This window comes from Taurulus bubalis (assembly GCF_910589615.1).
Source record: "Taurulus bubalis genome assembly, chromosome: 8".
Taxonomy (NCBI): domain Eukaryota; kingdom Metazoa; phylum Chordata; class Actinopteri; order Perciformes; family Cottidae; genus Taurulus; species Taurulus bubalis.
In genome coordinates, this window is record NC_136596.1 from 9,284,029 (window position 1) to 9,397,281 (window position 113,253).

General features: G+C 40.5%; 7 protein-coding genes across 12 annotated transcripts; 2 read left to right on the forward strand and 5 right to left on the reverse strand.

The window, feature by feature from the left end:
* Positions 1-10,838: 10,838 nt before the first annotated feature.
* pcsk5b (proprotein convertase subtilisin/kexin type 5b) lies at positions 10,839-61,332 on the reverse strand (the record flags this gene model as incomplete). Its single annotated transcript, XM_079221745.1, has 21 exons — positions 10,839-13,141; positions 14,685-14,800; positions 16,522-16,660; positions 16,804-16,907; positions 18,850-18,934; positions 20,301-20,494; positions 22,773-22,875; positions 23,064-23,195; positions 23,696-23,832; positions 24,335-24,523; positions 28,931-29,048; positions 30,321-30,424; positions 34,701-34,801; positions 36,095-36,307; positions 38,367-38,539; positions 39,031-39,119; positions 42,555-42,631; positions 43,384-43,527; positions 45,960-46,112; positions 56,774-56,878; positions 61,153-61,332. 21 exons carry the CDS (start codon positions 61,330-61,332, stop codon positions 13,026-13,028), a joined length of 2,772 nt encoding a protein of 923 aa, XP_079077871.1. The 3' UTR covers positions 10,839-13,025.
* Positions 61,333-66,230: 4,898 nt separating this feature from the next.
* Positions 66,231-83,358, reverse strand: LOC306740423 (ubiquitin-associated protein 2-like). Of its 4 annotated transcripts, none has more exons than XM_079222574.1 (30): positions 83,304-83,358; positions 81,704-81,829; positions 80,728-80,805; positions 80,470-80,580; positions 80,158-80,314; positions 79,861-79,938; positions 78,778-78,841; positions 78,483-78,565; positions 78,109-78,161; positions 77,683-77,747; positions 77,275-77,506; positions 76,927-77,182; positions 76,660-76,791; positions 75,975-76,111; positions 75,064-75,311; positions 74,521-74,755; positions 74,329-74,368; positions 73,989-74,097; positions 72,656-72,713; positions 72,215-72,428; positions 71,380-71,471; positions 70,782-70,829; positions 70,487-70,565; positions 70,118-70,300; positions 69,523-69,693; positions 68,600-68,704; positions 68,472-68,504; positions 68,087-68,160; positions 67,597-67,788; positions 66,231-67,078 (listed from the first exon to the last, which is right to left on the reverse strand). In XM_079222574.1, the coding sequence occupies exons 2-30, from the start codon at positions 81,785-81,787 to the stop codon at positions 66,983-66,985; spliced, it is 3,507 nt and encodes a 1,168-aa protein (XP_079078700.1). In that variant the 5' UTR covers positions 81,788-81,829; positions 83,304-83,358; the 3' UTR covers positions 66,231-66,982. The 4 variants fall into 4 exon arrangements, with proteins under 4 accessions (XP_079078700.1, XP_079078699.1, XP_079078701.1 ...); XM_079222573.1 differs by having other exon boundaries at positions 70,782-70,832; XM_079222575.1 differs by lacking the exon at positions 68,472-68,504 and having other exon boundaries at positions 70,782-70,832.
* Positions 83,359-87,553: 4,195 nt separating this feature from the next.
* Positions 87,554-93,244, reverse strand: LOC306740213 (kinesin-like protein KIF24; the record flags this gene model as incomplete). The annotated part of the gene is made up of 14 exons (XM_079222315.1): positions 93,160-93,244; positions 92,914-93,025; positions 92,554-92,827; positions 92,132-92,187; positions 91,812-91,974; positions 91,133-91,230; positions 90,747-90,962; positions 90,436-90,505; positions 89,474-89,595; positions 89,204-89,309; positions 88,907-88,978; positions 88,669-88,778; positions 87,801-88,405; positions 87,554-87,618 (listed from the first exon to the last, which is right to left on the reverse strand). The coding sequence occupies exons 2-14, from the start codon at positions 92,970-92,972 to the stop codon at positions 87,554-87,556; spliced, it is 2,016 nt and encodes a 671-aa protein (XP_079078441.1). The 5' UTR covers positions 92,973-93,025; positions 93,160-93,244.
* A 2,642-nt stretch (positions 93,245-95,886) lies between these two features.
* Positions 95,887-97,185, forward strand: LOC306740153 (Rieske domain-containing protein-like; the record flags this gene model as incomplete). The annotated part of the gene is made up of 3 exons (XM_079222259.1): positions 95,887-96,103; positions 96,305-96,339; positions 96,538-97,185. The coding sequence occupies 3 exons, from the start codon at positions 95,887-95,889 to the stop codon at positions 96,826-96,828; spliced, it is 543 nt and encodes a 180-aa protein (XP_079078385.1). The 3' UTR covers positions 96,829-97,185.
* Positions 97,186-98,047: 862 nt separating this feature from the next.
* gtf2h3 (general transcription factor IIH, polypeptide 3) lies at positions 98,048-101,657 on the forward strand. Its single transcript, XM_079221930.1, has 13 exons — positions 98,048-98,167; positions 98,305-98,384; positions 98,489-98,595; positions 99,234-99,376; positions 99,589-99,651; positions 99,922-99,951; positions 100,036-100,064; positions 100,144-100,218; positions 100,341-100,394; positions 100,480-100,548; positions 100,659-100,794; positions 100,913-100,949; positions 101,102-101,657. The coding sequence occupies exons 1-13, from the start codon at positions 98,158-98,160 to the stop codon at positions 101,169-101,171; spliced, it is 903 nt and encodes a 300-aa protein (XP_079078056.1). The 5' UTR covers positions 98,048-98,157; the 3' UTR covers positions 101,172-101,657.
* A 707-nt stretch (positions 101,658-102,364) lies between these two features.
* On the reverse strand, positions 102,365-104,493 carry psmd9 (proteasome 26S subunit, non-ATPase 9). Its single transcript, XM_079221943.1, has 6 exons — positions 104,350-104,493; positions 104,129-104,228; positions 103,387-103,580; positions 103,144-103,245; positions 102,852-102,940; positions 102,365-102,567 (listed from the first exon to the last, which is right to left on the reverse strand). Exons 1-6 carry the CDS (start codon positions 104,473-104,475, stop codon positions 102,540-102,542), a joined length of 639 nt encoding a protein of 212 aa, XP_079078069.1. The 5' UTR covers positions 104,476-104,493; the 3' UTR covers positions 102,365-102,539.
* A 505-nt stretch (positions 104,494-104,998) lies between these two features.
* LOC306739869 (rab5 GDP/GTP exchange factor-like) lies at positions 104,999-112,147 on the reverse strand. Of its 3 annotated transcripts, XM_079221936.1 has the most exons (10): positions 112,012-112,140; positions 111,463-111,567; positions 111,157-111,338; positions 107,908-108,035; positions 107,463-107,614; positions 107,299-107,368; positions 107,059-107,194; positions 106,836-106,930; positions 106,199-106,455; positions 104,999-106,104 (listed from the first exon to the last, which is right to left on the reverse strand). In XM_079221936.1, exons 3-10 carry the CDS (start codon positions 111,309-111,311, stop codon positions 105,691-105,693), a joined length of 1,407 nt encoding a protein of 468 aa, XP_079078062.1. In that variant the 5' UTR covers positions 111,312-111,338; positions 111,463-111,567; positions 112,012-112,140; the 3' UTR covers positions 104,999-105,690. The 3 variants fall into 3 exon arrangements, with proteins under 3 accessions (XP_079078062.1, XP_079078061.1, XP_079078063.1); XM_079221935.1 differs by having other exon boundaries at positions 111,463-112,147; XM_079221937.1 differs by lacking the exon at positions 111,463-111,567 and having other exon boundaries at positions 112,012-112,138.
* Between the last annotated feature and the right edge of the window lie 1,106 nt (positions 112,148-113,253).

A 113,253-nucleotide genomic window follows, 5' to 3' on the forward strand; every position in this document is an offset into this window, starting at 1 on the left:
CTGTTCAATGTAAATATGGTGTAGCACTATCCTTTTTGCACTGACAAAAACCTATCTCACCATACTGAAAACATAAATTAAATATATAGATAATATTACTGTGGTGGTAAGTGTTCGTGAAAAAAAAACACCTGATCTCTACTGCCGGCGCAGTCATTTTGTTCTAAATCCAGTTTCCTTTAACACCAGCAGGAGGCACTCTGACCACACACAATAAACGTGTTCAGCCGCTGTAGAATTGAGTGGCACTCACAGATCAATTTTCAACTGAATGGGACTCATGTAAAACTGGCAAACAAATGTAACCCAGAAGTCCTCACAAATGTAAAAGTTAAAAGACTTTCGACAGGCATTACAGTTCATTTATAACGTTGTTTCTTCAAGAAGTCAGAAGTCACATGCTGCTGCCCTGTTGTGCTTTGTAGCAAGTGATGTCTGTGTAGAGACATTGAATGTGTACTTTTGCTAAATGACACAAAAACAAGCATAATGTGAGTGACAGGTTATGGAAAAAACTTGCATATTTGCTGTTAGTGCGTGTTTTATTATTGGAGACCGGGGAAATTATGCAGAGGATATTAATATGTAATTCAGGTGTGTGAGAGAGGCTGTTTTTGTACACAAAAAGGAGAAAGTAAATTTTTCCTCCAAACTAATTCTCTCCTGCTGTCAATCAAAAGCATCCAACCATCTGCAACTGAGGATAAGTTAATAAACCTCGTCATCCCTTTGTCCAATGATGTCAAAATATCTCCAAGGACAGAAGGAGCAAGAAGGAAGGAGGAGAAGGAAAGGATCAGACAGGAAGCAGAGAGACAGAGAGTAAAAGATATCGGAGGGAGAGAAAGAGATGGAATTATTTATTTCTTTAAAAACCCTTCTGCAGACTTTCCCCAGGGACATTCATCCTTTCCAGAAAAGCCTCCATCGACCCCCACGCCCCATTCCTCTCACTCTTCCTTCCAGCACCCACAACTCAACACTGCACTGGTTTGCACTTCAATGTGGTCGACAAGCCACTACCTGTGAAACCTATTACTCATACAGAGAGAGACTGGGACAAAGGAAAGGTGGGAGGGACAGAGGAGCTGGAAATCATGCCTTCAGGCTGTGTCTATGTGAAGAGAGAAAATAGCTCCTGCATAAATATTAACTGTGAAAGCCAGGGGAGGGGAGATTTCAACAGAATTTAAACTGGCATATACATCCCAAGTATGCACTTGTGGAATGTGCAAGCACACACACACACACACACACACACACACACACACACACACACACACACACACACACACACACACACAGTCTACATGTACTCACAAGCTGCATATTACATTTACACGCACAAACAATCACACAGCAAAGTGATTAGTACTCAGTCTCAGGTGAGGATGGGTGAACTCAGTTTTACCATCATCTCAAATTATTACTGCAGTTTGTGAAAGTGACGTGTTTATTAAGAAGTGTTTGAAAAGTGAATTGCTGGTTAAGAAAAACAGAACACATGTATACTGATGCAAACCCTTCATATATGAGCTGTACATATCACAACAGCAAGGATTGGAGGTGAGTTGAGCTTTGGGTGCCAAGAGCCTAGAAGTAGAATACTTCTTGCCTGAAGCCAGTATGACCAGTAAAGGTCAATCGTAGTTGATTTTGAAACGTAGTAAACAAATCATGGTGCAATGCACAGTATGTTTGAACCACCTTCTCTTGAACACTGATGGTCAAAAAAGATGTCTAGCAACCCTCGTCAATGAAATGAAAAAATGGAGCAAAGTGAAGGAATGAAAGAAGTAAGATCCAGAAGTAAAATATGAATGTGTCAGCAGCAATGCTCCCTAACAGAGGAAGTCATGGAGCCATATGCCGAGAAGGGCTAAGATAACGAGGGCTTTTTATCCCTGGTATAAAGACAACTGGAGATTTTGCCAGGCTGAGAGAGCTTTTATCATCGGGCTAAGTTATACAGAGCCTTGCAAAGTCAAGTCAATTTTATTGATAGCCCAATATCCCAAATTTGCCTTACGGGCCTTTACAATCTGTGCAGCCCATAACATCCACTGAAATTGGACCCTTGCTCGGATAAGGAAAATAAAACTTGGATTTAAAACATGACTGATCTAATTATATTATATTATCTTATATTATGTTCACCCAAAATTGAACCAAACCCCGAACCTTAAGTGCAACTGTTTGGCCTCAGTTTGCATGAACATGCCTGAAAAGATAATAACATTTGGGCTTGAACTTCATTTTAATACAAAATATGGCATGTCTTAAATCAATTTAATCCAAGATTTAATTTAAGATTTACCAAGTAGCCCCAAAAAAAAGTAGAGGCCATCCAAACATGTCTAACTGTAAATGTCTAAAACATATCAAAAGCTAAATAAGGACAAAGTGTAAGCATGCACACACACATATATTAATTGCCAGACACTACACGTTCTGTTTCATCTTCGCTTTTGCCCGTAGCATCGCGTCACACAGGGCCAATCATCTCAAATATCTAATCTTCTGACTGACTTGTTTAGCTGGCAGAATTGTGATTACTAAGAGCGGATGGGAGGGATGGGTGCTGTGGTGGGGGTGCGAGTGAAGAAAGATATTCCACCCAGAATGCATAATGACATAATAACACCCGTCTCCACCTCAGACTAGTTCAGCGCAAACAACAACCTTCTATGGTATGTCGATAACCATTTCTAGGAGAAGAAATACTGTCGTCTTTATGTGGCTTGTACTGACATGGTGAGGTGTAAGAGCACAGCAAAGAGGTGTATACAGATTTCATACTGTATGGTTTACTCTGTATGTTTTCACTTTTCACTGGGCTAAGAAGAAAACAAATCAGTCAAAACACCATTCAGAAAAAGAGCCTATAGCGTGTTGTTTTGAGGTATACAAAAGTATGCTGATTTCTTATATGAACGAACATTATGGAGGGTACCGGAATTGGAAATACAAATAATTACCGTAGGCATTTAGCCTGGAGCTATTTTAACTCTTAGATGATGTCTGCCTCTGATGTAAATTAGATTTCAGGTAGTGTTCCATGTGGAGAAGACAAACATCATCAGTCTTGCAAAAAGTGAAACAATATCAGATCTTCTGCGCCTGTGGCATCTTCTACTGGTGTCTGATAATGAAGGAAATCTACAGCTGGTTAAGATAGTGTCTTTGGTTTGTCCAAAAGACTTTCCTAATGGATTGAGGCTTATTGGAAGATATAAAATGTGTCTGCAGTGAATTTTTTTTAAAATTTGAGCAGTACAAGTTTTCTCATCTACAGCCACTTTGACTACAAGATATTGTGGTGTGCCTTATAGCTGCAGTGTATAACTGCTGCTGAAGCTATAGTGCACTTCATTGTATTTATATTTCTATGCTTTGATCAATGTAGGTGAAAGAGGTAAGAAGAGAGAAAGTGAGGAGTGAGAGAAGATGTGGTGTACTTACTGCGTTCACATTGCTTGCAGCCCTCGTCACAGGGGACACAGTCCTCGTTCTCTGCATTTGCAGCCTCACCTGATAAAAAAAAAAAAAAAAAGGTATAAAAATACACACAGTAACACAAGACGATGTTGAAATAACACGTCGTGAAAAGTATTGAGTTGGTGTTAATTGCTCAATACTGGATGTTGTTTAAAATAAGGTTTTCATAATTGCGAAAAAATAAGCTGTATTTTAAGTTTTTCAAGCCGACACGTTTCTTTGTTTGTCACAACAAATGACTTGCAGCTGTTTTAAGTGGGGCGCAGTATATCTTACAGACACTTCAGTCAAATTACTACCGTCTTATAAACAGCCATTGTAATGTTAACTGTCATCAATCAATAAGATGATGCCAGTTTATTTGTGCTTGTGTTATTTTAGAATTACACACTTTGCCATCTTTTACATTTTAGCTTCATTTTGTAATGTGTATATGTTCAGCTCTTTTATCTTTGGCACATCAATCAATGTGGTGTCATTGCTCTACTGTGATACCAACAAAGGACGAGACTGCCAAACTAAAAGCTATAGATGTGTTTCACCTACTCTGTGTTTCACCAGAGTTCAGCGGCCTGTGCGGCCTGTTTAGACATGCCTGCTATATGATAAGAACTTCGTCTCATCCTCCCTCTCACATATTATATCCTCACTTACAAACTTTCATCATTACCCTTCACCTATGCCTCCCATTCAAGTTGTAACTCCCCACCTCCACTTCTTTTCCTTATCTAAAATTTCTCAAAAAGCATCTCAGTCAAAGCATATCAGCTCGTTCTCAATCCTCCTTTGGTTGGCATTTACATTTAAGTTTCACAATCTCCCTGAGGACATTAAATAAATTCAGCAAATGTTCTTTAGTTGAACAGGAAGTAGAAGCAAGAACACATTTTGAGCCTTTTTATTGGTTTCTTTAAGAAAACTGAGGTCACTGTGTTACATGTTCCCTGAGATGATGTTTGCCACATTCAGCCAAGCCCCGTGACAGTGGTGCTGAGCAACCGCTATTATAACATTTTAACCATAGGTATTGCTTGTGATACATCATTACTCAAAGTAGTGGGCTTTATCATAGTGACTTTAGTAAAGAAGCATGTCTTATGAGGCTCTACCAGCATCTTTCACCTGCACTGCACTCCAACGGGACGCACTGGCCATTTCTAAGCTTGTGTCCTGGGCTGCAGTGGAGGCAGTGATCTGCTGACGGACAGAGGATGCAGTCTGCAGGACAGGATTCACACCGCTTCCTTGAAGAGTGGAAGAACCCCTCTGGACAGACATCCCGACACTGACTCTGGAAGAGGTACCTGGCCACCTCAAACCTATCTAAATGGAGAAAGACAAGAACATTAAATATGTACAGGAAATGTTGTAAGGTACAAAACAAATATGAAGATATATTCAAGACAGCGGGTCATACACATGAACACAAACACAGAAACAGCCTTAAACTCCTTATATGAACATTGAACGGTCACACAGTTAGAAGGTCTGAAAGTGTCTTTATAAATGTTAGTTTTTTTTTTGTTTTTTTTTACACAAAAACAGTTATACATACATATGTTCAAACATATACATAAAATGCAGGTATTGAATGAGGTATTGTACAAAAATGTTTTAATTAAATTCAAATTCCAGGGTTTCCATGTTGCTCATGTGATTTGTCTCTTTTGGATCAATTATTTTCATTTATGTTTATCAATTCTTCCATATTGTTTGGCTGATAGACCAGAGGTCATTTATTTAATTCAGGCTTAATTGCTAATCCGTAGTAACCAAGATGTTCAAATTTCATCCTTGAGTTTGGATTTCTCCAATCCAATTTAAGCTACCCGGTTTCTTGACATGGCTTGGATTTGGTGATACAATTAAATTAATAAGTAAACAACTAGTTTGAGCTTCCTTGAACACACCTTTTTGAAGATCAAACGCTTGGTTTGTGAGACCTAAAAAGTTTGATATTGCAAATATTGAAATGACCCACTGGCATTTTAAACGAGACTTAACATAAACACTACATAAATTGATACAAATAAAATATTTTAATTTCAATATGAACTGTTCAGGACTTAGGACACAATTAGGTATTCAATTGGATTGAAATCCTTCCGGTCTGTCTTTGCTGCCATACAATTGTAATACACTTTTTTACGTCTGTGTCAGGCATGTCCTAGCTTGTCTATTTTGTCTCAGTATTTTGAAATGGATACTTTTGATTTATCTGACTAGCTATCTTCCTTCTCTTCCTTGGTCTTGTTACGCTCCTTTTAGCACTTGTATTCTTTCCCCCTTCTAGAGACAGCAGGAGTGGAAGACTCCACATTACTTTTTTATTAATTTTTTATTATATATTTTATTAGTGAGTATGCACAATACAGGGATCAAAGAACAAGTATTTTAATTGTTTTGTGTATGTGTTGATCAGTTTACAATAGTAAGGAAAAACATAATAGGAAAGTAAAGCAAACAAACAAAGTAAAGTAAAAAATAGGAAATACAAATATGAATAAGACTCCACATTACTATCATAGGTCAGTAATTGTCTGCCCGTATCAGTGTGTGTGTGTGTGTGTGTGTGTGTGTGTGTGTGTGTGTGTGTGTGTGTGTGTGTGTGTGTGTGTGTGTGTGACTGGCCAAGATAAGAGAGGTTGTTTTGACAGAAATGACACAGGGAGAGACAGATGGAGGGTTTCTTCATGTTATTATTGTTATGTCTCAGTGAGCCTCAGACAGACCTGCAATTAAATGGAACCACATTTGCAAACAGTCTGACAAACGTGCCGGCTAATTGAGTGTGTGTGCACACGTGAGGGTGAGAGTGAGTGTGTGTGAAGAGGAAATCTGGTGTTAATCTTCTCCATGGCTGTCTGGTATCTTAAAGTGGGTGTGTAGGTGGGTGTGTGCGTAACATAATCTCCCCAGTGTAAATACATTAATTCTGACAGCCATAATATCGTCTGTGACACTGTGATAAACACAGTTATTACTACCACCTTCAAGTTGATATTTCTTCAGCTGTGAACCTCTAATGGCATCCGGTTTTATCATACCAATTGTTTTCATAGTTTTTTTTTGTATTGGCTTCACAATATCCTAAAATCATGAAGGAAGTAAGACAAATGACTCATTAAACGTAGACACAGCGTGTCCTTTAACTGAGCTAAAACCTGAGAGATTTGCAGTGACCTCTGCATGAGGATACAAACAAATGGCTGGTTCCCCCTTTTAGCACATCAGCAAGCCTTGGGTGAATTGCTGCTTTAATTAGATTAATTTACCTTTAGAGGATTGATAGTGGAGTCTGGCACAAATGACCCTTGGCTTGATCCATGTGATGTCACAAAAAAGCACGATTTCACTTACATTCCAGTCACAGCTAGATCGATGGGTTTTTTAAATGTGTGTGTAAATCAGTGTACCTTTACAAAATGCTACCTGTGTCACTGCAAAGGCTAAGAGCATGCAGGTTTGGTACAACAGATAATACCAAATATCAAATGTAAGATTGTTTATTTATAACTGGTCCTGTCAGCTAAAGTCATTCAATAGGATTTACTCATGGAGAAATATAGAACTTTTTGTGTCATTATCAAAGGTTAAAAGGAATAGGGGTTTTCAAATCTTGATCTAGGTTAGTGTACCTCTGTCACAGCTGGTGCAGTTGTCAGGTCCCTCATCAGTACACTCGTGGCAGGTGTGGTGACAGAGATGGCACTGCCTCCCCATGGCATAACGCCCTATCTGGCAGCGGATGTCACAGCGTCCATCATCAAAGAACCTGCAGGTGGGAATGTGGTTCACAATGAACATAAAAAATAAGCCTCAGCCAACATTTGCACTGTAAATATACATATTTACAGTGCAAATGTTTTTATGTAAAATAAGAAGCAGTGCAAAGTGACCAAAAGATAAAGAAACTATGATAGGTCAATCATTTTAGAATAGACCTGAAAGAAATTGCAGTAACAAGTAACAACATTCTGGTAATAAGCTGCTTTCTATACATTTGTTAAAAAGGTTGTTTGAACTATCTAGAAGTGTGACATCACTACTAGTAAAAGTCAGTGGTTCAGACCGTGGAGTAGGGCAGCTGGTGCAGTCCTCTCTCTCTGGACCACTGCACTGTAGACAGGTGACATCACACAGGTGGCACTTTCCATGACGGCTCATGTACTCTCCTACAGACGGATAGCGATAGTCAACCACAAATTGAATCATAAAGTGCTTTATTTCTTTTTGTTTACCTACTTGTGTATGCTCACTTTTTTCTTTTTACTTGAGTGGCCTGTCTCCTAGTAGCACCAATTATATCCAACAGTCAGTTGTTATTGTTTTCATCTGATTGAAGGTCCAGCTCATTATCCCCTGGCTCCTGACATATCCCGCACAATAACAGTCTTATCTCGTATTGTTATCTTCTGTTATCTTCTGTGCAAATACGTTTCACAGGTTTGAAAACATCTTTGAAAACGCCAAGTTTGAAAATGTCAGTCAGGGATACTTCTAATTGCTGAGGGCTTTTAGAGTAGACAGAGATATGATTTGGATCTGAGATTGTTTTTTTGGCCCCATAGGAGCTTGACGACAAGGTGAAGATTACTAAAATAACTCAAGACGTAAACAAACACAGATTATGACTGATTTGCATCATGAAGTTACAAAACTTCTACTCTACAGATAACAGAAACATGAAGGACCGTTTCTGTTGTGGCTTTCAGAATTTAGCAATGTTGCCTCACAGCAGAAAGTTCCTGCATGAGTTCAAACCCTGTGTGTGGAGGGTTTATATGTGTATATGTCTCCATGTGTGTGGTGATTTCTGCGGAAGTCAAATGACATGCAGTTCAGGTGAAACTAAGTTATATAACCTGCCTCTCAGTGGCGATTGGGGCTTTTCTCAGACCTCAGCGTAAGAAAAACCTTAATTGACCTTTATGAGTGACCAGATAACAGCGACATTAGATGCATATTGGCTCAGCTACTTGAAGAAGCAACAGAAGCACCTACCATATAAAAAAGCAACTTTCTGTTTTAAGACCAATTTGTCACTTGCTTGTTTTACTCTCAAGAATAAAATGCCTTCCTACAGCCTTCACTGCTGAAAATGATGAAAAAGTGTGTAGGTTTTGTGAGGTCGGAAAGTTTTTGTTGCAAAATGGAGTCCAGGCTGGAAATTGAGTTTTGGGTGCCAGAAATCTCAACACCTGGCAAAGCAATTGTTGAGCCACTGACATTATCACACTCCAGGTAGATCTATTATTATCATCGTTCCACAATATGCATAAATCTAATTCATACTTATTAGATGTGTAATGTGTGTGAACATCATAAATTAACAATGTTTACCAAATCATCTTTCCTAGCACTGTATGAATACGTAAACTTTGCTCACATTGACCCAGGACACACACAATATGTATATGAGCTATTGTGTCCAAAGTTGCAAAAGGGATTAAGGGAGAAGCTCCAAAAAACCATCAACCTTCAGCCTCACACTTAGCAACATTGAAAAGGGCCATAACAAAAGAGGCATAAACATTGTCTACTATCCCACCTTTGTATTAGACAAAGGTGACAGACAGAGGCTCAGGCATAAGGATGGAGCTGTGTGGTTTTTGTGTGTGTGAGCATCCTTCAAGGAAGCGGCGAGATTGTCTGTGCTCTCTGGCTCTCTGTGAAAAGCTCAATTGTTCCTTTCAAAACAAAAGAGCTGCTTTGTGTACAAACACAACAGGCGGTGGCTTCCCATTCAGTAAAGCTCTGCTGAAAACATTCAAACAGCCCCCGAATAAACGCCGTCACTCTCCCACTCTCTCTCTCTCTCTCTCTCTCTCTCTCTCTCTCTCTCTCTCTCTCTCTCTCTCTCTCTCTCTCTCTCTCTCTCTCTCTCTCTCACACAACTTGTCTCCTGGTCTTTCTGTTTGTCTCCCCCTCACTCACGCACACAAACATGTAGGGAGCCAAGTTCTCAAGGGACGGAAAGCCGCACAACTCCACTCAGCAAAAGCAGACAGTTTGGACTCCCACTGCCAGACGGGAGAAGAATGGAGCGGAGAAGAAAGAGAGCCTGTCACTCAGGGGAGTAAAACTTTTCCTCTGTTATGGACTTAGCTGACCTTGTGAGGACATTGACAGTCTACTCTGTCAGGAGCGAGAGCGCTCTGTTGCCAGATATCACACCGACATCCACCACACCTGGTCCTGAATAACAATTCCCTGGCACCTCCCGATACCTGCACATACTTGGTCCAAGAAAGCAGGGGAAATGATATATTCAATTCATCCTGCAAGTAGTCTCTAGATCATATAAACCATTTTTTTTTTAATCTAATATTGTGTATACATTAACACGTGTTAGTGTTTATTGTACTTGACCTGTGGGGAAATGTGTCCTCAGTATTTTAACCAGTCAGGATTATAATCAAATAATGTCTTTTCGGGGTGGGAAGTACCTTAATTAAGACAAAAAGCTCATACTGATAACCACTGAGCCACAGTGCTGCTTTCCCATGAGTTACAGCGGGATAAACTAAGACTTCACATTGCTCCCCCGGATGATTTAAGTGCAAGCAGATGCCAAAAATTGGCGGGATACTGTTAACTATGGTTACAATCAACCCTCGAGTGCGCTAAAGTCAGTATTAGGTGCACCTAACAGAAACAGCGGTTTGAAATCTGGTGAGCAAACAAATCCTGCGGTTACATATTTCCAATGTTATACATAATATACCAGTTCTAGAACATGGATAAGAACACGACAAAAGACAGTATGTATGGGGACGACAGGGGGTTTGGTTTTAGTTACTTATAAAACACCTATTTGAGTATCAAGCCTAACCACTAGCATTGACGTGTTTCCGGAAGGCTGATGAATGTTCTATGATTACTGAAACTACCATCATCACGACATACTGTGTCTAATGGGTTAAAATGCACTACACTCAAACAGCACTGATTCTGTGGTAGTGTATGTTGAAAATATTTAAATTATAGCCATGGAAAAGAAAAAAGCAGTAAAACCTTACATTGCTGACCTGCTTTTAGCTTCCACCTAATTGTCAGTGCACGACTCCCTTGGAGTGCCCTGCCTGGGGCAGGTGGAACTTTCTTTTAATCAATCTGATAGAGTGCTGAAAGTGTCTGAAAGCAATGATCTGAATTTCAATGATATTATCCCTTTCAATACTGTATAAAATTAAATTAAAAGAAATAGAGTGAGAGGAAGCCTAATGTTTTGGTAGGGAAGTGAGAAACTGATGAACAGATATGCTAATAGATGAAATATGACTGATTAATACACTGTCAACATAATCAATGAAAACTGAAAACAAAACAAAAACATGAACAGATTAAACATTTTAATAAGAACACTTAAGTAAAAAAGATTTTCAAAACTAGGACTTTGAGTAACATTAATAATGCATTGTCACAGATATGTCACAGGTAAACAATAAAAACAGCTTTTATACGAGGGGTGTGTATGTGTGTGCATCTACTACCACACAAACTAAAGTCAATTCAAGTCATCTTAAACAATGACCAAGAATAAGTTGTTGTTAACCAAAACAGGGGAGTCATCAATCTTTATTACAAATCATCAGGAACCATAACCAGTTGACAGTACAACAATTCATCTAATATTGTAAATGCTCATGGTGCAGGTGTGAAAACCCACACAATTAGAATAAGAATCTTAAACATTATATTTGTGGTTCTTTATCAGAAACCAGCACCACCAGAATAACCTTCTAGTTTCATCAGGTAAGGTTCAGACAGACAGGAGGAGAAACCAGACATCTGTGGTCTTTTGGCTTGTTGTGGCCCAAATATGATTTAACATTTCAGACACATTCCTGGTTCCGCAGCGATGCCGTCAGTTCACTTTGAGTTCAAATGGATTTAATGTAAATAAGAAAAAATGATTGACTTGTTTGTTTTTTGATTTTTCTTGGGTTGAATGAACATAAAGTTCTACTCACAAATGCATTTCAATATCTACATTTTGAACCAAATCCCTTTTCTGAAATAGCAAAGCGAAACCACCAGAGGTTGGATTTTCACATCAGTCTTCTGTCCATCTGTCTGTCGGAGACCTTTACCTTTTACATGATAACGACCGATCATGGACCTTTTGTGTTGAACATGTAGCGCAATACTTCAGCCGATATGCATTGCCATCAATAGTGGAATGGATAATGGAATGACGAAGAGTAGAAATTCTAAAACTTTATTTGAGAACAGTAACATGTAGGGATGCACCGACACAGATCAAGTCAAACTATTGGACAAAATTCCCTTTATCGGGGTGACACATGGCATGTGGAAACCAACAAACACATAGAAGAATTGAAGTTCCCTGTAACAAATATGAGTTATATTTTTATTAATTGATCTAGTGACAACAAAGATTGAATTGTTCCGTCACAGTAATGGATGGAATCAATAATCAGTTTTGGGCAAAAGTTTAGAATTCAGAATCTGCATCATGAGTGAAAAATGGGCATTGGTGCATCCCTAGTACCACAAATTCATTATACCTCACTGCAGCGGTTCCTTCCCTGCAGAAAGCTCCGGAAGGAATGACTATCGACTTGTCTTCTCGTATCTCTGGAATGAATCAATGCTGTCTGGGCTTACATTAAGAATTAATGGCAGTCTCCTACGCACACCAATAAAGACAAACACACACACTATTCAGAGGGCATGTTTATGTTTTTAAATAAATGAAATTAGGTGATTTTGGTTAATAATGTGCATCAGTTTCGGGATACGGTGACACTGGAGTATCTAACTTTAAGTGGTGGCTGATTTATGTATCTGAGTTCATGTTTATTAGTCTATGTGTGTGGTACATATGTTTCTTTGTGTGTGCGTGTGTGCGCGTGAGTGTGTGTATGTATAACTCTTTGTGTGAATTTGTCTTCCCTCCCCTGCACAGTCAAAGTCAGCCCAGACAGACATTATTTTCACATTACTAAGTGAGCTTTTTTTTTTTCTTTGACATATATTTACAGGCAGAAAAACCAGGGCCTTTCCTACTGTATATTCACTTTCCATCTGTTTATCGTTAACACTGGAAAGAGAGGAGGATGAGGAGCCAAAACAAAAATGCACACAGACGTATTCAGAGATTCACAGGCTGAGTGGCTCATGTTTTAAACTATGCTTCCTACACTGGCAAAAAAAAAAGAAGGTTCAATTATTTTGGCATCGATGCTTTGGTCACAAAATACCGACACTTTTATTCTTTTGTTTGTTTTCACTTTTGTTTTCATTTGCTTGTTTGTTCTTGAAATAAGTCCCAGTCATTTTACACCCTGACCACGTGTGTGTGTCCCAGTACAGAAAAAAAGGTAGGTTTGTTGTAGTCCTGTCATCGTACCTCCGATGCAGTCCCTTTAAGAGGCACAGATTCTCTTATAAATTATGTGACTGTGAATGAGTGGGCAGGGGGGGTTGAGAAGGAGGAGATTCCCCCTGTGCCCCCACATCCCCCCCGCACTCCCTTTACGCCCATTGAGTACGTCCCGTCAACCCTTTTGCGAGCACGTTCTGCAGCACAGTTGCTGCAGCACTTTCCTCTGGCAAAGATTGTTCTTTTTAACGAGCACGCAGAAACTGCCTTCCGCCCAAGATTCTTCATTTGCTTTCCACAGACCAGGAAGAAGAGATATAAAGGGAGTTTGGAAGGAGGGGAGGGAGGAAACATGCACATACACAAAAATGCATGTGGAAACACACACACAGGGCAGAACCATTAAAAATGATTGAATGGCAGGTAGAGCAGTGTGATTGGTCAGGAGAGGGTTCAGGTGACAGGGAGAGTTTTTTGATCCAATCACAGGTGATGTTCATCAAGGTGGAAAATAATTGTTGTCCAGGGGAGAGATTGGATCCACGTCGAGAGAGAGGTAAATAAAATAAATAAAAACAGAGAGAGAGAGAGAAAAAACGTCACACAATTAGCAATTTGAAGATTTTTTAAATTCACAACTTAAAAAAAAGTAAAGTGGACCACCAGTCTGCAAGACAATTATTTGATTTATCAATAGCATTTAAATTTACCAGCTACTTTAAAGCTTTGGTTTAGGAAGGTTTGAAACAGACTGAGTGTGCACTTTAACTAAAGTACTCATCATCAACAGAAAGGTCTCACAGTAAACACATTATCCTCAGAGCTTTATCTCATCAAAGGCTGGAAGACTTTTTGGCCATGGGTTCATTTTAACTAGAAGATCATGGCCCGACCAGCAACTCACACACTGCTGACGAAGCCTCATAATCAAACCATCACCTCAGCCAGTTAGTGAGAAACAGGAATATTTACACTACAAGAATTAGAAGCCAAAAGAAAAGAACCTAAAAGGAAAGACTAGACCATAAAGGACAGTAATGAAATGAAGAAAATGCAAGCAAAGAGCAAGTAAAAATCTAAAAATTAGTGTAGATGAGCAGATTACATGGTACACACAGACGAACGTAAGAGTATAGTGATGGTTCAAGAAACCTTTCAGCCAATGTAGTGTCACAAAGTACAGAACAAACAACCAAGAACAGAGTGAGTTTACTTTTCTTTTTTTAAACCACAAGAATGAGTGAGTGAGTGAGTTTGTAGTCCCAGAGAGCTTTTAAATTAGTAATATGTAAAACATGAACGAGACTGTTAGATAAAGCACAAAAAGCAAAAGCAAGGACAGAATGCCCTCCTTCAGGCAGTTTGATTCAAGAAGTTAGTACGAAGCAAAACAATTATAAAGAAGGTCATTGGTAAATCCTTAGCATTTACTTAATAGAGTTACCTTCTGCAATCATTTTTCATACCCTGTGGGATATAACAATTCAATTTATTTGGAAATGAAAAATAGTCTCAGGGAGCGTTGAGATGTAAATGTGCACCTATGAGGCCTATGTCTCTTTGATTGGCTGAGATTGTTTAGACCACCATATGTGTACTTATGCAATTATTTTGCAAAACACTGATGTGAATCCAATTGCAATATAAATATTTTTTCTGCTGTGAATCTGTCCAATCCAATGCTCTTGCTGGTTCAAGCCTTTGCAGAGATTTCACTCTGGACAATACTAGTATGCCTTATGCATGACTAAACGCTGCCGATGAGAGGCAATGCAAGAAGTATGAAATAAACAAAATGAGGCTATCTTGTAGATAAGAAAGCTGTCAAACTCACCATCTTTGCAGATGGTGCTGACCACACAGGCTCCCGCCTCCAGATTGTAACCACTGACGCAGCTGCTGCAGTTCCTTTCACCGGGCCCCGAGCACTCAAAGCAGCTATGGTCACACCTGTTGATGGGTGTATACAGATTTAGATACCAGTCTATGCAGCACTATACATGCTCATATATCATATCTATCTTTCACTAGGTTTTGCCCTTATAGTGATTTATTTTCTTCAAAGTCATGTCTTTTCCATGTGCAATGTGCTGCTTGCTCTCAGTATACACTCAAAGCACAAAACATTTTTGCTGCAGTATTAGACGTGTTATTTTTATAAGCGTGAGCTAGCATAACATTCAGTCATATCAGATTTTTGTGAAAATGTCAACTGCAAAGAGAGAAAACCATTTGTGTCAGTAGACATTAAAACATGTATGATTTTTCCTGCTGACATTATGTCATGGTGTGCATCATAAACTGTGCAAATGTGTATGCACAACTAGGGACAAAAGAGCGGACCTACCAAAATAAATCTACATGAAAGGGTACGCTTTTATGTATGTATTTTAACTTACTTAATCAACACAAACGTAATACTATCTGCTGAAACAAATGTATACTTTTAATTTATAAGCCGTTGTTCATAACTTTGGCCCTTTCAGTGTGTGTTGGTGAGCAGTGTTTGCAAAAAATGTGAAGGTTTAAAGCGAACAGAAACTGGATAGAAAAATAGCGGAAATAATTCTTTAGGAGCAGAGGGACAAAATTAGGCAAACAAAAAAAGTTAGCACATTTAGTTTAAACACAATATTTGAATTGGAAATGATCTGAGAAGGAGATGACAGAGAATTAGGAAATTAAGTAAGGCAAAAAGTCAAGGTGGGAGAAAGACATATCAGGGAGGCAAGTTAACCTCAAGGAACGATAAAAAAGCAGACTGGATGTCTGACATTATGGAGGAGTTGGACTGTGGGTCTGATAGGAGGAAAATAAGTCATCACATATTGCAATGAGAGTCAGTTTACGTGTTCTTTCCCTCCCTTTCCTCCTTATCCAGGTTAACATTGGTGAAGAGTGAGAAAACCGAACTGTGGGAAGACTGCGCACAGCTTTAAAATAGAAACAATGACTGCAACACAGGGCAGTTCTGTAAGGTTGTTTAAAATGGTGCAAATTCATCGAAGTGAAACTGTGTTCACACTACGAGAGACAAAAGCAACAAAACGACCAGATACATTGTTGGCGGGTAGTTGTTGAAGTGTTGCTCAAAAACCTTTTGATGTAGTTATGCTGCTAAATAGCACTGGGAACTGGCCAACAGCATTTGTTGGGGGACAGATCAGGGTTACTTTTTTTAAATAGTGTTTGACGAAATTAATTTGAACAGTTTCTGTTCACCTGCTTGTGGATGCATTCTGTTCTGAAAGAAATATAAAATGCATTCTAATGTAAAACATCTACATGGCTTTCTGATTGTGTACTTTCACCTCGGCTAAAAGTGGATTGGAGCTGCTGGACATAGTTGGCTATGGCTAATTAATGGTGCAGAAAATAACCAAAAATAGAATATTTCTTCATTTTAAATCAGCTTGTTGTAGGTTTAAATATCCTTGATTTTATGGATCCTACGATAATATTATTTCAACACAAGATTCAGATTCAAAACATAGAAAGTAAACTAGTTATTGATTCATGTATTCAAATCTTCCTGTGCTAGAAAAAGTTAGGAAACGTGCTCTTCCCTAGCTAAAGCTCTACATTTCCTCTTTTAAAAAAAAATCTTTGTAGACTGGAGATCCACAAGTTCAAGAGGTGGTGAAGAGGTGTTGGCAGGTGTGCTGACTCACTTCTTACAGGACCTCTGCACCTGTCCACTGTCTGAGGTCTGCTCTGACAGGTAGTAGCCAGTGCTGCATGTCGACACACACCGCCAGTCCTCAAGTAAATAGCCATCTGCACACTTTGTGCAAGCCTCTATACCTGTGCCTGAAAAACAGAGACACAATTCAGGGAAATTGTGAGGATATTATAGATAAAATGTTAGGATTAGGATTTTTTTTTGCTGTTTAATTAAAAAGTGAAGTACATGCGGAATAAAGGTAATTCTAATAAATCGTATGACTTCCTACCTGCGCAGGTGGCACAAGCCCGATGACAGGGCTCACAATTCCTTCTGTGGCCATTGTAATAAGTCCCTGGGTCACACGTCATCTGACACTTGTTTCCTTGAAGACTAGGAAGAGAAAAAAAACACACACTCATACCTTTATAGTAAATACCAGAAAAACTAGGTGTTAGCACAAGTGAGTTTCAGAAAAGTAAAAATGTGTGAAATTACTCTCATATCGAAATTAGTTAAAGCTTGTCTGTTTAAAGTCACCCGTTTATTAAGGAATTTTCTTTAAAAATGTCTCAATAGGGAAATATTTAGGAAGTATGAGAAGAAGAAAAAACTGCAGCACCGGTAATATCATGTCTGTGTACACATTAGCTACCGGCCCAGTTCACTTTTTCACAGATGAACAGGAATATTTAATCTTCTAGATTCAACTGTAACTGTCAAAGGGAATTTGGTGTTTTGATAGAGATTTTGTCAGATATAAGATCCAGGGGTCGAAGTCAGTTAGGAAGTAGGTTTGCAGGTTATAAAGTCAGTTATGTGAAGTCACAGTGAGGACAGGTTGGTGAGCTTGCCGCAGTAAACTGAAAAACAGCTGGTCTGTGTTAACGTTTCCCAGAAACGATCTCGTCTGGTCCCCTCTTCCTCCTCGTCTCCTAACCGACCATGAGTGGTGTACTGAATGGGAGACTGTTGGAGTGTGAGTACATGTGCATGTGTGAGCATGTGCCTTACTGTGGTCTCGCTGGCATTGAGAGGAAATTATGGCTTACTAGTGTCCCCACCTCTACCTCTGGCTACACTGAACACTTAAAGCTGGGTTCAAGACCGCAATACATTTTAAGTGCTTCCCAAGTGTTTCCTTCATGACCAATCAGGAATTCCAGCAGTTTTAAACGCCCAATCCTTTGTCAGGTCAAGTGTAGTTGTGGTTGTTTGAAGCTGTGGAGGTGGCCAGAAAATGAACTGCAACATGTCTGCATGGATAACTAAATTGCTAAGTACAGAGGATCTTCAAAGTGAGGACCAAAACCCAAAATGGAAAACAGCTCCACTTATTGTGGGTCTCTGCATTACATGAGTGTATGTGGGCTTTAATAAGCCCGGGTAACAGAATTAAACTTTGTTTACTCAATTTGGGTCCCAAGAGGCAAACAGTTGGGAAGCCCTAGTTTCATTGGTTCATGCTGCGAACTCAAACCACAGCGAAACACAATGTGCTGGTCTAAATTAGCGGTACTGTATTGCTGCAGCGTTGGAGTGGATGAACACAAAAGGTTTTTATCCCGAAACCACAACACTGACATTGAAGCCAAATTAATGCAAAAGGACAAAACTGAGATATGTGCACTAGTACAACACGACTTTGTGTAATGGTAAATCTTCATATGAACAAGCGGTGATTAATATCAGCAGGTCTCATAGCAGCAGGATCACAAGTATATTGACTGTTAAAGGCTTTTCCGAGCACAGAGCCACATAGACACAAAGACACCATGTTGCCAATATCTTTTTATATAATTTACAAAAAATGTGTTTAGGTGAGTTGCATCTGAAACCACACTGTTCATACAAATGGGGAACATTGAGGGCAGCTGTGGTTCAGGGGGTTCGATCCCCGGATCCTCGTGTCCACATGCCGTCCTGGACCAAGACACTGAATCCCAAGTTGCTCCCCATTGTTAGGCCAGCACCTTGCACAGTAACTCGCTGTCATCATGAGAGGCAAATTGTGAGTGTTTTGTATAAAAGCATTGTGTAATTGCTTGAAGGCGGCCCGAAAAGCCTGCCGTCAAAGCAAGTGGTGAAACGTGAAATAAATTCTTCAATTTGTTTCTGCGGCAGTTTAGAGGAAATGCAATTATTAATACTAAGCACTTCTAACTATAAACTATAACTAACTATACCATTACTATCAAGACACTGCAAGTTATCAGGTGTATAATCACATTGTATGCAGCAACAGACAAAGCAAGAGTGAAATATCTTCCCGTCAAATGATCAATGCTTTAAATTCTAATCAATAATAATCAATACCACATGAATCCCAGTTTACCTCATCCCAGGTTTACATTCTGTACAGATGTTGGCGGTGGTGCACTTCTTACAGTTCTCTGGACATCTGCGGCAAATGTTGGAATCTGAAAGACACAAGATGAGCCAATCACACAGCAGCTAAAAAGAACAAGAAGTCTGGCTGCATTTTAAATTAAGAAAGGGAACAGAGGACGAAGACAATGTGGGTGAAGTGAACGAGGAAGACCAGTGAGATCAGGAGAGAGAATAAGTAGAAGAAGAGGAAGATGAAGATGAACAAAACAGGAGGACAGACGGCAGGGGGAAGAGCGGAAATGTCAAAAATGCTAAACCTGCTGGGATGAAAAAGAAAATTGTAGTGTTGGTGAGGGAGGATAGGAATGTAGATGAATATTTCAAAAGGCAGACTAAAGGCAATGACACGCTTTATCACAATGCACATGTGCAATTCTGCTCTCAGAAGTGACGAGGATTGCGAAAAACATTCATGAATAACATGTTTTATTATTCCTGGGAAATCATAGACTAGACAATGACTATTATTTCTACATTTCCAATAAACCTTGCTCCTGTACACAGGCATTATGGTTTTGTTCGGGAAGTCATAAGGTCAGAGCTGAGGGGAGGAGACTGAGAGTAAGTGAGGATTGTTGGTGAGATTTGCAAGAATCTGAAAATCATTTAAGGGTGGAGGAGGCATGTTGACAGGTCACACACAGATTTCCATGAAAATAACTTTAAGACTTTCACATTGCCTTTCAAGAGAACTGAAAGTCAAAATGAGGGCTGAATTGATTATTGAGTTTAGCAATTCGTCAATCAAAAGAAAATGAATCATGATATGTTGATGATCAATTATTTGTCATTTTAAGAAATATTAAACCTTTGGTAGTTATAGCTTCTTAATTGTGAATATGTTCTGCTTTTCTGCTGGATAGAATTGGATTTTAGACAGTACAATTTGTCAGTGCCACTTTTGGCTCTGACAAATTGTAATTGGCATTTTTATATATATTTTTAGCATTGCATTCACTGGTCGATAAAGCATTTAATCCAGAAACAAGACGGATTTAACAATGAAGGAAATAACCATTAGTTGCTATTCTGGTCAAAATGTCTTTTATGGGGTCTGAGATTTTCAGAAACAGTTAAACAGTTAAATATCAGAATGGATTCAACTGATAACAGCTATCGTGTACATCTTGTGGCTTGCATCATTTTGTCCATAATTAGGCCGGCAACAAAAGAAAAGAACTGTTCAAAGTTTAAGTGTTGTTTGTTGAACTATAAGACAACAGATGCAAAGGAGAAAACAACATTGAAGTCAGATACAAATCCCCAAGGTGGGACCAAGGAGCGATGAAAGAGTTCTGCAACAAGTTCTTGACTGCAGGGAGTGCGTTCATGTGTGAACTCATTAGTTTAGAGTTTGTACATTTTAGAGTCAGTTTGGCCACCAGTGAAACGTACCATGGTCGAGGTAGAAGCCGTCGCCACAGTTGGCACCACACGTGTTGGAGCCCTCATTGAGGTGGAAACCAGTCCTGCATGTGGTGCACTGGTCGCTGCGACTACCAACGCAGGTCTCACACAACGAGGAGCACTTCTTGCAGCGCTTCCTATCATCACGGAAAAAGCCACTGGGGCACTCCGACACACACATCCTGGAGAGAGGTGATTTAAGGGAGAGAAAGGAGGAAGGCAGGGTGAAAGAGAGCGTCACAAAAGGCAAAAGAGGAACAAAAAGAAGAAACAATTTGTATTTCTTACATATTTATGTTTATCCTGTACAAATTTACCTCATTGTTCCACGATTAACAAACTTCATCACACAGCATCAGAATCATGTTAACAGACTCTAAATGTCAAACATATGTCTGACAGAAAACATGCCTCTTATGTCGGGGTATTATGGGAAATATACATCACGGGCAATTATAAATATAAGCTTGAGAAAAATACTTAAAAGAGTAAGGCAGAATATTTCTTCGTAAACTTCTTTTTCATTTATAAAAAGGACAAGCTGAAGGAGAGGGACCAAGTGTGTGCGTGCGGGTGCTATATGGTGAACAGGTGTAACATCTGCTGAATAACTTCACAGCCCTCTGTCACCCCCTCATTTCACCCTGAGGCTCCCTTCCTAAGGTGAAAAAGATCTCCAAGATCCTCAAGAGTACAAAATACACACGCACGCATGCACGCACTCCTTGAGCCTTCATCACGCACGCCAGAGTTTTCTGCCAAGAAACACACATTGCATGTGTGAAACACATAATGCACGTATACACTGCCATGTGTTTGTCCTCCAGCTTCAATGAAATGGTTATTTAACCAATAAAGATTGTTAAAACACTATAATGAACCGTCTACACTAAGGATGCCACTAAATGTGAGAAACACTTTAAACTGCATTTTCCTGAACACACTGTCAGATCTGAGTGAGTCCTTGAATCTGCATAATCGGGAAAATGTGGTAAAAGAAACATAAAAGAAAATGTCAAGGTTATATTTAAAAAAAAAAGTCTGCTGGTGAGCCTTTGTACAATACAATGCACACATACACAGAGAGGTGCAAAACCCCTACAAAGTTTCCAAGACCCACACACCTTTTGGTTAGTCTAGACCATCAAACACATATGTAGGGATGTAATTATCTGAACATTAAACACTACAACCATTCCTCCTCCTTCCTCCCACCACTCCCCCAATCTTCAGTCATCAATTGCTCCCTGTGGTGGCAGAAAAAGGGCAGCACACCTCTAAAGTGGGCTAATGATAAGGCAGCGCCTAAGCTTGCTTCTCATGCACCTGCATCGGGTTGCCTTTTATTAGTGCAGAGACCCGCCGACACAAAGGCAATTAGAACAGACTTTGATCCTAATGGAATCCTAAGGGCACACACACAAATGTTCACACACACACTCAAATTCATAGTCACACACACACATAAATATACTTTTTAAAAGGGGGAAGGGAGAGACTGAACGTAATATGACCGACAGGAAACAGCCTCTCTGCTACCAAACCTTATTCACATTAAGCTCAACAAATAACAGGGCAGCATTGACATGTGAGCTTAAAAGATGGCAAAATGGAAACTCCAAAGGATCCAGAGTAAGTAAGCACTCATGAGCACATCAAAGAGATTACATCAAAATAATAATATAATTTACATAGCAAAAACATGCATAGTAAATTTCTGTCAAAATGCTGATTATCAAATTCAGTCATGCAAACTGGGTTAAACAAATGTTTTTTTGAAGCTCGGGGAAACGATTGGAATATAGCCTTGAACTGATTAAATCAAATAAAAATGATCAGTGAATAGGTATTCACTCAGGAGACCATCAGCTAATATTGATCCCTCTCTTTATTTGGCAGTCTCTTAACTCCCAGACGAGTTCACACTCTTAACAATCAGATGTTTAAATCACATATGAGACAGACGCATCTTCAAACTGTGGCTTTGTAGCTCAAGTGCACTTTTTAAATTAAGGGGGAAGAAAACGAAAAACTGAGTTGGATCTGGAGAAGTCCACACAGTAATTATGTTTAAATCTTCATGAATACTTTAAGAATCTATAGTCAGTGAGACTAGGGTGGAATTATATTCCCAATATTTAATAATGAAATTTAAGTTTTGCCGTCCATACTGTCCGTCTAAATACACCTGTAATGAGCCTGTGTTATAGGGCTTTTGCACCAAATTGCGTTGTTTAGAGCTTGGGTCTATACTTAAAAAAAAGTAACCCAGTTAGATTCTCTAAACGTTTTATTGAAAAGTATTGCAAACAAGCAACTTTCACAGATTCCCTGCGCTTGGCGCTCTGCTGCTCCGTCTCCTCAGACATAGTGCTCAGAGTCCTCTGACGCTAAGAGTGAGGGGCTCTGAATAACCCACCGGTACATTCAAAGAGCCGTCCAGTTTTTCAGCATTCTGACCTGGTGTTGTTCTTAAACTTAAGGAAGTAGTGGAGGCAGTTGATGCAGTTATGAGGTCCAGGACCTTCACAGCCGTTCTCATTGCATTCAGAGTCACAGGGGCCTGGAGACACACAGAAGTAACATAGTTAAGAGATGATGACCGGGCGAAAAGGTTTTATGGTCCCAAATTAAAAATGAGTTTATGTACAATTTACCATCATCGTGACAGGACCATAAAGAATGATGTTACTTTGCAATGCTGCTACCATGGCAAACCTGTCTATGTGCGGCTCTGAACTCATCACTTACCGTTGTACTCCTCTGTGAACTCTTCATCAGTGGGCGTCAGCGTGTCTGTGGAGCGGGGCTTATCGCTGCGCAGAGATGAGTATGGGTGCACAGAGGTGCCATACAGCACCAGTGACCACTCTTTCAGCTTGCCTGAGGAAAAAGAAGCATTGTAAACATCTTGGACACTTCAGTCTATCCTGATGGCGACCAGCTGCATATACTGTGTCACAAAAAAAGATAAATAGATGTGTAATGTCAGGCAGTTGTGCAGGATTTTATTTTTCAACCATCTTTTTTTTTTTACCACTCTCAACATTGTTCTATATATTTCAAAGTATTTTCAGCTACCATGAATAGATTATATTACATTATGATCTCATAATAACACAGGCATACACAGAAACTAGGCACACGTTACATGGGATTATAGTGACTGCCGGAACAGTTTTTTAGCGACTGCTACTCTCCCTTTGAGACTTTATTATGTTGTTAAATTAGTGGGTCAGTTGAGCAGTTAAGTTCCCTGCCTGCAGAGCAACATGTGTGCTCCTGCTGTACTTCCTCTTGTTCTGCTGTCTCTGTAATTAAACAAATGGGTAAGTAGACGGATGATTCTTTTTTGATTAAAGAAATTAACAACACTTTCATACCGGGTACTTTCTGGCTGCGGAGTTGAGAAGGTGAATCATAGATCTCTAGGACCCAGTCGCCTGCTGCCTTCTCTCCCCAGCAGTGGGTGGTCATAAACTCCCAGTTCTTAAAACCCTCCATGGAGTGATCAAACAACCTGCACATCAACAAAACATGCAGGCACACAGGCACACACACACACAATACAATCAAAGATGAGGAAACAACTCAAGTACTGCAAATACCACCAGAACAAACAATCTCAACCACTCAACAGAGTACAATCTCAAATTAACCGTGGACAAACAGGACGGTGTTGTTGTTTTTTAGGTGAACATAAACTAGGTACATACAGCACCTATGGTGTTTCAGCCAAGATTTTAAAAAGCAAGCAAAGGGAGAATTGAGCAAATTCATTTAAAATGGACAGAAACACCTCATTTGTATCTAACCAACATTTGTAATTTAAAAGCACCTTGTCTTTTTGAAGTCAGAACAAAAAAAGCTGAATTTTCCTTTCATTAAAATATATCCCAATATGGGTTATTCCATTTAAAAACCACATTCTGACAAACAATAATCAATTTCATTTTGCATAATGTATTTGCAGTTTATGTAGTATTACATTGCAGCTAGCATATCACAACTGTTTTTTTTACCTGTTGGCAAGTAGCTGAGACTTGGTCCCTGAGGGTGAGGTCAGATTGATTGACAGGTCCCCACGGCGAGGGTGTGTGATTGTAATACGTACGACCACGTGCTCCAGGTAGATCACATGGTGGTTGGGGTTGTCAGTGCATCCTGTTGCCTTGTACACCGACCGCACCACATGCTCTGGACGGATAGTTCTGCAAGACAAGATCAAGACATGAGAAGAAAATACACCCAAGACTGAAATATCCAGTTTGTTATTTCTTGGAGCATTGACAGTTGCGCAAGCCTTAATTTCATACATACAATAAAACAAAACAATTAATTACACAGTAATACACAGACGAGGATGTCAAGACGCAGATGGTGTATGATACATGAAGACAAAATGGCATGACAAAATTGTAATATTAGGAGGAAAGGGTGTCAATTTCATAGTTATTTTATACATTTGGCCAATGTATAAGTAAATTAACGGATTTAAAAATGTTTGTCTAATAAAGTGTTTTCCAATGATGTTCTTAATTTGTTTGCAGGTAAGAAACAAATATTGATGAATCCTGGATTTGTGTGTAAAACATTTGTACACACTTACGATACGTTTGTGAATGAGGCCCATTGTCTTTAATCGATGTATCATGTTATCAATCAGTCCACTGACAAAAAGTGGGAAAGCCATCAAACTCATTTTTGGACATTGTAGTATTGATTGATTTGCTGGGTGTACTAGTGCATTTCATTGCAACAGAGATTTTTTAACTATCATCAAAAACAAAAAATAAAATAGGATATCAGATATTAGAGCAGCAATCAGATTAAAAACGTGTAACATAGATGAGCTTCAAATCACTTAAGATAAAACGTGGACTCCGATTACAGTAGCTTCAGAAAATATACTTGACTTTTAGAATCATTCATATATATATATATATATATATATATATATATATATATATATATATATATATATATATATATATATATATATATATATATATATATATATATATATATCTCAGATAGCCTTATTTAAAAAATACCGGTTCAGTATATTTATATTTGGTATTTATTCGTTAACTTTTGTTTTACAGCTTTGATTTAACACTGACATCGGATCAATACTTGGTATCAGCCAATACCAAAAAGTCAGGTATCGCTTTCGGGACTTAAAAAGTTGGATCGCTGCATCCCTGCACCTAATTGGTAAAAGCTGTCATCAAGATTGGAACCATACATTTGGTTAAAGTTAAATTAATCTGGAAATGCTCTTCAAAACACAGGACTTTGCTGCGGAATGTAACTCTGCGTGCCCTCAGACATAATGTACTTGTAGGCTGTTTCGGGGATTGAGGTTTGGGACTATGGCTGTCTCCGTCCACTGACACATTCTGTAGTCAACTATACATGAGTGAATGATGCAACACTCAGTATCAAGTTTCAATACACGGAGGCACCCCTCAAAGCAATCACATGTTCTTTGATTTAACCTCCTCAAAGAAAATAAGATCATGCACAAAAGTTTTCCATGAGCATTATAAGAAAGACAAAGAGCAATATTTTATCTGCCTGCTATGCACAGCTCAGCAACAGAATGATCACCGAACACTCAGCCAACACAAACACATAATGACTCCTTGAATAACATCTGTGGTATGATCTAATATAATAACCGTGCAATGACAAGCATGTAAAAGCATGGACAGGTCCAGTACAGGGGACAATGGACACCAGCTTGCTAGAGCAAGTAGAAAAGGGTCATATGTTACTGATGCACAACAAGGAACATATGAGGCAGCTCAACATGTTAACTCACTGTCTGAATACTGGATTACATGCAGGATTTATTCACTGGAAACTTAAATAGAGCTGGTGAATGACACGTAAAACAACTTAAAAAAGGATTACGATCATTATTATTTGAAAGACAATTAATGCCAGTGACTAGTGTGGTTTGATCCTGTATTGGAAACAGCGTTATTTCACCCCCGGTTGTCAGGGTTACAATGACAGTGATGACATTTTTAGGGCCTAAGTGAGACAGCACAGATGTTCATCATTAAGAGGAAAATTACCCCAAGACAATAATTGGCTCGTAAAGATTGCCTTAAGATGTGCAATGATTGAGCTTTTCTCTTGGAACATATTACTCAAACTTGCTTCAATAATTAACTGAGACAAATAACAACACACTGTATTTGATTTTATTTATTTTTAAATAATTTTTGCCAATCACACCACATAGTGCCCGTTAATTAGTCATAAATACAAGCTTTAATCATTCTGCTAATGGGTTTTTTAAAAGCTAATTGTGAAAATAATTGTCTGAAATGATAAGTCGGTGATATTGTGGATGTACAATTAGTGTATGAATTGTTAATTACGGCTAAATATACCAATTGGTTTGTGGATGGCCAAAACTGGCCGGAAAGGTGAATTCAACAATTTCAAATTGAGAAATGAATTGTAAACAAATTCCCCTCATCAATTAAATCAGCAAATTATTAAGGAAGGTTTCAAAGTTAACTTTTATTTATAGCAGCGCATTATGAATACCGGCATGTAAACAATCCATAACAATTTCTCCATTTGTCCTTTCCCTCCATCTCTGATCATTTATATAATTATTGAGGGGCTAATAGTTAATATAAACAATTAACATTAAAAAAAACACTGAAAACTGAGAAATACACAAAGAAGTGGGATGAGCTCAAGCAAACATGATGGAATGAATAACAGAGAAAACACTGGTCGTCTCTTTCGTAAGTAGTTCATGTTTGGAAAGCGGTAATGGCTGGGGAGTCTAGGGCTGATTTCACAGCTTTGGCTTCTCTATGACACAACACATGGGACAGAGCAGAGCAGATGCACAGCTGATTAGCACCATCCTGATTGCACGTGGATCAGGCAGTTTTCCTGGTGCGTGCTCCAAGTGGAGTGAGGCGAGCGATTGCAGACAGACATTACTAAACGCAGTCAGAGAGGCCAGTCAGAGGGTATGTGGGAACATACAGAAGTGAGGTGATGGCTGCACTCATGCAGAAAGTCAGCACCACCAAACACAGACACACACACACACACACACACACACACACACACACACACACACACACACACACACACACACACACACACACACACACACACACACACACACACACACACACACACATCTGTATTTGTACACTAACAAAAAAAAAAGAGACGCATATAGACTGGCCTCCAAAACACACTACCACAATCTATTAAAAAAAACATAGGCACTATGACACAAGTGAGCACAAAGTAATTTATATATAGATTTTTACTCAATAAAGTGGTTATTTAATGGAAATAATTACTTGTTATGGCAGTTTTGTAATGTGTTACACAATAAGATGACATGACTTTTTTTTTGCCTTTGTTCCAAAACCAGACCAAACTAAACAAAATAAAGCCTTATGTTTCCTAGTGATTGCCTACTTTTACTTTGCGAGCCTGTCATGTGGCTGGATGGACGAAGAGTAGTTTCTGAACAAGGCTTAAGCTCCCAGTAACTAGACAAACGTTTGACTGACCACTTCACACATCTCAAAGACTACTCATATATACACTTATACACAACACAGTGGTAATCTCTCCATGAGCCAACACACAATCCATGAGTACAGAGGGCTTTGCACAACTGCCTCCGACACAAGCTGGACTACATAAGCCTCATATGGACTGACTTGTGCACTGAAGCAGAACAGACAGAAGGACACTGATAATGCTGCAGTCGCTGGCCACCGAGCCTTCGACTAAAAGCAAACCAGGGCCCGAGTTCAGCCAGCCAGCCTAACACAGAACAGTGCTCAGGCTTCCAGCTGCATCAAGAATAACAAGCTGTGAAGCCCTGGCTCTCTCCGTCCGTGTGTGTGTGTCCGTGTGTGTGTGTGGTAAAGGTCTTATGTGAAAACCACCCTGCCAGAACTAATGCTTGGCCCCTATCAAGGTACAGCTTGCACAATCGCACTCTCAAACACATGCTGGTGCATAAAACACCAGGGAAAGAAAAAAATGTGAGACAAACTGAGAAAGAAGTTGTCACACATGTTGGTCTCAAAGTTGACTCACATATCTGGCATCTCACTTTAAACTATGAGAGCCTACAACAGTTAATATACCTGTTTAACTATGTAATAGTTCCATTATAATAATAATAATCTATTATTGAGGAACTAATTTATGTAGACACCTCAGTCCTCATGCTGTTAGGTCCAATTAAGGGAAATCCTAATGCTTCAGCAAACAATGACTTTTTAGACAATAGAGTGCATCCAACTTTGTAAAAACAGTTTGTCAAGTTAAACAAAGTGAGCACCATGATGAAATGGTTTTCCAAGTTTAGTGTGGAAGAACTTGACTTGCCTGCAGAGAGAGAGGTTTAACAAATACATATTGGTATAATATCTAATATACTTTTTGACATTTAGCATAAATGTTCAATAGTATTTCAGGTGAATGAAATTCTTCAGTGTGCGCAACAAGTTGCCTGACCACTTGGAAGGGCAACATATCAGCACTGGAAATAGTGTATAACGCATGTCAAGCTAGTGCGTGTGCGTGTGTGTGTGTGTGTATTCTACCTTATTTGTCGGTCTGCGCTCTCCACACAGACGTGCTGAGTAGGGACTTGCTTCCATCGCTCCGCCTCCTTCACCATCGCTTCAGCATCCATCAGACCAAAGCCGTAAAGGTGGCTGACTGTAGAAAACAGTGAAAAGTCACAGCTGATGAGACCACTCCAATGCCAACTTTACCGTTTCTCATACTAATGACGGTTTACTCCCAAAAAAAGGTGTTTATAGTTCAAATTCCCAAAGAAGATTGTTGCATTATTTAATCAATCTTGAAATCAAGCACCCTGAACAAATCTGAAGGAGGGGGTCAGAATAAATCAGTGACAAGACCTCTGGACAAGTTTGTAGCTCTCCTTAAAGGAATCTAGTATTGTACAGTTTGTATATTCGTGTGTGGTAAAGGTCTTATGTGAAAACCACCCTGCCAGAACTAATGCTTGGCCCCTATCAAGGTACAGCTTGCACAATCGCACTCTCAAACACATGCTGGTGCATAAAACACCAGGGAAAGAAAAAAAATGCGAGACAAACTGAGAAAGAGGTTTTGTCACACATGTTGGTCTCAAAGTTGACTCACATATCTGGCAAAAAAAGAAGGTGTTTATAGTTCAAATTCCCAACGAAGATTGTTGCATTATTTAATCAATCTTGAAATCAAGCACCCTGGACACATCTGAAAGAGGGGGTCAGAATAAATGAGTGACGAGACCTCTGGACAAGTTTGTAGCTCTCCTTAAAGGAATCTAGTATTGTACAGTTTTTATATTCAGAGTAAAGACTGTTATCCATGTGTCAAAATGTGTCCCAAAAAAGATTCAGTATTCTCTAAATTCGGTGTTCTCTACCAACTGAAATGAAAATACTGAGGACATATGGTAGTTGTCTAAAAATGAAAAAGAAAGTTTACAAACAACTTAACTTATGGGTAACAACAGCTCAAATAGGAATTCCTTCCATACTTCTTCCACCCCTCATTCCCTGTTCTGTTTCTCTTTAGTTCCTCTTTGAAAAAACAGTCACTTGGAAATTCTCCAGGCACACTGGGCCTGTAGCCTGGCTGACCCCTAGTTCTCACTGTGTTGGTTTCTCTCCCTCGTACACACACACGCATGCACGCGCAAACACACACTTAAACACTCACTCACAAAGTTACAAAGAGCAACCCCGACACGGACTCTGACAGATGGCAGCTGGTGGTGCAGTAGTTAAGCAAGAAAGAAACATTTTGGGATTGGAGAAAACTAATTCAGGTGTCAAAATACTGCATATTGCATTATCTAACTGTTTGTAGTATTCATTATAACACACTATATCCCACTATGAATCTTAAAAGCAGCAGTTAATTGACGTGTTGAGACAATGGAAGAATAGATGGATATAGATATATTTTGTGTACCATTGTAACCAGCAGCATTGGTCTTCCAGTCAGGGGCGCTGAGATGTCCGGCTCGTGAGGTCTTTACAATTATGTGCTGAACGTCTCTCCATGTTAGAAGAGGACTAGTAGAAAAAACACACACAAACACACATTACACTACGTACATTAATATATTTATTGTAATGTAAAAAAAAAAAAAACTCCCAGAACAAAACTGAGCAAGAACTAAGTGAATAAATAAATAAATGAATGATGTAAATTATGTAAATACCTGTTTGCTATGCACAAGCTCAAATAACAAATGTGAAAATCTACACAAATTCACATCCATAAAAGACCCGGTCATGCCGCACTACAGATTTAAACACAGGAATGTTTTGAATAATTCATTATTGTGAAAAGCATAGCAAAACACGAAAAGAAAAAACAAATGACTAAAAAACGGGGAACAATGAAAAGATATCTCACTGTTCATTCTGAATAAATTCAGACAAGAGCATGGTGGAAGATATGTGGGTGAAAGAGAAACATACACAGTTTAGAATTAAAGGGAAAGGAGGTTAAAATACAAGTGCAATTTTAGTGCAAGGAGGAATAAAACAGATGAAATGTAAAACAAAGTACATAAACATAGTAATAGAGTAGGTGGAAGATTACTGAGTGAAACAATTACAGAGAAGCATAGATGGAGAGCATAGATGCGTGTTCATCCTTAGTTTCTCAGATCTCACGTGAGATCCATTACAAGATGGCATGCATTTGCCTCAAGTGCTTTGAAGTACAAATGCTACATTAAAAGGGAAAAACCAGGAAGAAGTGGGTCACCACGTTTCCCGGGATTCCCTTCCATCTCATATGCCGGCCAGATGCTCCATTCCTTCCCCTCGTGTCACTCCCTCTCCATCCGAGACGTCCAGAATCTGCACTACTTTTAGTCAGTTGACCTAAAACTAATATTTAACGTTCGCAACCCAACATTCAGATTTTAAAATGTAGGAATATATGCTGGTATGATGTTAATGGGAGAGAGAGAGAGCAAAATGAGTCTGACCTGAACACATTGCTTAAAATCCTTAACATCTGGGATATATTGCATTATATATTTTATGGATTTAATGTAAAGCACATTGCATTTACTTTTAATGAAATGTGCTGTACAAAAAATGCTTTGTCTTTTTTCCGGAATTCTTTAGAGTTGCACATATGGTGAGTGAAAAAAACAAACATTTGTTTTGAGTCAGATCTATCCCTTATGGAACATCCCAAGGTTGAATGTCGAGTGTGGTGATCACATTCTAATTAGTTAGTCAAATATGTCCTAAAATCCAGAGGTCACCGACCTTTGGGTGTTTTTTTTTATGTCAACCAGTTCATTCCTCGTTTTACATACAGAACAGAGCAGAAAAAAGCTGGCCATCTATGTCTCGCAGCACTGGAAGACTGCTATACTTTTCACATTAGCTATCTATCACTCCTTGGTTTTTAAAGACTAGTAATCAAATGTACTTAATGGAGTGTTAGATCAGCCTTTTGCAGTTTGCAGGGTTATATTCAAGACTGTTTTCTGATCCTAGGGATGAGGAAAATAATTAGTAATAAGTGTTACATTTTGTTCACTAATGGCTTAAATGAGCCCACACTTGTCAAAATTAACCGAAGAACATATACTTAGTAAAAAGTTGAAATGTCAAGTAAAAATGTACAAAAGATGGTAGCACAGAAAAGTGGTATAACAAGTCATAATAATTACTGTAGAAATAAATATTAATAGGCATAGCTGCAACTGTATAATTATGGTTCCATACATGTTTCATGGTCATTAATTAAAAGTTACTTTGGCATCTATATCTAGGCCACGACACCCTTTCCATAAACAAGCCAATACTAATTAATGGAGTAGCTTGCATACTGGGGAAAACCAGCAGCAAAAGAGGTCGTCTAATATGGGTTTCTTGGTGCTTCTTTTAAGCGTAATTATGGATGAGAGTCAAAAAGTCATACGTGTCCATAGACCCTCCATCTCACCTTCGTTCTGTTCAGGAATGGTAGATTACCCACTGAACTAATATCATTATTTTTCACTATAATATCCGCTTCTCTCGCTTGAATTTTAAAGCAGACAAATGTAGAAGAAATAGAGTTTTATTTTTGCTCATCTGTCCCTGCTTTGGTTGCTTAAAACATCCTAGTAGATGACATCCTTATGTTAGGTAATCCTTGCTCATTTCTTGTTTATCCCTCCTACTACCCTCACTGAAGAGTCCCGTCTCCATGTTCACTCACTTTACCATTTATTCACTCTCAAGGAAAAAGGAAGGGGAACAGAAATAAAAGTTTCTGATGCTCTCAGACCTTGCTGTGCCAGACTCATAAAGAGATAAATAATGTGCCGACTTAAAACATCTTAAACTTGGCAAAATGGACAGAGAACAGAGCATGACACTGTTTTCCGAAGCAACATGTTCCAATCCACTCTCATACCAAGGGAAAAGACCTCACTTCACAGAGAGTAAAAATAAGTCAGCATAATGGCATCTTCACATGAGCGTTTGCTTGCTTTCATTCACCAGATAAGAGCAGATACAATCAGTATTGCACCACTTGTCTAAACCTTTCCCCCTCTCCCTTTCATCCTCTCCTCTCCTCTTTGCCTGCATGTGCATGCATGCAGGTTTATCCATGTGAGAAAGTGAACAAAAGGACTGAAGGAAGGAAAGAGCGTTTGCCTTGGAGGAGGAGAAAAAAAAAGACCATCATGACAGTGGTGGAGGCACAGCACGCACAAGAGAGAGGAAGTGAGAGCTAGAAGAGAAGAAAGCATGCAGGCAAGAAGCAGTGTGTAATAATCTTATTGAGGAAACAGGCTTATGTGCCCAGCACTGCCTGGAAACCGAGAATATTTTCTACTGGGAGGATTTGGATTGGCTTATCCAGGTTAAATGAAGTGACCTCAGCTTACCGAGCCGCTCAACATGTGATGATGGGGTGAAGACCAATTCACAGTCTCTGCACCTGCACTGCACTCACTCCAATTAATGATGTGTATTACAAATAAAGCACATCAACAGGTTCCAACGAGGGGCAGGCAGGGCAGGCATCTGCAGTGTCTCACACAAGCTACCAGAGCCATTGAAAATAAAATGATTTTAAAATCTGGCTTTCATTTCTTATCTCTGAAAATGCCAACATTGAAATTGGGACTCCAGAACCCTGTAGCAGAATGGTTTGGCATGCTAGCACCTGGCCACAAATGGCTGTGGGTGGCCCTGCTTTTTACAGACAGCACAACAATCTGCCATAAAGAGCATCTTGAAACTAAGATCTAAATTATTGATATGTTTGAGAATGACAAAAAAGGGATAAATTGGGTTTGGAATCAATAATCCCAATAGTTTGGCCACACTTATGATGACAGCACGATCTCAAGATAACAATCTGACTCATCGTTATCAGCCGATATTTATTTATGATGTCATGATATTGTATAGACAGCAGAAATCAAACAGCTTGTGTCATGTGCCCTTATTGGAATAGCCATGTAATGGCAGAAGGCAGAACAGTTCAGCGTTAAAATGTCTGCATTAAAGGATAAAAACACCTCAGGATCCCAACACAACATTGTGATATTACAGAGGAGCTGGTACTGCAATAGATTGTGTTTATCAAAGCATATTTCCCAGCTCAGGTAAGACTAAGGCTACAATATGTGCAAACTTCAGCTGTATCTGTCACTAAATTCTTGAGTGCTTAATTCTGTTAACGTTCAAGCACAGTACACTACTGAAGGAGATGACAATCCAGAAGCAGACAAGTACCTGAGAAAACACACAAGTACTGAATTCCCACTGTACATACACTTTAGCTATAGTTTACTGAAAAAGGTATCAGCGTAGTGCATCTTTATACCCAAACTCACCGTAACCCCTCTCAGAAGGTGCACTGGAAATGATTAATCATACAATATTTATATACCTGGAAAGCTGATTGTCTGTAACATCAACAAACTGTCCACTATTGATGTTGGCCTGGCATCCAGAATAACAGTTAAATATTAACAGCAGATGACTTCTTTCATTCGTCACCACAAAGCACCCCTGCCAGCTGCAGATGTAATCAGTAAATGTGAATACATCACATATAGAGGCAATTTATTTGCAAGTGATGAAAGTCTAAACTAGCCGGATGCAGGTGTATAATGTACTCTTTACATTACATTCTCTCGCCCACCATTCAGATATTATATATTATATTTGTTGAACTGCTCAGCACGATATACTTGTGAGAAAATGCTTAACATGTTCCTCATATAGATCAATGAGGCCAGATGACAAGAGGGCATTAGAAGGTAAGCAAGGGGAAAAGGGATGAAGCGAAGGGATGAGGTTAAGTGGATCTTACTTTGCCTCCAGGGCCAGTGCAACAATGGCAGCAGCCATGGGAGCAGAGGCAGATGTCCCCGTGTGACTGTCTGTACATCGATGTCTCAGGTCTGTTGTGATCTGCAAACAGAGGAGAAGAGAAGGAGAGTGAAGACAAAGTTAGACAAGGGAGGAAGGAGAGATGAAGAGGAATTACAGGAAGGAGACAGAGAAAAAAGGGGCAGGGAAGAGACGAGACACAACCCAAAAGAAAACAGTTGAAGGATAGGAAGAGTAGATCGGTACAGATGTGGAGTTAGAGGAAGAGAAGAGAAAATAGTGACAGTATTGGAAAGAAGAGAGGGAGAAAGAAACAGACCTGAAACTCGCATTCCAGCCTTGATACACTGCCTAACGACAGTTAACACACACACACACACACACACACACACACACACACACACACACACACACACACACCACCAGTTTTCCCAAGAATTAAAGGAATTAATTAAATCCCCAAGGAGAATCCAAGGACGAGTCAGAGGGAAGAAGGAGTAGTAAAGCATGTTGGTAAAGCGCTGTATGTTCGCTTGATTGTTTGGACTTTAAACAGCCAACAACTCAGACAGCTCGACAGTCAGTCAGCCAAGAAAAGCTTGTCTAACTTCCAGTATGAGCCCTCATCAAAGGGCCTTTCCTGGACCAACAAGTTTGAGGGATTATCTGAATGTGAACACACAGAATCTGCAATGGTTAAGTCAGAAGTGAAATTGATCCAACGGCATTAAGTAGACCGGACAGTGTGTGCTCAAGTAGATTAGACTGACATTCAGATATATGAGGTTCTACTGTACTAAGCCAGAGGGACACTGCTGAGGATGTGCGTGTGCGTGTGCGTGTGTAGCATCAGAATGAGGAATGTAGCAAAACACTGCCAGACAAGCACGCACACAGAGGACAACTGTCACTGTCCATCCCAGTGGAGCATGAGAGTGATTTGGTCAATTTGGGTCAAACCAGGCCACATCTCTGGACCCCAAGGCACACACAAACAAGGTCAAGTTAGTGCCAAATAGCATCATGCTGTAGACTTAAATGAAAGTATTAAATTAAATTATACATTGCATGTGCATTTTACACAATTTAAGCTCCAAAACATGGTCAATATTCAATTATCGAGGACAGGGAGACGTGCCTTAAAGTCTCTTTGGTTCACGTCATACATTTAAAGATGGAAAACATAAATCTTGTCCAAATTTCAACTAAACACAAAACCCTGTGTTACAACTTGGACATCAGCAAAGAAGGAATACACGTTCTGGTCTTGCAGTAAAATCAGACCTTGGGAACTTGTGCTCCTTTAAATAACTAATGCACTGATGTGTTTGCATTCAGCAGTTCTAAAATCTACCATACACACAACTTCCTCACAATCTTTCGGTCGTAGTTCTCCCCGCTGCTGTAGGTGGTGGTCAGTGTGGATGAGCATTCCTCCAGGTACCATGGCTTGCGTCCGCTCTCAGCTGTGCTGGAGATGGAGATGGTATAGATGGAGTTGGTGTAGCCATCGCAGGAGCAATGATCTCTGCTGCGCCCGCCGTTTCCTGAAGCCCACACGAAAATAGAGCCACGAGCCTTTCTCCCCTAACAGGAAAAGATGCAGAGAGGATACAGTAAGAGGCTGCATTAATGTCTGTCATAGTAACAGGTTATGTGTTCAGTGTGCAGATTTCACTGTATGGCAAAGATGTATTCGATCAGCAACAGTCAGAGAGGCAGAAAAGATCAGTAGCCTGAATATAAGTCCTCAGCAGCCTGGGAATGTCTCGGAACTGAATTGATCCTAGTTCAATAATCCTGACGTTTCAACTGGGCAGAATACAATGGTGTTTTCTTTCCTTTGAAAAGTTGACATATCTGAGTGTCATCATTGATTGTGCACAAATATGAAAAAGCAGCAAATCAATGAAGCCACAAAATATTCAGGAAAAGACCAACGTTTTTACACTGTGCATGTTTTGCATTTCACCCAATTTTGGCTGAACATTGTACACACATAGACATTTGTTATAACTGGGGAACATTAAATGACCAGCCAGCCAGCGGTTTAATATTCAAATCCAGGTTTCCAGCAGAAGTTACACAGTATATCTAAAAAGGAAGAAAAAAATCTTCCAAGATGTGAATTGAGAGGCCAGGGCCAGCTCAGTGTGCTTCAGATTGACACCAATAAATTAACAGACACTGAGCTAGTTATAGTGCTGGTGAGGTACTGAGGTGTCAAGGCAAAGTTCAGCCAGCAAAAATGGCATCTGACAAACTTGACTGACACTGCAATTCAAACCGTTTGTCAATAACACACACGCACGCACACACACACACACACACACACACACACACACACACACACACGCGCACGCACGCACACACACACACGCAAAAAGAGGGCTTCTGTCAGGCAGTGATAAGGAAGTGGAGCCCCTCTGAGTGAGAGGGGGATCAGACGGGAGAAAAATGCTGACAGGTGAGAGCGATGGGGAGCACTTTGAAAGGACGGAAGGGACAAAGGTTGAGAGGTAGAGGAAACGGTGAGTAGAGAGAGAGGACAACTGTCATCTTGGGCTTTACGAAATTGTCCAATTATAATGGGTGTTTTTTTTATAACAAAGATGAAAATAATCCTCAATTAAAGTTCTAAAATACCCCAAAAACAGGTCAAAAGCATAGAATTGTAAATGAAGAATTTTCTTTTGATGGACATCACTTTTATGATCGAGAGCTGTACACACAGCCAGAGTTAGTTTAATAAAACATGCGTCTTAGAGGAAGAATAGAAAACATAGAGAAACGATTTTTCACAGTTTTTCACATTTGGCAACAAAAGTTGAGTACAACACTCCACAGCTGTCCCTGGTATCTGACACCTCAGCTCTCTGTGATAAACTGTCTCTTCAGAGAGTCACATAGGTACATGCTACACTTACAAGCATGTCATATCCACTCAGCTTCACAAACACACAGAAAAACCACTGCACGGACGCACACACACACACACACACACACACACACACACACACACACACACACACACACACACACACACACACACACACACACACACACACACAACAGCGGGAAGGCAAGCAAGCACATACACATCCCAACTTATAACAGTTGGACAGATATCTCCCTCACCACTGTCATCTTTAAAGGCCAGTCTGTCGGGAGCACAGGGACTCTATTCTACTCCCACTCCCTGCCTGTCCGTACCTTTGTTACTTTCTCTTTCCTCTTTTTTTGTAACATGCCAAAGGTAGTCAGACTTCAAGTCAACGTTTTCAGTCTCACCTCAAAGGGATACATCTGTTTAACCAAATGGCAGAAAGCCAGGAATAGCTAACTCTATAAACATGTAGATGTGCGTGTGTGTCGTGACCAGTAAATGACTTCACCCCTCTTAACCTCTGTTATAGCTTTTTCACTCCACCCAGCCAACAACACAGGGGAAGCTTGTCATTATGCAAAATACGCTATGAATATGTAGATGACTATATGCTAACAGACACACACACACACACAGTGTGTTTATTACTGTTCTAACCATATGAATATCAATGGCAAAGTCTCGGCTGAGCAGTGAAGCGCGTGTTCATTTGTACATTGATCTGTGTGAAAATATGTATGCATGCGTGCATGTGCCCACCAAGCGGATGCCGTTCTCGAAGGCCTGCCTGGCCAGAGATGCTGGTCCATCCACGGTCTTTCCGTCATCATCAGGTCCCCAGCTGGCGCTGTAGATGTCAATGTGCTGCGGCTGGAGGCTCAGAGACTTTGCCTCTACCATATCTGTTACATCGCCATCCAGCATTCGCACACCTTACACACACACACACACACACACACACACACACACACACACACACACACACACACTTAATCTTTGTTCTATGCATTTGTTTCATGCATATTATAAAACAGACAGTCTACCTGCTTAATGTCCTGTCATAATAAATAAAACCCAATCGGACAAATCAAGTAATTCGCTAAATTAATGAATACATACATTAACAAGTATCACAATATGCTTGTCCTACACAACACCATGTAGCATTAGAAGTTACACTTTAATCAAATATGTTGCCTCTTTAATATGCAAAATTCTGCAACAAGATCTCTATAATTCAAGTTTTTAATCACATATTGTTTTTTAGTTATTGCATTCATAAGAATGCAAGTGAGCAGAAGCAGGCAGGCATCACCATGACGGCATCTCAATGGTGCGTGGGTCATAAGCACATGATCAATCAGTGAAACTAATACAAACTGAAAACACAGAGTTGGTAGAATAATAACCAATAATCACTCACCTCCTATTCTGGCATTGTAGGCAATCCCCACTATGCAGTGGGAGTTGTTGGCTGATGCAGCAACTTCGCCTGCACACCGTGTCCCGTGTCTGAGGAAAGATTCAGAATGAACAGCTTACTATACAACTCTAGAGCACACCTACATACACAAGCAGGAGAGCACAGGCACACCAGCAGATAAACATGCAGCTTTTGAAGTGGAAAGCAAGGACTGAAATGTACACATTTTAACAGATAGATGTGCACATTCTGTTGATGCAACCTGTAACAAAATAGTTTTAGTGTAATAAGTGTTACAAAAGTAGAGAACGCTATAAATATTTCGGTCATTCTTGCTTTTTCCTCACAGGCCTAAAAGAGCACAGAAAAGGAGGTAGTTCAACATTCTCCAGTAATAAGTTAGACCACTACTTTACGCACGCACGCACACGCACACGCACACACACACACACACACACACACACACACACACACACACCACCTGCAGAGAACATCTGCATCACAACACCCCCCGGAAACATCTCTGACCGCTGCCATGGAAACCCAGCATCTAGCTGTCCAACCTCCGGGGGAAGACACGGGGAAGTTTTAAAGTCCAGGGAAGCACTCAGCCTGAGGACAATCGGTTTCACAGCAACTTGACGATTTCAGGCAAACATTTATTTAGCAGCATGATCAAAGGTTTACAAACTATGACAAAAAGTCTTCACCTTCCACACTTGAATACGGTGAATAGAGCAATATCCATGCTCGGCAACATCATCAACAACGTTCACAAGTATCTTTTATTCACTCACAATCTGTTCCAGACTTTCATGCAATACAGTCCTCTACTGTCATCTACACTGGTGCAAGACAAGACACAAAAGCAAAGTAAAACGCACAACATACTCCTTCAGATTTTGAGCATTTTCCTTTGACTTATCACTAATTCATTGAAGCGTCTTTCTTCCCACTTGACAAAAATGACTTTAACTTAGCTTTCTACCGGTGCTGCCTACACAGTTGTGAAGACAGTGTAGGAAAGAATGTATTCACACACGAAAGAAAGTTAAAATCAGAAAAGTACAAACAAGTGTTAAGAAATACTTTGTCATTCAGGGATATATGCTCATTTACACATTTACTTTTAGTTAGAGTGGCATCACTTGGTCTGTAGGCAACAGTACACATGAAGACACTGCCAGAGGTCGGATATCTTAGCTTAGCACAAAGACTGGATAAAGGGGGAAACTGCTAGCCTGGCTCTGTCCACAGGCAACACAATTAAGCTTGTCGGTAAATAACAAGCAAGATATTATTTGTTAATAAGTGCAATTTAGACTCCATTTCGCCAGTCTTTATGCTAAGCTAAATGGCTGGTAGCGGTAGTGTAATGTTTAACAGAGTGGTATCACTGTTCTAATATACTCAGTTGGAAAGTGAATAACATTCTTAATTATATGTAGTTTCAAAAATGTCTAACAAACTATTCAACACCTCTGATAAGTTGTCAAAGTGATTCAAGATTTGCGCATTCCTCATTTCACAGATATCGGAGTACCATTTCTACATTTCAAACTGAGAATCCACAAAAATTACCTATAGATGTATTTTAAATTCATATTGACTTCTGATATTAGATTCAACAGCCTTTGTATAGGTGTGGAAGTTGACAGAAAAGTTAGCTGTGTAGGTTAAAGTATAGCATATTAAATGGCTGCAGATCAGTCATAGGCTCTTTTGTCACAGTTAATGAGCCCAACTATTGGCTCCCTCTTCACTCAGTTTATTTCACTGCACTAATCCATACAATTGTCTGTTTGGCTGTCATTCCACTGTATGTTCTATTCTCTAGACATCTGTGTCACAGTCACTCAGGGATCTCTCTGGGTTTTTCAACCTCAACTATATTATGTGTGTGCAATGGATAATAGTAAGTCAGAACAACTTACACTCAACACACAGCGTAATTATTCAAACGCAAACACATATATTTTAACGTTCTGAAAGTTTAAATGGAGACAGACACTTGAACTCACATGTAACCTTCTCTGGTACACATCCATGTTATAGCGATGTGTAGTGTGTTACGTAAAAATCTAATTTGTGTTGATCCTTTGAGAGTCAGACTACTAGGATTTAAGATTTTGTTTTCAGTTTTTCTCATTGAAAATATTTGTCTTTTTTTTAAAGTCACTTTGTGTTGGAGAAGGTAAGGCGAAGAGAAAAGCCCAATATCCCAAAACACAAACACTTTGTTACAAAACTCACAAAGCTTTTGTTAAACAAAATGACATCCAACTCAGACATAAGGAGACAGGAGCTTCCATAACTTTTTTGTCATATTGTCCTTTTAAATATGTGGTGGTTAGGGTTGATTCTCTGTGGTAATAGTTAAGTCTGCAGACACAAAGGACTTCCCTGGTAAAGCAATCGATGCTGATGTTTACGTTTCTTCTTATTTGCTTTTTTTCCTTGCTTAAATTCAAAGCACAGATGTTAGCACATAATTACAGTCCATCCTCTGCATTGTGGAGGTTGGTTTATGGCTTTTGGCCGATACACCCATATACTGTAGACAGTATTACACCTACAGTCTATGGGTTTTACCCATTGGCTTTTTTTTATTCTTCACAGTCTATTTTCTTTTGCACGCCCTCAGATGTTTCGGAGAATAATGCAACGAACAGCGCATAGAGTACAAACGCCTCCGTACATGCTCGGAGCTCGCGCACCATCTGCGGAGGCTCGCGCTACGGTGCCAAGTGCGAGTATAAACAAATCTTAACAGACTGTGTTTCTTCAGCCTTTTGGGCATGATGACCAGTTTTGACATGCAGGCCACCACCACACACACACACCAACCTTTGAATTCAAGTACATTAGACCCCCTATTCCCATGGGAGACGTGACCTCCATGTTTTGATTGGACAAAAATTACCATCCCATTAGATCATTTGCTGGATAAAGAATACTAATATGAAAAGTCAAAGAGGGTGAACCAGATTTCTGTCCACACACATGACATCATACGCAACAATGAATTCCGCCTTAAAGAAAAACAGCTCATTAAGCTGCATCTGTAGACCTCATGTCTCTTTTAGAGAATGCGTTACCAGCAGAGACTGAGACACTGTCAAGGCACTTGGGCTGCAGCAGCTAAACGCAGACATACACAACAAAATCACCCACTAAGCCAAACTGGCACCTGACAAGAGCCTCTCACTAACTCACTAACTCGCTCGCTAGTACGCATGGAGGCACAAACACCAATTCCTCCAAACAGAAAACCCACAACCCACCCAGAAATGTAACAATCAAATACACTAATGTAACTCACCGCACCCACAACAAGTTCAAGGCTCATGAAATACAAACACAGTGAGGCAAAGCGCTTCTGGTAAAAATCCATCAAAACATTAGGCTGACTCCAACCCCAAAACACGAACGTCACATCCTAAATTTGACCTGAACCATATTTTAACACTTAAAATCAAATTTCTCTCTCTCTCAATAGATCTGCTATACATTGTTTTTCTTACTTGTTCTCATTGGTTGCGTCATATCGAGGCATGGGATCCATATCGTTACCGTTGACATCAAAGCTGGCTTGAGGGTCCTGGAGGAGACACAGAGGTCAAAACTAGTACATCAAACACCAAAATGACAATGTGTGTGTGTGTGCGTGTGTGTGTTTTAGCCACAAAAGCTTCTCGAACCCAATCAAACAGTTCACATTAGCATCAGTCACAGCAGTTTTGTAAATCGAAGGCAATCAGAGCAAACTCAATCTGCTGCGCCGCTCACCCTACGGCATAAACAAATCCAGGCATTAAGAGTAGCTAATAACAGCAACGCAGCCACTGTCAAACAGGATGTGAAACATTTTATCTGCACAGTTGATTGATGGCCTTACCTGCTGCCTCAGGCCAAGAATTTGCTCTAAATATCTGGCCATGGTCTGAAGTAGAAATATCTCTGCATCCAGATTAAAGTATGTAAACAGCAGACAAATAAACATGTAGACACAGCATGTCTGCACAGACACAGATTTGAGGAAGTTTTAGTAATCCATGACCAAGGAATATCTGATCCAAATCGCCACCCGTATTGCAATCAAGTGAATTTCTTGTTTTCTGGACAATGAATTTGTACTCACATAATCTAATGCATATGTTATTGATACTATAATCATAGATATGCAAAAGAATAACAATATTTTATGAAATTACCCTGAGTGCTCCATACTCAACGTGCACACACACACACACACACACACACACACACACACACACACACACACACACACACACACACACACACACACACACTGCTCCTAGTCGCCCTACATGTGCATACATACACACTCACGTAGTTCTGAAAGAGGTCTGGGTGGTTCCTCTCGATGCCATCATCTAGTATGGTCACCACCACGTCTTTACCCGTGTAGCCCCTCTTCCACGCCCCCATGATGTTCATGTCCGACTGACAGTTATGGACGTCGTCGTTACAGTGCTGGAGAGGTGGTGGAGTGAGAGAAGGTGATAAAGGAAAGGGGTGGCAAAACAAAACAAAAACACATCAGCATCTTGCAGATGCACAACATAAACTTTATAAGTGTGCCCACATAATGAAATTGCCTATTTAACCTACAGCAAGTGTGAGCATTAACCTTTTTCATCTCGAGCCACAGTCATAAGTCAGTTCAAAGTGTTTGAAATAGTCAGATGGTGCGTACTTATACTCATACTGCCAGAAAAGATGTAGTGTGTCCCAATACATAGTATATCAAAAATACCAGGATGTCCTACTGCATCCGGTCGCATTCTTGCAGTATGCAAACGAGCATGTTTTTTTGGCTATTTTGTCCCAAAATCCTCTGCACAGCAAAAGATACATCAGAATCAGAAACCGTTTATTTGCCAGGAATGTTTACACAAACGAGGATTTTTTCTAGGCAGAAGGTGCATACATTAGACATTACATCGACTGAGCCGCCGAGAGAGCACAGCAGATGACAGCTCATTGACATATCACACACACGTAGGGCTGCAACAACGAATCGATAAAATCGATTATCAAAAGTGTTGGCAACGAATTTCATTATCGATTCGTTGTGTCGCGCGATTATTACGCCGGGCAATAAGTCGCGGAGAAGAAAAAAAAGAGCGCAGCAGAGCAACTGGCCGGCCAGCGTTTCTGAGATTGGAGTGAGACACGAGAAAAGCTGAAGTCGTGATGTTCTCAAAAATAGAAGATCTTTGACAAGTCGAGTCTTGGCCAATCAGCGTCTTCATGTTCCTCAAACTTGTTTTTAATGGAAGCTAGTCAGCTTGCTATCGCGTTAGCTAACGTGTTTGTGTTGTGTATTGTCGTTAAAGTTACGTTATGTTCCGTTACAGTTCAGTCTTGCTTGTAAAAAAACGTAACGTGATGAAACATGCCGTCACCCCCCGGTCTGGTTCAGTTCACGCTGTCACTCGTTAACGTTAAACCGGCACACCGGCGGATCTGGCTGCATGTTTTTTTTTTTATTACTCAAAGTAGAATGAAGCAAATCACGTAGTTGGGCTTAGCCAACAACGTGACGTCGTGGTCATAAGAGACCCAGAATGAAAGAGTTTAAGGAAGAGGACGCTCTATATGGAGCAGTACAGCTTCCTACTGTCCCAGTATTTCATACATATTGATAAAGCAGGATATGTAAATGCAGCCTCTGGAGGGATCAATTACAGTAAAAAGGGCTCACATTTGGCAGATGTAAAGCATAGATGTGTATGTTTTTAGTGTTAGTCCATTTTGTTGTTTTAATTAACAGCTCAGGGATGTTCAAGGAGCAACCTGTTTGTGCACTTTCTGAAGATGTTTTGCACTGTCACTTCTGTTTTTGAATAAAGGGTTGGAAATGAACGTTTTTTTGATAAAAACAGTTTTTTATCCGATTCATCGAAAAAATAATCAACCGATTAATCGATTATTAAAATAATCGTTAGTTGCAGCCCTACACACACGGCAATAGTAGCAATACGGTTCAAGTTAAGGCTCAATGTAATTAACAAAGCATTAAGTCTCAGCTGTATGCACACTGCATGCAACAGCACATACTTTGTGACGACAGCTTCAATGTGATTCAAACTCATGCCTAAGTTGCTGATACTGGTTTATCTTATGCGTCTCTTGATTCATCTTGAAAATAGATTCAAAAATATACATATGGACAAACTAACATACATTTTACTGGCAGGATTGTTTTAACCGTAGGCTATAGCAGATACTTGGAAATGACTAGAGAAAGTCAATTTCTAAGTAAACCTGAAAACACACAAGTTCAAACCGTTCTGTCCTACAGCTCACAAAATAAGTTTAAAACCTCTGGTCAAAGTATTAAGAGTTATCTCTACTGAGTAAACAATTGACAGAGCAGAGGACACTGAAGCGCGCGCACACACACAACTCAAAGAGCAATGATCTGAGGGTATATGCAAACACTAGTGATAAGCCTGTGAATCTCTGCAATAATGGATTTGAATGTCCTGTGTTTGTGTGTGCACGTGAACACTGCCAATCTCTGAGATACACATTTGAAATGCAGGAAGACAGAAACTTATGAGTAAACACAGAATGTTTCAGCTTGGCTATAAGTCTCTTTTCAAATAGAGGAAATGTAAAAATGTCATCTCTATGGCTTCTGTTATTTCATTCAGTAACACACACAAATTGTATCTCCACTGGCCCTGCAGTAATCAGGATCATGCCATGACCTCGGCTGACCTTTGACCCACAAACTCCACAAATGTAGACAAATGAGAATAGATACAAACAGCAGTATGCCCCTAAAATATGTTGGGCTCCATTTGCCTCTGAACTTGGGAAATTCTTGTTTTGTAACAGTAGCCATGCAAAGAGAGAGAAATAAATCATCTGGTACCAGTATACAGTGTACTCACAATGTACCACATGCTGCTCCACTTGGCGTCATTATAGAATATGTTGTTCTGGACTGGGTAGCTGTGGGCGGGACTAGTCAGAGAAAGGGGCGGGTCTGGCTTGTAATCCCTCTTGATCCTCCTCTTCACCACCTGCTGCTGAATCCACTCCACCTGAAACACACAGACAGATAGAGAAAACAAGTAGGAATCAAGTAATACCACACAGTAGCAGATTTGCTTTACACATAGTACAATCAGTCCTCAGGTAAAATTGCATCAAACTTCTTTTAAAATTATTGTGTTCAACACAATTTTGAAAATATAAGGTTTTGGAAAAATGGGGTCTTCTTAAACATGGGTGCTACATCTTCAATAAAAAAAGTGAACATAGAGTGGCTATATTTCTTCTTCTTTGACTTTTATGACCATCTCCAGAGATTAGATATACGGTGGCGCTCGACCAGCAAAGACAAATCATTAGAAAGCAGCAGAAGGGAATTTCATTTTTGTTATAGGTGAGCGATGAGTGCAGATCACATTGTTAGGAGGAAACATTGCTAAAGTAAAATTCAGTCTTTCAATTGAAATGGTGGTTTCAGGTGACAACACTCAGCTGAAAAGTAATTTTATGAATAATTTTTTTACTTGAGGTCTCCCTATTTAATTGTGTCTTAGGTGAGCCTATAAAATAAAAAAATACATGATTGCACGCATTGATAGGAAGAATCTTGAAATATGATCATTTTTGCCATCTAGACGTTAAACTCTCTTTATTCCAGTTTTAGCCTACAAGGGTTTTGCAGTGGAGTCATTCTTTTCTCTCCAGTTTCTTTCTCCTCATCTGCAAAATGGACAGACTAATACACATATGCACTGTGGACATTATCGTCTCTCAGGTAACATCAATCTCTCAAATGTTATGGGCTCGCTTCAAGGCGTAAGGCATTCCTTGGCAGGTATCATGCAGACGGAATTTTCCGATTTCAAAAATCAGCATTGCTGGATCAGAGCAGGAGGGTTGGACCTACTTGCTTGGCCCTGATCCCCTCTTTTTTTTAAACTCTCAAATTGTATGTTTAGTCTAGTTGAAGTCCTGCAGACGTCATCTGTCTAAAAAGACTGAGAAGTTTACATGTACCAGCTATGACGACAACACAAACATTTTACAGGCATAAAACTGGCACAACAGGTGTCAAGCAGTATGAGAACATCCTGTGATGTAAATATTACTGTAATAAATAATTTGTGGATTCTTCAGACTGAAGTTTGCACATGAACATGATCGTGTGTCCACTTATATAGACTACAGTAGGATCCTTTCAATGTACTTCAGGAATACACCATGGTGAGCTGAGATGTTGTGGAGCTCCTGCTTATTTATACAGTTAATAATGTGCACTCCTCTTGAAGCAATCAACACACCATCTACTGTGACATAATAGTGTCTACCCATAATGTACAACCAAATTCACACTGAAAAGGTGTTTTGTTGATCAGTTTGGCAGATCCAGGAGTCCGAGGCCTATGTGAACAATATTTGACTGCAAAGACAACACATTTCTCCACATCAATATAGCTCCAGTAGACAGAGGAGAGAAAAGCTGACATAATGACTGCAGAGTGATTATCTGGTCTCATGCACTGAAATAATCTGCCTGGCTCTCTGGAGAGTTGGAGAAGGAGGCAACGAGACAAGATTGACCGGAGAAGGAGAGTTGTTAAAGAGCTGAAGAGAACAAGTCCCAGGAGAGTCAATAAAAAAAGACCGAGCTTGGAAGAGGAGGTAAGTCAAAACAAATAGCAAGTGAGAGCAGAAGACAGCAAGTGAACGGAGGATGATTGATTTTATAAATAACATTGATTCAATAGCTTAAGTATGCTGCTCTTTATAGATTGTGAAGGTGGGAGAGCAGTACAATTATTTTGTAAAGGACCAAATTGAATAACTCAAGAGTGTAGATCTCCCTTTGTTAAGAGAGTATATGAAATATGGGAGAAAGAGAAATGGCAAACCAGGTAAGAGACAAGGAAGAAAGCACAGCGAGATATTTGGTTTTAGCCTTGTGTTCCTCGGTCTGCCGACGTCTCGGCTCATTTCACTCCAAGTTCTGTCAGGACCATCAGCTTCAAAGTAACCACCTACACAGGCTATTATCCCCAAAACAACACTTTAAATCAGGAATTGTACCGTAATTTCCGGCATATAAGCCGCTACTTTTTTTCACATGCTTTGAGACTGCGGCTTTTACAACGATGCGGCTAATTGATGGATTTTCATAGGCCAACTACCATAGTGCAGTGTTTTAGTGTTTTAGGTTTTAGAACAAGGCCTTCAATGACATGTGTCCACATCAGATGCAGACTGGGGAAGAAAAAAGTGTCCTGGGAGTTTCTGTCTGACCCGTGCATGTATTGAACACGGCCCTGCCCACTACATGGCGCGTTCATACAGACTGTCATGTGTGGACAGCAGGCGCTCACATTTCTTTGCACTATTACAGGCATGGAGGTCACACGCTGTGGACCGACCTGCAGAGCCGTTTTAACCTTATAAGCACCAAGACACATATGGTTTACCATTTTGTATTTCCCCATATTAGCAACTGTAAAGTCACAAAACGCGCCGCGCGCGCGTCCCCGTGAACAGCGCACCCTCGGCCTCGACAGCGTCATCTGCGTTGTCAGATGCAGCACCCCCATCTGCATCTCCAACAGAACCTCCAGCCAGCACCACCCGTGGCTGGAATCATCGGGCTATGTTAATCCCTTTGACAAGAAGGAAAGGCGCGGCCACTGTTCCATGACGCAGCGTTCGCCTCACGATGTTGTGCACCCATGTTGTGCACCCATGTTGTCCAAATAACCACCAAACAACCAGTCACATTAAGTAATAACGAAACAAGCCAACAACATTAAAACACTGCAGGGCTGCACACACACACGCACACACACACACAGACATCTCCAGCTGTCTGACCAGCAGCAACAAAAGCGCTGTGTATGATTAAATACGACTGCAGATTTTTTTTTTTTTTTAGTAACACAGCAAGCATTTAGCTCACCACATGCCCGTAATCCTCTGTGCGAAAGGCGTTATTAGTACCAGCAAGTCATCAGTAAATCCACCAGCAAGGTAGCTTCTAGGTACTAGGTTGCAGCTAGAAGTTTCTAGTAGCTTTGTGCCCCTTTGACCAATCACAGCGCATGTTAATGGTCACGCTGGCCCGCTGACCAATCATACATCTACGCCACCTCGAAGGCCCTCACGTCAAAGAATCCGCCCAGTTTGTCAAACTAAAGATCTGATTTGTTGAAGACTACGGCGCAGTGTAACGTCCGCAGGAACGACTCGCAGACAGACGTTGGTTGCGTTAACTTGCAGGTTTATTGCACGAGTGTTCACAGAGTTCGCAACAGGCTCTTCGCTAACAGTAGCTCCGGCGTAACAGCTAACAAGCTCAACTAGCAGCCCCACTCTAGCATAACATCAACAACACAACGTCACTTCCTCCGACGAGCGGCGAGAAATCCTTTACAAAAACTGTCCGCATGCGAAGAGCAACTTTTTCTCAAGTCTGCCAGTGGATCCTAACAGCGTGGAGCAGTGTCAAAGAATCCACCATCACCAACGGGTTCCGAAAGGCTGGACTGCTGCGTGATGAGGAGGACAGCGCAAGCGGATTTGCCTCGGGAGGAAAGTGACATTGAGAGCGCAAACGAAAGAGAGACTGAGTGCAACGAAGCAATTCTGAGGCTGTTTAATTCCGACACTGAAGAAGAGGACTTCAATGGTTTTAGTGCACAGGAGGACGATGGCGATAGTGATCAATTACTTTTTCTGGTAGGTTCCTATATTTTCGCCGAGAAAATGTGTAACGAAGTAATTACAAACCTTCAGGCTGTTCAATTCCGATACTGAAGACGACAACTTTAGTACTGTTCTGAAAAAAAGCATTTGCTGTATGTATGTACTAGTTGTGGATGTTGCCAGCATTTATTTAATTAAAAGTTTTAAAAAATCGTTCCTATAACATCTTGCTGTGTTCATATCTCATGTTTCAATGGGGACACCTGCGGCTTATAGACAAGTGCGGCTTATTTATGTACAATTTCTTTTTTCTTTTAAAAATGAGCAGGTGGCCTATATACAGGTGTGGCCTATAGTCCAGAAATTACGTTACATGTGTGTCAACGCAGAAGCACCGGTGTACCATTACAATTAGCATAGCAATTTTTGATCAGCAGTGGAACTCAACTGCTCTTGTGCATAACTTGGTTATTCAAGAAAGGTCTGACAATGAATGCATCACTGCCTCTCATCTCACCACAAATCCTCAAACGCCATTGATTCTTCTATAGACTGGCGAGACAGAGGAAAGACTTAACAGATGGTGAAAAAAATAAAAGATTTTGCTGAAGTTTGGATCCCAATTCATGGGTAGTTCACCTCAGATTTCTCTGATAACGTTAAGGATTATCAAAGACTTTGCTGATGTTGCCTAATGAACGAGGGCATCAACAGCGGAACCTGAAGTTTAATGCATCTGGCTTCTGGGAAGTATCCACCCAACTGAAGAGTCTGTGACTCTGATGACCTCCATCATCCCAAAGGAAGTGGTATGTCGAGCAATCTAGGCCATAAAGCACTTCTAATGCATTGTTGTATCAGCAGGAACAGAAACACTACAGTGTTTAGTATGCAGTTTAGTCCAGATAATACTGGTTTACTTATATCAGCTTTCGTGACACTTCCTGAAAATGAAACTGTAAAGCAGAAAAATATTGTCAGCCTACATCCAAACTAGTTTGAAACAGATTCAGCAGTTCTGCAGCTTTGGATGGAGTATGAGTCTCCTTTTGATCATCAATGTCGTCATTTTCAGAGGCACAAGAAGATGGAAACTACTTCTAAAGCCAGAGGTAAATCATGCAAGCAAACTGTCACCAACAAAATCAATTTCACTACAGAGGAAAAAAAAGAAAATACGTCCAGAGGTTTCAATGGAAATGTGGCAGACGCCATGATACAAATATCATGATACAATATCAAAACAACTCTATACAGCTGAAGGGGTGATTATTTACTTGTATTGAGCGTTCCAGCAACATACAGCAGTCAGATGGTTACAGAGGAAATACTCTCTGTCTCTAATATAAACAGTTGAAACAAACTTGGCTAACGAAGGACAAGTGTGTCTACAAAAAACACAGCTCATAAAATGTGCATGTGTTCAACTGTTATTTGCATTATGTTTTGTTAAATAAAAACTCTGCTAATATTTGCCTAAAAATATATATTCTTTACATTTAAAGTCGTTCCCTACTCAGGCTGCTACTGCTAAATTATCCCGGCTTCGCATTTCTTTATATGGATTTTATTTTTGTCCTCTAGTTGCAGGATAACCTGAGGCAGATGAATGATAAACAGTTTTTCTAAAGCAATCATGAAAAATGCCATCCTTTGTTATCCGTTCTAAAAATCACTCAATTGTAACAGCCTGTGGTTATCTGCATCAATTGTGTCACATTTACCAATCCTTATCCAAACAAAGACAATATTGCCCTCTATTATTGCCACACACAAAAAACTTGCCAATATCACAGCCTTTGTTTCTGTGCCAATTTGCTGGCAGGCTCTGAGGCATGATGACTGGATCTGCTCCATATCTTAACTCCAGCTTTGGGAAGCAAAATAATGATCTTCTAGCACCTGTACATCTCAGTCACCCTGCTTTTTTTCTTTTCTCCCACTCCCTCTTATACGTCACTCTTAATTTTCTCCTGCATTATTGCTGTCTTTCTGTTGAATTTCAGGTCTTCTTCCCCGCAGATGCCCATTTTTCTTTGAGATTGCCTGTCTGTCTTCCTCGTTCCCATTGCAACCCCCTTCCTCCCTCCTCTTTCTCTCTCTCATTCGCTCTCTGTAAGGGTTTGCAGGTGGCTTTTGCTGGCTGGGTCAGTAACCAGGGGAAACTGGGGAAGAGTTCACTTCAATAGAACAAATGGGAACAAATTGATCCACTTTCACTGCTGTTTTTGAGATGCTGTTTGAGTTGTAGGCAAAAGAACTGAAAGCTGTGAGTTTCAAAAAAGGTCAAAGGCTGGTGTAGCAGAACACCCACAACTACCTTTGGACTCACGAGAAGCCAGTTCTTCTGCTCTTTTAAGTGAAACTCAGAGCCTCGGCCCAAACACAGCACACAGTCCCACAACTTTTCACTGACTGTTTGAGCCAAGTGGTGCTGTGCTGGCCAGCTGTAGGTCCTTCTCACAGGGCGTCAACTTCTTAATGGTTCATCTGTTTAACAAATTTAAGGCAAAAACAGATTCGGGAGTCTTTTGCAGAGAGTCTCACAAGCATCGTAGCTTTATGGAAATATGTACCTGGGACTGCATGGAGTCTCAAGGTACCTGTGAGAATGCAAATCACCTCAAAAAGGTCCTACCTGGTACACAAGTTACGTCAGTGTTGTCTCCTTGATGCTGTGAGTGTCCTAGACTTTCACACATGTTCATGAATGCAGCTGGATAATGAAAAAAATAAAATAAATCAACCAGCCATAGCGGCTAAATATTGAGCAGACTTCTGTTTTAAGTCAACTTAATCATTTGGATTTGAGCTCATTCAAGTAATTTTACTATGTGGTAAAATATCCTCCTCAAATTTTATTTTGGCGTCATAGCCATTCTGCATTTCAGTGTATCCTGGGGAGGATTCAGCTGCAGAATACACCTGGCCCTCAGTTTTCTCGCACATGTCTGGATAAATGACTAAGTAAACAAGAGTCTGTCTAGCAAAGTTAAACTCACTGGAAACGGCGTGCTCCTGCAACAGAACGCTGTGGACAGACAGCAGCATTCAGCTGTTGTTTCTCTCTATTCATCTCCGCGCAGACTTCAAAAGAACTTTTTTTTTTTTTTTTAAAGCAACAACCACCACCGTAGGACTCTAATTGCTGTTTACAACAAACTTGAAATAGCTGGAAATAGATTTCAAACAAAGCAGGCCGAGTATATTTGAACCAATTTCATACCAAAAACTAATAACAGTGAGCTCCAAGAAAAAAAAAAGTCTTTGGCCGTTCAAATTCTCTTGGAAGTCCCAGTATGAATGAGTATGAATGAGGGTACGTCAGCATAGCCGTGCAAGGTGCAAGCCGAGTGCTGCTTAAGACACAAAGAGAAGACCTCATCACTAACAGTTTTGTATACCTCATATTAATTGGCGCCGGAGCATATTTATTTCTCAAATTGCTTTACAGCGTTTGTGATGCACAAAGGGACAGCTAAACTACAAAAGTACATTTAAGATGTAACTGGCTTTGGAGTTCTTTTACCGTAACGTTACTAAATATAAAGAAAAGATACCATCTGTTAAAGAAATTCAAGGCAAAAACAGATCAGGAGTCTATTGCAGAGAGTCTCACAAGCATACTGGCTTTATGGAAATATGCTCTTGGGACTGCATGGAGTCTCACGGTACCTTTGAGAATGCAAATTACTTCTTATGTATTTTGTTCTTCTTAGAATATGCTAATCTACTTTTTTTTCATTTAAAAATATAAAATTAAAACTAAATTGAATTATTTCTGAGATAATAAAGTCTGTTTGGCATTCACTGACTTCCAGAAATACTGATACAAATCTATAATAAACCTGCAACAGGCTAAAAATCTTGTATCTAATAATTGAAAAACATAGAAGGAACCAAAGGCAATGTCAGAGGCGTGCATCAGAATGAAAACACTTTCTTTCTCCAGGCTAGTGGCCTTGGCAGAGTCATTCACCAGTCTGGAAAATGCTCTTTGACCTGAGAGGCAAGTGACACTGCAGTTCGGCGGATGCCATAAAGCGGTAATCTGTGCCGCGCTGCATCACCATGGTAACATGCGTGCCAATGAGTACTGTGGATGGCAGGGTGCGCCTTTCATGGCACCACTACACCCATCTGACTCACTCGCACACAAACACACATGCTGTCATTATTACAAAACATCATTAGTAGTATGCCAGACTGCGCTGGTGCCAAAGTAGCCATCACGTTGATCCCAAACCAACAGACAGGTCACAGATTATGCTGAAAGCATAACGAGTCAGGGGAAAATACTCTTTCCTTCTCTCTTCTGCTCCTCCTCATTCTCCTTCTATTATAAGAGGTCCTTTTTCTCTCCTTTAACATCTCCTCTCTGATCAAGTCCTCTAAAATATCAGCCTCTCAGCCAGCAGGACACAAACCTTCCTCCATTGTGGCAGAGTGTCAGGCCCGAGAGAGCAAAAGAACCAACAATGAAGGGATGGAGACGAGTACGCTGAAAGCAACAGTGATAACTGAAGGTAGGAGATGGAGTCCGAAGAAGAAAAAAGAAAAGAGACGGCAGGTAAGGACAGAAGGTGGACAAAAGAAGCTGAGTGGACCAAAAAAACGTAAAGAAAGGAAAGATAATTGGAAAAAAAAAAAAAAAGAAGATAGAGGACAACAAGATAAATGGATAACCGACAGTGACAGGTACGGTCTTATCTTTTCTTTCTGTTTCACTCTCCATTTCATCCTCTTTTTTTTTTTTATTCCACTGATGCATCATTATCATTCTTCAGTCAGCCTGGAATCATGTGCATGCACGGATACAAACAAACGTGATGCCCTTGAATCCATTGTTCAAAACACACAAACACAAACACACAAAGCCATTGCTGCTGGATGAAATCCCTGAAGCCCCAAAAAGTCTCTATTTTTCAAAATTGACATGAATGGGATATTTTAAGCTTCACTGTAGTGGATCTGGGGGGTTTCATCTTGTTTTCTCAGGATCAAGCCCCAGCCTGCTTGATAAAGTTACCCACTTCATCAAACATGCAGACATCAACAAGTAAAGTTTTCTGTCAAACAAAAATATGACAAAAAAATTGTCTTGCAGTAGGAGGTTTTCACATGTCAAGAATGGGACAGCTGCACAAACAGCCGTGCCACTGAATCCCATTTACAGCTACCTACTTAAGCACTCTATACACATACATCTAAAAAAGACGTCAGGAAAGGGAAATAGCAACATCATGTGCTTCTTTTGTACACTCCACCAACTCGTTGTCGTACTACGTTTCCATGTTAAAACACATAGCTTTTGCTACGTTAACACTGAGCATCCACATTACTCCTGGAGTTTTAGAGCACCGTAAACAAAGGAGTTTAGAAACGTTACCAAAGACGAGTACGTTTGAAAACTCCGGGTTACCTCGTAGTGTAGACAGGCGTAACCGCATACGTTTTAAAAAGATGACGTAGACACTCGCTTTGGCTACTCGATTGGGTCTTAGCAATCACGATGTGTCCTTCCCTGATTCATCACGTGACCCTTTGCCGGAAGAAAACAAACAACAACTGTTTTGGGCGACTGTGGCTCAGTGGTGAGCAGGGTCGTCCTTCAATCAGATGATCGGCTGTTCGATCCCCGGCTCCGCTAACCCATTTCGATGTGTCCTTGAGCAAGACACTTAACCCTAAATTACTCCTGTAGCTGTGCCTACGGTGTATGAATGTTAGATAATCCTGATGTGGCACCTCTCATGGTAGCTCCTCTCATCAGTGTGTGAATGATGTCATGTAGTCTTAAAGCGTTTTGAGTGGTCGGAAGACTAGAAAAGCGCTATACAAGTATGGGTTCATTACCATTACCAACAACAGCCTTGATTATCGATGAACTACCAGGTTAATTCAACATGGATAACGGATTACAGGCGTTGCTGAGCTTGTTGTCTATACTAGCAGCTGTTGTGTAGCCTTTTAGAATTATACTGCCAACATGCGGATGAAGCAGCTGTTATTGGAGCGATTAGCGTGTCGAGCGGCGCCATCAGTCACGGTTTGCGGCTTTGAGGAGGACGATGGACACAAAGCGGAGGACTTTCCTTTTCTTTTTAATGCTTTTTTTGTTCTGCACAACTATTGTGAAGTCCACACAGAAACTGTAAACAAAAGCATAAATGCTCTCCAGTACAACAGGAACTTCAGCCACACGGCAGAGATATGAATGTGAGAACAGACAACAACGAAACCAAGGAAACAATTTCACAAAAGGATGCTGAAACGCCTGTGTGGGCGGAGATAGTTTTTGTTTTAAAACGCCAGTTTTAAAGGAAAAGGTAGTCGTGTGGATGAAGCCTCAGAGTGGTATGAGGTTCAGGCTTCATTCATAATGCAGCCAGGGAGTGATGACCTGGTGCAGTGATGAGAGGAGCACTCACAGGACAAGCGTATGGGTTTACTTGTCCGAAGGGCCAGTTCACCAACATTGCACAAAAACACATGTTGATCAGTTGTCTAAGATGCTTTGCAAGCCTATATTATATTTTTAATAAGGCTTTCCTAACATTGGTGGAGTAGAAAACACATCAAAGTATATTTAAGAAGTTTCTGGACACATTTCATCGCAACATGATGGAAATAAAAGAAGCTGAACGTGTTGCAATCTATGAGTATTATTTATAAGTCTGTGAGCACAAACCTCGAAAAAAGGGCACAGTCTTAAAAAAAATTGAGGTGGAATGTATTCGCATTAAGAAGCTGTTGGATATTGCCTTTTTATTTGAAGGACAATTATATTTATATCATGTTTAATCTCCCACCTCTAAATGTATCAATCCACCCTTACGGTGATGAGTTTGTGGAATAGAATAAGTCTCACTTATCACAATTCATCAGTAAAGAATATTGGAATTTCCCTGCAATGTAATAGTCCCTGTTCTTATCAACACTCTGTCCATGCCATAACCCATTTGTGTGCAAGTTGTGTCTAACAATACAAGAGTCAACTCTGTTGGTGCGTAAAGAGGCTTACCTTGGGCTCCATGGAAATAAAACTATGGCGACCGCGGCTTGACAAAGTTGACCTCTTGATGGTCCGGCTATGGAAGAAGTGATAGTGGTCTTTGAGATCCCCAATCTGCAAAACACATATACAGACTTAAGAAACGTATTTATTCATTCCGTAACCCTTTCTACCTGAACATAGTGATGGAGAATATCCAATATCACATTGCCATTGTCATATATATTCTTGTATTTGCATTTCACAATTGAAATAGATACACATAAACATAAAATACATACACACGACAAGCGTTTTTTTTACAGTAGTCAATGAATACGGTAAACTCCGGTTGATAGTGAGTACTTTAAAAGTACTTTTAGAGAGGTTTCTTTTCTTAAAGTAGTAAAGTCACAGTTGTCTATGTTGTCATGTTAAATCCCTTTTTTATACATTATATATAAAGTTGTGTTAAGTTCTTAAAAACGGTCTGAGAAAAAGAAAGGATTAGGCACTACAAGGTGAAACGGAAAAAAAAAGTCAAACAGACAAGGAGGCACAAAAAGACAGAAAGGAAAGGCTTGAAAGTCACACAAATGTACAAACAGACAAATACTTTGAGTGACAGAGACATGAGAATAGAGGATCCGCAGACAGACAATGATGGGCAGACGGCCAGCTGCATGACGGTGATTAGTTTTAATAATTGATAAAGACCATACAATCCCTCAGATGTACCCTGTCATGGCTGCCAAGGGTCCTGTGGTGCGCCAGTGATCCATGGCTGAGCTCCACTGCCACAGAACCCATTAGATCAGCTTTCAGCTCAATGCTCATGCACAAACACACATCTTCCAACTTCCAGATTGACAAAATGTGAAACACAAAAGTGCCAAAAGGCCTCGCTGGATCACACCAAATATTAGTGTAACACACAGCACAAATCAGATGTCTTTGGTAATCCGATTTAAAAGCCTTCTACATAAATGTGCTCCTATAATAGGCGGCTACCACTTTGGATGCTTCTCATAGTGTAAACAGGTCTCAACGTATCGTGCCTCCACTGCCTATTTAATCTACTCAACATCTGCACTGCCATTAGCAGGCCACACTTCTAGGAGTGTCTGCAAATGGGAGCTGCTGGAAAAGCTCTACACACCGCATACAAATAAATAACAAAAGCCTTATCCCAGGTCTAAACTTCTGCTCCACTGCTCTTTTTAAAGCCATGTACAATATTTCTTTGGCTAAAATCTCCAATTTATTCCAATTAAAGTGCCATTTAGAAATGATCAACATTCATGGTAGCTTCAACACCTTTTCAGGTTACTACACCTCGCTTTCAATGTGCAGTTTCTCAAACTACTGGCTTGAGTTGCGACTGCTATGAAAACATGTGATCAGATGGACATGCATCAGAATATATAGTCTATTTAACTTTCATTATAATGCAATGACCCACATAGTGAATCACATGTTCAGCATAACCTTTGGTTACTGGAAATTATGTCGTAACAAATTTGTGAGGCGAAATCAACTGCACTTCAGTGATTCATGATGTTTTGCATCGTAGACTTTTTCACTGCCTGCATCAACACTTCCATGTCACTTGATACAAAGTCCTGCCCGGAATCGCTAAAAAGGTGATACAACTTTTTCTCATGGAAATGATTCTGATTGTATCATAGCTAGGTCAGACTACCACACTTGAAGGTCAAGTTTTGCCTGAATAAGTGAGGTTCAGATTTGTGCATTCTGTCCACATTTAACAAAAGGACAAAGGACAGGCATCAAATAAGAAGATGAGAGCTCACATGTACTTCAACATTCTGCATTTACTAAAGAAATCTGTCAACAGACATGCAAATGGGATAACAATGTTTTCTAACTTCTTGCTATATGCCACAGATGATGCAGTCCCTTTACAGCTACATTGTATAAAGTACAAATAAAATACAATATTTATTTCTCTTCACTTCCATAACCTTGACCTTAAATGGCCCAGAGTAAGAATTAAAATCTTCAACTCAGGCTTATTCCACAAACCAAAAAGTCTAATAAATAAAATACTGAATGTTTTACTAGTCATCGAAAACACTGGATGACTAGCTTGGATAAAAATGTAGGCATTTTCCAAAAACAACACCCTTTTGGCCTGATGCTTAAGCACTGATTTTTCAGTGCAACCTGCTTAAATAATCTTAGAATTTGTTATTGATGTAACCGCCTCCTGTCCAAGTCTGGCTACATCATCCCCTCCCTCTCAATGGCTCCAACTCCTCTCAAATCTCTTCAAAACACCAGTTTGAACAGATATCCACGTCTAGGGTCTTGTCGGCTGATTTAGACCCAATTTGGGCCACTGTCTTAGTCCGGGAAGGGGGCTCCATGGTTAAGAGGATTACCCAGAATTCCCCAACGAGGTGCTCTCTCACTCCATGCCAACTCTTTTCATCCATCCGTCCATCTATCGTCCCTTCTTTCGCTCCCTCCTCCCTCCATCTCCCAGTGTGTGTTATCTTTGTCTGTTCTCCTCTTTCCACCCCTGTCAAGAAGACTATAGTGTCCCTCTGTCACATGTTTTCCATACCCATCCCCCTTTTCCTCTCCAACTACTTTGCTTCCCTTCTAAACATGAAACCTCTTCTCTTTTAGCAGTCATATCCCCAAATCATGTATCACAAGCAAACAAGTTTACTTGAATGGGGGGGGGGGGGGGGGAAACAACACTTGTATTGTATCTCTTTGCAATCTACAGTGGCGTCAAACTGAGAAAAAAAAACTTGCAATAAGTCATCCCACTTATGTTTCATTGTATTCACCATATACATCAGTGCGGCAATGATATTGAGGGAGGGAGGTGATAATGGGATGTCAAAGTTCACATTAGGAAACCAGAGTGTGCTGTTATCTCTCCCATGGGAGCGGCTTTCAGCTGACCCCCAAACCAGGAAGTGAAGTAAAACTCTTGTCTATGAGGTGTCAAAGTCCAATGAACGCGCCATATTGACATGGAAATTAGGGCGAATGGTGGGGGTTGAGGGCGACACTGCACTCCACAGGGGAATTCCTATGGGGGACTGGTATGGAAAGGGGGGAGGACTCCACACATTAGTTCCCGTCAAAGAGAGGGGATAAACGAGGCCATTAATGCCTGCTCTCTGGGGAGTATAGTGGGTGGGCGGGCTGGATAAGGCGAGGAGGAAGGGAGGGGGGGGGGTCAATAGCTGTTGACTAGGCTACCCCACAACAACCTGTCAGAATGCCCCCCTCTGTTCCACGCTGTCTTCACGTCGAGCACTGGCAAGTGTAGGCTTGAACTACCCACGCATTTCGGTCACAATACTCTGAAGTATGTGTGGGGTCCATGTTTGTGTGGCCTTTTTTTTTGGCCCACAAAAGGACAGGATTTCCCTTTAAACATTGTCAAAACACATTTTAAGTGACCAATTAAACCCCTCTTCCTGGACCTGTGCAGACTTCTGTTGATTGATAAAATGACATCATGTGAAGAGAAACAGACAAATCTCACACAAGTGGTTTCCTTCTCTGTGTGTGTTTTCTTTTGTTTTACACCGGTGGTCGGGATTTATTTTAGACTTTGCTCAGTATTGGTCCCTACATTTGGCCACAAATATCAGATCTAATGAAAATAGCCTTTTACACTGTAGAAGTATGCATTGGTGATTTAAAAAATATATTGACCTTTAATAAAATGCAAGCAGTTCTCGTGAAATATGACGTGCCTATTTTAACATTTTCTCGTAGTGGTGCCTCATCCTTACTCACGAAACCCAGAGGAGACTCAACTCATTCTGTCAATTTGTGAACACTGACAAAAAGTATGGGAACATCGACTCAATAGTTTATCCTGTAAGTTAATGTTGCCAAGTCAAGCATTGACCAGTCAGGGGAGGTTTTGCACAACAATTGCACAGTATTTTAAAAAAAAAAGCCCAACATGAGAATCTGTTTGAATGGAGATCTTTTGATGTCAATCCCAAAACCACAAAGCCAACAGCACTAGCTGTCTCACTTGTGTGTCAAAAAGATCAGGCACATGAGACCGCTGTGGCTGTGAGGCTGTTAGTGAGCTCACTAGCAGCTCACTAGCTCACTACCAACAAAGTGAACATGATCCGCGGAAACACAGAGAGGAGGCACCTGTTGTGCCGTCCTGCTCTTGATCTTCTTGATAGGTTTTTCTGCAGCTTCTCGCTCCTCGTGTGTCATACAGAGAGCGAAGGACTGAGTTAGAGAATCACAGAGACTTCGTATCGTGTGCCTACTGGTAAAGGAATGATAACCCCCATGCGATGCCCGACTTTTGTAAGAGTTGTCAAAAAACAAGAAACGACAAAAGGCACACAGAAAAGAGGCAACCGTTGATGGAGCAATAGGTGACCTACCTGTCCCATGTTCCTATAGCCATATTTATCCGCTATCCGCTCGGCCACATCGGGTCCACCGGCTATCCTGACTGCCCAGTGGTTGGTGTAAATCCGAGCATTGCACGGCAGGGACGCAAAGCTGAGACAGAGCGCCAGGACGCACAGCGAGCTTCTTCTCCAAGCGGCGTTGCGGACCATCTTCCCCCACTTTTAATCCGACTCTTCTCCTCCTCCTCCTCCTCCTCAGCCGACCTCAGAACTACCAAACTTCTCTTCTCGCCGAGCAAGACTCTCATAGAAGCACAACTGTCCTGCCAAAAACAGTTAAAGAGGGAGAACGAGAGGGAGAGAGGGGGAAGGAACGGAGCCCGGGAGAGGAAAAATATACCTTATCCTCAAACCTCTGCCTTCCACATGGGAGAGTTGAAGTTTGCGTTTCGAGTGCCCTCTCTGTTTTTCCACAGTGGAGGAGGAGTAAGTGTACGTGTATGTGCGCCGTGCGTCTTTGCGCGCGAGTTCGTGTACGTGTGTGCGCGCGCGGAGCTCCTCGAAGCTGATTTCTCTTCTCCACGAACAACTCGGATGTTGGTCGTTCAGCGCATCGGGCTTTCATGTGGCGAAATGGCTACAGCGCCTCCCCACAAATAACTAGCTGACACTCTGGAGAGTAGAAACAACCGAAGCCGCGGGGTTTCCCTGCCGAGCTCCGCTGGGTCTTAAAGACACTCCTCTCAGATCCACCGCTGACCGCCCGTCCACCAGACACAGACGGGGGTCAAACTGGGGGCCATAGAGCCACTTGGGGGCAGCTTCAAGGGCTTAATCCAGGAGGGGCCCTGGGTAAAATGAAGAACAATTTACTTAAAAACAAACTGTCTGGAAGTTAGCCTAGTTAGACTATATTAAAGAAGGATTCTTCATTTTGATTGTGACAACACTCAATTGAACTTACAAAAGAAACAATCTAAAACAGTATGTACAGTTCTACAGTTAACATGTCCATGTGTATGTGTATGTGGCTACTTCCATGGCAAAGAGGCATTGCAACACAAATGACATCAAGTTACAATTATGGTTGAATCTGTAGATTCTGTAGCTTAACCATAACCCTGACCCTGCTCTTACCCTATTTAACATGGGTTTGAGGGTTAAAATAGATTGTTTATTTTTTAGCCTGACTGTAAATCAGAAATAACACTGCCAACGCACTGTGTAAAAGAAGATAAACATGCTGAGATGATTTAACATTTGGTTTGACAGCATGAAACACATATTCATTTTTAAGAATGTGTGTAGTTTGCTATAAAGACATCTCAATTTAGATGTTATGTAGTAGATCCTTCACAATTTGGGGTTTTGTTTGTAGACAATGGAGATGATACCAGTGTGTTTTTGTATTACAGAATCGTCTTCTTTTTTTTACTGACAGCAGAGCTGGGTTCTTACCATCAACAATCATGGATGCTTTCAGAAAGTGACTGAGTTGTTTCTGTGTTTGCTGGTGTGAAACATTTTAATAGCTGATACAAACTGCAGTACATGAATGGCAGTGGTGTTTTGCTCCCTAAAATGTAATAAGTCCACAAGTTAACAAGTGGATGCATTACATTTTGGATACTGCTCCCTCGTCCCACACCTAGAAATGTGCTGTTGAATGCAAGCCTTGTCAGTCTCCTGGGCAATATTGACATAGACATACCAATGTAAAGGTAAACCATGACCTCCACCTCAGTAATCATCCAATGGGAAACAACCACAGAAAACAAACTATTATTAAAAAAACATAAATATTTATTTTCTCCCATAAAACACTGAATCCTCTTTCAACTGCATTCATTTATTGATAACATTGTTGTGACAGCCATGATTTATGGTTTAAAGTGTGTATACATCTTGGACATGAGCTGAACTGAAGTGTGTTTAACACACTAATATAGTAACCAACCTCACAGATAACCTCACTGTTTGCCTTGGTTATACATCCACCAGTGCCATGCAGGCCTTCATAGCGACTTTACTGCATATTCCCCCTTAATCAGGGAAGCTCTATATGTCATGCCCCTCATCGCAACACAGGTCACAGCTGACTAAACGCTGTCATTATGGAATGTGCCTGGTATTATCTGCAGTTGAGTCTTTCATTCAAGGCCTTTGTTGATTGATGGGTTTTTGTTTTGCAGCAGTTTCCCGGGGATGTCTCTGTGCACAGCAAAAACTCTGTTCTGCATGGGACACAAGTGAAAATCAGCATAATTGCACTAATTGCAGCCAATTTCTCGCTGAATGGACCCCGCTGTCACATCTCACAACAAGCGGGGCGACAAGAACATCTCATGGTCCCCCAGATGGAGATGAAAGGGAGTAAAGATTTAAAAAAAAAACATTGATCGTTCTCCATTCAGACAATTTGAGGGGCTTGTAATTTAAAGAAAAAAGGAGAGGAGACAAAACACAGCAGAAATTGATTTGAGAATCCAAATCAAGTACCCAGGTCACGAGGCCACCTTGAGAACCAGGGCCCCCTGTGTGTCAGCCTCACAGCTCCCCGGGTTTCTCCAGGGAGTGAACCGAGTGAACCCCAACAAAACGTCTTTGTCAACATCTGAGAGCGGATCGGTCAGAAGTGTCAACAAACTGTCTGAGGGGCATTCCTGTGTGCCTCTTGAATGAAATAACAGGGTCCATCCCGTGTTTAGGCCAAACACAACTTAAAAAAAACCTGCTCACAAACCCCATGATACAACACAATAGAAGGCTCCAATAGACTGGAGCCAACTAGCTTTTTTCACTTAGGACACAGCTAATTTGTTCATTCAGTATCAAGCTGTCCAATTCTAGGAGAGAACCGCCCACATGATTTTCTCATCCCATCAAGACAGGGGCGTTAACAAACATATGGGCCACCCTTGTGCATTCAAGAGCATCTTATGATTACCCATCCACCACTGCTTCTCCACACTTCTCTATTGTCTCCACCTTTACCCATAATAGCCTTTGCGTTCAATAATTTGCTTTGCTTTCTTTTCAGAATGTTCTCTTTTTTGCCTGCATCTACTTTTATATAATTAATCTATCTGGTTTCATTCTTTTCTTTTGAGCCTGTCTTTCGGTACATTTAAAAAAATAAAATGTAACCCTGACATTACTCCTTTCTTTCCTTCATACTGTTTTGTTGCTTCTGTTTTTTCCTAAGGCTCATCGCTGACCTCTTTATCTATATCTCTCACTGGGTGGTGTCCCTGGGAGTAAAGGTTGACCTTTCAACTTCACTTTGACTTTTGACCTTGTAGCTGTAGGCTGCTGCACTTAGGCTACAATAGCACCTGCCACTCACCGACTTTCCATCCTCCCTGTTCGACATATCACCCTCCAGTCTCCACCCTTCCCTTCTTCTCTTCACCATCTCCTTTGTCAGCCATATACCAGTGTTATACAGACTATTCCTGGGGCACACATTACACATTCTGTGGGGAGACTGAGAGTGGTATAGCAAAGTTAAGGTCGGTCTCCTGCATCTGCGGGAAATGTGAATTTGAATCTCCATGGTACTCAAATAGTATGGTAGTGGTTTATCAATTCAAATGCAAAGTTCAAGTCAAATAATGTGGGATTTGATTATCTTAAGTTTAGGCATTGGCAACACATACTTGTTTGACTGGTTTACATTACATTTTTCTTAAATTAATGTGTTAATTGCCCAGTTCAATGTCATGCCGTAAAAAATAAGATGAATTTACTTTGTACCTGTGAGCTGTGACCCACCTGGTCCTGTGTATGGTACAGCCAAAGCAATTAACTTCATATGAAATAGCTATACATTGCCATCTTGTGGTGACTGAGGAGATTTCATGATGGAGATTGCAGTTGACAATAATTTCATTAATATATCCATTTACACTTTTACTGGTGGAGAATCATTTGTCTATTTGTTCTGCTTTCTGAACATTATTTTCCTGAATGTACAATGTTTCAAAAAGGTATAACATTTAAAAAGTGCTACATTTTAATTAATGTAGGAATTCAACACAATCGCATTATGCAGCCGTTTTGTCTTTTGATATTTAAACTAAAAGTTTTTGCTGTGCAGTCATGTGCAAAGAAATATAAAAATATTCTAAGTTTAATCTTCCTTTCACTGACTTTGTAGTCAGTTTTATTTATTATAGCATCATATATGCATTGCATGGGAAAAGAAGATGGAGCCACCTGTGTCTGACTCAAGCTGGGTCTCCATATGGCCAACTGGCTTAAAAGACTATTACAGAGAACACAGTTTTGGCAATTACATTTCAGAAAATGTCCAGTTCAGTTTCAGGGAACTAGTTCTTTGGAAAATGTCACAACTTTGCAGCAGCCCCCTCATATAAGGGGAAATACGAACAATTGAAATAAAACAATTGTATTACATGATTGAGCTGTAGTGACACATTAAAACAAATTACTTGATTTTCATCCCATTTGCTTGCACGCATGATATCCTACAAACCAGTCCAAAGTACAAACCCACAACTACAAGTACGATCAAAATATTGATCTACTTTAAGACAACATAAATCAGAGGGAATTGGGTATTCAATGCAAGTTCATCTCTCAATATACACCCACTTGGAATTTCATTTTTTATTTCATCATCGCATTATTAAACATGCGATGATGTTAAAATTAAGAGCTCATCCTCTGCAACCTGTCAACCTTAAGTTTGTGCTGGTAATTACTAATGTATTAATCATAGAGGGTAGAGATTGTGAAGTTTTGCAGCGACAGAAATATTTGTTGCAGATTTGTTTCAAGTGCAATGTACATTATAAATTGATAGTGATAATTTGCAGGTGTTTTTTCATATCCAATTGTACTTGGAGATTTTCATGATCTATTTTTTTTATTTAATTTCAGTAATAACTGATGATTGCTCGGATGACACTTTTAAACCAGTTTTGCAGGAGTCTACCTATGATGCTGACTATCTGCACCAAGTTTCTAATGATAATTCTAAGGATAATTAAACCAGAAAATGTAGATCTGAACATCCAACAGTCTAAAAAAAGAACATGTGAAAAAACTAACATACGCACACAAATAAGAAAACCTCAGTCAAGTCAAATTTCCAACTGCTCAGAACTTTTATTTCGAGGGAAATCAGGGTTAAAATAAAATTAAAATATAAAATTTAGATGGGCAAATCAGTCTTAAAGGTAAGGGGTTGACTGACATAAGGAGAGTCGGCAGCCCTCCAGAAAGAGGGAAGGAGAAAAACAGGAAGCTACAAAATTAAGTTTGGGGGATGAGCCTGGTCATTCAAAAAGTTATGTATAAAAAAGAGAAAAAAAGGACATAACAGATGCAATTAGTTATTATAAACCCCACCCCCATCTGAAATGTCCTCATTCACAATCAGTGCAATAGCTCTCCTTTTCTGGTTTCTTAGAGGTTTAAGATAACGTCTATACTTCACTCGCTCTCACTATTATCGTCTCATTCTGTCTTAATGTAACATCTATTCCTGCAGTTTTGAAAAAAGTAAACAAAAAGTCCTTCAAAAATAAAATGCAGCAACGACATTTGATGTTCTACTATTACATATACAGTATATATATATTTATATATATATATATATATAAATATACATACATAAATATCTTACATGTACAACCAATTTTGAAAAGGGAGGGAAAGAGAACCCAAAAGACTTGAGGATGAGGACTAGTGGAGGTGGGGGAGCAGGGTTGCTCATTGTGAGGGTAGTGTGTCTTTCTTTTTTGTTTTAACTTTACACACGCGCACACACACACACACACACGCGCACACACGCACACACAGCCTTTTGGGAGTGAGAATTGGGAAGCATTCCTCAGTTGGCCCAGTAGGGGGAGCTGCCATAGTTGGACTTGCTGCCTTGGGTCTTCTGCTGCATGCTGCTGGACTGATTGCGCTGACCAGGACCACCCTGCGGAGAAAAAAGAAAAGCCCAGTAAGTCACTAATGTTTGAAACAATGCATCCAACAGGTGTATTTAAATATTAGTTATATTTATTGGCCCTATACAGCTGCATGAATGTTATCAGGGACCTTTGGAGGGGCTCAACTTCACCAGCAAAACCCACAGGGATCCACAGATCCAGTTTTGGTCACTGATGTGGTTTAAGCCCCTTGAGGAAGTATTGAGGGCCCAAAACCATCAAGGGAAAGCTTGCAGTGTTGACTGCTACTGGTGGCTGCTAAGCAAAGTATTTTAAGCGCCTGACTTTTTGGTTCTTGAGGGAAAACGTTCCTGGGACTATTAGAAAAGGCCTATTGCGTCGCTGAAGTTAATGCACAGGAGCAGCTTTGTTTGCCCACCTACATCTGCGGATCTATTCAGAAAAAATAGGTTTCAAATAAAATAGGCAAAGCGACAGATTAACACTTCAATGATGCAACCTTATGTGGGCAGAATGTGATGTCTGCAAAGACAATTCAGTTTACCTGTCCGTCCTGTGTGAGGTGATGGTGCAGCAGCTGAGAGTGGGGCTGTTGATGCGGTGGCAGGATGTGCAGGAAGGGAGCAGGGGCATAGCCAGGAGCACCCCCAGGGTTCAGGGGCCCTGTCCCCCCCAGTGCTGAAGGCAGGCTGAAGGGAGGTGGTGTCCCCGTGTGGAAGCCCTGCTTATCAAATGACTGGGCATAACCAAGAGAAGACACAGGAGCTTAAAATTGTGAATAACTTGATTGCGTACATGCATGTAAAACGGGTTTAGAAATTTAAAAATGTCAATTTAATTTAGCTTTCAATAAATATCTTTTACCAATGCAAACATGTTTCTGTATCCAAATCTACAACTTAAGTTAATGGTCTAATCAGGGTGATTTGCAGACATTTTCCAGTTCTGATGAAACATATTTGCTGAAAAGGTCACTTGTGTTATCATAAGACTTATTATCTATCATCAAGCCAACAGGACATCAAGTTACTTACTTGAGTTTTGCTGTAGATTGAGCCTCCCATGTCAGGTACTCCTCCACTGGTACCTGACCCCGACAGTCCTGGTGCTGAGACGAGAATGAAAAGAAGGGAATAGGAAAGGGGTAAAGAAAAGAAAAAGATTGGAATGTAAGAGGGAAGAAAGCAAAAAAAGAGAAAGAAAACAACAAGGAAAAGCAAAGGAGTTAAGGGATAAGAAGCACATCTGTGTCACTTCACTGATTGTTGAATATCAAGCACTGAATGTTCCAAGTCCACTGTTAGTAGGAGGGGGGCCAGCCAGTAGGAGGAAGCATATTAAGTGAGGTGCATATTTCTCACCCTATTCATTTATTTTATGTGCACGTCAAGGTGCAGTCACACATATGCAAATACACACCTCCCTCCAGAACACTCTTGACTGTAGAATCATCTGCAATTGTGAGTACATCTGTTTTTCCCCACAGGGAAATGCCCGCTAACTTTGACTGTGTTGTTAGAGTGTGCGCACATGTGTTGTGTGTGTACCTTTCCCTGGGCCGCTGCCCGCTGACTTGGCCTGTGACTGGACAGAGCCTCCGTACCCTCCCTTACTGTACTCCCCACCGTGGGCTTGAGACAGGTCATCAAAGGCTGAAGGAGGAGGAGGAGTACAGAAAAAGAGAGGCACAGCGAGCAAAGGAGAAAGAGAGGTAAGGTCGGAAGAAAAAGACAGGAAACGGATAACGTGAAGAGAAGAATAGGACGAGGAAAGAGAATGGAGGAGAAAAGAGAGGGGGGCAGGGGGGAGAGAGAGGCAGTAAGGTAACCTGACTAAAACGGCAGCTGTGTCTATATTGAGCCGTGTCCAACTTCAGCAGGGGGTTTGAGCTATGCATGCAGCACAAGCAAAAAAAAACACAGGCCTGATTCCACACGCACATGCAGCATTGGATGTACATGAATAATATGTAGGACATCTAATTCTCGTTTGCATCCCTCTACACTGTCCACAGCTTATTTCTGCCGAGGTCTCTGTACACACACACACACACACACACACACACACACACACACCTCTACATCCCAATACATGTACTCCTAAAAAACTGTTACTATTATGATGACAAAGTAATTCCTGCTGAACTCTTGAACTTTTACAAGACAGCTAGCGTGTGTACTTTTGAGCAACACCAGAAACTAGTAATGGGGTCATCAGTGGGTGATCTGACCAAACTGTTGATGTTGACCAAGTCACCTTCTCAGCTACTTTTCGTGGGAAGTTGCTGTGATAGTTTGGCCGTATTTATAATTTAAAGGTAAACTGGTGTTGTCATAGTTCATATCAATTCAAAAGCTGAATTAAAGCTTTTGAATATAATCTTCACATGGAAACTTTTTATCACTCGTCTGAAAACAACATCAGTCAGAGCATCAACAGAGACAGTCTTCTTGTTTTGCCCTGGTCTTACCTGTGCCATATGCATGCTGTCCGTAACTGGGCTGATGCTGTTGGTGATACTGATTGGAAGGGTTGGCCAGTCCCATTGCAGTTTGCTTGGCCGAAGCAGGAGGCACAAAGACGGTGGGGCCGTACTGGAAAGCCGAGGGAACCCCCGGCACACCGGCATAGTATGGCAGACCTGTAAAATACGATGTTTAAAATAAATAAAAATCCAGCGCAATAAAAGCAGATTGCTAGGGAACTGTATTTAAGCAACAATGATGACACAGGCTCTTGTGCAGAGCAGGCACAGTTATATTAATACATTTTACACAAATGTACTTTGTCTCGATAAAAGTTATGTAAAATCACTTCTACTTAACTATAAAATAGTGATGCCATAGGTTGCTCTTTTTGAAAGGTGTACATTTGAGGATTTTTTTAATAGCTCAAGTACTCTTTGCATATTTCAACAGACTCCTTAGAAACATTTAAACAAGCCAAAAATAACGAGAGAGAAGATGGTAGCTTGGAATTTGCATTCAGAGTAAATGCTAAGTTCGTGGATGAGTTTCCTGGAAATAACGGACAACATCCCCATCATTAAACATCTTTTTCCTTACCAGTGTATCCGTAGCCTGGGGGCAGAGGGGGATTGAGGAAGGCCTGGTTCTGCGTTTGCTGGCCCTGCCCCTGTGATCCTGCCTGTGGGGCCTGCTGGGACTGGGACTGCACCCCGGCTGTAGACATGCTGGTTGGGGGAGCAGGAGATGACGAATCATTCCTGCCAAACTTTGTCGCTTCACCTGATCAGAAAATGACAGCAGAGAAGTTGAAAATCTCCATTTTGATCCAATCCACGATGCTGAACATAATATGCTGAAGTGCAACATTGAAAGACATAAATTAAATGAAGTGGTGTCAATTGCTCAGTGTGAGCATGAAGTAACATAATGCAGTAGACTTATCAATCACCTCAACATTTCACTTACCAGAATATGGATTATTAACCAGGGTCTCTCTTCCAGGCATAGTAGGTGTAGTACCAGGGAATGTCATACCATAATAATCCTGTAAGGAAAGAGGAAACATTTTTCATTGCCCTTTCCTTTCATCTTAGACTGCTACTTTTGGAATTTTTGTGATATTGCCAGAGAGGATACATATGTGTGGTTATGTTACTTAAAAGGCAGCAGGAATGTAACATACAGGGAAACACATTTGAAAGCCAATAACTGAACCAAAACACTAGAGTCACAGTAATATGCAGCAGGGTACAGGGCTTACCATAGGAAGGCGAGACTGCAGCATTTGCAAGTCCTCGTAACCATAGATCTGCTGTTCAAATAATAAGGGAGAAAGAAAAAAAACGGTGATAATAAAGAACCACTTTGAAGTCCCTGTTGCCTGCAAACTCAACTTTAGTTTTATGCTTCACCCATTTTAAGCTTCTACTCTGCTTCAATCAGTGTCTCAGTGCGTTTCATAAATGTCATGTTTGATCAGAACCTACTAAAAACAGTCATCAACACTGAGAATCTATAGAATAAGGAGTGAGCACACTGCCATAATAGTTCTTTTTTTATACATATGAAATCTTAAAAATTGGCAATGCTAATTTAGAATGCATTTTTCTGACTGATAGTTGAACCCTGTTAACTGATCATTAACCGTTAAACGACAAGATTAGTGCCGTGCACACAGGGGTACTGGGGTTGAAGTGCCTAAAAAGCTTAAGCTGTACACGTACTATTTGTTAATGAATGCATGCCACAACTCCCCCAGGAAAATGCTCAACAGTTCTGGTAAAGGTCATTTCTTATGATGCCATCCATTTCTCTCGATTAAATTCTTTCCCTTTCCCTTTTATATAAATATTGGTTACCGGGTAAGCAGGGAGCAAGCCACCAGGGCCCATAATGTACTGGTTGGCCAGGAGAGGTGGCACTCCTTGGGCCAAGTTGGGAGGAGCTTTACCTGGCAAAAAGAATACAAAAAAAATTGACATTACATAATATATGGGCATTAATCAAGTTATTTGGTAAATTACATTTGTACATAACTTTGTTAAATTTGTATAAATGTGTATGGTCTTAGTTGAGTGTTCAAATAAATTGATTACAAGAGGAATTGACCGTCGCTATGCCCCGCCCCTCGCTGCAACTCTACAAAACTGTTCGAGCTACCACTGAGCCCACAGTGTTACTTACTGCACTACCTGCATACATGTTATCTAACAAACTACTCCATCACCTGGTGATCGAGTCAAAAAACAAAAAGGAGAACGTGTATACATTCAGTATACCTTCAGTAGCTTGCATAGCACTGAAGTGCTAACGCTAGTTAATGCTGTGCTAACATACTCTGCTACATTTAGCTCCACAGGTTTTAACATAGAAACATAACGTTTCACCTGCTTACGTCTCCTTCCAACCTCTGTGGGTAACGAGTAGCACCATCACAACGTTTAACCACGACTACCTCGAAAACCACTGACCCAATCTAAAAATGAAGACTGGTCTGATGATGAGTCTATGGAGCCGAGTCGTATAGGTCAGAGCTGGCCAATGCCATCAGTGCTCAGTTGAATTAGAGGGGCTGGACTTAGCGGAGGGTCAAATCTTTTTTTAAGATGATATAATCTATTATTTCAAAGAATCTTCTGTAAATGAGTTCCTGTGTTATGGTGATGTGATTCCTGTGTAAACCTATGAGCCTACCAGAATTGGTGAGCAGGGGTGCCGTGCGGCTGCCTGCAGCTGAGAGTGTGACATTTGTGCCATTAGGAGTTAGTCCAGGCGCTCCACATGGGTGCAGACCATTGGTGATTGAGCTGCTAACCAGGGGAGCTGAAGGACTTGAATCGACAGCTTGGCTGGGCGACGATGAAAAGGCATGGAGGTTGCCACTACTATTGTGCTCCACATTACTTATCTGGTGTTAACAGGACAAGAGCAGAAAATGTGTGAGGAGAGAAGGAGCATGTTTTTTTTCAAACCATCAGAGATTAGCAGAAATGAAAGTCCTGCACTCAAACAACCCAACTGCACAATAATAAGTGTCTCGATTTTTCAGCAAATAAGTCATATCATTTTATTGCCACATCTGCAGAGTGATATTATAATAAACGTGTGTCTGTATGCAAGCATGTACACACTTACCGTGAGGGAGGAGCTTGTGGCAAGAGCAGATCCCGTTGAGTGAGTACTGGTCACATGACTAGAGAGAGTAAAAGTATTCTGTTAGACTGCTTAAATCTGATAAAAACGACAAAAGTTATTTTTCAAGGAAACATGAGCAAGAGCATGTCCACATAAAATATTTAGGATATGGGCTTGTAACCAGTGTTCCCTCTAAGCTGCACGCAATAGATTTTTCAGACCGCGCACATTTTTCTGACCGCACAAACGATTTTTTTCAGGGGTTAAAAATCTTTTTTGCGCCAGTGTTTCTGAGATAGGAGTGAGCCATCTTCACAATAAGATCTTTGATGTGACGTGTCGAATCTTCTTGGCCAATCAGCGTCCCGTTTCTCGACATGCGCTCTCTGTACCTCTGCTAGCGCTCTGCCTCCGTTAGCACCCCCCACCCCCGCTGTCCTCCGGGCGCCAGGAGTGAAGCTCGCCCAGAGCGCCACATGAGCTAGGGCCGGCGCTGTTTAGGCTCCTCTTGGCGGGCCCTGCTCCAGCAGCTATAGGCTACCATGGCGAAAAGAAAGGCAGAGCAGGTGCCCCAGAAAAAGGTCTGCCTAACGTTCAAACATGAGTGGCTAAATGAAATAGTCCAAACTGACACAGGTAGGATGAAACTTTCAGACATATTTAAATATGAATAATATGAAGTTATTAAATTGTTTATATAGGCTAGCTTTAAGAAAAATGACACCATGTCAATTTAATAGGCCTATAATTATTGTTTATAATTACTGCATTAGCATTTTTCTTTCAATGAAGTTCCACTTAAATGTTGTACCTGCTGAGAAATGACTAAACACCTTTGATACTTGTATTTTTTTATATATATATATATATATATATATATATATATATATATATATATATATATATATATATATATATATATATATATATATATATATCATTATCAGTCATAACCTCCCCTTATTGAAGTTCAACAAAGATCCTTTAAGTTCAACTAAACTGACTGGTAAAACACCATCATTAAAATGTTCCCAAAGTCCAGCCATTATAAAGGATATTGAATAAATATCAACCTTGTATACATATTGATGCATTTGCTGTCATCTCTATGAATCCCCTATGGCTAACGCAGGCTTGTGGTCATTTTTTGGCAGATCGCGTGGTTGCGAATTGCTCAGAGTGCTGAAATGTGCGCTCGGAAACATTTTTTTTTGCTCAGTGCTGAAAAGCATTAGAGGGAACATTGCTTGTAACCATCACTATATCGAGACAAAATGACAAATAAATCAATGTGCAATATAAAAAGCCACGTTATGCCTGAAGCATCCCTTACCTGCCGAGCGAGTGAATGGATGTTGAGTGGGATGGTGTGACTGCAGGGGAGGGGATGTGGTGGCCAGTGTCACTCGTCATAACGGGAGACTCCGTTTTGACTGTTCTAGCTGTTTTAAAAGAAAATGAATTTGATGTAAATCATTTTGTTGAGGTTAACTGTTAGAGGAATAAAAGAATGAAATGCAATGAATAAAACAAAGTTGGTCAAGACTGATGCTTGGTCTTTCTCAAACCAGCTTTCACTGAAAGGACTCTTTCCACTTTATATCTGATGCATTTAGAGACCAGTATTTATCATATTGACTTGATTGGCCACTCCATTTGCCTAGTGTACTTACTGTCCTGTGTGCTCTGTGTCTTCATGCCACTGTAGCCATTCTATGAGGGGAGGAAATGATCAAAGTTTTAGCGTTCAGCTTTTTGTCAGGTATTAAGCAGCGATTGAGACATGACAGTGAAATCAACAGTGGTTAATATCCTCTTTTCATTTGGGTCACTTATGTGTACACAGATAACATATTTATCCTCACTGTGAGAGCAGCAGCTGAGGAGACATCTTTGGTCTGAGAGAAGCCCAGATGAGGTGGCAGGGACCTTTGGCCACTGCTCTCCACACGGCTGGCTGCGGAAGAGGCTGTAGAAGAGGGTGGTGCAGCTGCACTGGGAAGACCCATGGAGGGAGAGGGTGTGGCACTGGGTAAGCCCAAGGATGGTGAGGGGAAGTTGGGATCCGATACAGCTAATGGTAAGGTGCTCATGTGGTCACTGTTCACAGGACAGAGAGAAAAGAAGATGGGGAAAGATGAACATTCAGAAAATGTTTCAGAAGGAGATAAATTATTACTCGCTTAATTTAAAACAAACCAGCAGTTTTTAGATGTAGATCAGCTAAAATACAGATATCAACCTCCAAATCCTTTCATCTCCCCAATAATGGTTTGCCCATAGATGGTCTGTGATTTCAATGGCTCAAGAGTTCATGCTTAACAGATGCACAAATATGTACAAATTCCTCATAAGACAAATCTAGGCCTCACACCCAAACTTCCCCATGTGCTCTCAAACACACGCACCTCACAGATCCTGGCTTGGAGAACAGGCTGCTCTGTGGCTGCTGTGTATTAACAACAGTGGGAACAGGCATGGATACATGAGCTGCTGGAGCTGGACCCTGAGTCAGGGCTTGCTCCCTGACCTGCTCCGTCTGTGCCATGTCTACCGTTCCACTACCAGCCTCAGACCCAAAGTCAAGCGCGCCAAACTGAACATTCAGGCCAAATATATCTGCAGAGCCTGGCATCTCCACTGCTGACGATGGGATCTGAGAAGACAAGGAAGGAATTAAGCATTATTTAGCTGATCTACATTTATCAATTATTATTATTTTCATGCCATGTATAACACTTTTTATTATAATATTTATATCAAGTTGTTAAAGTGTGTAACTGTATTTTCAGCCAAAAATGAATGCTGATGATCACCGGCTAATGCTTAGTCCAAACACATGAGATCGATATATCGAAAAAGGACTGTATCCTACTCCTGTGTTTTATTAACTAGATATCGCCGATTATGAGAGGTGAAGTCATAAGTGGAGTTTAAAACATGAGAAAACTATTTTATTCAGTCTATCCCTACCACATATAGGGCCCTAAGAAATCAGTTTTTAATCATCAAAACATAGCAGCAGTTGGTTTTCTGTTGATTCAGCTTAGTATACTCCTGGCAGGCAAAACAGATTCTTTTTTAGAAATGGCCATATTTGGTAAGATTCCAGGATAAGCCTTGATATACAAAATATTAAATTCTGCGGTTCCATCAGTGTTTTGCACATCACTGAAATAATTGGGTTGACGCATAGCTGGTTGTTTTGTCAAGTATGAGAGAATAGATTAATTATAACACGTAACATTGTTCTTTTTGCATTGGAGGTTATCTCACTTGTTTTGTCTGATAAAAGGGTTCAGATATCAGAAGAGCTTACCTTTGAGGAAGGAGGTACTCTGCGTCTCTGAGTCTTTAGCTGCCGCTGAGGGGGTTCTGTGACAGAATGATCCATACATGTAAACTTCCCTCCTGGAGAAGCTCCATCTCTTAAATATTGGACGGAGGACTCGTGACCTGTAAGAGATTGACGTTGTCATTAGAAGGAGCAAAATAATTGTCAGAGCAAGACAAAATGACAATGGAAATATTGTCTTAGAATATATGTGTCTTTGATATAAGCATTGTAACTATCTTAGCCTTCACTTTTAGCGAATTATTTTTCATCTTGTTTTCCATGTGTGTTGCAGTCCACAAACAAGGCAGAAGGAAAATGTACGTGCTTGCACTCATTTCAGCAATTGTGGTTATTGAACAGCTCAGGGGTCATGAAGAATAATCTACTGCTGCTGCTGCTGGTATTCATTCATTCATTTATTATTGTATATATAGTTTTCTCAGCCGATTCTGATATATTAAAAGTCTGACTTGCCAATTTCAATTTTTTTGGGCACTTTGATTTTTGTACCAAGAACCATAATTAACAGTACGGTTCCACTAACTTTTTTCACCACTGTCCTGAAAAGCAGTGGAAAAGTCAATTCCAAACTGGTCAGTTTCCACAGCCAATTGATATGTACATCAACATACTTTTTTGGCAGTGTGACACTGTCCTGCAGCCCTACCTGGTGGTGTGGGGACCTGTGGAGCATGAGACTGGCCGAGAGGATCTGTGGAGGGAAGGATGGAGGACTGTTGTTGCCTCTGAGCCAGCTGGCTGAGCACTGCTGATGGCTCTGGTTGAAGCTTCATCTCCACTAGAGAGATTTGAGATAAATATGTATTCATATACGTATTGTAGCACTGAACCTTGTGCATTGTCATCAAGAACAATTAGTTAAGGTTTAGTCATGTCATTGATTTCTTATTTATTTTGAGAAATGGAAACTTACTGTGTTGGGCAGTAACAGGGCCAGTCTCTGCTCTCCGAGCCTTGACTTCTAAAGATGGAGAGCACGCTGGAACAGGGTTCTGTATTGGAGGCGGCCCTGCATCTTTGGAAACACTAATGTTGCTGGCGTTGGCCAACATCTGACTGGCTCTCTGACCAAGCCGAGGGCCGTTGAGCTGCTCTGATGTCCTGATGTCGGAGGCAGGCGTGGGCTTAGGCGCATTTAGGGACCCAAAACCAGAACCCAGGACTGAGGACTGAGAGAAGCAAAACAAGAACTGAATATACCAGTAGAAAGCACATAAACACTGTAATGCATTTGCTGGTGCTTGCATGTGTGTGCATGTACCAGTGCAGCATGTGCATAGGTGGTACTAGCAGAGGCGGCATGGGCGTAGCTGTTGGCTGTGGCGTGTGCGTAGCTGTGTGTTGCAGTGCGTCCATTGTGATGGGAATTGGTAAACACCAGGCTTTGGCCTAAATGCTCGGCTGAGGGGCCATCGACTATTGCTCCCAAGTCAGAGTCCATAGGACTCCCTACAGCCACTCCAGCCTTCGGCAGTAGACCAGCCCGGTCTGAACTGAGGAGCAGAAGATGAAAGCAGGAAGAATGGGGGGTGGTGGAAGAAAAGAGGGGTGTGAGCAGGAGGGATAATAAGGAGAAGATAACCACACAGATCAAATAAAATGTTACTCTCGAAAATAAAGCCTGTTTTCTATCGTTGAAGTTGACTGGACTTTAGGCAGGATGGCTTACTTGGGTCCAGGTGTGATGTGGTTTGCTGGAGGGGAGGAGGCAGTGAATACTTTGGTCTCAGACAACTGTGAAAAAGGACAGGAAGTGCAAACAAAAGCATCCATCAGATTATTTTTTTTTAATATATATATATATATATATATATATATATATATATATATATATATATATATATATATATATATATATATATATATATATATATATATATATATATATATATATATATATATATACATACATACACGTGATGTACTTTATATCAACAACCATTGAAATGACCACTGACTCTTAACCGATCGTATTTAGTCGACTTCTCTAAAGGTTATGCAGGCCAGTACAAAATGAAAGCAAGTTACCAAACTTTGTGTAAACCCTCAATCTGAAGCAACGCAAACCCATTTCACATAATTAAAAAGTCCTTACGTCCTCATTCCAGTCCTCTGCAGCCCAGTCTTCCACATTGCCTTCCCATGTTCCTAAAAACACAGAGCAGCCAAGTTAGTGTTGCCTTGTTCACTGCTACTTATGATATGTTCTCGGCAACTATTAACCACAACAAGCACTGAAACAAAATATAGAACCCTATATGGTTTCATATAAAAACACCCTCAAAATAAAAGCCTTTGAAGCCAAAATAGTCATTTGCCCATTTCTGAATTAATTTATTCAGCACCTAGTGGCCTAAATTTGGAATTTCTTCCTGAATTGAGGCAAATTAACTAGACTAGGGCAAATACATTTAAGTTGACAATTAAGCCATTCTACAGCATCAAAACGTAATATCTTATTTTCCTTACCAGTTCCCTCAGCTGTTTCATTTCCATCCCATGCATCCTGGCGAGCTCGGGAGTTAGCCGAGTAGTCAGCAGGATTGAAGATGCTGAAAGTAAAGCGCGGAGAGAAGAGGGAAACATAAGGACAACTGAAGAGCATAGCATCTGGTCTTAAGTTGTCTCATTCAGTAGTGAATGAGGAGATTCAGAAATGTAATTTATCCACATTTGTTTTTTTTAGATATGTGCTTGTAATCACCATCACCATCTCCTGATCCTACTTCAGGTTTTAAGGTTTACACTAAACACACATTCTTACCCCATTCCCTGAGTAGAGAACCTGGTACCAGCAGCTGCCCTTCCTCTACCACGAACCTCTGCCCCTGAGGACACACACACAAAACAACCAGATGACCTCGGCTGACTGGTCCTTTTCAGCCTCAACTCTTCATTGTGCACTTTTTGTTCACTGAAAAAAAGTGATTTGTTTGTCATTTAACTTGCAAAGCATTAGACATTATCATGGTTGACTTTTGTTTGAAAAAAATAGCCCTGTACATGTGTTTAAGTTTCTTTTCTATTATATTTTTGTACCTATGTTTTCTTGAAAATGTGGCACTGCTTTAGGATTGCAGTCAATAAGTAAATTAATACAGTGCAATGTCAGTAAAACACTTCAGAATGATATCACATTGCAAAATCGGTGGCGTCAAAACAGAGGTAACAGTTAGATAAGCTGTTTTAATAAGCCAAAATATCTGCTTTTGGCAAAATAATATCTTGAAGTCAAGATTTTAACTTTAAACATTCAACAGCCATACATTAAGACAAGCCACACAAATACATGCATTTCTCAAGTCAAGCATAACCAGCCAATAGACAGATTGTTTTCTGAACCAGGCCTTGATTGACCTCACCATTCTTCGAGCACTTGTCGTTACAAAAAACAGTCTACAAATCCAGTCAATCGCTCTGCCTTTTCACCCTCTCCAATCGATGATATCCCTCGCCCCACTAAACATACACGTAAGCAGCTGCAGGGACTCAGCGCATTCCACACATGTTGAGTGGTGCAATACCCTAAATGCCAGTAGATACAAATAGATATGTTGCCAGCCACATCAACATGCTGAACAACATCCGAGACAATTCCCTATCTAAACATCACAGCGAACAAAAAACAGATGATATTACAATTTGCTTAAATTGTGCAAATGGAGGTTGAGAACACTGTGCCTAAGGAAAACATCTAAGCATTTTTTAGAAATAGGACAAACTGGGAGCTATAGGTACCCATTTTTCATTAATCTTTGTAGAGTACAACGTTGCCATTTAGTTAGCAAAGAGACCAAATATACAAAGTATTCAATAAACTAGAGGTTTAATTTTTTGCATTTCTCACCTCTGCCCCGCCCTCTGCGTCCACGGTCTCCTCCTCTCTCCCCGGGAGCCACCTCAAACCCATTCTCCTCTAGCCGTCCTGGAATCCAACAAGAAACAGAGGTACGAACTCATTAACACTGAAGTGAGAAAGATCTGAGCCTATTTAAATAAACCCACTGGGATTTCAAAGTTAAAGAAATAAGAAAAGTTGAATGAAAAATCCATATAATACAAAAAATAAGCTTGTCAAAGATGCTTCAAATACAGAGAACACAATTGCAATCCAGACAGGACAAACATCTTTTTAATTTCTTACCTCCGCGCCCTCGGCTGATGCCTCTGCCTCTCCTGTTAGACACCCCACGTCCGCGACTTGCCTCCCTCTCTCCTTTCTTCTCCCTGCTCTCCTTTATCTCTGAGGGTCCTCCTTCTTTCCCAAGGGCACGCTTCTTCCCCACAGTTTCCCAGGAGGTCTGACAAGTAAACACGAGAATGAGGTTGACTAAATACATAAATAGATTATAGGTATATTGTCATGAAAACGTTGCAGAGGAAATGATACAAGATGTGAACACAAGCATAAAATGTATATATGAATATGTTTGTGCATGTGTACATAGACTCTTACTATATCAGCGGTGCTCTCAAGGAGAAAATTGATGGCTCTGTTTACATCTTCATTGCAGTCATGGAGGGCTACCATGCACTCATCTTGAGTTTTCCCAGTTACCTCAATAAGCTGTGTGCGCAAAACAAAAATACAGCATTGAGTTAGATCACCATTTGATTCAATTAAGGGTCCCAATGTCCAAGAATTCCAGAAAGAAATACTGGTGATCCAGAAAAGACATTTGTCTAAAAGTGTGTACATGAACAAACACATTACCTGTTTGACTTTGTCTTCAAAGTCAGCATCATTTTTGTCGTAGAACATTTGGGCTAAAAGAATCTGTTCAGCTGTGGCCTGGTAAACAAATAGCTCAGTTAGAAATAATACAACAGGAACCTGGGTTCTTGTCATATTCAAACAATAAATCAGCAGGGCTGAACACTGACTTTTCAAAGAAGCCACACTGGCTAGCAGGCAGTTTTTGCCTGATAATATGGTCACCATATATATTTTTTAGATTAAGATACTATGACGTTATACATCTGCATAGTTAAAATGTAATACTTCTTTATGACAATAACCAAGCAAAAATCCTTCCCTTGTAGTTTATGTTTTAATTGATACATATCAGAATTTGAAATCTTTGTGTGATCAGTTAACGTGTCCACACTCAATTCCTGGTATACAAAACACCGGTAGGTGCAGCTGTGGTCATAATCGTCAAAGATCCCTAAAAAATGTTTGCTGGTTCATCTATTCCCTCTATTTTTGTGTGTGCTAATTCTCACACCCATTGGCTCTTCAGCTTTAAAGAGACACCAACATAAGCTTGTCCACCATCTCTACAATCAGAGAGGACCTGTCTTAATTCTACTTAGACAGTTGAATCAACTCCTACGTAGCACTGAAGAGACGACGCTGCACACATTGCTTTCCCTACTATGTTAAGAATTAGTTGCCAACCATTACCCCATAACCCTGCATCTTATGCCACATTCTATTTACGTATTTCAATGAAAGATGCTACAATCTGGGCAACGGTATCCAATGTAGGATGTATCTTCCCAACCTTTAAGTGTGAAATTACATTTTACATTCATTTAAAATAACGTTACTTTCAATTATCAGCATAACATTCAAAACTAAGTGATGAAACCTTTTATTTTGCTAAAAAATAAAAAAAGACCGACTATATTCAATTGAGCAGAACAATTAGGCCCAACTGCGACTCTGTACAATGGTGACAACCAACCTGTGGCTGTGTTGTTTGTGTGGTCGTGGACAGCGTTCCATCCCGAGTCCCCCGGGCTTGATTGCTGACCACTGAAGTCATCATTTACAGTATATACAAAACAATGTATGTACAAAATAGAAAAATCTGGGAGAAAGGGGACAGAGACAAAGTGAAATTACAAATACATGTGAGATGGGTTAATTGAATCACAATTCCTAATCAAATATAATACTGAATAAATGTCCAATTCCAGTACAATGAACTGAATGTGCGCAGCAAACTCAGTGTTGTCAAGTATACCATGTAAGACTATAAACCCATCTGTCGCCCCCCACCACCCCAGTTAAATTTAGCAGGCCAAAAGGGGACTGTCCGGGTGTCAACTTACAACCCTCCTTCAGTCTCCCACACAAAAACACAGCGAGTTTACACCACCATATGCTATGGGCATTATTAATGATAGCACTTTATCCATTGATAAAAATCAGGTTAGCGACAAATATTCGTAATTTGAGCAAAGGTAATAAGTAACCTAACAAAGGAAGCGGGGCTCTGTGCCAGACAACTGTCTATGGAAATCGAAAGCACAATTGTGTCTGTTGAACCCACAATTACTGAGGGATAGATCAGATTACTTATGGTTATTAGTTCTAGCTAATAATACTACCAACTGACTACTTGTCAGCATGGGAACAAAGCAAATGAGATCCACCGGCTGTGATCATATTGCCTTATAACCGTATGTTGGCTGACAGAAAACGCACGGTTAAGGTCAGCTGTATGACGTAACGTTAGCAACTCATCCGTATTTTCCATTAGAGTTAATCTCTAGTTAGCTAACGTGCATTATGGCTGACCCGTAACCTTATTTAGATGAACGTTTCGAGAATCTCGGCTGAAACCTGAGCCGATGACGTTCACATCAGCGCCAGCTCGTCGACTGACGTTAGCTCGCGCTAGCTGTAGCTCGGCTACCGCTCGTCTTTGTTCCGACTCACACCTTCAAAACGTCACGTTGTAATGGAAAGCTATCAGCAGCGTGGCCGTACGATTAGTCAACATGTAGCTAAGCGAGTCAGATCGCTCGTCGGATAGACCCAACGACACGGGAACGGAAAAAAATAAACAAAGTGCGACGACGTACCCTTTGTGTTCACCAAGAGAAAAGCTAAGTCAGACGTAAATTTAGGTAAAGTTCGCAGCAGGCGAACATACAATAAAACTGACAAACGTGTTCAATTAACCTGAACATTTACAACGACCAGTGTCTAAAGCTATGTGCTCGGAATGCAACACGGTATGTGGGGGAGAAAAGTTGTCGACAAACGCGTGGCCCGTTCGTGTTAAGCTACGACCGATATCACCAGCAGGCCGACTGCCCGGCATGTGAACGGCCCGTCCGCATACAATGAATGCATCACGACAGTAACTTACGGATACAGCGCTGGTTACTTAGCGAGCTAGTTAGCTAGCCACCGAAGAGGACGAAAGGTTTCTCTGAATCTACCGATCGGTTTACCTCAAATTCATGTAAAAGTTATACTATAAGATACTTGTGTCGTTCAAGTGGCTTTTGTATTGACAACATTAGCACAACACATCGTAATATTTCTTTTACCTGCTAACACGCTTCGCTCAGCCAGCCGCAGCAGATGCTGTCACGTGACCCACCGCGCCGTTGTTTAACGTTCTGAGGCCAACACTGCCAACCAAAACCCACCGAGCTGGTCAGGTGGTTTAACGCCGTAACCTTACGTGCGCGTTCCCGTCTGGGTGCGCGCTTCGCTTTATTGTTTCCAGTCTGAGAACGGGTGAAAACCTTTCTCACACATCATGTGGTGATTTATCCATATGTAGAAAACCCCCCACATATGTAAACGTATGATCATGTGAGATCAGATATAGCCTTCATGTGATGGGTTATGATTTAATTGATCTTTTGTTCAAGAAGGAGTTTCTAAAGAAACATCGTTTTTCTTTTCTTGATCTATAACAGGTCCAGTGAGTTTCTTCGATGATGGTGTAATACTAGATGCGACCCACTGAATTCGCATTGTCTTTATAAACTGGCATCTCACATTCAAATTGTATTCACCCGTTTACTCTGAGCTTTGTTTTTTGTGGAATATATACATTTTCATATTAAAGGCAATTTGAATAGGCAAATAGACTAGGTAAAAACAACATTTGTACACTCCCCTACTCAAATAATAAGCAAATCACCACTTCCTGATATAAATATTTCACAACACAGACATATTCAGGCAAATTTTATTAAATCTTAAACCCGTAGAACTTTGTTCCAAAAACAAATACCCTCAACGCCTCAGCTGAAAAAACAAAAAATACACCAAATAGCCTAATTGCTTTGAAAGACAAAAGGCGTACAATTTCTAAACATAAAATACAATAGCACTACACTTGTCACATGTCCAGTAAATAGCTCAGTAGATAACCTGACTTCAAGTTTGAAGTAAGGTATACAAAAACTCAAGTCAGAATTGAGGGATTTAGAACAGAATGTCTCAAATTATCATGTGCTGTGTTTTCTCAAGATCAGTAGTTTTTTAAGACCAAGAAAAGGAAAGACCAAAGCTGATACATTATTATCAGTCTGATACAATGAGAAAATCTGAAGATTGGGCTAAGACTGGGTTTGGAAAAGAATAAACCTTTTGGATTAGGTTAAACAAAAAGATAAAGTAGGCTACACAAATAGCAGCAATTAAAACAACCTCATTTCTTAAAAAACAGTGATCCAAGTTTTCACAGTTGTGTAATACATCTCCATTTCAAGATGAACTTGATCAATTATTATTAAAAAAAAATAAATGTGTAAGAATGTCATAATATATTATAATGATCTGAATCATTATGTTTCCAGCACTGAGGATCGAAGATGAAAAAATAACAACCCCACACCAACGCGTAAGAAACACACACACACATCTACAAATGGACATATGTCCATCACATCTGATTCTAATACCTATCCTTTATTATTGTCTCCATGGGAAACATCTCTTCACAAGTTTTCCCACAAGAGCCCTTGAGTAACACATATATTAATGTTACACACATCAATAAATATTTGTCCAGCAGTAAACTCTTTAGCTTTAGTCAATTGTACGTTTATAAAATAAAAGCAATACTAATATTGAGGCATATTGTATACAGTGTTGTCAGTGAAAAATATATTGTGCACTTATAAACATCACAGCTTTGCATATACCTGCCATTTCTTTAATGTGCAGGCTACACATAAAAATATTCCTGCGTATTGCTTATCAACTTAATTAATTAAATCAATTGGATCCTGATTATCTTCTTCTCTGTTGAATGGCCGATTAGAATCACTCAGCTAAAGGTATGGCTGCAGCTGAGCTATCATGCTCTGGACACAGCGTGCCTTTCTCTCCATGATATCCACCAGTTTGTACGCATACTCCCCGAATGCCTGTTGAGAGATAGCAAGACAGAGAGTGGGGACAAATTAAATACATTTTAAAATGTAGTTTACAAAAAGGAACAACTAACAAATGTGGCTTTGATTAATTCTGACCATATCAGGTTGCTGGCACAGAAGGGTCCCCTCTTTACAACATAAAGCTTCCATCTCTTCTAGCTCCTCCAAATGAGCCTGGACAACACACCACCTAAAGTTGGATTGGATAAGAAAAACATATTTTTTATTTAAGCTAATATACCCTAAATACAACACAACTTTTCTAAATCTGTCACTAAATAGGTCAGAATGATTTCTGTATCATGTCTGCAGGCTTATCATGTAATCAGATTTCAATATCAATGTATTACAGTTGGGTATTATCATAATTTGTAGTTGAATTAATACTAGCTATGTCTCAGTATAATGTGCTCTGGTTTCTCAAACGCTCATTGAGAATGATTGTGGAAACCACATTGTGATATTCCAGGTACTTACTGCCCGTGATCCAAATCTTCCAGCGTAGACAGATTGATGATGGGTGTAATTTTGTGATTGCTGGTGCTCTCTTGACTATTTGATTCTATATAACCATTTTGTTGGAGTGAGATGTTTGAGTTGCTCATTTGATTTGAATGTACTGTGTGACACTGCTTTGGCACTGTGTTCAAATGGCCCAAAACACGATCTGACTGTGGTGTTGAAATGGAAAAAGCAAGTTTGCTGAGCATATAGGGTGCATATTCTGGTGGCACATGGGTGGCACCATATGTCATTAGATTGTGTGAGCCGGGTGAACTAGTGTTTCCAGACTGCTTGACAGAGGATGATATGGACTGCATGATAGAAGTAGAGGTTTTAAGTGGGGATTCAAGAGGTATGTAGCCCAGGACCTCAATAGCTGGCGTAGTTTGGGGTTTCTGATTGTTCTCTTGGTCCTGGAAAGACACCAGCATAACCTCAGGAATAGGAGGCTTCTTCATACCTGGACAAGATTAACAAAAACAGTTCACATGATAGTTCTTAAGCACTAGTTAGTCCACTCATAAAAACACACACATAACTCACATTGACCTCTTCCACAATGGTCAGAGGTGACGCAACACGTGCCTTTTATTTGCCCAGTGAGATTTGTAGCTGTCATGGAGTCAGAGATGAGAGGGCAGACGGTCTTTGCCTTTAGCAGCTCCAAAAAAGACGAGCGAAATTCCACGTCCTTGTCCACTACCATTTTCCCCGCCATCTCCTCATATGTGAGACGTTCTTTTTGCTCTTCCCTCCTATCATCTTCTTCTCTTTCAATCTCAAGCGAACACAGTGAGGTTTCTTTCTGTTCCCCTTGGAGGAGCGAGGCTGTGGCGGTCTGTAGGTCCACTTGATGCAAGGAGATGCTAATTGGGTCTATGGTGTAACTGAAAGAATCTGCAGTCACTTCTTGAGGTAAAACACACCTTTTGGCTCTGACCTCTGAATGGTTGTGTACCATTGTGTAAGCTGGACTTTCAGATAATATGTTAAGGGGTTTAGCAGGTATTTTACAACCACTCCGTCTGATGGGAGTAGTGAGAGGTAGTGTGGCCGATTGAGAATTTGAAAAGTTTGTTCTATTGGCGTGAGCAGCAAGCCGTGGTTGCTTCTCTTTATAGCTGCTTGAAGTCATTTCCTGTTGAGCAGTTTCCAATGGCAGAGGGGCAATGTGTGAGGGGCATCTGGTATGTTTAAACTTACGGTTAAGATCACTGAGTTTCTTAGGGGTCACGAGTGCGTTGGTATGTTCCCAGGCGGGAGAGAGGGGTCGTTCTGCTGGAGCTCGTTGATGGGATGACTCAGCAGGAGGTTGGTTAAAGAGGCTGTTGCTGTCAATGCCGCTGTGGGTGGACGGTAAACTGTAGCCATCAACTTCTTCTCGCTCCTCAGTACTCCACACTTCATCAGCTGGGACATCTGAGGGATCTGTTTCTTCCGCACCCACTTCTCCGCTCTCTTCTGAGTCACAGTTGTACACCACTAACGCCTCTACATCAGCTGGTATTGCACCTGTCATCCTGTTCGCCCGCTCTGTCTCTGATGTTGTAGCCCACCACCTCTCTCTTCCTCCTTCCACCCCAGCTGGCCTCCACTCTTCCCTCCTTACTCTTACATCTCCTTCCCCTGTTTCTTTCTGTGACTTCTTCTCATGTTTACCTCTGTCTTGTCCAAATACTTCCTCTGTTCCCTCACTAGATACCCTCCACTTTTCACCAACACCACCTGAGCCACTAAGACCAACCTCATAACTATTTTTACTGTAGCTTAGAGAGGTTTCAGTTTGTAAGCACATGTCTCCACTAGGAAAGAAAGACAACTCTGTAGTGTTACAATCAGCCCTAACCTTAACCCTAGCTCTGCATGCATCTAAAATTTTCAAACCATGCTGCGTACGGTCAGAAACTGAGAAGCAGGAAGTGTTTTGGAGAGAAGAACAGGAAGATGGAGGGACAGAAGAAGCCTGAGTAGAAGAGGAAAAAGACGGACATGTAGAGGGTGTAAAGAGATGGACAGATGAAGAAGCTGATGAAGGTATAAACTGCTGCAGCTGCTGGTGATACTGTCTAAGATGCCTCTCCCTCTCCTTATTCCTTTCATCATCTTTTTGCATATCTCTTTCACGTAGCCTTTCAACTTCAGTACTTGTGTCTCTCCTGCTTTCCACTTGTCTTCCTTGTTCTATCGGTCTTCTTTCTTCCTTTCTTCCCTCTTTCAAAGGCCTTTGTTGATTCTCCTTTTCTTTGTGGTTGAATCTAGATTCCTTCTGGACCTCCCTCAAGAGAATCTGCTCATCTGTCGCTTGTCCCAAGACCAGCCCTGCCATGACCTGTTTTTCACCATCAGAGTGGCCTACACTGTCAGTCACTCCATACCTTTTTCTTATTCTACCTTCCCTCCCACCTGTTCTCTCCCTCGTATCACCTATTCCCAAACCTCTGACTGGTGTAATGTGTTCGAGTCCAATCCCCATTCTTGCGCTTGGATTTGTTTCTTCTCCCCATCTGCTGTTTTTGGGTGTGGAGCAGAGAATTGAAGCCCTCCTGGTCAATCTCGTGGTAGGTGAGGTGAGGCCGAAATCCTCTCTTTGCCGCCCTAGCTTTGGCTTTTTAGGGGGACTTTTCCCTCTGGTGCCAACAATGTTGCCTCGGATGCTGCTGCTGCTGTTGGACAGGTTACGTTTGGGGGAGTGTATTGTCTTGCCCCTTCTTCCACCTCTCAGCCCTATTTGTCCCTTCAACTCCTTCACCCTATGAAAAACCAAGAAGATGTATAACATTTCAAATAACAGTCACAGATGATTGTCTCTACAGTCCTTGACACTATAAAATAATTTAAAAAAGGACTGTATAAAACAATGGGACCAAGATTTAAAAAAAATTGTATTTGAATGATTATACTATTTAATTTTCCACAATTTTAAGTAGGATGAATGAAATCCAACAGGTCTAAGAAAAACAACAACACGTTTCCAGCAACAAATATCCCATGTACACTAATTGTAAACACTTACCGGTCGGCGTATCTCAGTGTATTTAATGTGTGTTCAGTTGCCAAGAGACCAGGTGAAATGTTGGCAATCATGCATGTCATTGAGTTTCCAACAAACGAGTCTTTCAAAACCTAGAAAGGAGGAAATGTAGTCCAAAACACAGGAGAGATTATTGATCACAGGAGAGATTATTGACACATTGTATCACAAACACACAAATACACACACACACGCACGCAAGTGTCAAGAGTATTAGTACCTGAGTAAGTTTGCTTTGTCTGAAAGGTGTGTGGGACTGCTCTTGATCAAGGGACCTGATACATTCTTTAAGCTGAGAAAAAACAAATGAGAAAATATGTAAAATCCTTTAATACCTTCTTCAATGTCTTTGACTTTTTGTGTGATCTCTGAACGAGAGAGAGAGAGAGAGAGAGAGAGAGAGAGAGAGTGTGAGTGAGTGAGTGAGTGAGTGAGTGAGTGAGTGAGTGAGTGAGTGAGTGAGTGAGTGAGTGAGTGTGTGTGTGTGTGTGTGTGTGTGTGTGTGTGTGTGGCTTACAGCCAATAGACTCTGGTTGATCTCAGCTGCCTCCATACGACTCTGCCTATCTGGTTCTTTGGTATCTGATGCCCGCTCACTTCCTGCTAGGTCCACAAACCACATTCTGCAAGCAGAAACACCTTTCTTAGTTCAGTCATTACCCGCCAATACTAATGGGCTCACCTGATATACTATACAATAACACTAGTAGTGTTTTAAATAGAAAAGGAAACAGACAGAATGTGTATGATAAGCCTACAATAGAATAAAGCACACAGTGTAACTCACCTACCAGCAATCTGCTGGTTCGTATCTCTCAGCTGAATCCGAAGCAAGGCATGGGAACGAGAGGAGAGGGGATTCACGCCACTCATTCCTTGTGTGCGCTCTTCTGTACCCCGTGAAATCACCTTTGTAAGGGCAATGATGAATGCAGAAGGGAGACATGGGAAAGAGAGAGATCGTTCAATGCGGAAATCATAGCAATATTTAGTGAAATACAACAGTAAATATATATATGCTTTTAAGTCCTTTATCAACTCTAGCTAGCACCTCAGGTTGTGTTCATATCCTCGCGGATGCACCAGCAGACTTTTGAGTACCTTAAATACTTGAAATATGACCCAACAAGTGTGATATAAAGTATACTATTGAGTCTTTCTTGTGACAACACAAATAGACTTAAAAGGCACAGTGTGGGATGTGTTGGCATCTAGCGGCATGGTTGCAGAATGCAACCAACTGAATATCCCTCTGCTCACTCCAACTTTCCAAGATTGTGGTGATATGAGCCATCGAACTCAAAATCTTCCCATGCCGTTGGACTCGCTCAGAGGCCATCCTTACAATTACAACACCTGCAACGGAAGTCAGGGGGAAGCTAGAAGTACCACTGTTTTGCACTCTGCGGCTCATGTTACTGCTGTTTTTACAAGCATGTCACAAGAACTACGGTGGCCTTCGGGTAATGTAAAAGCACGAAAGGATCTCTCTAGCCAGTGTTGGGTTTGTCTATTCTGGGCTACTGCAGAAACATGGCGGTGCAACACGGTGGACTCCGTGAAGAGGTCCTGATCCCTATATATGAAGGGCTCAGTCCAATCTAACAAAAATACAACGATTCCTAGTCTCAGGTGATTATACACTAATGAAAACAGGTATGCATATTACATTACATTTAGTAATCCAGCACTTGACTACTATGGACATGAGGATATTTGAAAGGGGGAAACCTCTAACAGTGATCTGACTGAGTCCACTCTGATGTCACGCAGTCCAACAATGTGGACCACCTTTTGTCCATCCTCCCTGGCAAACAACCTAATGAAGGAAGAGATACAAAGAGGGAGAAGAAATCAAGAAAGCAGAAAATCAAGGTTTCTCATGCTTCCAAGTGATAAGAAGAGGTTTTCTTTGATGATGATGTTACCAAAAATGTATCATGTCTATGGGGAAACTAGGACATCCGTTTTTGATCAATTGCTATATGGTTATCTTTTCATCATTCTTCAAAAGCAACTCCACCTCAAAAATTCTTACGCTCTTTTAACACATCACAAACCTTTTTCTTTGGTCCAACAGGTCATACAGCTGACCACAGTATATCTCAAAGAAACTGACATACACCAGCAAGGGTGAGTGCATGTGAGTGGTGGAGAGGTACGCAAAGATGTCCAGGACTGCCAATGCATACAACCCTGGTCTCAAAGGAGAACCCAACATGGTGTGAGTCTTCCCTGCACCTGTCTGGCCATATGCAAAGCAGGTGGCCTTACCTCTATGGACACACACACACAGAACAAACAAAACAAGCAAATAAAGATAGCTAAAGAGCACAGATTTGTAGAAACACAACGGCAAAAAAGCATTTACTTCAAGCCCCAGAATTGACCAAATTGGACTTTAGTGCATTTGAAAAGAAAGGATAGTAGGTTAATGCTAACCTACCCATTGAGCATGTGTTGGACCAGAGGATATGCAGTTCTTCGATACACCTCCTCATTGGAGCTCTTCTCCCCAAAAACCTGGTCAAAGTAGAACCTGTGCTGCAGGGACAAAAGACCAAGGGATATGCGTGTCAAGCCATGTCAAGGTGACCCTGCACACAATTCAGGTAGTTGATCATGAAAAACATTACTTAAAGTGGCAATCTCAGATTTTCATGTAAATAAATTAAGTTAAGTCGCTTTCATCAAAGTAGATAACACAATGGTGTTAGAGCCTATGGCCTACTAATTAAAGTATTGCAATATTTACATATTTGCAGTATTACCAACTGTAATAGTGTCTTTGGCAACATTCCTGTGACGAAAAAATGCTGTTTCACAGTTTTTATACATTGTATACACACAAAAAAATGGAAATATGCACACAATTCTTTAAACATTATGTATAAACAAAATTACTTCATACTGCTAAACTCTGAGCACACTTCTTTTGTTTTTACTCAAATGGAAAAGCTAAGTCAACATGATGGAAATCTTCAGGATTGCCACTCTGACATCATCACAGTTTGATGAGCATGTGTGTTTATTTGGAGACACTTCTATCTGTAGTTGTACCTACAGTATTGAAAACACAGTTTTAGACAAAACATTGATCTCAGTGTCTCCTCTCAAGACATTACCTGTAGTGTGTACTGTGAGAGATCCACAGCCTCTTTACTTTCATGGACAATCACACACTCTCCAGTCAAAGTTGTTACAACATCTTCCTCTCCTCTTCTGCACTCTGTGTGAGTCAGAGGTCTTTTCCTCAGACACACACTGATCCGTTGCCCCACTGGTTGCCTGCAACACACACACACACACACACACACACACACACACACACACACACACACACACACACACACACACACACACACACACACACACACACAAAGCTGTTATGCAAAAGAAAAGACACAACCACATAAAGAATGCAACACAAACCACTGCCACTTACTTTTTGTTTGGAGCAGGGGAACTCAGTGGTAGTCCATAGTTGTAGCCAGCTGTTCTCTTTGATTCATAAACAGGTGTTGGCTTAGCCGTGTGTTCAGCAGCCATGTTACTGTTTATTTCGGAGTAGAGTTTTTCCTTCCTAGAGATTCCTGTTCTAACTTTGTGCCCAAGTTTGTTGCTAAACCTACTATGGAACTCCGGCCTGTGGTTGTTTTTCCCTTTGCAGCCAGTGTCAAGCTGGACAGGTATAGCTGATCCTTTGCCCTGATCTGCCACATTATTTCTATGACTTGCACAGACATGAACAGTATCTTTTGTTCCATGAAATAGCTTTAGATGATGATCCATGGTTTCACAATTGAAATCAAGCCGCCTGCGAACGTGTGGCGGTTTAGAAAAACGTGTTGCATTTAGCTTACTCACAGCAGCGCCCTTCTCATTGTCATCATCCCATACATCGTCATCAGGATCTACACAACCATAAAAGCTACTCTCTGCTCCAGGGTAGCCTTCCTCGCCACCATCAGCATCGTAATCTGTACCATCATCTTCATATTCAAGGTCAAGAGCTTTGACCATTTGGACCAGGTGGAAGAGCCGAGTCCTGTCCTCCATAGAGTGGATTCCCAGGTCGGGATAGTCCTCCATTGTCAGCACCGAAAGGTGGGCTGCCCGATGAACACCCCCCGAGGTAAACCTGAAGGATAGAAAACAGAGGAAGCTAGATGGTCTGAGGACGGTTCAGGACAATTGTGAGTTTGGATGTGATGTGAGTGAGATTACCTGGCATGATGACTCTGTAGCCCGACAGCCCTCAGACACTCATACAGGCCAAGTGGCATGTCCTCTCCTTCCTTTTCTCTCTCTTTTTCTTTTACTTCTCTCCACTCATACCCTGGCAGTGGCAGACATGTTGCTTTAGTCTCTTTGTCGGTTGGTCACACAAATCAAAGGCATGCGAGAAATGACTGCAGGCTACAACTAGCGTAATTATATGACAACAGGCTAAACATACAGAAATAAACTCACAATAACTACAAACTTGAATCGCCACTACACAAGCCCCCGACACTGCCTTTTTTCCTCGCTATTTTCTCTCCCTCAGTGATTCCAGTCAGAGACTGATGGCCAATAGTCTGGTCGGTCACTGCGTCTTTACTACCACGCTGCACAGTTGTGGTGTCAAGCAAAGCACACAACACTGGTATGATGCTGACATTTGACACTTTGTCTGTATGGAGCCAAGGCAGCACAGTGCAACCATGTCACACATTTATGTGCCTCAGCAAATATGGTAAATATAGCAGACACAGACGTGCAACTGTTGCTTCCTCGGCTTCTAAAGTAGATTGGCTGGCAGCAGCGACAGTCCAGCCATCTGTCACTTGAATGCGATCCTCTTCATATGCATGCATTAGGTGAGAGGGCTGTGCATTGCTGTGTTTATGAAACAGTACACTGCGCAAACTCATCCCCCTCCTTGAGGTCTATATTTCCTCCGGGGTGTGCCACAAGCCTTACAGCAAACACTTTTTGGGATTTAGGTGTCAGCAACTGTTAATTCTGCAAATCAAATTACAAGAAGACAACCCACAGAGCAGTATACATTACACTTAAGGCCATCTTAGCCATAAAGCATGCAGTCAAGGGGTAGTGGGTTGTTGACTTCTGGCCATAGCAGGGATGGTCTGTTATTACAACAAGCCCAAACCTCCAAATAAAAGGAAAATGTTATTGTGGTTTATAAATTGTTGTCAAATAAAAATTCACATCCTACATTATTAGACAAGTAAGTGCCTGTGTGTAGGAAATGACAACCTGTAAAGCTGATACATTTCTACAAATGGCAATAATAAATAATAATATAAATGAAACGTACCTGATTCCCTCCAGACTCAACCATTGACAAATGAGTGAACACGACGGTTTATCTGAACAAGCACGAACTGACAACATGCATTAATTTTTCACAAAGTTAGGAGCGTGAGTAGTATCACTATTTCCGTACACAAACGTCGGTCTCCGTAGCGACGAAAATGGTTTGATGCGGGCGCGTGGGTTTAGAGCTCAGCTCCTGCACAGACAGGTGTGATAGCACCCACGGGGGCAGAAGTTAGGATACGAAATGATATATGATTTAATGAATCTCTTTCCAACTTTACCGAACTATGATTTAAATGCAGAATTTCAGAAGGACAGTCGGTCAAATTACGCTCACTTCAGCATGAAAGAGATAATCCCTCAGAGGGCTTAATGCCCACCAACAAACCTGCTGAGACAAACAGCCTTCTCAGACTTGCCCCGCTGGGTTTACAACATACTATGGAGAGCTGATGCTAATAGACATATATTTTCTGGATTTATGAATGATAAAACGTGGATTATTATTGTTATTTATTGATTTATTTTGAACATTCTTAAAATAGAATATTGTATAGAGAATGGTGACAACATGCACACCCATGCTCTGTACATTACAATACAATTCATGTTCAAGATGGCAATTTGGTTGCCGTTATAGATATATAAATAGTACGATACTAATAGAAGTATTCTTTAATTGCAGTTTTATTTGTTGTATTATCTTCATCATTTACTCTCATTGGTCCATGCGGTAATCCTACTGTATATTGGCAAACTGTATAGGCCTACCGTAACTGTATATTACAGCTTATACCTCACCAGCGAATGCATACTTGCACACTTCGTGTATTCTTAGCACACTCTCTGGAGGAAATTTTGTTAATTAAACAGTGTTAAGTCAAAAAGGGGAAGGACTCCATGGAATGTGGTTCATGAGACCGTGTTTCACTGGGGACAACATTGGACGTAACACACAACATTGGCTCTGCCTTTGCTTTGGCACATGGCTCACTTGAAACGCTAACGACGTTTGGTTTTTACCTTGATACATGAACAAAATAAACACGTTATATTTAATGCGGATACAGCACTAGGACATTCATTCGTGTGTGTAACTTTAGCGAGAAAAAGGCGCATATCCCGCTTCGAACATGGAGCCAAACCCTCCAGGAACCAGGCTGCTGCCAGACCCCTACCGCGAGGACGGTTGCCACTGCAACTAACTGTCACTGCAGACAGTCGGGGTGTCAGATATGTAAACTGGCAACGTTAAAAGGTAGGCAGATTTAACTTGGGCTTGCATTGAATGGTTACTTAATTATTAACTGGAAGAAGCCGCTTTTAAAGAGGAAACTACTCATGTATTGCTTATGGTTTGTTGATTTCCCCATTCTGTTTTTTTATCATTTCAATCACTAACTCACATTTCTTTCTGATAATTTAAGGGTTGCTGTTTGTAAATAATTACCCTTAAGAAATCTATTGGTGCATCCTAAAACTGTCATTGTGTTTCTTTCCTTTTTTCCTTCTGAACTTTTTAAATATTCATGCAGCATCTCATCTCCCAATTATAAGTGGAGGAAATGAATGAAGCAGATGTTCAAAACACCTTTCAGCAACATTCAATATGTTCTGTTCATCAGTGTATAACTGATTGGGATTCAAAGGTCAGCATCTTAACTCAGTGCAGTGACAGAGATATTATTTGGACAAGCTGTGTATTGTTATTTGCATATGAATTGTATTGCAAGTGAATTAAGTTGAATAGGTTTTTTTCATAAAAACTATTCATTACTATCTATTTTGCTATTAATCATGTCCTCACAACTATTTTAATAATTATAAACTATATTCTTATTCATACCAGGACACCTGCTGTAAGAAGTGATCGACATGTCTTCTGAGGAGGAAACCTCTCAGAATTCCTCTTCTTCCTCCACTCTCCCTCCATCTTCCTCTTCTTCCTCCTCTCCCGCTGCCTCCCACTTCATCGGGAAGAAAGAGGACATTGTCATGGCCGGGCGTGTGACCAAGATGGTGAATGGATGCAGAGATATACTGGTTCTGTACCACCAGGGGCAGCTTCATGCAATGGACCTACGCTGCTACCGTAAGCTGTGTGTGTGTGTGTGTTGATAAATGCAGGAAACTACAATGGTGCAGCCTGTCCTAACCTTTAGTTGTTTTCCTGTTGATACATTTAGAAAGATGATGCTATTTATTGTCGGATTATATTTATAGTGTGGAATTTACTTTCTGCAATGGCTCATTACACTGAGGCCTATAGTGACACTTGTTTTTCCACTGACAGATTCAGGTGGTGAATTACAGTATGGAGACATTGAGGTAAGATATATATTCTATTTGTATTGCAGTAAAGTAGCCACTTAATGTTTATAATATGTTTCAGTTTGTTGCAATGCCCTTGTTCAAGCTTGCCTGTGTATGAAGAATAAATATATGTTAAAAGTATTCTCATAAGACTTCCTCTATAGCTGCGACAGTCTTATCTCTCTAATCATCTTCATGCTGTGCCAACATCAGGAGTTTAATGGGCGGCTGTGTATCGTGTGTCCGTGGCACAAGTACAAGATCACACTCGCAGAAGGGGAAGGGCTTTACCAAGCCGTGGAAGATCCTTCAGCCAAACCCCTGAGAACACACTGGCGCTCCAAGGGTGTCAAACAGAGAATTCACAAGGTCACTGAGGTCAACGGGAATGTATACGTCACACTGAACGACTCTTGTGAGGACATCGAGTCAGATGTTTACCAGACTGAAAGATATATTACTGACTTAATCAAGACCCGGCCAAAACCCATGGCCAAGAAATAACCAGAGACTCAAGGATTGTTTTAGAGGTGATTGATAACTCAACCACAAATACTGAAATATTGCAAAGACAATGTAAGAAGTTGTATTATATTTCATTGGAAAGCATTTCAAACCTTCAGAATCCGCTTGTCACAATAATAATTATCAAAAAACTGTTACTTAAAGTGTGTGAGCCAATTAGCCTATGACAGAGACAAATATTTGAAAATGATGTATGAATCCCTGTAGTAATAGAATATAGGACATTCAAACTGCAGTTGCAGGATGTGTGTCCTTTCAGTGCTTCAACTGGACATCCTTAGAGTTTTGTGCTGTTTAATGTTCAGGACTATGCTCTTTCTCTGATGAACTCCAGAAAACCGGGCATTACTAAAGACATTGAACAATATGATTTAGAAATGTAGTAAACTATTTATTTATTTTATGCTAACACTTGGTGTTGCAGTTCTTTCATACTGAAGTTGGTTTGCTACAGAATTCTAGTTATTAAATAAAAAAAATATTTTTGGTAGACAAGAAGGATTATTATTTGTATGTCCCATTGTCACGGTAAATTATATAAGACTTGTTCTTATGGTGCCATTGTGTCAATTGTCATTATATACACAGCTAAGTACTCCTGAATGCAATGCAACACAAATCTAGAATTATAGATAATTACTTTGCTGATTTTACAACCAAAACATTAAATCAGCTTGTTGGTATATATGAAATTACCCAACAGTACATTGTCGTCCAAATGAGCTCCAACTTGACCAACTACAGAAGTAAAATGCTACTTCCACATCATTGTTTTAGTAACTACAATCCAATGATAAATATTACAATCACAGTAGTTGTTTGTCTACATAACAAATACTTAATGTGCATTTAGCTGATAATACTGTTCTTTTTCTGACCTCAGATTTTGAATTCAGGATATATTTTTTTACTCGTAGTTGAGTATTCTTATATTTCTACTATTCCTTACATAAGATATCTGAATACTTATTCTGATCAGTTCTAATCAGGTGAAAACGCATGGTTGTACCGTGGATGTGAATTTACGGCAGACGGACGCTAGATGGCAGCAGTGCGCCATGCGATACCAATATGAAAGGCAGAAGAAGAGCAACATAGCAGTAGCAGGCTAACGTGGCTTCATTTTCACAAGTGTCAGTTTTTATTGACTTATATACACATATACAGATTATCCAGACCTTGAAACGCTCATTATTTTTCGGATAGTGTTTACATTTCCAAATCAAAGATGGAAGCTAACAGAAGATGAAGCTCCAGGAGAACAACAGTTATCACTTTTTGGTCTCTGGTTTCATGTAACTTGCTGTGATGGCATCAGGTATGTCTAGCTTTAGTCCGATTGATGCAGATAATACAGTTATTTCACAGTGTTGTAGCGTTACAGTTGTAGAGAAGAACTGGTTAGCTTGTTGCATTGTGTTGCATTTTGTTAACTTGTTTCCAACATTTCCTCAGAAGAAGAAATCAATCTGCTGGTCATCGTTGTGGATGTGAATCCGATATGGTGGGGGCAGCAGGCTCAGCGTGCGACAGAGGTAGGACGATGAAGTCTTGTTATGGATGGTTTTCAGATTGTGGGTTTTTAAATGTGGCTGCGGCTAAACAACACCGTCAACTGTCCTCTTGTCTCCGCTCCCAGCTCACCTTGTCCAAGTGTCTGGATGCAGTCATGGTGTTGGGCAACTCCCACATGGCCATGGCCAGGACGAACAAGCTGGCTGTCATCGCCAGTCACTGTGAAGACAGGTAAGCTGCTGGAGCACTTTCCTTTTGGTGGAAACATATTAGGGAGAGGCGTAATGTATCATTTACCCCACTGCATTTACTTGAAAGCTACAGTTTCTGGTTACTTATTTTTTTCAAACATAAAAACGGATAAAAAGCTCATAAATTAAACAACTTTGGTTTGTTTTCATGGCCCCTCACAAAAAAAAAAACAGCCTAGTTGGGGCCTCTAGATATCTCCAGTTGTTAGCAACACAACCAAAGAGGTCATCTTTAAACTTCTCACATGGTTTCATGTCAATAATAATTTGATTCAGTATCTCACCAAAAAAGAAAGATTCAGTCCAAAAATGAAGACATAGTTGTGCAGCAGAACAGCCTTTTCTTAGTTCCTACCCCAATAATAATCTCACAGCTTCAGAAGTACAGTATGTTGTGACTGTTTTGAGGGCGCTCAACCACTAGGTCTACACTACCCAACAATATTTAAAATGGCTAAAACTACCTTCCCCTCGATCGTACATTGTTGTATTGGTACTTTTACTTACTACGATAGGAGTACTTCTTCCGCTAAGGCTTGAAGGGCTGAGTGTCTTGAGTGTAATGCTTTGCTCCGGTCTCGGCTTATATGCACGTCTATCTAACTTACTTTGTTTCAGTCACTTCCTGTATCCCAGTAAGAACTGGAGAATGGGAGACAGCAGTGGGGATGATGCATCCTCCAGTGGGGATGGGAAATATGAACTCCTATCAGTCGCCAATAACTTTATTGCTGAAGAGATCAGGAATGTTATGTCAAAAAGTAAGTACAAGTCTTTTTCTGTGTGGGTAAAATGTACATGAACTATATGTTCAGTATGTTTAAGCACTTGGGCTTTCTCAACATGCAAAAAAGTTTGGTAGCTTTCTTTGCAGTTAATGTGTTGTATTTCTCGCTTTATTTTCAGGTGTTTTCTGACACTGTAGACTATGAATGACTCTTTAAAATTGAAAATGCGTTTTATGTGATTACAGCTGAAGTGAGCGGAAATTCAACTGATACTTTGTTGGCTGGAACCCTTGCCAAAGCGCTCTGCTGTATCCTTTTAATCAAAAAAACACTATTTACAGTTTTATCATTTATGACATCACATGGACTTTTTTCAGATAATAATAATCAAAGCGACAAACAGGAATGAATTCCCATGAACTAATTACTGCACAGAAGTGTATATGTTGAAGATTAAGTGGTGTTTTTTTATGTTAAGACTTCCCACTTTTCCTACTTTTCTTTCTGTACACAGCAATGAGTGTGGGTGACGGAGAGCTGGAGATGTTTTGCAAATTCCTTAATCCTTTATTATTCAGATATTAACAGGGTCTCAAAAGAATATGAAGGTAATTAAATGTTTTTATTAAGCTTAATGATGCTCTTCAATGGGTCCATTCAATACTAATAAATGTTGCTTTTTCTTTTTTTAGTTGGACATGAAATAAAATCAAGAATATTGGTGAGCTCTGAATGGCCTAATTTAATGCTTTTGTTTTATTGCATGACTTTGAACACAGCCCCTTTATTTTATCGGTTAGGTTATAAAAGCAGCAGAGGACTGTGCCCGCCAGTACATGAACTTCATGAATGTCATTTTTGCTGCCCAAAAGCAGGTACAATCCCTGATCTTGCTTGTGTTTTCTGTCCTGTTCACTTTTTCTGTCCTGTTCACTTTTTGAGTAACTTATATATATATTGTTTATTTTAAATCAATTTGTTTTGTATTTTAAAACAGAACATCTTGATCGATGCCTGTGTGTTGGACTCGGACTCAGGTCTCCTTCAGCAGGTATATATCTATGACTTTGTTAGGACACAGGACTACAACCTGTGCCCAGGTTTTCTTTTTACCTTTTTAGATGTTTGTTTTGTAGGCTTGCGATATAACTGGAGGATTGTACCTCAAGATACCACAGAAAGTTGCCCTGGCACAATACCTTTTGGTGAGAGTGCAGTACAGATTTGCACATTTCTGAGAATCTTTCAGCCCACCTTTCTGTAACAACAACAAAAAGTCTGCTGTGTGTTGTTGATGATGGTGTTTTCTGGCCAGTGGGTGTTCCTGCCTGACTCTGAGCAGCGTTCCCAGCTGGTGCTGCCGCCGCCTGCACACGTGGACTACAGAGCGGCATGTTTCTGCCACCGCAACCTCATTGAGATTGGTTATGTGTGCTCAGTTTGTCTGTCAAGTAAGATTGTTTTCCAGTTAAAGAAACAAATACATAACCTCGGTCTTTATTGCTAGTCAAATCTGCAGCTACAGTATGTTTTTGTGGTGATGCTTTGTCCTGTCTTCTCTTATTTAAGTATTCTGCAACTTCAGCCCCATTTGCACAACTTGCGAGTAAGTCTTTGAATTAATATATATATTAGCAGAAATATTTAATAGAAAATCTCTTTCTTCTGAACACTGTTACATACTGTACATCTGGAATTATACAACTTGATTTTATCTTCACTTTGTATTAACATGATATGAAATGTTTTTCTTTTTAGGACTGCCTTCAAAATCCAACTACCACAGATGGTCAAGCCCAAAAAGAAGAAACTCAAGCAACCTGCATGATTTTTCTTAAGATTACACTAATGTAGTGGATTTAGTTAGTTTCCTTTTCGTAATGAGCAAATTATACCATTTTGTTTAGTATATATTTGTAACAAACTTCAGTGACATCCTGGACTTTGAGGTAGTTGGATCACGTGAACATGTTGACTATCTTTACATACAGAGGCTGATTACTTCACTTAAGTGCTCTCATTTCAAGAGAATCAAGTTCACCTCAACCTGTCAAATATTTCTTCTTTTTTAGAAATATTGTTTTCCAAAACAGTTTGGTCAATAGATTTATGTAACGTATGCGACATGCACTCTAACATTTAGTTGGGTCAACATTTTCTCACGAGTCTTAATTTATGTGTGATTGTTTTGTTCATATTGATAGAAACAATTATGTTTAGAAAAGATAATTCACTCATCCTAATGTAAATGGAGTTATTGCTTTTTATGGCATTTTTGTGATGTACATTTTTATATAATTAAAATAAAACACTTGTTCTTAGAAATGTTTGTCACACATCTTGTTTTGCCTTTGTCATAGTGTGGACCTTTCAACAGACATAGCTGTGCAGATTCAATCTTTGTTTCTTTTAACTGAATCAATTATGTGTTGAGGTTGAAACATTTTACTTAAAGAGTTCAGTTGAATTGTGTTCAGCTTCCAAACAGGTGGAGAAGCTGTATTAAGCCAAGAATATGTTTTCAAATTCACTCAAAACTAAATGACATATGTAAGTTTAAGTATATAAATTAAATTGGGAATAATCTATAATTTTACCAAGATTTTCTGTTGCTGTGCCATACCATATATGATGGATCATGTGTTATCCAAGAGTGGAAAAGAACCCTTTATTGATGAAAGTTAACTATTTTTAAGTCTAAGTCTTTTTTTTTTTTTTTACATCAGATCACTGCAAGATAGTTTACACTCCAGAGTTTTGTAAGGGATATCTTAAATTAAGCCTATGTGCCTCTGGTGGTAATCTCACGCCAAAATGAGCACTTGCCCACGAGAAAAAGATGAATGAAACGGACTAATTGCAAAAACATTCGCTGAGTGAATCCATGCTCTGGAGAGAAAGAAGCGTTAACTCTTAATGCCAACATGTAATTGTTAGAACATGCAAGATTCAATTCAGTGTAGTTTAATGGAGCATTGCTTGTTCAGCTATTATTCAATAAATTCAGCATGGCCTCTTCAATAGAAGTAATGTGACACTTTATTTTCATCTACACCATTCTGAAGACCTTGTATAAAGAAAATACTACCCGTTTGGATTAAGATATTGAGAAATGAAACAGGTGGAAATGTCTGCAGCGTGTACAAAGTCAGTTTGTACAGTGGGTGAAGAAGAGCTTCACATAATGTCCTGTTGATCATCGATGGATTGGAACAATGTTGCATCTGATGAAGAAAACAAGGACAGACTAGTGATTGATGTGACCCACTTAACACCCGGCAATAATACATCTGATGTGGTGTACTTATCAGAATAACTGCCATTAGTCAAAGGAAAAATATATGTAAGAGAAAACTATATGCCCCTCTCACTAGGAGCTTTTCATCAGCTTGGTTCCTGTGAGCTTCACAGCTTTCTCTGATTCTAAATATCAGCTAATCAACTGTACTTTTAACTAATGAATATGTGTCAATCCATATCCATGGCTTGGATAGTCTGTAGCACTCACCCCAGCAGACCTCTGCCTGACCAGCGCTGAGGAGTCAGGCTCATCGAAGCTTTCTGGCCATCCCGGATGACTGTGACACGTAATGGTTTCTGTAAAAGGACATGATATTGCAGTTTAGGTGACAAATATTAAGTGTGTGTTACAAAATGTAATCTATGGTTGGGCATAAAAGAAAATGGATATAGAAAGGTGAATTACCAGACTATTTCTTCTAATTCTAACAAAAGGTCTGATAGGTATGATAAATCTAAATCTAACCCAAAAAGGTGAATGAATGATGTCAGGAACTTACACCTTCACTGTGTTGAACCACAGAAGCAATATTCTGGAGGTTCTGAAAGTTTTTCGTGGTCACAGAACCAAACTCAATGACTTCATCGCCAACCCTGAGACCCTTTTGAAAGAAAAAAAACAATTTACTATTATCGCTGGAACAAAAACAAGTATGTTTCAATTAGGTCTCCACCTCAAATCATTCTGATGGTTTATCTGAAACAACTACTAGATACAAAAGCATATTTCACACATCACTCACAGCTCCACAGGCAGGTGAGCCTTGTGTCACAGCATCCACCTGTGCAAAGGGAGGGGGCAGTGTGACCTGTTGCTCCATCGCCTCCCCCTGGGCTCCAGGCTCATCCTTTTCCCGCTTGGCCTTCTCCCGAGCGTGCAGCTTGTGTAGAGCTTCTTCGATCTCCTTCATGATGGCCTTGTGATCGTTCTGCAGGCCTGCAATTATGAAAGCAGCACCTTGAAAATAATAATAATAATTTGGAGCAAACTTGATGTGTTGACTAACTATATTGTATACAATAAATATAAGTTGACATCAGCTTAAAAAGTGATAGTATCAGTGCAAACTTAATTAACTGTCCATCAGTTGTTGTTGTACTGGCATCATATTGTGTATTCTTCTGACAGTATGTCTTGATAAACATTTAGATAAAGAAATGATCTGAAAATAGTGAGAAAAAAAAATTGTTCAACGTTTAAACTACGACATGTTGGTGTCACATTGGTTGTGGTTTCATCAGCACAGGTTCATCCCTATGCTGCTCAGAATGAGCATGCTGTCTGTAGACAATAACCTATAACCAATAGCCTATTGTCTAATATAACTAAACACAATACAATGTGCTAGACTCTCTGCGTTAATGTAACATAATTACAGCTTTGCTGCTGGAGAATCGTTACAGTTGTGAACACGTGGGTTGCTGTAAATTGAGCAACAAAGTTGCTCAAATGTCTTCTCAGAGAAAACACTGGAAACCACTTACATGAAATACTGTTTCTTGCTGTCCTGATCTGGTAAACATTAACATCTGCTCGGGGGAAGCCCTCTGGGTCAACCAAGGCACCTTCAACTCCGACACCTTGCTGTAAACATGAAGTGACGTGAGCGATAGAGAAGTAAAGAAAGGCATGTTATTCATGTGGGGTGATGACTGCACCCTTGGGTGAGCTTTGAGCTGCGTGTCTGTCTAGCTAACTAACTTACGTCTTCCAAAACATCGTAATAAGCCTTTATCTGTTCTTCAATTTCATCTTTCTGTTTCACCAGATTTTTTACATCATCCATTGTTATTTCCGACTCTCCAGCACTGTTTTCCTCTGTCATCTTCATGGTTGCAGCTACATCCGGGAACAAACCGCAACGTCACTACGGTCTTCTTCGTTGTCTTCTTTGTAGTAGGTTTACGACAGTAGACGCACTTTACTGCCCTCAGCTGGTGGAGGAAAACATGAAAGCTAGCTTTCCAGAAGAGGGAGGCTCTCCTCTATAGTCCGCCATGCACTGTACACCATGACTATTATATTATACTTTAGCCGTGGAAGAGCATTTTCCGTTCTCAAATTTAAGTTCTTCCTTTAAATAATGTGATGGTTGATGTAATACGATCACCAACACCAAACATAAACTCTGTTCTACTTCCCACAGCAAAGCACCATTCAAATCATAAAATAAATGAAAATGTATACTCAATATTTATTATTTAAGAACACATCAAACTCAGCCAAGGATTTGATTTCACACAGTACATTTTCCATTTGCAAACAAGCAAATAACCAAAAATGTACTGCAGACCAAATGTTTGTTTTCTCGAATATTCAATAATTAAAAAAAACAAAAACACATTACATCAAATAAGTCAATTTTAATATAATATTGGATACAATAATTGATCATAACATACAACCATATCATTTCTTCATAAACTTATTAACAGTTGTAAAGAACAAATATCTTCAGTACACCAACGCAGATGACAAAATGTGTTTCAAATAGTTTTGCACAAAGTAATTCTTCTTCAAGGCAACATGTTGGGAACGGCTCCACAGCTGAGACACGGTCCAACTCAATCCAGACTTGTAGTGGTGGACAATGGCCATCGAACATTTTTCTCCTGTAGCATATTTTTTATTTCACAGCGGTCTACATGGAGGCACATTGCCATAAACTATTAGAAAAAAGTGAATATGAAAGAAGCGCTCTCAAAGTGTTGCAGGATATCCCCAAGTGCTTAGATATGAATATCTGTTATTATATGTTGGAATGTAATTTTAATGGCCTTCATCCTCAAACAGGATACATGTGCAAATCGTTATCAAAGTCATTAAAAAAAGCTCTGTGTGCTTTGTGATCACCAATGCAAAAAGTTTTCCTTCAAGAAGTTTTCCTTCATGTTCAACTGGCGTACAAATCCCGGCTTAATGCGGCTGGAATGTGTGAGATTGGAATATAGATCTGCGTTTGTTTTAAAGCCTACACAAATTAGTGCTGATGATAATTTTTTATAAAAAAGGTCCAGCACCAGATTAGGCATTTGTGTTAATATAGCTAACAGTCTGTATCTTGTGTTCCTGCATGTTGATCCGTAAGCACCAGGACAGAAGCTTCTTTGTCGTCCTCTTGTGGAGATGCATCATGGGATGAGGATGACGAAACCTGCGAGAGCTCGCCCTGAGCTGCCATCTCCTTCTGTACCAGATCAAACTGGGCTGTTGCTTCATCCAGTTGTGAATGAACCGCTGTGACCCAAGTTTGTAGCTGCACCTTGAGAGCATCCATGCCCTGGTCCAGCTTCTCCTGTCTGCCTTTTAGCTCTTCGAACAGATGTTGCGTGTCGCTGGCAACCTGCTGCCTCTTTCCTTCAGAGGGAGCACGCTGACGCAGCATGTAGCCCTCAAACTCCGCGGGACTGAGGTTGAGTGCTGGTCCATCCAGCTTCTCGATGAAGGCCACTGCACAAGACTAAAACAGAGGGCAAAGGCATGAGTAATCAACTGACTCCGTCACACAGCGCCCTGTGGTGTTCGCCAGACGAGCAGCCTTGCAATAAACTCACCAAATTTGTGAAATAGTAGCCGCTCTCTCCTGCCATCAGACTGTGAGGGAGACCAAAACGAATCACATATTGCATGTTGGAGTGGAGGCGAGGAGGATTAGCCTTCAGCACCACATAAACCAAAGCGGACAGGAAGTCGTCGGCATTAGCGGGCTCACTGTTCGAGCTGGAGAGCGCCTCAAAGACATGCTGACTGCATTTGGACACGCATGCAAGTTTGTCCTGAGGCGCTCGTTTGGCATCCATTTCAATTATAGCTGTTTCAAAAAACAAAGGGCAGAACAAAACCTTAAAGATCAGCTCCTTTTCATGATGCTTATAGCGTATGGAAAACTCTCTTCCATGAGCTTTAAGGAACAGTTCAACATTTTGGGAAATATATTTTCTGGCAGTGAGTTAGATGAGAAGAGCAATACTCATGTCTGCCCATAAAATATTAGTCCAAAGGTAAGAAAATCACCTCTCAAGCTCACTCATTAACACATTGCATTTGTTCAATTAAGAAAAAAAACTGTGTAATGCACTATGAATGCTGATATTTAACGATTAGACTTGAGCGTAAAATTGCTCTTCTAGTTAGAAAGCAAGCAAGCATATTTCCCAAAATGATGAACGATTGCTTTCAGTCCTGAATCACCTGTTATAGCAGACAGAAAGGGGTCGCCGGTGACTGCCGTCTTCTTATCAGGGAAAGGTACGCTCAGCATCCGCGGAGTGATCCAGTTCAAAGATCTGCAAAGTAAAGACATCGGTGTTTAATAGGGCTTTAAAGTCAAGGTGTTGATCAAATACAGCTCACAACAGAATAATTATATATAACATATTATAAACACACACACACACTTGTATTTAAGGATTACCGTATCCTCCTCTGGAGAGCAAGGTCCTTCTGTTCATCGTCACAGCTGTCATGGCAGAAAACCCATTTGTGCAACCGTGTCATTATTAACTTCTCTACGTGCTCCATTATCTGAGTGACCTGAGCCTCAGGAAAACCTGCAAATAAAATGAAATGTATAGTAAAAAAAAAAAAAAAAAAAGTCATTCAAATACTCATTATTTTGGGAAAACCAGACCAAGAGGACCTGATCTGTACTTACTGCTAAAATATTCAGCAAAAGACTGGAAGAAATCCTGCACAAGATCAGACTGCTTCTGTACCGGCAGATCCTGAAAAGAAGACGATACGCTTTAATCAGAACGGCTCCGACACATCAGAGTCAATATGAGAAGTGTAGTGTTACATCTTTCAACAGATCATTACATGGTACGCCTCCATTGTGTTGAGGAAAGCTGTACATCGGGACTGCAAGCGCTGAGAGGAAGGGCTCTTTAGTATCTTTAGGAAACCAGTGAAGTCCCCGGACTCGAGGCTTTGATAAGGTTTCAACACATTCGCATGCCTTTCAGAGGACTCTAGAGGGACAAAAGGAGGATGTTATTCCATATAACTAAGTAAACGTGTCTAAAAAACGGAAACATATGAAACTCTGCTGACAAGTCACTGAATCTGGTAAAATAGTAAATCAATGGGGCGCACAGGAGGAGACGGGTTCATCCATTGAGGTCAGTTGTGCACCGTGGGGATAAAGACACTACACTACCCAAATATGTACACATGACTGCACCTAGAAATCATGTGCTGAGGAGGTTTGACTTGAAGACACTCAACAACCCTGAATCAAAGTACACAAAGCAAGCAGAACCACCTTGAGGTTTAGGAGGCGATGGGCTGCCCCAGAAGAGTCTCCTCATTGTGTTGATTCTACGACCTTTCTCCGTGTTTTTCTTCTCCTCAAATTTGGAGAAGGTGAGAGGAGTTCCATCATTGCTCGGCCTGCAAAGAACAACAACCAGAGGTGTCAAGTAACTAAGTACAAATACTTTGTTACCTTACTTAAGTAGACATTTTGGGTATCTATACTTTACTGGAGTATTTATTTTTCAGACGACTTTTTACTTCTACTCCTTACATTTTCACGCAAATATATGTACTTTCTACTCCCTACATTTTAAAAATAGCCTCGTTACTATTTAATTTTGGTTTGTTTTCACTCTAGCTTGTCATCGTTCAAAAACACACACACACAAAAACCTCTCCGCCCCGTTGCCCACAGATACGTGCGCGCGCACACACAGGTGAGCACTGAGCACACACACCAGCGGACAGAGAGCGTCGAAAAATATGTTGCGTGAAAAGTAGACCGCTATATCTGCGTTTTAAACGCTCCCAGGGTGAAGATGCAACAGCAGCTCTCATGTGAGGAGCACCGGAGTTCTCCTCGCACCGGAGCAGCTCTCTGAACCCGGAGCAGCTCTCCTGCTCCAGGTGAAACGAGCCACGGTGCTCGTGTCTTCTACCAACAATGAGCTGCTGGCTTCACACATTACAAAAGTACACGGATATAAAACTAAGTCATAAATAATTACATGGACAAATGCCTGTACTTTCGGGTAAATAGTTACGGTACGCCGTTAACAGGTTACGCTTGCGCATGCGCGATTTGACGCGACGTCGTGAGCTCGTCTTTTCCTGCTGTTGCGTTTCTCAAAATAAAAAACAGATCTAAGCTCAATATTGAGCATGAATTGAGAGAGGCCGTCTCAAATCTACAACCCCGTTTATAACAAATGTGTCGAGGAAAGCAGCTCACTGCAGCCACTAATACTGATACAACCTGATGGCTCATCTGCACTCATTTTGTTTTGTTTGGCAAAAAAAATTAAAAGCTTATTGTTAGTAGTAACTAAATATGAGTAATTTTTTGCACAGATAGAACTTACACAAAACATTGTCTGATGGGCAATCTGATTTACTTGAAAGTGATTGCAATTTTCTTTATTCTGTTATTTATAAAAGCACAGATGAGTCACACAATTATGTTATTTACAGAAAAAGTTTGAGAACCACAGCTTTAAGTGTTTGTGTCGGAGTCGCCGCCACCGCCTATTTTGCACTATTACAATACTTATAGGCAACTAGTTATCATGTCTTCCGCTCCATTAAACGCATGTTAATGCTCAGTACACATATGGTACTTTAATGTATTTGCATTGTAATAAAATGTGATCATTTTAAATGGGCATATATGCAGCTGAAACGGGTAGCCTAGTGCAGTGATTGTCAACCACTGTGCCGCGGCACACCAGTGTGCCGTGAGAGATCGTCAGGTGTGCCGTAGGAAAATGTCCAATTTCACTTAATTGGTCCAAAAAAATACTATTTAGTTGCCGCAAATGATTTTCCATTGTTGAGCGTCTGAGCTGCAATATAGTGGCTGGCAGAGTAATATAGAACAGGTCTACACCTTGGTCTGCTATTAAACAGACTAAACGGCCATATGTTATTGATCTTATCTACACAGAGCTTGTCATTTCTGGGTCGCGTCTACAACTCTTCTCTGCTCTGTGTCGTGCATGCGCTGCACACAGAGTGAGAGAGAGCAGCGAGCATGCTTTTCAGAATGGGATTTGCTGCTGCAGCTTTCACTATTTTAAGCTATGAGCTCTCACTTTTAAAGCCCAACAGTTCATGTGTTTGCAGGTCAAGACAAACATCCAACAGCCTGCAGCTCCATAAATGACGTTTCTGACTTTGCATATCGAGAGGCTCTGGAAATATCCTTCAAAAGCCCGAAAAACACATAGCAGTAACAGAGCCTGCACACTTTGTGGTTGTCATTGAAATAAATGAACACCATATTTCCTTTAAGTCAGTATTTATCAAACTGGAGAGGTATTTATTGCAGGTGGGGCGCAAGAGGAAATGCTGATTTTAAATGTTCACCGTCCGCCGTTCTTGTCATTTCGCCACAAGCCGATCTTTATGAGATCTCCGTGAGGTCGGCTTTCTGCTGTTGTGTCTCTCAACATTGAGCATGAATTGAGAGTGTCCATATCAAATCTACAACCTCGTTTATAAAAGAGTTGTAGAGGAAATTAGCTCACTGCAGCCACTAATACTGATACAACGTGATGCTCACACATCTGCACTCATTCTGTTTTGTTTTGCAAAAAAATAGCTTATTTTTTTCCACAATACGCTATTTAGTAGTAACTAAATATTAGTTATTTTTTGCATAACTTTATTTTCATTTTTCTAACAAAGTGATCTGGTTTACTTGAAACACTGAATACTCTTCCATGCCAGTAGGTAGTGCAATAATTACCTACAATATGCTGTATTGTGTTACAATGGGACATTAATAATAATTACCTACCATATATGCTGTATTATGCTACAATGTGACATTTTGTAACTTTTTGGGTTGTTGGTGTGCCGCAGGATTTTTTTATTGTAGAAAATGTGCCGCGGCTCAAAAAAGGTTGAAAAACACTGGCCTAGTGCATGCCACATTTTTCAACATAACATTTTAAAACATTATGGCCTTTATAAAAATGATTGTTTTGGGGGGGAGGTGGGGTAGTGCACTATAGGCCCCTGAGACGCAGCTTAAGAGTTTGTCCTTAATGGGAAAAAAAAACATTCCCCTTACATTACTTTTACACTTTTAAGTAGTTTTTAAACCAGTACTTTTACACTTTTACTTAAGTAAAAAGCTTGAGTTGATACTTCAACTTTTACAGAAGTATTTTTAAACCCTAGTATCTATACTTCTACTTGAGTAATGAATGTGAATACTTTTGACACCTCTGACAACAACATTAGGCATTCAAATCTAAACCCATGTTAAGCCGGGGGCCACATAAGTAGCATGAAGCCGATAGTTAGTCATGTTATCGGATAATTATATTAACTAAGCACGTGTGTAAAATGAGTATGCAGAGCATTGCACTCCAATGTCTACTCGGGTAATCATCAATGAAACTATAAAGGTTGTGATGGTATAAAGATGCGACTCCATCAACACACCTTCACCATCATGCTGATAACATGCAGCTGACAAAAACACCAGGGTTTAATGCTCCCGTGAGTCTGAATGACTGAGGGCGTTTACCTTGCGTCTTGCCTCCAGGCTGCAGCCGGCCGTGCCTTCTCTCTCCAGCACTTGGAGCAGAAGCCTTGCCACGCAGGGTTTCCATAATAGCCACAGGCGTTCTTGCAGAGCAGCTCCTGAGAAACTCTGATTCCTCTTTGCTTGTCTGTCCACATTGTGTGTCTTTCTTAAACTACTCTCACCTATTGGAAAGAAGAAGAATATTTTAACCCCAAAAACATTTTCAACCTACTTTGCAGTTCTAATATAATGCCTTTGAACGTTAAAAACTCAGTTTGTCCTGTGTTGGTGACTGCAAGGACCTACACGTCACAGGTGTGGTGTTCCCTGAGGCCTGGTGGTGCTACAGTTGGCACATCACCTCCGGCATCTTGGCTTGGCCCTGTTTAGCATCAGCTGGGACACACAATGCTGTAATAAAATAGATTAAAGCCCACGAGCACTACTGCCCAATGCTTAGAACTTCATGATGTATAAATGTGTTTCCATAAAGGAGATGGAACTGAATTAGGTTGTGGGTAGGTTGCCATGTAAGTGACCAACTGGTGTCTTATCTGGTCAATTTAAAGAGAGAGGTTTTCACTCAGACGCACATTGCTTTTACACCCTTCAACACCTTGTAATACATGTTCTTTTGAAACTTCCCCCACAATATCTAATGCTCAGCTACAGTTAATGAGAGTGAACTAACAGCTAGCTCGTCGGGGGCTGACTGTCAGCGGATAAGAACCGCCTGCTAATGAGAGCTAACGTCGAGTAGCTGAAGCTAACAGCTATGTCATGAAACTATCGCTGTTGGATGAGTAAACTAATTCATAAAGGCATACGGTCCCAGTTGTTGAAATGCCTCCTCACCTGCCAGCGGGTGAAATCATGACGTTAGCCGCTTCCTTATCGGAGAGTTAGTTTCCTCTTCACCAACTCATCCTAACTCGCTTCGTACAACGAGATCAACAATCCCGCAGACGTCCGTCAGCTAGCGAGAAGATTAGTTCGTATGAAACTAGTTAGCGAGCGAAAACTCCCAAGGCTCGAACTAAAAACGAAGACAAAAAATCAGCTGCTTTCAAACCTGTACAACCGGAAAGTATTGTGGAAACAAAGTGTAAAGTGGGAAGTAGTGATGCACATAACATCGACCTTTCAAAGCAAAAGTATCGCGGAAAGATGTATTTATTCCCCCGCTTTAACACGCAAGAAACCCACGTTTAACACAGAGAAGTCTCCATAGCAAAGGCCACAAATTCAGCACGTTTTTAAACTGGTTGCTATATTGAATACATTTACTATACTTAATGTATTTACCGGAAGTGTGTCTGCTTTGCCGCTTGTGGAGTGACGGTCGTCACGAGAGCGTTTAATGTTAAGGTTTTTTGTACGACTGGGATTATTCTGCCCTCTAGTGGTGACAACACGTAACCACATCTTTGTCGTTGACGTTTTATTTATTCATTCTGATTACGTGTTTATGTTATAAATTACGTTACACTGTTGAGAGAAGTTAACGTAAAGTGACATGCCTCTGTAGTCGGTCGCAATGACTTCTGCCTCGCGCTGTAAATATTAAGGTTTCATGTCCTCACGGTATTTAGAGTAACATGTGGACTGCCCCTTGTGGTCACATTCGTCAGGTCAGCGTTAACAAAACACAACAAGACTTCCGGTAGATACTTTCAAAATACAGTAACCAAACTGAAACAATCACGAACTGATAGAAACGATAGCGATCAAGCCAATTGCTCTGCGGTGTTGACAAGCTTCACAATTTAAGTGGGGAAATACAGATAGTGACTTTAAATACTTTGACTTTGGTATATTTTCCATCTCTTATCTTCTGTTAAAATAATCTCAGGTGTTTTTTCTAACATCAAAGTGACCTTTCAATTAACTCAGCCTTTACCTGAAATCTCTTTAAAAAACATATGCCTTATAGCTTGCCTCTCATTTGCTTAACATATCCATTTTACATTACATGTAATGTGTTGAAAGGTGTGTCTTTGACTGAATATAATTAAACATGGTCTAAATTACAAAATTAATGCGATAAACTACGGCGAGCTAAAACCTAGTTTAACGTATTGGTTTTACCTCCCTCTA

Coding starts and splice junctions, on each gene's coding strand:
- psmd9 (XM_079221943.1), bottom strand. CDS start 104,475: ATGAAGATGACAGAGGAAAACAGTGCTGGAGAGTCGGAAATAACAATG. Junction 104,229..104,349: donor ATTACGATGTTTTGGAAGAC/GTAAGTTAGTTA, acceptor TCATGTTTACAG/CAAGGTGTCGGAGTTGAAGG. Junction 102,941..103,143: donor TGGTTCAACACAGTGAAGGT/GTAAGTTCCTGA, acceptor GTCCTTTTACAG/AAACCATTACGTGTCACAGT.
- LOC306740423 (XM_079222573.1), bottom strand. CDS start 81,787: ATGATGACTTCAGTGGTCAGCAATCAAGCCCGGGGGACTCGGGATGGA. Junction 77,748..78,108: donor CAGAGGACTGGAATGAGGAC/GTAAGGACTTTT, acceptor CCTTTTTCACAG/TTGTCTGAGACCAAAGTATT. Junction 71,472..72,214: donor ACCCCTGCTCACCAATTCTG/GTAGGCTCATAG, acceptor TCTTTTTGCCAG/GTAAAGCTCCTCCCAACTTG.
- gtf2h3 (XM_079221930.1), top strand. Junction 99,952..100,035: donor GGTCTCAAAAGAATATGAAG/GTAATTAAATGT, acceptor TTCTTTTTTTAG/TTGGACATGAAATAAAATCA. Junction 100,219..100,340: donor TTTTTGCTGCCCAAAAGCAG/GTACAATCCCTG, acceptor ATTTTAAAACAG/AACATCTTGATCGATGCCTG.
- LOC306739869 (XM_079221935.1), bottom strand. CDS start 111,311: ATGTGGACAGACAAGCAAAGAGGAATCAGAGTTTCTCAGGAGCTGCTC. Junction 108,036..111,156: donor GCCTGGAGGCAAGACGCAAG/GTAAACGCCCTC, acceptor TGTTCTTTGCAG/GCCGAGCAATGATGGAACTC. Junction 107,615..107,907: donor ATCGCCTCCTAAACCTCAAG/GTGGTTCTGCTT, acceptor TTGTCCCTCTAG/AGTCCTCTGAAAGGCATGCG.